Below are 125,988 nucleotides of genomic sequence, written 5' to 3'. Positions count from 1 at the left end.
GTCAAAAACCAGCTTTTTTCCAATTTTCATCGAGTCACAGGAATTAATTCCTTGTTTGTTTTAATCTGAAATTTTCAGTAGGGGTGGCCAACATGGTTCCCTTGCTCATATCAAGGCGGCCCGGGATGGAGGTAACAGAATTTAAGTTTCAAAGTAAAATCTTAATTATCACCCAAAAAAGTGCCTTTTTTTGTCCATTTCTTTTAAATAGATAGTCCCAGCCTTATCCCTCCTTCAGTAAAGCTTCCAGGGGGGAGGCACGCAGTTACTACAAGACAGTATGACACTTACTACCGTGGTGGTACTGTATTCAGAAGTTATGAAAACAGTTACTACACAGTGTAGTAACTGCTGTTTGGGGGTGGTACCAAACACTAAAACTAGTACTTTTGTGTAGTAAGTGCTTATATTTTAATTCTTTTTAAAAAGAACTTTTTTTTTGTTATAAATGGACGAAAAAAAAATTTGAAATTTTTCTCAGACACAACTTTGAAATTATGCTTTCCCTAATTATCATTAAAATGTTCTCAGCTGTTAACCAAGTAAATTAAAAGAAAATCTAGCACAAAAATGCCTTTAGGTTGAAAAATAATTGCAATTTAGAGTAATTTCGAGCATGTTTTTGATGATATCACTCAAAAACAGGGGTGGTACCTGGAAATCTTTTCTGAAAACAGTTACTACCAAGGTGAAGTAACTGCAAAGGGTGGTGGTCCTGAAAAAAGTGTTGAAAAAGCACTTACTACACATCATGTCTTGTAGTGACTGTGTGCCCCCCTGAAGCTTCCTATACCTTTTGTCCTTCAGAAAAACCAAACATAATGGCCTTAATTGTTTGCTTTCAGTTCCTGTAGCCAGTAGTGTGACCCCCTGTATTTCTATTTTATTCCGCGCGGTTTTTCAATAGAGATGTCCCATGACTCAAATCCTGCAGTCTTATTGGACTAGAGAAAGCAAAAGTGAAATCGCACGATCTGATTGGATGAAAAAAAGACCCTGTGAACTGGAACCAAAAATAATTCTCATTCTAAAACAAGCTGGCGGCGAGAAAAGCACGTCTTTTGCTTTGGACAAAGAGTTGTAAATTCTGGTTGATTTTAAGGTTTTATTTTATCTTATCTCATTTACTTTAATTAGTAGATGTTTCTTCAATGTTTGGGGAAGGTAAGTCTATAAAATTTATTTGTTTTTCGGTGAAAAAAAAGTGTTTAAAAAAGCATTTAAAAAAGCATTTTTGGTGCTCAAGGTTTATTTTGAAGGACACTATGAACTGAAAGCAAACATTTAAGGCCAATATTTTTGGTTTTTCTGAAGGACAAAAGGTATAGGAAGCTTTACTGAAGGAGGGATAAGGCTGGGACTATCTATTTAAAAGATATGGACAAAAATAGGCACTTTTTTGGGTGATAATTAAGATTTTACTTAGAAACTTTAATTCTCTTACTCCCGGCTTGGGTCCCCTGATATGAGCAAGGGAACCATGTTGGCCACCCCTACTGAAAATTTCAGATCAAAACAAACAAGGAATTAATTCCTGTAACTCGAAAAGATTGGAAAAAGCTGGTTTTTGAATGTTTCTGATCCCAAAGTGCTATTTTTTGGTAAAAGCTATGCAATTTATGTTTGGATTTCTAGAAAGCTATAATAAATATTGCCAAAATCAATTTTCGCATTTTCGCAATTCTACCCTACGTAAACGCACGTGTTCCGAGAGCGTTTTGATTTTGTTAGACCTTAATTACGCAAAAAATCCAGACAAGTGCGCACCTAGCCTGGGAATCCAACAGAATCCAAGCGTTAAACTTTGTTCACAGTCTAGTTTATGATATTTTGGCTGCTTGTTTAACACTTGGCGCAGGTAACTCACCTGCAGGGACATTTTTCCCTGCAATGCAGGTTCAGCATGATTGGCCAGCTTTCGGGGTATCACTTAGCAGTACTTTTGCGCGCATTTTGATAATTTCGATGCGCGCTCATTATTTATGGTAAAAGCTGACTCTGCAGTAAAAAGGAAAACAAATGAAAATGAAAACATAGATTCATTTTGAAACAAAATGGCTGTTGGCTGGATGTCTAAATACATGTGGCTGATGTTTTGATGTGGTTTTTAGTAGTTTTGAAAGTCTTTAGAGCTTGTGAAAGAGTTTTTATGGGGAGTTGATTATGTGTGTTTGCCTCGGTTTCCAAAGTTCAGAAAGTTTGTCAACAAGGGTTCACACACAGACTGTTTATTATAACATTCTGTATCAGACTAATCTACCTGCACCAAGCTCTATAATTTTAGAACTTTGTGAGGTGAGGTATTTTTTGTCTTTTCTAAGATTATGAGCTTGGATTCCCAGGCTAGTGTGCACCCTCCTACCTATGGTTGATATTTTGGATGCTGCACGTTCGCAATTTATAGTCATTTTGTCTCATTTTAGGGGTCACTCACATATCGATGTTTCCTGCAACTAACGTCATTGTGACGCGAGGGGGTGGGGGGTCAGAGCCTATGACGCTAAGAAATTTCAACAGAATATCGATTTTCAAACCTGTAACATTTTGTATTCCATCCTTCGCTACACCGGCCATCTTAATTCAAACGCATAAAATATAACAGAGATGATATCCAATACCCTTCTGTTACGTTTGTAGGAATATGTTATTATCTCCCTAATCATAAAAACAGAGATACTGCAATAAAAAATAGATGGGCCGTATTTTGATATACAAGGGTGGCGCTGACGGACCATCTACATAAATATGACAAAACAACGGGCCGTTTGTCTGGGGACAAACAAATGTGAAAGTCATAAGTCAAAACCACTGGTTTTAAAACCGTGCGAAACGAAGCACAAAAATCAATGTGGCTGGAATATCAATATCTGTAATAGAGAAGAAAAATTACTTTCATCGATTTTTGGTATATTTATGTAAATGACGTTAAGAAAGGGGTAGCAACTCCAGAAGATTTTTCAAATTTTAATTTTTTTTTTCAAAACCTGTCCTATCTTGTAGAGCTTTGAAAAAGAAAGAAAATGAGGGGTCATAGGCCTCCAGAGGATAAGTGNTCCCGCTAGAGAATTAATGTTATCTCCACAATATGACAAAATTAAATTCACAGGTAAAGACTACTAAGAGGCCGTGGGTTGTTAACAATCTAAAAAAGCCACGGGCAGTTTGTTTTGATATCAACTTCGAAAATTTTGTTCTCTGCTCAAGTGGGAGGAAAAATAATGACAACTTTTCGAGAAAATGGCAAATAATGACAACTTGATGCGGCAGGTTTTTGAACCGCGGGCGGCTTACAGTAAACATAACATTAAATTCCATCGTCCTAAAGAGAAAAGTATCGGAATTCCATGAATTTTACTTAATTTTGCATTAAAGTATTGGCAATTCCATGATTTTTTTAGGTTAGGCGGCAATCACAAATCCGTTCTTTGCGGTCACGTGGTCGGGTCGGTCGGTCGTCGGTCGGTCGGTCGGTCTGTCCGGTCGGTCGGTCGTTCGTAAAAATTTTCGGGTTTACATAACGACAAAAAATGGCGCATGTAATGATAAACAAAGTCAAAATGCTGCGAATGCGCTAGAAATCGCTCGCAAAATATCGGCATTATATAATAAAATTTTTGAACGAAGGAAACGTCATCGACAGAAAAAGTCCGACAAATTTACCGACTCACTGACTCAATTCTACTCAATTTTCGAGAGTCGGTCGGGCGACGCGAAACGAAGATATTTGTGATTGCCGCCTTACAGTAACGGAATTCCACGGTTTTCATAGGCATTTTGTAAATTTGTTACAGAAATCCCGGACTTTCTTGAAAGCAATTTGCTACGGAAATTCCATATCGTCCATTAGGGGGGGGGGGGTAACGAATAAAAACAGGACCCTGCCGACGCACCGGACTTAACAAACACCATACACGCGAAAGTCCAGTGTAGAATGAGAATTTTTTTTACCACCGGACAATCTCTACACCGGACTTAAGGAAGTCGGATGTCCGGTGTCGGAGAAGGACATTTTTTTCCACCGGACAATCAAAACAGCGGACATGACCAGTCCGGTGCGTCCGGTGTTTCTTAATTTTTTGTTTCATTAATGTCCAGCGTCCAAAATTCACACCGGACTTATTGCGTCCGGCAGTTAGTCACACTAGGAAATCTAGCTTTCAGAACATCAGTCATCTACCGTAGAGTCGTTTAATCTCGACATACGTCTTGCAATCTCGACACCGGATCTGTAAAATAATCAAAACAAACCTTGAATGAAATTCTTGGTATCATTCTTATCGAACAAGTTCATCCATCAAACTAGAAGTTCAGTAAACATTGCAATCCTTTCAATTAAAAAAATAGCCAAATTATAAGCAGTTTTACACAACACACGAAACGCATGCAAACTTCCTCGTAACTTTCTCGTGTCCATCATTAAAATTTTACAACTTTATTACGCTTCAAGTTTTTTTTTTTTTTTTTTTTTAAATGGACAGCCTGTAGCATCGTGCGATCTTAGTATCAAGAATATAGTAATTAAATATTAAATTAAAACGTTAAATATTAAATATTAAAATACGTAGAGCTAGGAAATTCAAAGTTAAATAAAGAAAAAAAAATTGAAATCACGACACAAACAAAACTGAAAACTGAATCGAAAAACTGTCGAAATAGCACAACCTAGCGGGTCATGCCAAACTCAAAAGCAAAACAAAAGCAATGGTCAATACGGAAAAATAAGTACTAAAATCTATGAAAAGCTAACTTCAAATATTATTTAATAAGTCAATCTCATCAAACCTAAGGTTTGGTTTTAGTGTTCGTGTGCCGCGATACATGTTACGACGCTTCGTTAAAGCAAACGAAATTTTTTTCTGATCCAATTTTTGGTTTGAGACGCGTGAGATCTGTCTTATCAGCTAGTAGATTAGCTACGCTCCAAGAGTGCTCAGCTCTACACCCATTCCACATTCATGAAAATATCAACGGAGTGAATGATCCAGATCAACTTTGAGAATCGTTCGTTGTAGTTTCTCTTTTTTTCCCTTCGTTTGACGCAAAGCGCTTTGAGACTTTGGGCTGTGTCTCAGAGCATAGGCGTTGAATACCTTTACATCAAAAAATGCTCGTTGTCCACGAACCCAAAAGCCTCCAGCACTGATGTCAGCTCTCGCGTTGTCAGTCGTGATCGCACCTTTGTTTAAGCGTTCGTCAGTGATCGGCTCCAACATTGGTTCGATAGCGACATCATGTGTCACTTGATTCAACATTTGAGCAATTGTATCCCTCAAAGTGTTGTGCCGTTGTTGGTAGATGAACCCTCCTTTAGGGCAGGAAAGTGCATGCTCAACAGAGAACGACTTGCCACATGCACATGTCGATGGTAGGTGCTTCATGTTCCATCAATTACGCTTCAAGTCACGTGATAAAAATAATTCGCGCGCTTAGCCTGGTTTCCCTTCCTTAATTAAAACACGCTCTAGGCGCTAACGGCGCACGCCTGATGGCCAGTATGGCGGTCCATTAATTCAAAGGAAACCGGGTGCTTTTTTTATTTTCGGTTCACGGTAAAAATGTCTACTAAAAAATTCCTCGCTGCAAATTTGTGTTGTTGTGATTTAGACATCTTGTTGAAGCATCTAATTAGTTTTAGCGATTACTACATCGTTAAAGTTTTCTTTTCAAATAAAGTATAAGTAATAACACTCACATTTCTCATATTATATTAACAATCTGTGACGTGATAGAGAGAGTACATTTTAGTGATTGATTGATAACTTTGGTATGTATTTGTTTATGTTTGATTTTTTATTTCGAAGACCAGCCTACAGCTATGTCGAGATTGCAAGACGTATGTCGAGATTAAACGACTCTACGGTACAGGATACATTTCAACAACAAGGATGAGAGTTACCTGAATCAAATTCGCAAGACAATATTGATTAAAACTTGAAAGTTGGAAACAAAATAAAACGTGCAGCAGCCAAAGTCAACCAACCAAAATTTGTCATTCAATTCCCGAGACAGCGCTTCGATTTTTAAGGCCTTGTTTATTACGCTAAAGTAAAAAAACAATTACGCACATGTAAATGGGTCATTGTTTGAGGTAGATAGCCGGGTTGGTGTAATTTAAGATGCACGATCTAACGATTTACGATTCACGATGCGCGATCCATGCATAAAGTATGCTGATTATTCCTAATAATTATCATAAAACTTAAATTATATAACATAATTCTAAAACAATGGCATAATCTTTTTTTGTGCTTTTGTTTACCATGGTAAATTTATGCAACAAAAAAAAAAGAAATGAGTAAGAAATAGAACTACGAATAATTACGACCGTTTTATTATGAAAAAAACTAACTTTTGATAATGAATGGAAGCTACCTTGTGAACATAATCTTACAATTGACAGAGAGTGGAAGTATAAACAATGTACAAGAAATATTTTTGCTCTCTCATAATCGAATATAGGAATTTCTTTCTTAAAGGAAATAAAAGAATATATTGGTTTTTCGGACCGTAATGTACGAAGCAAAAAACTGGTGCTCTATTATGTGAAAGAATTTTTTCTTTCGGTAAACAACTCCCCTATATTGATTCAAGTTATGAAAAAGAGAGTACAGAAGGTGAATGCACCACGTGACTTTCATTTTCTTTTAATCTATGACTGATTTAAGTATAATTTGTATAATCTTACATAAATGATGTTCTAAAAAATAACTGAGTTTCAGCGAATGAAAGTTTGTAAATTGCCTAAATATTTTATCATGATTTGCATAATTACGCATGAATTAACATATTTTATGCACGGATCGCGAATCGTGCATCGTAAATCGTTAGATCGTGCATCTTAAATTACACCAACCCGAGATAGCCTATCCGGCAGTGCGCGGATCTAGGTGGGTTCCGCCTCCCCCGTAGATCTTTTTCTTGGGAAGTTGATCTTCAAATTAGTTTTCAAGGTTGGCTTGGCTCAAATTTTTTCATCTATGGCTCAAATTTTAGGCAATTTCTCAAAGTTTTTGAAAATGTTAATTTCATTAAAAAGCGCCGGGTTATTTTTTCATGAATCCCTTTAGAAGTTTTGCGGTGCATTTTTTTGCTTGAGAGTCAAGTAAACGATATAGCGCTTTCGCAGCATTAATCTTTGATACGCATTTTGGCGGGACGCTAGTGTGGCTAACTGTCCGGTGTAGCGAAAGGATACTTTTTGCCACCGAAAAGGCCTTTGAAGGGTCTTGGAGGAGCTCCCTTTTAATCAAATCATAAGAATCACAAGAAAACAAATGACTACACGCAAAAAACTGAATAAACATAAAGTTTGATTTACAAGTTTACATAAAAAAGTACGAAAGTATATACATATACTCACAGCTTTCGTCTACCGTGAAAAAGGGTAACTTGCATCAGTGGAGGCTAACATGCATATACCCCAATTCACAGACTTGTCTGGTCATGGTTTTCTCACCTTGTAATATGAAAATCAAATTTAAGAAAACATGTAATTAATTGAGGAAAGATAATTATAATTACCATGAATTGCGTTTCCCAAATGACCTCACTTTTACACGCTTCATAATCTGACATCTTTGTTATTTAGAATTTTCAAAAGAATAAGTCGCGATTACGTCATTAGTCCAAAATATGATTGGCTGATAGATGTGAGCCTGGTTTCCCCATCCACTCGGTAAAATATTCACCACCCTTCAGCCACCCTTGAGAGACAGGGGCGGCAAAAAAAAGTAAGTACGCAACCTTATGGAAACCACCCCATTTTGACATTTTTTTTAAACAAGTGGCGAAAACGGGGGAGAGTGTGCAGAGGAGAGCAGGCAAAAGACATTTACAATCACGCTCTTCGAAGCTTGTGACATGTTGTCGTGGGAAAAGAAAAGTGATTCTGATCAAAGGTACGTTTTTCTATTGTCAAGTAATTTTGTCATAATGTTTCCATGTCAACACTTTGAAGAGAAGTAATACTGCTCTAGTTGGTCTGTTAATTGGGGTATATGCATGTTAGCCTCCACTGATGCAAGTTACCCTTTTTCACGGTACCATTTCATATTGCATTTTTTTTGCTGACAAAGCATTGCAAAAGTGGCTGGATGATGATAATGGAACGGCCCCCGCTCTTGACTGCTCCAGGACTCCAAATAATCCGCGGCGTCCCGCTCGCCACAAGAGCGTGGGAGGGGGGGTGGCAAAACGTTAAATAATTAACAGAATTTTCGAAATTTGTCTATCTAAAGGGCTACATACACTACACAATATATTGTCAGGCAATATATTGACGATATATTGCTGAGTGCCGGCAATATATTGAAGTGGTGTCCGCAATATATTGTCACCTCCATTTGCAATATTTCAACAATATAGGGGGTGTTGTTTACAGAAAGAAAATTCCTGTTGTTTACTTCGTACACTACGGTCCAGAAACCGTATTGTCAAGTATTGTTCGTCAATATATTGTGTAGTCTAAGTAGCCCTTAAGGGCAATTTTCGAACTTTGGCTCGACATACCCGCCCCTTTCTAGGAAAAACAACCTACTCTTAGGTTCCAAATAAACAGGGGAGGGGGTTTGGAGAATTTTATCTTAAAATTTTAATAAACGGGGGACCCTAGTTGCCGGAGACTGTAAATTGCATTTCTGAAAACCCAAAATTAAGGCACCTAGAATGAATGATCAATACGGTAAAATTTACATGATTTGGGCTTTTTTTGGGTTTTATGTTGACAGATTTTAGCGATTTTCGTGATCGTAATGACAATGAGCGCAAAAGATTTGGCGTTGAGATGATGAAGGGTGCCGCTGGAGTAGGTTTTCAGCTTATGGCAAAACATGTTCCAGGTATGCATTGACAAAGAAGATTTTAGCAATTTGACTGTTTCCTCGTTACACTCTTTTGTTTATTAGAACAATGTTGTAAGAACAATAAGACTCAAAAACGATAAAAAAACACACTTTAAGAAACGGTCAGAGACTACTTGAATGGCAGAATTTTAGTCAAATTGAAAAATAAGAACAGCCGAGCCTCACAGAAAATTATTTGGTTCTTATAAAAGAAGTATATTTGACGGATTCCCTAACCTTGTGATGCAATTGAGAAGCTAAATTTCAATTTTCAGCCAAACGTGCGGTGCTTATTCAGATTCAGTGATGGGTAGAAGTGTACAGACAAAAAACATCATTTCTTTTTCGATACTGTACAATAAGGTATGTTTAAAGCCACGTGCAAAAGAAGTACAATGTTAATAACAGAATTTGTTAAAAACTTCAACTTTAATCCAAAAACGATAATTCAACAAACATTAGAAAAAATTCTATCTAAATCACAAATCTATTAAAATACTTATTCTAGAAAGTTGATATGGTCGAAAAAAAACATCTTGATGAACCGAAAAGTTTCTCTATTCTTGCTCAACAATGTAGACAGAGCCTTCACGGAATTTCATTGGCCCTTTCATGACATCATAAACGCGTCCGAAAACATTCAACTTGATTTGACTCGTCTCCAGACCTCGAACACGTGTAGCAGCAGAATGCGAAGAGTCACTGGACACCATCACTTCCTCATGTTCGGCATTATTACCGGACGTTATCTGTCCGACAAAAACATGCTGACGTAACCATAAATCACGGTATTTCTTATCAGTGTACAAGTTATTCAATTCAAATTTTTTCATGGACAGCATCTCACGGTTTGTTGGTGCGAGGACGGTGAGTGGTGAAGATTGTGTGAATTTTTGTTGTAAGTTTTTATGCATACCAACACAAGCTCCCGATTCAAAACATATTTTGTCAACTTGTTCGAAATCGCTTGCATTAAAGCCACTCATGTCCAACAAACTGAAGTGAAAACAAGAAATGTTAATTAAAATATCATACTGGTTTTGATTTGGCGAGAGAAAGAGTGTTCCTAGACGATTCAATAAAGGATCACTTAAATGAACAGTCAGTTAGTAAAAGAATGATTAACTTCACATGTAGTAGTGCAGGAGTTCAGGGTTCGATTCTCACCGATGCTGTGATTTCCCAGGGGGGGGGGGGGGTACTTAGGCAAAAATGGATGATGGGTGTGTGCGGACGGTAAGGGTCGGTTTTTTCACCTTTTAAAGTCTCTCTAAGGGTCGGAAAATCAGAAAGTTTTAAATTCGTCTCTCTAAGGGTCGGAAAATTCAGGATTTTTTTTGATTTACAGAAAAAAAATTGTAATAAAGTCTCTCTAAGGGTATGACTTTTTTTAAAAATCGAAAAAAAAAATTCAAAAAGTCTCTCTAAGGGTCACCTTTCCAGCAAAAATCAGTCTCTCTAAAGGTCGCTTTTCGGAGGTCCCGTCCGCACATACCTCTCATTCGCAAACTCTAGTACCCCCCCGGTGTGATTCACTTGGCCTTGACCATGCCATGTGAGGGAAATTGGGAACCATGTTCTAATACAAAAGCGTGGGGAGATATGTTTCCATTCCTTGAAATGTAAGGAAATTTTTTTCCTAATATGCCATAGTGAAATTTTTATATTTTCGAAACTCCGTAAGAAATGTCTTGATTCCTCTCATATCTCCAATTTCGGAAATCTATGATTCGCCCAGTGCTACAAATTTACTGGGAAACTTTTGACAGGTTCCACCGAAGTAGAAATTTCAAAAGATGAAAACCATAAAACAGATTGAAATACCTTCTAAACATTGAAGTTTGTTTCATATCCATAGTCTTCAGAACTTGAAGTAAGGAAGCAGTGGGTGGAATTAAAACTTCATCGATTACAGAGAGCACCATACGTTCGTTCCGAATGTGGTATAAAATGTTCGCCTCCTCAACTTTCAATGCTGTCTGAAGGGGAAGGGGAAGAATTTGATAATCCATACAAGGGAAGAAATTTACTTAGTCGCATCGCAGAGAGCACACAACAATGCATGCTTCTGGTGGCATCAAAGATCGTTGTGTCTGATGCGATGGAGAAATAGAACCTCTCCAAAATTAATAACCGGTGGGGGGATTGGAATAAAAAGTGGGGGGTTGGAATAAGAATGAATGTCCTGGTTGAAAAATTTTTGAAAAACGCTTTAGGTATCCGAGACTAGGAGTTTTACACTCGAAATGAAGGAAGATATGCCGTAGCCTAGGTTCGAATCTTTTTCCTCGTTCTTCATGTTGTCTCTGTGCTACCCGTATGTCTCCGTAAATGTATTTCTCTTTATTCAAGAACCTCACACATTTTCATTGAAACATTAGGTTTTAGATCATAAACAAATGTTCACTTACAATTCTGTTCCCAGACAGGGCGGAGATACCAAGATGAAGCACTGCACCATGGTGTTGTGATCGGACAGTCGTGGGTGCGATAATTTCGGACACAAGGTGGTACAACAAAACGTCGTCCTTTTCATTGAGACCTATAATTGTCAGAAATAACATTTTGGAATCAAGTTTGTCAAGTTTATCGAGTCTTAGAGTGCCTAAAAAGTTACAGGTTTAAAATCAAATTGGACTTTAAAACCCGTTCAACGTCCCGAATCACAGACCCAGTAAGTCTGGGAACATAAAGTAATCAACCTTTGAGAATCCCCACTGTACCTTTGAAAATCCCCACTCTATTCCTAATTCAATTTTTAGCCCATTGGCAATACCTCTGTTGATATTTTATTCTCACTAGCTATCATTTTTAACACGAGTAAACCAAATAAGCATAGAAACAACAATGCATAAAACTATTACCTGCTCTTGGTTGTCTTAAGAACTTTCTGAAAGCATCATCAGTTGGACAAAACAAAGTTGGTCCGTCATTCAAATGTTTCGGTTGACGTAAAAAGTGTAAAAGATTGTGCTTGTGTAACGATTTCACGAATAATCCACAACCGGCTGTTTTGGCGAGGTCATAGATGGTGAATTCTGAACCTGTAAACAAAAAGATGAGAAGTTGAAGATATATACTATCTGTGAAAATGATTTTCAAATCGTTTGGCCTCTTCACTTACACTGTCGGAAATACACCAGTATTTCATAAAAGATTACAAGACTTAACCTTTCAAGCACGCAACATTTTTTGAAAAATGTGAAAATTTCCAACTTTTTTGTAAAAATCCAATACTTCAAATTGACACAAAAGCTTGAAACTTGAGAGTTAGACAACTGTTATCATATCATTAAAAAGGTATTTTTAAATACTCCTTCAAAAAGCATTTAGTGTATGTCTTTTAAATCGAATAGTCAGGAGTTATAATCGTAAGTCTGGACATCGGTATATCGGCTAATTTTGAACTGTGATAGCGTCACTCGGGTTTGAAGGATTAAATCATACCAGTGTTACTGAATTCTATGGATCTTCTTTTTCTTTTCAAATCAGCGACACCAGGACTTGCTCGGAGTGGGCTTGCTAAACCACCGGCAACTGATGGGTGTTTATCCAAGATCTTTCGAAGGCGTTCAGCGAGGTCTTTTTGTTGAGGTAATAGAGTCTAATTTGATGGGTGAAGCAAAAACAAAATGTCACAAGGTTTTAGCAGTAATATACATTTTTTTATAACCAAATCCAATTTTCGGATCAGGGCTGTTTTCTGAAATATTTGCTTTGACCACCCTTAATATCATACCATATTTATGCTTATTGGGTTAAGAGCTATCGTTTGCCATGGTTAGATTATCTAAAAAGCTTTTAAAATTTACAAGACAGTGAAAATAAAATTGCTAATTTGGACCCTCGATCCTTGTCAACCTGGCTGTGTAGATTTACAAAAGCAAACTTCCCTAAATACACGAAAAAAGCTTCATTGCACCTTTTCCCCTTTCATCCGATGGATCTCATTTTCGAATTAGAGGGAGCTAACTGTATATCCTATAGAAAAGTTACAATACCGTGATTGCGTTGATGATATCTTCAGTAGATGAGAGATTGATATTTGTGGTGGTTGATGGGATGTTTGATCCACTCATTTTGCCATCTGTTTGTGTCAATTTCATTCCCTGCATCACGTAATTGCCCGACTGAAATGAAGATGGATGAGCTTTAAATGTCGAGACCGATGGGAAATTACACACTGAGAATATACCACAAAAAAGCAATATATTTTCTTAAACATAAAAAACATTAGGATTTTAAAATCCTGAGTTTAAGAAAATAAAGAAAGATTTTCCAGCTCCTCTCGAATTTTCTTGTCTTCTTAGATGATTTCACTGGTCAAATAAAACGTATAATTCGTGCTGTGTGTACACCATATAGTAATGAAACTAGTAGGAGACTCTGTGAAAAGGATTTACACCCCATAAATGAAAACCAGGCGTTATAATATAATGGACACATAAACGATTTATTGACGTTAGACCTTTCCAATTTTTGAATAAACTTAGAAAAACGGACTGGTCGGTCATTTGTTTCTTTGCTTCAACTCAAACTCTTTGCTTTGACTCAAAATTTCATTATAATGAAAAAATTGTGTCTTTGTCTTACCGATTGAAAGATATTGATGTAGACATCATTACTTCCACAACACGAAGAGCATTTACCAACCCCCTGGCATGTGAAATTGACTTTCGGTGGTGCACACGTGGTCGTCACCGCTGGTGGTTCTGCAATGAATGACGAAGGATAATTATTTTATGCAAAAAAAACACAATGGTAGATCGAGGCCGATATTGAGAACCTCTTGCTTTCAATAAGCAGAACAACAGAATTTACTGATCTACAGATGGTAGTCAGGATATAATATAGGTCTAATCTACCACCTTTTTACCATTTAAATTATAGATGAAACTAAAAGTTGCAGGAAGCCCAAGTATCATGTATACCAACAACCAATAAATAACTAAGAAGCGAAGACCGAACCGACTGGTCTAAGGTATCACGCCCGCAAACCAGGCGTTCGTGGTTCAAAGTCTCCTCTCCTTCCAATGTCGCGTCCAGGTCATAGATAACTGAGCCGGTTAACGCTCTAAAACAATCGAAAGTCTGACTAAAGGGGGCGCTCGATTCAAAAACGACCGTACACGCGGCCCGAAATTAGGCCTTTGAAAACGGACCCTTACAGTGCAGAAAAAGTTTAGCCAAATTTGAGTAAATTTGGGCGAAAAATCGATCCTTACGTTACATTTTCTTAAAAAGTTTAGTCCATTTTCAGGCAAAATAAATAAGATCTGATTTTCCAAATTTTTACATCCTTAAAGTGCACTTTTACTAATATTTGCTCATTTCGACCCATACAGTGCATTTTGGGAAGGTTGAAATAAGGACCCATAAGCGCCGCAGGGTAATATGAATTATGAAATAAAGTAGTTGATAAAAACTATTATCATACGTGTTGGTATTTTAGCAGGGGCTTCGCATAGTTTCTTTGAGATTTGTTTGACAAATTCCTTAGAAATCAATTCTTCGATGGAATCAACCACGGATACTTTGGATGGGTCACGTGTGATTTGGTTCAATTGTTCTCTATCGACGTCCTTGGTCACACCTAGAAACGAGAAAAGGAAATATAACTTAGATTTTGGACGCATCCTTTTTGACACAATCTAATCATATGATTAATTGTATGATAATAGATATAGCCCTAGATATATAATAGATATACATACTCTTTAAGACCTCTCTGAAACCCTCTCCAATTCCAACTTCAGGGGGCGAAGAATTCCCTTCAAATCAGGAATAAATGAGGGGGCAATATTCACTTTCGAACTATAGAAAGATTTGATTTGATTTAAAGAGAGTTGACTTTAACTCTTAATCTTAGGTTTTATAGGTTTTATATATTCACAAGCGATTTGAAGTACAAATTAAATGGAGGGTTCTCGAGACGTTCATGAACGTTCCAGAACGTTCGAGAACGTTCATGAAGGTTCTACAACGTTACCAAATCTTCTAAGACGTTCTTAAACTAGTAAATAAAAGAGAATGACCAGACACGTTCAAGAACGTTTTCTAGCGTTCCAAGCACGTTCCTAAACGTTCAAGAACGTTCCATATTGCTCGCTTTACTGGAACGTTACTTTTTATTTGTATTTAAAGTCGCTTGTGATGACACATATAAATGTTCATACCGATAGCGATGATAGCAGTGTTCGGGTGTTCGTAAAGTGGTTTGGATGTTTGTACAGGGTCATAAGCTTCTGTTTTGTCGTTCGACTTTGTCGGGTTTTGTTTACCGTCAGTGATAAGAATCACCAAACGTGGTATGATCGCTTCACGGACACCTGAAATGTTAACAAAGTTATTTTGATTGGTCAAGATAATTTACTTTACCTTACCTTATGTTGAGTCTATATACATTCTGAGAGGGATTTCAGTCCCAAATATTTTACCATTTAGGCTTATTGGGTTAAGGCTTTCGTTTGCAAAAATCAAATTATCTAATAAACTAAAATAATAGAAAAGCTTAGAAAAACGTAAAAAAACTTTTCTTATTGCCCATAGAAGACCCGAAACACAGCCTTGCTTTACTCAATAAAAAGGGGAAAATCAACAAGAAAATGTGCTTATAATGGGCTTTTCCAGAAATAGTCCGTGTCCCCTCTGTTGAGGATATCGGATATCCAGGGGGTTAACAATTTTTGTTCAAAAGTGGATATCCAGGGGGTTAAATATCTTCAAGGGAGCGGATATCCAGGGGTAAAGTGTCTTTTCAAGTAAAAAATACGATATCCAAGGGGTAAGCATCTTTAAAGAGAGGATATCCAGGGGGTTGAGCATATTTTTAAGAGTGGATATCCAGGGGGTTCGATACTTCGAAAGATCAATATCCTCAACAGTGAGGGTAAAAAAAATTTCTGGAAAAGCCCAATAATATAACTGACCTCCTTCTTTGGTGAATAATTCTTGGTGCGTCCGGTTAAAAGCTAAATCCATTCTTGTCCGATATCCAATGTATGGTAGATTCTTGACCGCTTCGTTGAAGTCTTTCCAGTTCAAATAATCCTTCATTTTGATCTCCACTCTTGTGGTGTGCGACAAATCGCTGAACACCACAACTCCAGCATGTGCTCCTGCCTCGCTGATGTTGAACCTTTGAATAATGGAAGAATCTGATTGGTTAAACAAGGTCATGTGATTTAGGTTTATTGTAAAGATGAAAAGTGCGGGAGCCTGTCCCATCCTAAGTAATAGTCAAATAGTCTACAAAGTTGTCAAACGAAAAAGTTAAGCGTAAAACTTATGCAATCCAGACACTGTTATGTAAAAATGTATGTAAATGAAAATATACACAACGCATAGAATTTCTCCAAATCCTATAGAAAAATCACTGATTATCTACTGATTGAACAAATACTTTGATAATATTACGTGAAGGCCTCAACTGTTCTTTTTCTCGATTAATTTTAAGCCAACAAAAGAAAATTCCTACAATGATTAGTGAAGCTGCTCAAACTACTGTACCTGTGAGCAATTTGTTGAACAAAGAATAATTCTTTTTGCCAATCCAGTCGAATAGAGTGCGAAGAATCCACCAAAAAAGCAATATCCACGGCTTGGTGACATTTTTCTTCTTCTGCAAGAGCTGCAAGTACCAACTGATCTCCTGAAACCAAAACAAAGAGTTTGTCGCTAAAGTATTGTTCATTGTCGAGTTTTTACACCTTATTAACTTAGATACCATATTCCTTTTCACATTACAATCAGCGCCGAAGTATATTGACGATTTTGGGTATTTTAACGTTTTTCAAAATCTAAAGGTCGGAGCGAGAATTTCAGTTTCAGTATTTCCACTTCATTTGAATCCTACTGTTGACAAGCAGAATATAATAGGAGATGGCGTGCTATGCAGTTCTTCAATAATAATAATAATAATAATAATAATGATATATTTCTGGCATTTCCAAAATTTACATTTGGCTCTTCACCTGAAAATTCTGTATATAATATATGTGCAATGTCTAGAAAAACAAGTAATACTTTAATGGACCTACCTATTTATAAAACGAATAATTAGAATTTAATGGAAGTAATGTATAATTTTAAATTTCGATTTATATATCTATTGGAACGGAGAAAGCAATTAAGAAACGCATCGATGTTTAACGGTGAAAGAAAAATCATGAAAATCTGTCGAGTATAAGTTGAAAAAATGAAGGAAAACCGTTTTACGCTGGTTTTCGGCTGTTCCGGCGATTTTTAAGGAGTTCCGGATTCAAAGGATGATTTTTTTGGAAATCAAACGATGCTAAGTTTTGGGCATCATCATAAAGAACATTTTTCTGTAAAGAAACAATTAAATAAGTTGAAAAAATGTGACGGAAATGTGAAAAAACTACGATTTCCGGCACATTTCCGGTTCTACAGACCGGAAAAATTTTTTTTTCGGCAAACGGTTTTCGACACCTTTTCGGCAGTACTAATGTGCATCTATGTGCAAAAAATCGCAATGAACTAATGATAAAATCTCGAGAAAATCTCAAAAAACCGCTTTTTTCGGGACATTTCCGGTTCTACCGGCCGGAAAATTTTTTTTTTCGAAAATTGGGCTCTGTCACATTTTGGGCATTGCCATTTTACATCATTGTGCAAAAAATCATGAAAATCTGTCGAGTATAAGTTGAAAAAATGAAGGAAAACCGTTTTACGCCGGTTTTCGGCTGTTCCGGCGATTTTTAAGGAGTTCCGGATTCAAAGGATGATTTTTTGGAAATCAAACGATGCTAAGTTTTGGGCATCATCATAAAGAACATTTTTCTGTAAAGAAACAATTAAATAAGTTGAAAAAAATGTGACGGAAATGTGAAAAAACGACGATTTCCGGCACATTTCCGGTTCTACAGACCGGAAAAAATTTTTTTTCGGCAAACGGTTTTCGACACCTTTTCGGCAGTACAAATGTGCATCTATGTGCAAAAAATCGCAAAAAACTAATGATAAAATCTCGAGAAAATCTCAAAAAACCGCTTTTTTCGGGACATTTCCGGTTCTACCGGCCGGAAAAATTTTTTTTTCGAAAATCGGGCTCCGTCACATTCGAGGGTTTATAGTAATGCACCTTTGTGCAAAAAATCAGAAAAATTGAATGAGCCAATCTCGAGAAAAGTTGGTAACTAACGAACGAACGAACGAACGAACGAACTAACGAACACGGGTTAATTTATAGGACCTCCACCCCACCGGGGTAGGTCCAAAAATTGTAAAATAACCTGGTAGTATACTGAAGAAAAATTGGGGCCGTATGCGGACAAGCAGATAGGGACGAAGCGGTGGGCTAGTATGACGAATAAAATGATTAGGATTAAGAAGTATAAGGGGTAAAATGTGAATAGTGATAGAGCTAGACTAAAACCTAAACAAATCCGAGTATCTGAGTATGCTAGCTGAGGCCATCGCAATGTGTGCTATTATAAAAAATTAACGAATATATTTAAAAAAAAAAATACTAACATAATGTTATAAGCTAGACTAGACTAAGGTTCAAGTACTATTGGTGGCTAGAGGTAAAGTAAGCGACAAAATAGATCTAAGAACTCGGTGAGATAGAATCACGACAGAGCGTAAGATAGAATGAGTAAAACTTGCATAGATTGCAACACCGAAGGCTGTGTAAAAGTGTACTGGACCTTGCAAAACACGACCAGTATTTTGACATAAATAAGTGAGCTATCAACTATCTAAATTAAATTAATTGAAAATAATTAAACATCAAATGGAAAAAAAAAAAAAAACTTCATAGAACTAGAATATAATAAAGTCATATATATGCACTGAAGAAAATACAGACAATTGGGCACATTTCCTTTTATCATGGAAAGCAATTAATTGGTTAGTGATTAGTGTTTACAACCCATCCATAGTGATGGTAATTATTAAAGATTTTCTTCTTTTTTTCATAGAATTATATTTCACAGATCTATCGACCTCTCAACGGAATAATATTGAATTTTATTTATAACATCATTGTCTAATTCCTCGTCTGTCTTCCAGTCGTCAGAAGACATAGGCAGACTAGATGTTGATTAGGTCTTTGTCCAAGGTTTTCGAACTAGGCAGAGGTTTTTTCAAGAGCTTTTATGAAAGGTTGTCAAAAATCTAAATTCGAATCAGTGTCGTAGCAACTGGGGGGGCAAGGGGGGGGCTATGCCCCCCCCCAATAATTCTTTCAAAAATGGTTATTTTGCAAAATGCAAAGTTTTTCTTTTTTAATTTGTCATAATTGTCACAATTGAGTGCATTTTCAAGCAATCTAGAGCTAAAATTTTTCAAAATTCCCCCCCCCCCCCGGGCCAAACCATGGTTGGCCCTCGCGGTGTCACTAAACTTCAGCCCCCCCCCCCAATATGGAAATGCTTCCTACGGCACTGCGAATAAAATATCGGACAAAATATTTGATAAAAAGTGGATTTCCCTTAAACACAACAAATGATTCAAAAGCTAAAGTTTGCTCCAATAGGGCTGGGAATATAGCTTAAAACCCACTGAACACCTCCAAAATCAAAACATCCAATGAAATAAAAGTATTAAAATTGCAATTCTCACCCGAATTCCAAATTTTGAAAAACGTTCAAATTTTAGTTTTCAATTTAATACATGGACAGGCAGATTGCAAATCAATAGCGTACCGCGCCGAATCTAAAAATAGATTATATTTTTGACATAATCATTACTCTCGATGTGTTTGTACGAGTTCCAACCCCATCAATCTTTGCGTTAATCTCTTTTGCACGTTAATTGCATCATTTGAAAAAAGATATATAGGAACTTGCACGTATCTTTAATTGAGCCGCATTGAATTGTGGGATTGCAACTCGTACAAATGTCAAAAATAAACGAAAAGTAATAATCATGACGTATGCGTTGCAGAGCGCTATTTAGTCAATGAGGACCCCCCAGCGGTTTGCGTGATGGCGTGATTGGGACTTTTTTCTTGCGTGATGGCGTGATGAGAGATTTTGGCGTGATGCGTGATAGGGCAAAAATTTGAGGCGTGATGCGTGATTTGGGCTATTTTTCGCCATTTTTTGTGTGATGACAAATTTTAGCGATTTTCGTGATGCGTGATAGAGAAGATTTTTTTGCGTGGGGGCGTGATTAGGGGTGCCGCTGGGGGGGGGGAGGGGTCGTTAATCTATATTTCCTGATGAAATGAAAGAAGTGTTGAAAGAGTATAGCCTTCGTGATATGCAATATTGCAATGTCTTCTGGCATTACATCACGTACCCAACAGCTGATTGGTTGTAAGTGAGGTAAAATCAGTTAATACGTCAATTTCGACCAATCAGCTGTTGGGACCGTGGAAGACATTGCAATAGTGCTTATCATGAATAGCCTTGCTTTTGTTTATCTGGTTTAAGTAAGATGTATAAACCCACGGATACTATTTCTGGCTAGATCTGTCTTAATTTCAGAAAATCATGTCAAATTCACCTTCGTTGCTTGTGTCTTTAAGTGTATTCAAACCACCGAATAGATTGGATTGAAATGCAGTGGGAGCTGTCGATTGACCTATGATAAAGAAATTTAAACTCACATTTCAATACCTTATTCATTTGAACAGGAACCTGTTTTATATAACCGGTTCAGACACCGTCGAAACTGGCCAGAGAATGGGACAAGAAGTTCTATCCACTCACCATCCGGTCAGCCCGATTATCATTATAATCTTTCGTGGAACTTATTCTCTAAGTGAGGAAATCAAAATGACTAAAAATTCGAATACAATAGTCCCTATAGAGACTTTCATCACACTAAGTTCAAGATTTACGTCAATTCTAACCAATAGAATAGCTTCATTTCGTTTCAGAGCGAAACAGAACCCTTATGTGCGAACATGGTCTCGAACGCGCACGGGGAACTAGATTACGTAACATTTATGGAAAATTCGAGTTGTTTGACTTTTTTTTGTAGGGGTTTATTTCCCTATTGAGATCAGAAAATATCAATATAATATTGAATATTCTACTGTAATTTTATTATAAATAGTTCTATCTATCGTGTTGAAAATCGAAAGAATTGTTTTACCGTATGCAGGAGGGTTGGAAGCCATGTTTGTGATAGATTTGTAAACGCCACTATTCTTGCTCAACCCGCCCCACGATTGTGACGTAATAACACGGTTTGGTGATAACGTGATTCTGTTTAAGTCTTCTTGTGCACCTTCATTGATACCAACAGCAAGGATGGTGAATGTGAATGTGGGTAGCTCATTTCCGTTAACATTCCTGATGGAAAAAATCCGATTAATAATATTCAATTTTAACGGGCGGCAAAAATCCTGAAAATTTTTAATTTTGGCGAATTTTGTCTAAATTCGCCGAATTCGTCAAAATAAGTTCCCGCCAAAATAAGTTCTCTTAAGGTAATATAGCATATTTTGAAAAATTTGGAACAGTTAGCCACACAAGTAACTAATAAGTATATTCATCTAGTGGCCGTCGGCGGAGCCTGTAGAGTGCGCGAGATTCTTGAACCAACTCTAAATCAAATGATGGTTGACATCTGTTCAAATTTTGGTAGACTTCAAATTTCGACTCTTTCGCATGAAAGAAAATACACTCACATGGCTCCTTGGATTCCTTTGACTGCGGTTGAGAGGGGAGGGAAGCCATCTTGTTTTGATGACGTCAGTACAAACATGACGATTTTCTCAGAGCCTTCTTTACTTCCATCGAAGTATCGGCCCTTCTCAATGTTGTTGATGATGGTGAGCAAGTTCTCTTTGGGTTTCCTGTAAAAGTGAAGTAGAGATAAAAAGTACATCAACAAAATACACTTTTTCTTATTCATGATATGCACCGTTGCAATGACTTCTGACATTACATCACGGACCCAGGTAGCTGATTGGTTGTAAGTGACGTAAAATTTATCAATACGTCATAAATTCAACCAATCAGCTGTTAGGTCCGTGGAAGACATTGCAATGGTGCATATCGTGAATAAGCAGCAGCAATTTTCGGGTCAGGACTAGGGTTGCTTTAGCATTCTAGCTCATTTTCTGAAAAACTTGGTTAAACATTATACCATATTTATCCTTATTGGGTCAAGGCCTATCGTTTGTCATGCTTAGATTATCAAAAAAGTATTTACTTTACGATATAGTGAAAAATATTCATTCTGTTTCTTGATGAGTTTATACAATTTTAAGATTTTCGGAAAAAGACTCGTTTCAAACGTTTTCACGCAAATTCGATTGTTTCGCTACTGCTAGAGATTCGAAAGTTTAAAGTGACCACAAAAAATCGAATATTTGGAAAACTAGCCCCGTTGAAAGTTTTATATTGATAACAAAAGCAACTTAAAGTAAGCAAAATCAGATTTAAAAAAAACCTACTGATTACGGAGTATGTTTATTCCAGTATTAATATTAGGACGAACGCCAATTGAATGCGCCATATTTTTCACTTCCACAATTCTTTGATCGGACAACAAGAAACCAAACCGGATACAACCATCTTTGTCAAATTCCGCTGTCAAATCCCGATAAAAGTTCCGGATACTTGGAAAGTCATTGAGTCGATTTTTAGTCGGTGATTCGAATACGACTAGAATATTTTTCTGTTTACCATTGCATGTCTTCTTATTTTTTAATATAGAGGGTAAGGAACCGAGACCGGAAGGTTTGAATCTTGATGAAGTGTCTTTTAAGCTTCCGAAGCTCCCAAACATTGGTAGACCACCGATCCCGATCTCTGAAGAAAAAATATAAAGCAAATTGGAATGTTTACTGGTTATTAATAGATACTTGTTTTTTTTTTTTAAGAAACACAATTGTAAGAAACATGAGGCTCAGAATGCCTAAAAACTAAGAAACATCTAAGAAACATGCTGAGGCTGAGAATGAGAAGATAACATTTTTTAATTCGTTTTTTTTAAGAACCTTCCAATCCAGCCTTCCATGAGGCTGATTATGTCAAAAAGTTTAGAAACATGTAAGAAACATTTAAGGCTCAAAAGGCCGATTTCTTAAGAAACATTGAGGCTTCTTGGTAAAACTAGTGTACTAGTGTACGGTGTACTCTCAGGAAATAATAACAATAAGCGGGCACTACTGATGATTTCCAGCTTCCTTCTTTTGTTCTAGGGCGTGCTTTCAAAATCTTCTGCTGACCCAGATCTCTTATTCTAACCTCTCGCTTCATTTATAGGTTTTTGAAAAGATCTTTCAGCCGAGGTCTAAGGATTATCAAGTAAGTAAGTCTGTGACCCGACAGGCTTCTCTATACATAGGTAACTCAATTTTTGGTTCTTTCTCACTCATGAGCATCAAGTAGGAAAGCATCAAGTACCATTTTTGTACTAAGTACGAGGTCTTTGGTATGAAGGTCAATCACCCCGAATTCGATAGATTCTGCAGCCATTTCAGAGTTTAACCGTTGTTTCCAATAACCTTTAAGAGTAGAAATAAAATAAAAAATCGACGCAAACTTACGTTGTTGGGAAAGCTGGAAAAGGGCCAACAAAACAAATCCGCCCAAAAATTTCATGATTTCTTCTTTACCATTTACTCGATTTTTTTTCTTTACTGAAGGTCATCCCTTTAAACATTGATTTATATATCCTCATTTCAGGTTGATACCTCACGTGGTTGGAATAGTTTATTTCCATTGGTTGATACAATAAAAGCTGACTCCTGATTGGGTGATTCGGTGAATGGGTCATCATCAAGAATGTTTTGTTCTAATTGGATATTACTCCGAAAGATTTCTTTCATTGGTTCTTTTTATGATCACATGATATTAAACAAACTCTCTGATTGGTTTAAACTATAATACGACACCCAAAGATTCCATGATGTTTTTTCTTCATTCTCTTAAAAAGAAAGCGTACGTCAACCAATCGTGAGTGATATCAAAAAAACCGACATGATGTTTGAAGTAGATCTGTTTTCGTGTAGAAAATAACCTGTGAAAACCGCTAGATGACATAAAGGGCGTCTGTTAACATCACGTAACAAGTTAGATGTCACTTGTGCAAATGAAAAAAAAGAAGTACATGGATTGTCTGTATTTTCATAAATTCCCTGGTTACTGTATGATATTCCAGACGTAAGCACCTAAAATAACCCGCCAGGCGTTTGTCACCAATTGTATTGTTTAGTGGCAAACACCTAACGTAAACACGTAAAACAATAAGTCTTGAATATCACGAATTCATTGAATACAAATTAAACAGAAATTTCGGCTCAGTAAGAAGACCAAATCGATTGACATATCTAATGACAAATAGCAAAAACAACACAATAAGGGTGTGGTCCCTGAAACTCTCGTTGTGGTTGTAGTTAAGTAATATTTTGAGAGTGATTTAGAAGCTCATAAAACTCGAGATATTTTTGTAACGTACGGTCAGACCGTTTCTTGTAGTGTGACGTGAAGCTGGTTTATGTGTTTAATAAATTTCGTAACAAATGAACGCAACTTATACAATTTCTAAGGCAATCTAAAAGGAAGGAGAAAGCAATATTCAGTATTCAATGATAAAAATACAGTTAGCCAACATTTAAATTCATTTTTACAATCTTTAAGATGAAAATATTCTGTCGAAAAATTCATCGCTACATAATTATTATAGGTATGTAGCCCGCTTGGTGTAACAGTATCACAGGCCAAACCACATGAATTGTCTCCTCGAATGTCTGAATAAACACTAGTGTAAAAACCATAAAGTCTTCTAAGGTTACACACACGTATGTAATTGATGTTGAATCATCTCTAGAAGATCATTTTCGATAAAACATCAAGCACACTCCAGCTTGATAACTGGCGATTATTGTCTATTACATAGTCTATTATTCATATCTCAATCGCTCCCAGCCATGATGTAAAGGAAGCATGGTGATAGATTCTACTTCACTGTTTTAGCTTTAAACTTGGCTCAGCTTGAATCTTAGAGAACCTCCACATTATCTATCACGACCCGCCTGATTTCCGTTCATTCCAGCGATTGATCATTAAGTTGAAAGTTCGCGTCTATAAATGATTTGTATATTGTTTCCTTGTGCTCATAGCTGAGGATCTTACAATATCTTCCCTTGGCCTTAAGGGAATATGACAGGGTAGACAGGGAATGTGGCCATAAATCATTCATGGCTTAACCCATCAACTTTTAATCATTTGTGGAAATCATTTCGTCACCTTAGCAACAATCAAGAAGAGAAAGAATAATAGGGTCCTCAAGTTTTTCAAGAAAAATATGTCCCCTCACGCCGAATTATCGCGTTGTCCAATCTCCAACCTTTCAAGATTTTTTCTGTAACTCGAGGAATCTTTGCACACGTACACCCATCTGCTCCCTGATAAACTGAATCGGTTTCTCTTGTTCCGAAGGCGTTTTCGGAATGTTAAGATGTCTTCGAACACGAGGGAACTTCATAACAATATTTTGTAGCAGACCATAAGAACTGGATGTAGCCCAATATAGTGACATAGCCTACAATACAAAAAATAGATAATCGCTGGAGTCTTCAGATTTTTTTAAACACTTTTGCGAAAAATATACCGAAATCTTTCTCCATATATCCACTGATCTTTATTGACCGTAGTGCATTGATAGAGCATCCGGCTACAGTGCACAAGCTCATAGGTTCAATTCCCGGTCGGGTCTTACCAAAGACTTCGTACTTAGTACAAAAATGGTACTCGATGTCTCTCAGCTTGATGATCAGCGTTTAAGAGATGGATCAAGGGTAAATGGAAAAATCCAAGGAGAAAGAGAGCCCCCCCCCCTACTTGACTGACCTTGACTGACCTTGAAAATAGTTTATAAATTGTCTAACAATAATGCGCGAGATTCAATACCACTGCACAATGTGGACCATCACTTATTATAACGGATAACATCTTAGTATTAAGTATTGCTACGATTAGCTGAATTTGTAAAAACTCCGATCAAAGATGGCGGATATACCTCACGCCAAGATTTTAAAATCAGGTCAGTGCTTGAATGTGAAGTTTATAAATATGGGTTTCACGAAGTGTAAATTTTGTTAAATTATTCGTGAACATAAAGTCGAAATTGACAAAATTGAAAGAATTAATCCCAATACTATCATATGCAAAGGGTTAGAACAATTCCAGCCAGTGTTGTCGTTAGGATTAAAATATGAAAAAAAGTTTCAAAAGTCAATGGAAAAAGTTGAGTATCGAGGTATTAGAAGTACATATCTGGTAAAATCATACCTGGTATGATTCATGTTAAGACTAACTAACTAGTCGTATGAGAGAGATCGTCGCCGACTGTATTTTCATGCTATTTATCGAGCCCAGGCTTCTCGGTAAACGGACGTCTATAACTATTGACTCACCGAAGGTACTTGAGTGGAGACCAAGAAAACTAAGCAGGTTAAACCACGGAAAGTGTTGGTCAAAAGTCTGGACATTGTTGATGGTGTTTGTTGTCGGAATGTGTTCAACTGAAAAATATGAGAAGATCGAGATGTTGGAGTTCAAAGTTTTTTCGTACCTAAAGACAATAAAAAAAGTGTAAAAAAGGATTGGATCGAGTTTAGGGCGGTAAATTAAATAATAAATTGGCACGCGCCTGACCGCGCGACTACGGTCGAAAAAGTGTATTCCATGATGCGAAGCTTTAGAGGGTTAAATTCGGGACCGGAACTGTATGTACCGGATTTAGTTCAGCTTTTCAGAACAATATCAATGAATACTAGCTGTAAGCATAACCTCTGTTACAATTCTTAACTTACGTTAATTGACCTGAACTTTACTGTTAAAAAAATGTTCGCGATTAAATTTGCGAGATAGTTAATAATTTAACATTTTATGATTTTAATATTGATATACTTTGATCACCAACCCAAAATTTTTATTTGTTGAGCCTATCCTATCCTGACTCATATGCACTGACATTTCTAGATTTCCAGGTTTTTTGCCAAATTGAAATAATGTTAAATATGATTTTTTAATTGCGAAAATTGCAGTCTCTTTGATATTGATATTTGATGCATGAAGAGTACAATTTCAATTTGAATTTTTTTTAAAGTGAAGGCCATTAAACCCAAGCTAATAAAAAAGAAGTCTTAGGTTATTTGGCTCAAAATCTTAAGAAAATCAAATTTGGGATAATAATAATGGGAGCAAGTCTCAAACAAGTTGGGCGTGTTATAATTGATACGTCTGGAACCTCTGAAGCAAATCAAATTCAATTTAGTTCTGTTCACTTTGTTTGATATGTTTAACCAAAACATTAAAAATTGAGGTTACGCTTAATATTGTGCTCAAAATGAGTAAATTAATAAACCAGGGGGTTAACAGTTACGTTGGGTTTATGTTCTTCGTGAAATAAAAAAGATGCACTTTTGGGTTAAATTTTATTTTTGCGATATCGATTAATACGATTTTACATTGAAATTTTTCTGCATCTTGATTGGCTGATACATAGTCCTGGAGAAAGTATTCTATCAAAAATATTGATTATTTTACCCCCTGATTCGATGGAAAGTTCTTCTGCTATATTCGAAAACTACCGAAACAAAAACATTCGAACACTTTATCGTGTTTTGTTTTGTTGAAAATTTGGAATATAGTAAAACATAAAAATTAATTTAAGCTGTCAATTTTATCTCGGTAAAATGAATGGTCTGTTTATATAAAGATTTTTGGCAAGGTAAGAAAATTACTTTCTGGGCAAGGAATGTCTCACAAATGAATCTAACAGTAATAGCTCAGAAAATGGAATGATTTAATATTACCTCCTCTTTCGCAGGAGAAAAGAACTTAGCAAAAAAAATGTGTTAAATCTAGGTTAAACTATATCTCAACCTAAAAATACTGTAAGAACAGGTAAGAATATTTTAGGATCATTTTTCCCGAAAGGTTAAAATTATCCAGATCCATGATGAAATGGAAAAACCACCGTGGAACATGTTGCATTACACCAACGCGAAAAAAACTTCTCGTGTCCTCGAGCCTTTAGATTCTGCTAGCATGCATGTTTTTTTCATAAGAATGGTGTTTTTCCATTTCATCATATGGATATTCTTAAGCTTTAGGGAAAAATCATCCTAAAAATATTCATACGGTATTTTAAGGTTAGAATACAATTTAACCTAAAGTTAACATGTAACACAAACCTGAAGTAAAAAAAATTGAATGTGCATTTTTGCGTATATTTTGAGCCTTGATGATCATTGTCAAAATGTTCTAATTGCCTAATTTCATTGATATTCTTAGTATATATTCTTAGTATATATTCTTCAATCTTCATGATAACAAAAACCTACCTCAATATTGATAAGGTTTGTCAACAATAAAACACAGGGTAACACATAGTAAGGGTCTGCTACTGACAAATTTGAAAACCATAACAAGCCTTCTATTTCAACTCCAGCAGCTGGCACGTACAACGTCGAATCTATTGCTTCGCTTTCGACACCTAAAAAAGAGGATAAATACCTTATGAGTTATATCACCAAATTATACTTTAAGTGTTTTATCATTTCGGGTTTGAAGAGGACAAATGTTCGACAAATTTTAATTACTTTGGTACGATTTTCTAAGATATTGCATGTTCTGGAGATAAAGCGTACTCATGTTGTATTATGTTTTTGAATGCCCGTGACGGATTTATCAGCACCTCATTATATGGTTGGTCTAATCAATACCGTGTTTTTCTGTGACGGAGACGGTAAGGTTCTAATTTGTCTACATCCTGACTGACTGAGGACGATGGTAAATCAGCACTTTTACAATCCTCGATTTTACGGGTCAGAAGTGCGGGTTTTCCAAATCCCTTCAGTCACTTTACCGTCCTCAAAAGTGCAAATACATAAACTCGCTAATGTGTCGCTCGAGCGAACTTGAGTGAGTGGCATGGGCTCCATTCCTAGAGGTGCCGTACCTCATCAAGCCCTCTATACAGTAACAGCTCTCTACCCATTCTCAGAGTACCACTTAGCACTTCAACAATGAAAAGGTCAATCACGGGTCTTCAGCAACCAAGTTGCGCTGGATCGGCTTCACCGCAAGTGAAGTAAGACTTGCTAAAATCCTATTTCAGGGCTATATGATTAAACAATGTAGTTTCTCAGTTACGGAAAGGGCTTATTGAGAATTGATTTTATCGGAGTTTATGATTTTTCTAAAAAAAGCAATGCATTGTGGGATTGTTCCGGGAGTATTATAATAGAAATCTCTTAGGAATTCCTCGAGGGAATTCTATTGTAATACTCCCTAAACAATCCCACAATGCATCGCTTTTTTAGAAAAATCATAAACTCCGATAAGATATATTGATTTGAATAAGCAAGACAGTTATTTCATTAATAATCACCCTTTCTAAATTTTAGTGAACGAATATGGAAAAACAACAAAGAAAAAGTGGTAACGGGACAAAACCAAAAACAAGACCAACTGAAAAAGAGCAAAACGAGCTTCGAAAACCGAAGAAATATCACGAGCAATGTTTCGACTCCGAAAATAAACCGACAGAAAAACGGATTCGATATCGGGATGATGAAGTGATTGAATATCATAAAGAGAAGAAAAAGCAACGCGACAAGAAAGACAAAAGACATAGCGCAGAAACGGAGTGTGATAATAAATCAAGACATGGGAATGAAAAGAATGAAGTTTTGGAAGAGAAGATATGCAGCAATGAGAAGAGGAATGAAACGAGGAAGAAAAGTTCGCAAGGAGGGAAAGGAAAACAAAACGAATCAACAAATGGTGAAAAAGTAAAATCCTGTAGATCAGGTTCCGAAAGATCGAAAGACGTCCGTTTGAAACGGAAACCGCGAGTCGAGGATGCGGATTACGAGAGTGTTTGTGAGAGCGAAATGAGAAGTGGCTGTAGTAAATCCCTTCGAAGGAGAGACCGAAACGAGAAGGACGATGAAGAGTCAAAATATCATCAGAGGAGGAGATCGTCCGCGCTCCAGGAAAGTGACGTGAAAGAGGATAAAAAGGAACGCAGGAAGGAACGTCTGAAATCAGATGGTGTGAAAGAAGGAGAGCGAGTGTTCCATAGGAGTGTTAGTGAAAACCAAACGGTGGAGAGCAGGAATAAACAATCAAGGAGGAGAGCGGACGAAAAATCTCATAGGAAAACATGTTCGAAAAAGACAAAAGAACGGAGAGACAAGTATGACAGATACGAAGACGCAAGGAAGTATCATTCTGATTCAGAAGTTGATCAGACAAGAACAAATATTAGCGCATGCGCTAATGACAGGAAAGCTGATTCAGCAGATAATGAAAAAGTTGTCAATATTGGGGAGCTGTATGATTATTTTTATCGCGAAGAGACGAAAGGAAGGAGAACAAGAAATGACGATGTGTCTAACAAAAGGAGAGGATCCGCCCCTAGTGAAACGCCAATAGAGGGCGGTCGGGCGGAAGACGAGAAAATCGAAGGTAAACAATCTACCATCCGTGGGAAGTTGATCAGAGTGTTGTTCAAACGAGTCAAGGATCTTTTGAAAGAGACGGAAACTTTGAGAGACGAACGAAAGGAATTCATGTCACAGATTGAAGCACTTTCGAAACAAGTGGCTGGGTTACGATTAAAAGAAGAAGAACACCTCACGACTGAGTTGAGAATCAAAGAACGATTGAATTCAATCGCCACTGGCATCCATGTTTCTGAAAAAGGTAAGCTCACATAACTTTCCCAGCTGACACAGCGTTGTTTTAACGTTCATCTAACGTTATATGGACGTTGTGAACGTTAGATAAACGTTGAAACAACGTTGTGTGCCATCTGGGTTTGTATACTTCTAAATGTTGATTTTAAATGTTGATCCCAAAGAGTATTAGTAACACACTACAAACATCATGCTCCACTTTAAGAAATAAGAGAACTTAAAGGACTTAAAGTGCTTCCAACGAATGACCACCTAAACATTCTTCGATTCTGACAAATTGTCTGGTGAACTGGTGGTATAGTTATCTTATAAACACCATCAGCATTTTGATAGATGTCTGCCCCCAGGGAAAAGTAATGGGTTTGCGAGGTATGCCCGAGCCAAAGTTCGATAATAGACCCTGTCAGAGAATTCTGCATCTCTTTTTTTAATCCTCTTTACGTCCCTTTGGGAGACTTTTTTCCCAATAACCAACTAGAATTTTCAAATTGAGTCCAAATTACGAGAATTTATGACCCTTTGAAAGCGCGATTTTTTTCTTCGTTATTTTGAGTCTCAACTGCTGTTTCATAGTTTTTGTACACTTGTGACAGGTTTTCGAGAGTGTAAAAAGGGACCTTGAAAGCTTGCACACCAATCTTGCCTAAATATTTCCCCCGGATGTCTGAATAAGTAGATTTGACACTGCGTAAGATCTTTGCGTCTTCTTGAGAACTATTGAGAATCGTCAGATAAAGTGAAAACACTACACTTTATAATAGCCACAGTTTGTGTGGAATAAAGACCAGAGAAAGATTTCGATAATATAAACAAGCCTTCTTTATTTGCTCACTAGGAACTTCTTTTCGGGACGAGATACAAAGTATTTTGAATGACATTCAAACGAAATATGTCACTTACTGGCAAACGCACGAACAAAACTTACAACGTGTTCAATCGCAAGCTGAAGACAAGATCCAATCCCTCATGAGCAGTGTGGTGGGAAAATACATGAAAATGAATGAAATGCAGACTGACCCTTCCACAGCCCCTGTTCCAATAAATACCCAGTCGTTTACAGACTCGCACATACTCTCGGACAAACACACAAAATTCGGGTACACCGGCTTACCGAAAAATACAGAACTGAAAGATCACGGGCACTCTGGTAGACTACTTGATTCTACAGAACCTACAACGGAATATAGTTTCACTTTCAGCAACTCAAATTCAACAGGTGAAACCGTTCTGCAAAATACAAACATCCCAAATACAAATTATATGCGCTTGACAACAGATACAAACAAAGATATAGATACCTTAACAACGAGATCTATTCTGGAAAATCCACAAAACAAAGCACTAGAACAACAAGCAAACGGTTTACAAAATACAAACGACTTTCCCTTAAGGTATATGAAACCTTTATATGTTGACACGGGCTCACAGCAACAGTCTAGCTTTCCGAACACTGGCAAAAATGGGCAGAATCTATTACGGATTGCAGCACCTAAAAGTAGCATTTTAGCAGATCAAAATGTCTCAAAAGTTCAAAGTATAAATAAACAGATGGGCGAGCGAAATCCGAGACTAAATCAAGACAATATTTTACAAAAATCAGAACAGCAGCATATTGAAACCTCAAATGGTCAGGATATACAGAAAACAAAAGATGAATTGAAAGAGTTTTGGAGACACAAATTATTACAACCTAACCCTCTACAAACTATTCGTAAAGAGAGGGAGGAAAGCGATCACAAATATTCTATTGGTCAACGAAACCAATATTAAGATTGGCTTCTCTTAAAATGGGCTTTTCCAAAAATAGTCCGTGCACCCCCCTGTTGAGGATATCGGATATCCAGGGGGTTAAATATCTACAAGGGAGCGGATATTCAGGGGGTAAGCATATTTTTACGAGTGGATATCCAGGGGGTCTTTACTAATAAAGTAGGATATCCTGGGGGTTCGATACTTCCAAAAGTCAATATCCTCAACAGTGGGGGTAAAATCTTTTTCTGAAAAAGCCCAATTGGTCATCCTATTACAACAGAATAATATCTATTATGAATTAGCTATGTAATTGTTTATATGTTGCTTAAAATCGAAAGAATTTTCAAAAATGAAATTTAATATACCTGATGTGAAAAAAGCCTATAGAAGGGGAAAACTTCGACTTTCGTAACTACGTGAGTGGATTTATTCAAGGTGTAAGAAGAAGGGTACCTTTTAGGCTCGCGCAAAACCCAGTTCCCTCTTTTCCTAAAAGGGATCCTACTCATTTTTTTAAATTCCAATAAAACTAAATTTAACTAAATGTTACCCTATGCGACATTTAGAGGAAATAAGAAGCCGTGTTTGCAATTTTCTTTCAAAAGTCCTCTTCCTTTATATGTTGTTTACCACCCTTCGTAAGCCATTTTTACCCCTCTCCCCTTCTTTATGAACTTTTGGGGAGGCTGTACAGGGCTTTATCCGACTTTGAAACATTCCACTTTGATAAAAACATTGTAAACACACCGGTGTTTGGAATCCATCCGGAGATATTTCTCAGAGCGAACGATATGGTGATCCATAATGGTAGCTGTATCCATGGTAACATAAACAATTTCCAGGTGTTGATACCATTTCGTTGGTAAAAGTCTTTGGTGTAAGAGCGAAGCTATGAAAAAATAAAAACAAGGATTCTTATGATTTTGGTAGTGCGAAGAATTAAGACCTCCTTAAGCATGGTTAGACTTCGCTCCTCTCTTCCGTTTCCAAGATAATTCTTCTGCCAAAAAAAAACAAACTAGAAGACCTCCGATGATTTACCTTAAGGGAAGAAATTTTCCCGGAATTCAATTTCGCGGTTCACAACTCAAAATTCGAAAGTTTCGCAGAATTTAATTTCGCGGTTGAGAGGATTTTTTATTTAAAATATGTCCTATTTTGCCCTAAAAAGACCAATTTTATAGGTGATTCTTTTAATCATGAAAATACTTGTGTTTCGCGGAATTTAATTTGTTCCCGCGAAAATTTGTTCTCAGTTTTTTATTAAGCTTTCATCCCTTGCATTGGTTCCGCTCTTTTTCAAAGATGTTAGTGATCATTTTTGTATCGATATGAATACTTGAAACAAACCTCTTTGAAAAGTTCTGCTTGGATCTGTGTTTTCCCTTTTCCATCGCGTTGCCCTCTTGTGATAATGTTGTACCTGACTGCGTCCGTTACCTGTTAACCAGAGAAATCTGAATTGCCTTTAGGTGTAATCAGGTGTAATCCATTAGACTTTCCGTAACCCTCTGTTTTAGGATATTCATTTTTTGAGTTCCACAGTCCCCTGGATGTCTAACTTAAAAATAAACAACCCCTGGATATCTAATTTAAGGTCCTGCCACCTGGTTATCCAGATAGCATCGAACCCCCTGGATGTCCGATATCCTCAACAGGGTGGGGGGTGGGAGGGGTAGGGATTATTTCTGATCAAGCCTAATGAGCTTAAAAAGTCATTGTTGCAATAGCAACGAAATTACAACGAAACTCAGAATTCCAGATAGCCAAAGAGTCTTCGTCCTCTGTCCTTTTTTTGGGCTAGGATACGAGAAATTTTAGTAACGATATTTCATAAAATCTTACATACAATATGTCATGTTTTTTGTGTTTTTTCTTTCTCCTTAACAGAGCGTACAGTCAGTGAATTGCCATTAGATAGAAGGGCCCCCAGCGGTTTGCGTGAATGCGTTCAAATGGGCTTTTTCACTTACGTGAATGCGTGAATTGGAAGGGTATTAATTTCCATCTTTTTGTACAACCAACAGTTTGCACAATTTGACTTTTAATTCATTTTGCTAAACCATAATGACAGCATAGCAGCATATCTTGTCTTGGAATAGTACACCAAGCGTATAGTAAACAAATCTTTTCGATTAAATTACGAAAAAAACGTATTACTAATATCAACTTGCTTAATTCTCGAGTAGACTTTCGAGAGTCCGCACATTTACATTAAAAGAGTTTTTCCTAAACATTTAAAAGAAATGCCATTCATTGAAAGGTCTTAATTCATAAAAATTAATTACTGCATCCATACCTCTTTTAGCAAAGGTTTCAATAGCTCCATCTTGGCTGTCATTTTGTTTTGCTTGATTGCTAGTGGTAACGTAATAGCAGTTCGAAGCAAAATGGTAGTGCAAGCTATAGTTGCCCACCATGGAAAACCAGAATATAAATGAATCTAAAATAATAGAAAAAGATCATTTGAAAAGTCGTTAATGACTTTTAATCCGAACAGGTTAAATCTCCCCCCCCCCCTATTAAAAGGAAGGGCTTTTTTGGAAGAAAATTGGAAAAGGGTAGGGGAATTGTTTAAGAAAATCCAGGGGAAGCAAAAGGGACGGGGTTAAAAAATTTGCTTCAAAAAGGTAAGGGGGGAGGGGGTAGAAAAATTTGCTTCAAAAAGGTAAGGGGGCAGAAAAAGTCTGTGGGAAATTTTATTTTCTTCTTTTGCCACGCGACATAGTTAACGGTTTGATTGTTACATCATTAACTTTTTATTCTCTACATAAAGGAACTCATTCATTTCATTCTGTGGAAGTTTTCATTTCATTTACGAAGATAAAGTGAATAGGAGCAGCAAAAAAGTACTAACACGGGAAAAAATTTCAAGGGAGGGGGGCTAAAAAATTGCAAAGGCAATTTTTTTCAATATCAAGGAGGGGGAACCTACCAGGACACTATGATCAAAAGGAAAGTTTTAGTTAGCTGTTGATTGCTTTCACCCTTCGAACATCTTCTTTGTTATTTTTTTGAAATATTTATCCAATCGACTTGAAATTTTGCAAGTGTGCACCAAATAGAAATTGGCATCTTTGACGCCACCTCATGACTTCATCATTCTTTGAAAATACTGAAAATAGGACCCCCTCTAACTTTTTTTCACTTTCATTTTTTTGCTCTAATTTTGCGAGCCAACTCCACTCGACATGTATTTTTGGGGCAGAGTGTAAAGTCTTTGCCACCTTTTGGTATATTTCCCTTTTTTTGCCTAAACAGCCTTAGGATACTGTATCTAGTGATTGTAAAATCGGACGAGGGGTTATGCTGAAAGTGAGCATTTTAGGTAAAAAACAGACCGGTCTAGAAAATACCACCCGCTCATGTGACTAAGGCCATGGCACTTGTTAATCTTGAGATTTTAAGGGGGGCTGCGAGGCCCAAAGATGCTTCCCCTAGTAAAAAAATAGAAAGATGCTCGAAGGGTAAAAAGACTTGCTGACAAGAAAGAACTTTTTGACATAAAAATCATTTTCCTTACATTCTCCAAAATTGTTTGAGTAGAAGTAAATAGAGGGAAAGTATAATACGACGACATTCTTCTTGGTTGGTGACAATGCATTGATACTCCTCCTTTGTCGTGTGGTGAGATGAAGTGACCATGACAAGCTAAAGCCTGTAACAAGTTAACAAGGAAGGTTTGAAAAAAAACATTCACATGGTCTGCTCAAATCTTAGTTCCCAGTGTCATTCTCTCCGTATTTTTATGGTATTCATGATATGCACCACTGCAATGACTTCACAAAATTATGCAACTTTTCTGTTTTTGTTCCACCCAATACGTCACTTTTTCTATTGTTTAAGTGACATATTGGGTGGAAAATTTCAAAAGTTCTCAGAAGACTCTCCAGTGGTACATATCATGAAAAACCCAATGTTCTTGATCCTTTTCAGGATTATATTCTAATTTCACGTAGTATTTCAGGACTCAGACTGATTTTACAGCTTGATCTTACACACTGGCAAAGGAACAGGAGAAGGAAATATCTTCCATTTCTATTCTGCTAGGCTGAATATGCAAAAGCCATTTTTTGTAGATTGCAGAGCCTTAGGGAAAACAGAAATTAATACAAACCTTAGGTGAAGTGTATTTGATTGTAGAGGATAACCAACCAGTTCTTGCCAATAACAGCCTCATCTTTAATGTATTTAGTACATTTATACCTAATTTCCAAGAAGTAAAATATTGAGAGTGAGTATAGTGTGTATTATACTAGCTTTCGTCTTTAGAACATACAATGTGTCCAGAAAAAGTGGAACATATATTATATAAGTTAAAATTCTCATAAAGAGGTTTTTATGATCTGTTTACTTGACAATTTTTTTCAAAATCTAGAATGCCAAACAACCCAAGCCCTGACCGGAAAATTGGAGTAGCTTATAAAAAATGTGTAGTCTTTGTTTGGATTATGATACAATACAATATTCTATGAATGATCAGGTCTAATATAAAATCCAGTAAAATTAAAAGTCATCAAGTTATTTGTCATAGAATAACATGAATATTTTGTTTCGTTGATAATTCCAGATTGTAGTTAATTCCCTGAACAACACATGTATTAATCACATCACATTTCCAATGTTCTATAAACTTCATTTGAGTATCTGATAATTCCATGGATGATGGATAGCTGAATGAATAGCATACAAAGTTGCTCATATTGTCTTGTTCTTGAACTGTGAAATTGAAAGTGAAAGTTGTAACATTGAGATCTAATGTTTGTGGAGAATCTGTTGTCGGTTGAATATAGATAACTGGATAGCCCAAAGCTATTCCAAAAACTGTTGGTGTAAATTCTTTAGGGTCAATATTAAAATATTGTTCTTTTGTAAGATTTTCAAGGTATGATTTTAATTCTGCAATAATCCCATTTAGCTTGTTTACACATCTGTTGATCGTTGTCTCATTTGTTTGATTCATTTCAAGAGGCTGTGTTGCTCCAGCAAAAATAAATACTGGAGTTGAAAACATCTTATTGTAACTTTTTAAACATTCTAGAGCATTCCCAATACGTTTTGGAAAGTCATTCATCTTTACCACAAGAACGTCTGAAGATATTTGAATAGCCTGAAGTTTATTTTTGATATACCCGTTGCAATGCATCCAATCCAGTAGCTCCACAAATTCTCTGACATCAACAGATAAAAAATCATTTAACCATGCTGGCTTCAAACCACAATCCACTGCGTAAATTTCTACAGAAATTCTGGCCCAATGTTTTCTTATCATTCTATTTGCCTTATTTGGTATCTCAGCAGTCATCAAATTATTCATATCCTCTCTTTTTTAGCCTGGAGATCTAGGCTATGATTTCTTTATTTATATATTGATGGCAAAACGAATAGCATGGTCAGGGCTGAGAATTTGAAAGAAAGTTTAAAATTTCCAACCAAAAAAATAATGATAAGAATTTGGCAATCAAAACACTTTATTGTGCTGGTGGCCACACTCAATTTCAAAACAAAATTTTAAAACATTTTCTTTGCCAAGTGAGTCCAGCGAAATAATAAGCTATTTTGTTTTAAAGTCTAAAATGGACTCTGACCCATCAAGTATACATCAGATTAAAAGTTAAAAAGAATTTTCCAGCCAGAAAACATTAATACCGATTGTAAATGACAACGATCCAACTTAGGAAACAAACGTAGACATTTGTACTTTACCATTTGACGCGTGTCCAACATAGAACACGGCTATAAAATGAATACAAAAATACTAAATTATTACAAGAATACGAGAAGAATATTAGAAAGAATACAAAAACAATTAATCATTGACAAAATCATACACAGACAAGTTACAGAAATAAATAAATAAATAAAGTTCTACTCACTAGAAACACTGTGGTTGAACGTCACTTCACACACACTGAACAGTTTACAAAACTTTGACAACACACCACATGACTTCACATTTACACATAACACAGGAATTCCCGTAGGGATTACAATAGCAATAGAAAAATATATAAATATTACAATTCCCAAGACAATAAAAAACTAAACTAATTCACATGAGACATAATAACAATTACACAAAAGAACAAACATAAATTCAATGCCCAAACGACATTAACACCGATCAAACTTTCAGAAAGAACATCCTTGCAGCATGAACAAGTTTGTATGTTTTATCTTTGATATAATTAAGCTTTCACACGTTCTTTTAACGCCCCTGACAGCCAACAATTAAGCTAGGCTAGACTACTTCTTAGGATCTCAGGATTCAAATACTCAAAATTTTTCCAATAAGGCTGGGAATATAGCCTAGAATCCACTGAACCCCCCCCCCCAAAAAAAAAAAATCAAAATCCAATGAAATAATTTGGAAGTACTAAAATCACGATTTTCGCATCAGTCTTTAAAATACTGAAAATACACAAAATTCTCAAAATGTTTAAACTATGACTGTAAATATAGAAAAATTTTCTTTTTATTATATACATAAAAACCTTCGAAAGAATATTAATGAAGGTTCCTTCATGTGAAAATGTGTTTGTATTCAATTATTTCAAATTTTCGAAACCCTTTTGACCTGTATAGGATGTAATCATAGTTTCTACTCTACCCCTGCTACATTTAGGGGGGGTCTTGGGTTTTGATGAACCAAAAGCAAGGGGGTGTTAGTAAAAGTATGACTTTCCTAAGGGGGGGTTGCCAGTTAAGGGGGGGGGTCTTCTTACCTAAGGGGGGGTCTTCTTAGATAAGGGGGATCTTCCTTGAATTATGCAAAACTTCTTTTTCAATAAAGTTTGCATGCGGCACTGGGGGGGGGGGGTGAAATTTTAAATAAATTTCCTAAGGGGGGGGGTTAGCACTTTTAAGGGGGGTCCTTATACCTAAGGAGGGATCTTGACCCCTCTAGAAACTATAAATTGTAAGTAAGTAATTATTTATTTACCATTTGAACACTAATAATACATGAGACAAGTCAACAAGGCTAACTCTATGCTTGGGGTTATCAAGCGAGGTTTCGCCAGCTTAACTCCAGAGATCCTCCGTACACTATACTCAACAGTATGCACAGTCAGTTTGGTCACCAAGACTATGCAAACGCGTCAATTTGCTTGAGGGAGTGCAAAGACGCGCAACAAGACTAGTCCAAACGTGTTGCAACCTTTCGTATAGCGAAAGACTTAAAATGCTTGATCTACAAACACTGGAATTTTGAAAACAGTTCTGTGATATGATCCAGGTCTTCAAACACCTCCAATTTTATGATAAAGCAACATTACCGGACAAACTGACTAGTTGAACACGTCCAAACCGAAGACACGCTCACAAACTCTCACCAAACTTCACGAATGACGGCTTCAACGGGCCACAATAACCAAATACTTTTAATACTGGTGTGTACCAATCTGGAACAAGCTACCAAGTGATGCTGTTTCAGCAGATTCCATCAAGTCATTCAAAGGAAAACTTAATGATGCATGGAAAACCCATGGCTTGAAATACGACACGAGAAGAGTTTAAATAAGATCAGTTAGAGGCCCACTGCGAGCCTAACTTGTAAATCTCTGTAGTGAGAGGGTATCCACAAAATAGAAAGGAAGTGCTTTATATGAAAAGTTAAAACATAACCATTAAGGGGTTATTGTTTCTGGTATATGTTTTCATATGAATTGACATTTTCTTTCTGAAACATATATGTCTGGTGGTTCCAGATGTCATCACAGATGACTTTTCTCGCAATCCAAAAACATTTGTAATAAACCAGCTGCAATGGAAAGTCAGCCCTACAGTATTGTTAGATTAGAAAGATTAGAAGTCAAGTTAATATGAAGATCCAGAGGAGCTGAGGTCCTAGAGTTGCTATTCTCCCATCCATGCACGCCAAGTATAAGACAAAATGTGTATATTATTACTTTTATTTAAAAAACCAGACCTAAAGCAAGTAATAATAATAGCTTTGTGGTCTTTTTCACTGTTTTTCATTGTATATACAATCATTGCATTGGGGAAATCCCCTTTTCATCTACAACGAATATCATCTTTAATAAACATGTAATAAACAATGAAGCAATATATACATGTAGCAAACCAAATAAATAAATATTGTGGTTTTATTTACCCTGTTTGTGGTTTTATTTACCCTGTTTGTGGTTTCATTTAAAACCTGTTTGTTGCTTCAATTACTTTGTTTGCTGTTCATATTCCTTTTCCTTTTTTTTTAACAAACCTACTACTGGTAATTAGATTAATATAGATTACCCGTCTGCTTTCAGCGTTTCGGTGTCGTGGGATAAATCTTCCCATGCTACCGAAACCCATGACAGTTTTATAGTAAACAAATTATTATAATAAATACATAATAAAACAACAATTAAAGCACAGTTAGGGAAACCATCGCGGATCCTGACATTCTATAAGCCAGCAGAAACTAAATGACCTGTCTTGTAAACTTAAGCTTCTTACCATTTTCCATCAAAAATAACCAAAAACATTGCTAATTCCCAAAGCCGGAGACCAAAACAAACTATCTTCCAAGATGATGGCACCCTTTTGGATCTATTGCTAAGGCCATCTAAAATTGTGGACAGAGATATCAGGCCCTTTAAGTGGTTCTGAAACGAAAATTCTTTTTCCCTCTTTTCTACGATCTGTCTGATACAGTCTAAAACAACCCGTTTTTCTAGTCTGTGCACTTCAAATAAAAACCAACAGAATTGTATGTTCAACGAAAAGGCCTCACGCATCAGTTAACAATTTTAAAAGATTATTTAATAAACGAAATCTTATCCTTGTAAACATTCTTTAGAGAAAAATAAGAGGAGAGCCGGGAGAGCCGGCATAAAGCCGGCATAAAGCCGGGAGAGCCGGCATATTGAAAGTACCTCTGTAGTGGAGGGTTTCATTGTGCAATATAGTTAAAATATGGCTTGAACTTTGAATTCAAGTGAAAAAACTCAAGTTTTGTAATTCTTTCGTACATAGAGAAAAAACTATAAATAAATATTTCACTATTGAGGTAGTTTCGAATAGCCACCTGCTTGATCTATTCATGTAGAAAAGATCAAGGCTGTATCCCTTGGAAACACCATTTTATTTATTTTTTTAGAGATTTTCTCCACATTAATGAAATTCTATGTAAACTTTCCACTGGCTTGATGGGTATCATTGTAACCCATATTAAATTTATATCTTTTTCCGTTATGAAGTCAAAAAAAAAATCTTTTTGAAAGAGTAAGAGCCTGAACCTTTCATGTCAAAAAAGTCCCGAAAACACTGAAAACACTTTTACCTGAAACACCTTTTCTGAACCTTTCATGGTTTTCTGGGTGTTTTTGGCAAAAACATTTTACCAGAAACACCTTACCTCTCGAGGCAGTGTGTTTCCAGCATTTCCTGTGTTCCTGGTATTTCCATAAATCAACTCTCAATTTTCTCCACTAAACTCAGGCAAAAATGCCATTTCCCAGAAACACCACCATTTTGTGAACCATTCAGTCTTTTTCCTGGTGTTCCTGGTATTTTTCAAGACGATTTTGAAGCTCTTGCAGTGTCCTGACTGAACCAATCAGATAAAAATCGGGTTAAAAATCGGGCTAGAAAATCGGAAAAAAAACGGGGAAATGGGACTTTTCGATACCGTTTCAGCCAGTCGGGACTTGTTTTATAGCAGTCGCCTTCGACAGGACATTTGGTGTTTATGGTGTTTTTAAAAATTGAACCTTTCATGCTGGAAAGTGTTATCTGCAAACCAGGTAAGCAAGGTGTTTTTAAAAACATGAATGGTTCAGGCTCTAATGATGTTTCAAGAATGGTTAGTAGAATCAACTTTTTTCCCGAAAACAAATCCACTTAAAGGGCCTGAGTTGTGGAAAGACAGAGGCGCCCGCTGCTTCGAAGGTGTTAACGCCAAAAATGCCTGATATGATCTTCCAACAGAAGATGGGTTAGTTGCCGTGCGAGTTACGCCATGCACTCCACCGCAACACGCAACAAACAGTGCTTATTTCTTATAACCGTGAAAGGACGTAACTCGCACCGCAAAAAACTCGCCTTCTGTCAGTAAGTCACACTAGCATCCCGCCGAAATGCATATCAAAGATTAATGCTGCAAAAGCGCTATATCGTTTACTTGACTCGCAAGCAAAAAAATGTGCCGCAAAACTTCTAAAGGGATTTATGAAAAAATAACCATAGATGAGCCATAGATGAAAGTATTTGTGCCAAGTCAACCTTGAAAACTAATTTGAAGATCAACTTCCCAAGCAAAAGATCTACGGGGGAGACGGAACCCACCTAGATCCACGCACCGCCTGATAGGCTATAATTTCCCAGAAATTTTGCTTGCCAGACCTCAAGTCAAACACTGACACATTTAGGGGCCATTAACAAACGGCCGTTAAGACTCTGACCCCCTCCCCCCTTCCTCTTACCGTAAGTTGGTCTAATATCGACATCCCTCGTCTAATTCTGACACCCTTCTTTAGAGACAGGAACAATATGAAAGCTTGAATCATTGAATGATTGAAAAATGATTATTCCTCTCTGACCACTAGGCAAAGAAAAACAGTTTCAACCTTTCTATCAATTTCAGCTAATAAAAAGGGTGTCGGGATTAGAGGAGGGGTGTCATTAGACATTAGACCAAGTTACGGTATTTAACGGCCAAAAAAACCTTGAAAAAAATAAACTATTTCAGCCTAAAATTACCTTTCCCCTGCATGTTCTTTTGCGTTCTTTTTCTTCGCAGACATTGAAATGCTTCTTAACTTCCACGGAAAAACATGTGGTCAAGGTGAGATGGGAATAGCGGGTGTTACCATGAGGGCGGGAGAAAAATTGCCGAATTGGGTCACATGACGAATGATATTTCTTGACGTACGATTGAAAAGTATGGCGAAAGTGTTGGATTGTATGGATTCTTAGTATTTTTTAAGACTTTGGGACAATGTGAGGAGCTTCTATTGTAAGTGAGATTTTCCTTCTTTTTTAACTATTTTTTATGGCATAAATGTTGACCACCTTACCCCTTACGGCTTGAAACTGTTAAAAAAAAGATTGTCAATTGTCGATGGCCCCTTACATGTGCGGAATTTTTTTTGCTTTAGTGTATAAACAAGGCCTTATTAAAAATCAAAGCACTGTCTCGAGAATTGAATGACAAAATTTGGTTGGTTGATATTCTGGCTGTTGCACGTTCGCAATCAGTCATTTTGTCTCGTTTTAAGTTTTCAAGTTTCTCAAGATTTAATTAATTGTCTTGGGAACTTGAACTTGATTCAGGTAACACTCTCGTCCTTGTTGTTGCAAATACATCCTGTAGATGACTGATGTTGTTTTTCTGAAAGCTTGATTTCCTAGTGTGACTATGGAGTGTGGCTGTGGTGTGGTGGAGTTTATCGATTATCGGAGTAATCGATAATGATTGAAGTAATCGATTAACAATCGAATATTGAGTACCAAAAGAAGCTGAAAACCCAAGGTGGGTTAACAACCCCTGGCAGGCAAAAACGCGTTTGTTTACCTCCCAAACAATTTTATACACAACGGTGGAGCGCACATTTTCCCGGGCCATTTCTGAGAAGTTTGAATTACAGGAAAGGTGTATTGATTACATACCCAATTTCTATGATAAATCTTTAAGAAAAACTAAAAAACTGATCTAAAACCAAAGCACAAAAAGAAGCCCAGCCATAAAGATTGACCCCATTATTTCCCAGCCATTTCCCCTCGACATTTTGTGTGCCTTCGCCCTGCGTTTCATCAAGTAACTCATATCGCGCATTTTGATTGGTTGGAGAAGATGAAAGTGGTTTTTTCGCGCATGAATCGCATGTTTTAATTGGCCAAAGTAAACTTGGTTTCAGATTATTTTGACGCGCTGCTACCGGAAACATATTTGATAAAATCGAAGGCTGGAAAGTACTCAATACAATCGAAGGTATTCAATATCAGTGTAGCTGGAACCTCGATATTCCAGGATTAGAAAAAACTATACCTGTCATCTTTTTTCTTTAAAGAATCAACAAGCCATCAACATCGATAAATTACACACATTTCCTCAGAAACTTTTAAAATTATCTGCCATTATGACTTTTTTGAAGCCGTTTCGAAATTAAGCAATCGGTTTATGTATCGGAATTCCTATGGGAGTTCTTTTCCAAGATTTGTAAAATAGATCATTATTGATTACTTTGATCACAATCGAACGTTCCATTAGTTACCGTCTGGGAGTAAGGCACAAATATCTTCGTTTCGCGTCGCCCGACCAACTCTCGAAAATTGAGTAGAATTGAGTCGGTGAGTCGGTAAATTTGTTGGACTTTTTCTGTCAATGGCCTTTCCTTCGTTCAAAAATTTTATTATTGCGGTTTTTTTGCGAGCGATTTCTGGCGCATTCGCAGCATTTTGACGGAAAGAGTTACATCGGATCACCCAAAGTACCTTCATGTTTTTATTTTATTTTCTTATCTCTGATCCTGTCTTTCTCTTTTCTGACTGTCTGAGTTTCTGAGTTGCTGAGACTTAGTTTCTCATTTCTGACTGAGTTTTCATACCTGTCAATCATTTGTCCATCAATTTCGACCAACCTAATTTTTGACCCGAGCGGGATTCGAACCACCACCAAAGAAAGACCTTCAGATTCGGAAGCCAGCGCTCTATCCATTACACCAGAAAAAATGCACGCGCGCCACCCTCAACGGGGGAAAAGAAGTAAAAAGGGGGAAAAAAGAAGTTGCGCAACCACGAGCAAAGTGGATTCATTTTAATTAAATGCGCCTTTGTTTTGGAGGCGCGAAAGAAGACAAAATGGTAGCGCGAGAAGGCTTTTCTCTGTGTATGCCGAGATACGCTATATCATTAACGAAATCCCGGCGTACCAGCACATACACATACTCTGTCAAAGAATATATAAATGTCTGGAATTTTCGCATGTTGAGGAAAAGTTACCTCAGAGACAGGGTACTTCTTGCCAAATATCTACTTGTGGTTCACATGTCACATAAAAAAACAACGTATCGGCTTTTTATCTCGGCTTTTTTATTTGTATTATATTCATGCGTATTACTACTTTGAATACGGTGATAGTAGAGTAAATTGGTAGTAAATTAAACTTTTTGAAAACATTTAAGCACTTTGAGACATAGGGAAAAAACATACTAATAACTTGCAACAACAGTTTATGTTTTCTTATAATAATAAATCGAAAGGATAAAACGAAATAACTCAGCAATTGAATTTTGAAAGATTGCTCCACAACAGAGTTATTTTGATATAAGTGAAATATGAGGCAAATCTGGTTTACATATTTGAGAGAATTCTATATGGTTGGGTGTAAAAAACATCAGAGAAAGAGTTTGTCATTGTATTGTAGGAGTACTATTTTCTAAAACATTAAATAAATGAGAAGAAACATGTTTCTATATATAAAGTGTTATACCCTAACATACAGAATAAAGTATCCCAAAGAGATTTTTTAGGTTAAAAGTCAGTCTAAAAATATTCATGGTAAGTTTTCATGATGACACTCTTTTAAGTCAAAATTTTAATATATCATTCTCTAAGAGTTTATTTATACAAAGCACAATAGAGTAGGCCATCGGTCCCCAGAGATGTTTCCCTGAATTAGCCGCTCAAGACGCGTTATCACACATGCCAAGTGCTCATTGTTGTCGGCTTTCCAACAATTCCTACTGAAATTGAATAATAAAAAATATATATTTTAGATTAATTTCATGTGTGATAAAGAATATACGATATAGGATATATTATTGGCACAATTTTACCCACAATTGTTTTTAATTATATTATAGTAAAGAGTCAAAGTGACAGCGCAGTAGACAGCCGACTTAAGCAAGAAAATCGACCAACTCCAGTGATTTACAATTTATCATTTTGGCAATGCCTTTATGAAAAATATACCAATATTTACAAAGTTTCTGCAGAAGCTACATTAAAGTATGCTTGATTGAGTCTTAGTAAAGGTTTTTTCTGAATGAATATGTGTCTATACTCCATTTTATAAAAACCACAGTTGTCGGGCGGGCACCGGTCAAGCACAAAACAAGGGAAATGGTAAACGGCTAACACCTGCAACGGGCCATAACCTTATGAAAAATGAGTCAATTTCTCCCAAATTTCTGCATAAGCTTTACTGAAGTATAAGCTTAATAAAGTTTCAGTAAAGGTTTCTTCCTACTTGTACATTATTCCATAACTTTATGAAAATTTAGTCAATATTTTCCAAATTTCTACAGGAACTGTATTGAAGTATACTGAACCTAATTCTAATAAAGGTTTCTTCTAAATAAATCTGTGGCCATGATGTAAAATAAAGGTGACGGCCGTCAAAAGCACGGTTAGGATTGTTGAAGTCCAGTTTGGCCTAATACTTCATGAAAAATTGATCAATGTTTCTCAAATTTATACAGGAGCTGTACTGAAGTATGCTGAGTCAAATTCCAAAAGAAGTTTCTTCTACATAAGTCTGTGTCAGAAATGTAAAATCAAAGTAATAGCCGGTACAATCATGAACATTGGCCGTCTCCAGCGGTGCATCATTTTGGGTCACAACTCCTTCAAAAATGGAGCAATCTGTCTCAAATTTCTACAGGAGCTGTAATGAAGTATGCTCAATCGAAATCCAGTTGAGTTTTCTTCTGAATAAAATCATGTCCATGATGTAAAATCAAAGTGACCAACCAACCAAGTACAAGAAATCAGTTCTGCATCAAACATTCAAATTCCACAGCAAAAAGAACAAAAAAACTCCCAGTAAATTGGGATTAGAGAAACCAACTACTCTATCACAATTTTTAATACTTTTCTTGTTCTTATATCGTTGATTTGGTAGTATATTTCATAGAAAATGAAGAAATTTCAGTCAAAAATTCTGCTTGAAGCTGTGAAGGCTTATCCACTTCGGCAGAGACATCTTGTTTTGATTTTTTTAACAAATCAGATCACTAGAATTCTCTTATTTTGCCGTGAACCAATCAAAACGCGGGATTTCAAAATAAAGCAATATGATTGGTCAAAATAGAGAAATAGAGAATTCTTTTGTCGGAAAATAGAGAAAATAGAGAATTCCCGTGAAGTGATTGGTTAGAATTCTCTATTTTTCTCTATTTCAACAAAAGGTCTATTGTTTAAATTCTCTATTTTTGATGGAATCCCGAGTGCTTTTCTCTGAGCCATCGCCGCACATCAAATTCACACAATTCATAACATATTATACCAAACTGGCAAAAGACGGGGGTAATGTTATTATAATATGGGTAAAAGTACCCCTTTTTTAAACCTGACTGAAATTCGAGCCGTTACTAGCAACCCTGCGGGGCCCAAGGCGCCGAGTATGCACCCGGCACAGTGACAAGCTGTTACTAGCAACCCTGACCCTACCTAACTGTTAGTTAATCAATTCCAAACAACAAAACCCCCGGAAAGGTGACTATCAGCGATCCGTGGATAAAAAAATAAAAAAATGAAAAATAAAAAAATGAAGGTAACTTTGGGTGATCCGATATAACTCTCTCCTATTTTGACTTTGTTTATCATTACATGCGCCATTTTGGGGTCGGAGGTCACAGTTTTCAAAGGTCATAATTTTAAACCACACACGCGGTTGTTTTGGCTGCTGGCTGGCTGGCAGTTTCCACCAAAAATGCACTCTAAAAATAGATGGAAAAATGGAAACCCAAAAATTTTTACGATCGACCGACCGACCGACTCACTTTTTAGACCCAACGAGGACGCGAAATGAAGATATTTGTGATTGCCGCCTAATTAGTTTATTCAAAAGACACCCGTTGCGTTCACCAAAACAACTATTTTTCAATGGGAATCAAAACTATAAAGTGCACTCACAAACATCAATTTGTCAGATCTAACAAAATTATTAAAGGTACTGTCATCATTGACAAACCAACAACCTGCCATGTAATTTTGCTTCGTCTGTCTGTTTGTCTGTCTGGCTGTGTGTTTTTACTTTCGTTTTCATACGCATGTTTTTGTGCTTTTAAAAGATGACTTTAAGTTGTAGATTGATAGAGCCTTGTTTATACTTCGTTCCGCCCACTGACCGCCTTATTTTGATATTAAAGGTCCATCCACATCTAGCAAAATCATGGAGTCTGACTACGTGTACTGCACTGGTGTATATTGGCCCCCCCCCAGCGGTTTGCGTGATTGCGTGAATGGGCATTTTCGGTTGCGTGAATATTGAAAAAAAAATGCGTGAATGCGTGAATTGAAAAAACTTGCGTGAACGTGAAAATGTACTTTTTGATTGCGTGAATTCGTGAATCTGGGCTATTTTTTGCATGAATACGTGAATTTTCTCTTTTTTCCACCGATTATGTGCAGTTTTCCCGATTTTCCAATGTTTCCCCGATTTTTCCCAGAAAATTTCCCGATTTCTGAAAAATCGGGTTATTGCGTGAAACTCGAGGAAAATTTGCGTGAATGCGTGAATTTCGAAAAAAAATTGCGTGATTGCGTGAATTGAGGGTCCGCTGGGGGGCCTCGTATAGGGGGGCTATATGAGAATTGCGAAGCGATCCAGGCAAGTCATGAAAGAAATATCATGATGTGTCAACTATGTAAGCATTTTATTGTTGGAATAGAAAAGAGAAAAGAGGTAGGTAAGTCTAGTCTAGCCTAGCCTAATTGTCTCAGGCGTAAAAAGAACCCGGGGGGGGGGTACTAGGGTTGCGGGCTGGACGGGGGGCTGCCGCCCGACTTTCGAACTTTGGACCCTTACCGGGACTAAAAAGGAGAAAACAAAGGAAAATTTTGGGAATTTTACGACCCTTAGCGGGACAAATTTGATCAATTTTGACCAAATTTCGATCTTTCAGGAGGTAAAAAGTTGAAATTTTCCTATTTTTCCGACCCTTACTGGGACTGAAATTTGATTTTCTGATTTTTCTGACCCTTAGCGAGACTTTGGAAGTCCAAAAAAGGTACCCTTAAGGGCGGCACATACCATACCCTCCATTTGCCTAAGTACCCCCCCCCCCGGGAAAAAGAATGTGAGGGCTTATTTTTATCAAAGGCAGAACACATGCAATTTTGTTTCCCTCCACTGACAGTATAGACTTAAACTCGTATATCAAGATTATTACGGGATTTCGAGTACGGATAGATCTTCTTCTAAAAGCGAGATGTGAATAGCTTATCTCCTTTTGTCTTTTTCAGTTTGATAGTTTTTGCGAAGAGATAATTACCAATTAATTGTCTTAGGTGTTTTTGTAATTTTATTTGTTAGTTTTTTTAATTCCCAAGAGACCAATTTTCGTGCCACGAGCGCACGTACAACTTAAAGAGCTTAGTTTAATTATTCCCTCATGACCAATTACCATGCAATCGTGGAAGAGAGATTAAGTAATCTCATTCCTAGTCTTCTCCCGATCTTGTGGTGTACTGAGAATTTTCGCTCGTCTAACTTTTGAAAGAGTGTTACAATCTTCTCAATTTATTTCTGGACAGTGAACGCCACACCCTCTCTTTTGGACTTCGTTCTCTTAACACGAACCAAGTTAAGTCTAGCACACGGGAAAGCGAGAATGGTTTTCCTATTACTTCATTCAATCCCAATTACATTCCAGACTCCTCATTTTCCCCTCTGTGCATAGCACTACTTCGTCACATATCCTTACTTCGTCTTCTATTGTTATTTTCTCTTTTACGTCATAATATATGCATGAATAATCGCATAAATTATTTCTGATTGATCTTGAGATTAGAGGTGGTTTCTACTTGCTTTTTTTTATTGTATTGTTCTGTATGTAACACCTTTATAGCTGTTGAAATTAAACATAAAAATTGTTCTTTCATTCTTTCATGCGAAGGTGTTAATAAACAAATGATACAAGAAATAGTCTATGGTTGATCTCTCTTTTTTTTAAAGGTGTTAACAAGCAAACTATAAAAAAGTGAATGGATGGTCGCTTTTTTGTTCCGTCTAGCAAAAAGTAATACAAAAGGTTGAAATCTCAATGTCTGAACCCTTTTTTTATCAAAAACTTTGTAAAGAACATACTGTATACGGTTTCTAAGAAGCGGCACAAAAAAACTAATAAAATAGGAATCGAATTTGATATTATTTTTTAAATAATTTTAGATAAATTAGTTTTCACATTAATCTATCTGTGGAAGTTTTAAAAATCGAAATTTTTCAGCTTGTTTCTTTCGTATCTCTAAAAGTAATGATAAAGTCTCCTCATAACAAGTCAAAATGTAGAAGAAAGAAGTTTTTTGATACATACATCAACCAGGTCACAAGTTCTGAGACACTTTCGTTTTCGACAGATCACTCTATCCTATCCGACTGGGATCCCTTAAAATCGGTCTTACCGGTTACCGATCGCCGTAAAAATTTTAATAATATTTTTAGGGTTAAGATTCAAAAGAAAGAACACCCTAAAGCTTTAAAAAAAATTGAATGTTTTTAAAAAATCTCAATAGAAACAGGTATATCTTATTCTGTCTCGTCGGGCGTTTCGGCCGCAAAAGTGCAAGGTAGCAACTCCTCTGCACCTGAACTTTCAATATATCGTAAAATTCTTTAAATATCGAAGAAATTTTTGGACGAATAATGGAAGTGAGGAGAGCTTTTAATGAAAGATATGATTAAGTAACATTTGATGCGAAAAATATCTGAATGTTTAAGGAGTAAAGAGTTGCGACCAAGTAGTGTTTGGTGTTTTTGGTCCAAACTATGAACAAAGGCGTAACGAAGTAGTATTAGGTGTTTGAGGTCCAAATTAGGAAAAATTCTTACGAGTAAAGCGGCGTGACCAAGTAGTGTTTAGTGTTTATGATCCAAATATCCAAATTAGGAATATTAATGAGTAAAAAGTAGCGACCAAGTAGTGTTTGGTCCAAATTATGAACTTTTCTTATGAAGAAAAAAATGTGACCAAGTAGTGTTTATTGTTTATGATCCAAACCATGAACATTTCTAACGATTAAAAAGGCGTGACCAAATAGTGTTTGGTGTTTTTAGTCCCAATTATGAACTTTTCTAATGAAGAAAAAAATGTGACCAAGTAGTGTTTGGTGTTTTTGTGTGAAAGTATGATCATTTCTAATGGGTAAAAAGGCGTGACCAAGTAGTGTTTGGTCTTTTGGTGCAAACTGTGAGCATTTTTAAGGATGAAAAAAATGTGATCAATTAGTGTTTGGAGTTTTCGGTCCAAATTAGGAATATTTCTTATGAGTAAAATGGCGTGACCAAGTAGTGTTTTGGTGTTTGGATGCAAGTATGATCATTTCTAATGGGTAAAAAGACGTGACCAAGTAGTGTTTGGTGTTTTTGTTCCAAGTTATTAACATTTGTAGTGAATGGAAAAACGTGACCAAGTAGTGTTTGGTCTTTTGGTGCAAACTATGAGCATTTTTAAGGATAAAAAAAATGTGATCAATTAGTGTTTGGAGTTTTCGGTCCAAATTAGGAATATTTCTTATGAGTAAAATGGCGTGACCAAGTAGTGTTTTGGTGTTTGGATGCAAGTATGATCATTTCTAATGAGTAAAAAGACGTGACCAAGTAGTGTTTGGTGTTTTTGTTCCAAGTTATTAAAATTTCTAGTGAATGGGAAAAACTTGACCAAGTAGTGTTTGGTCTTTTGGTGCAAACTATGAGCATTTTTAAGGATAAAAAAAATGTGATCGATTAGTGTTTGGAGTTTTCGGTCCAAATTAGGAATATTTCTTATGAGTAAAATGGCGTGACCAAGTAGTGTTTTGGTGTTTGGATGCAAGTATGATCATTTCTAAGAGGTTAAAAGACGTGACCAAGTAGTGTTTGGTGTTTTTGTTCCAAGTTATTAACATTTCTAGTGAATGGAAAAACGTGACCAAGTAGTGTTTGGTCTTTTGGTGCAAACTATGAGCATTTTTAAGGATAAAAAAAATGTGATCAATTAGTGTTTGGAGTTTTCGGTCCAAATTAGGAATATTTCTTATGAGTAAAATGGCGTGACCAAGTAGTGTTTTGGTGTTTGGATGCAAGTATGATCATTTCTAAGAGGTTAAAAGACGTGACCAAGTAGTGTTTGGTGTTTTTGTTCCAAGTTATTAACATTTCTAGTGAATGGAAAAACGTGACCAAGTAGTGTTTGGTCTTTTGGTGCAAACTATGAGCATTTTTAAGGATAAAAAAAATGTGATTAATTAGTGTTTGGAGTTTTCGGTCCAAATTAGGAATATTTCTTATGAGTAAAATGGCGTGACCAAGTAGTGTTTTGGTGTTTGGATGCAAGTATGATCATTTCTAATGAGTAAAAAGGCGTGACCGAGTAGTGTTTGTTAGTTAAAACTATGAACATTCTTAATGGGTAAAAAATTGACCGAGAAACGTTTTTTATTTGTAAAGTTTCTTGAGTTAAAATATTTGAAATACCTACCATATACCTAAATTACATTTCTTTAACTGACCAATCAAATCACTAATGTATATGTAATATTTTGAAGAGTGAGTGCACGATGAACAATCGTGATTGAATATCTAAAGAAATGTCTCGAAGAAACCATAATACGCATGCGCAGGTGCTCTACACATTGTCAGAAAAAAACTTCTGAAGCAAATGGCTTTTTTTCGTGACGAAATAAAACAAGAAAGTATGAGAAGAAAAAGCAAAATTATTATTTTTTACGTTTTTATTCTGCTTTTTGGAAATGTAATCAAAACCGAGAACCGTCTTATAGAACACGGCTATAGAAGACGAAGATTATGAATTATTCGTCAATATAATTCAGAATGATGGTCGGAATATGGTGAAAGGAAGGGAGCGCACAAACCAGGACAGAAAAGTGGCACGGTTATATTTATCAGGGAATTTGGACATCGAGCTTACATATAATCCTATAAAAGAAGATGACGAAGAGATGTTGGTAAGTATTTTTTTAAACTCCGTTGTAAAATTATTTTGATAATTATTCTGGTTTGACATTAATTAAAAGCAAAATGTTGATGTGTGGTCAAAAAAATGTATCCTTACTTGGTCACGATGCATTGCGTAAGAGTTCTTTAAAAATTTCGCAAAAATTTATATTCCCACTAAATGGTCACGTGATTTAAAAGTTAGATTTTACAGATTAGTCAAAAAAATTTTCATTACATGGTCACATGATTTTAAAGTTAGATTTTGCAATTTTGCAGATCAGTCAAAAAAATGTATCCTTACTTGATCACATGACTTGAAAGTTATATTTTGCAGATCAGTCAAAAAAATTTATCCTTACTTGGTCACATGACTTTAAAGTTAGATTTTGTAGATCAGTTAAAAGATTTATCCTTACTTGGTCACATGACTTGAAAGTTAGATTTCGCAGATCAGGCAAAAAAATTTATCCTTACTTGGTCACATGACTTGAAAGTTAGATTTTGCAGATCAGTCAAAAAGATTTATCCTTACTTGGTCACATGACTTGAAAGTTAGATTTCGCAGATCAGGCAAAAAAAATTTATCCTTACTTGGTCACGATGCATTGTGTAAGAGTTCTTTAAAAATTTCGCAAAAATTTGTATTCCCACTACACGGTCACGTGATTCAAAAGTTAGATTTTACATATTAGTCAAAAAGATTTATCCTTACTTGGTCACATGACTTGAAAGTTAGATTTTGCAGATCAGTCAAAATAATTTATCCTTACTTGGTAACATGACTTGAAAGTTAGATTTTGCAGATCAGTCAAAAAAATTTATCCTTACTTGGTCACATGACTTGAAAGTTAGCTTTTGCAGATCAGTCAAAAAAATGTATCCTTACTTGGTCACATGACTTGAAAGTTATATTTTGCAGATCAGTCAAAAAAAATTATCATTACTTGGTCACACGACTTGAAAGTTAGATTTCGCAGATCAGGCAAAAAAATTTATCCTTACTTGGTCACATGACTTGAAAGTTAGATTTTGCAGATCAGTCAAAAAAATTTATCCTTACTTGGTCACATGACTTAAAAGTTAGATTTTGCAGATCAGGCAAAAAAAATTATCCTTACTTTGCCACGATGCATTGTGTAAGAGTTCTTTAAAAATTTCGCAAAAACTTGTACTCCCACTACACGGTCACGTGATTTAAAAGTTAGATTTATATATTAGTCAAAAAGATTTATCCTTACTTGGTCACATGACTTGAAAGTTAGATTTTGCAGATCAGTCAAAAAAAATTATCCTTACTTGGTCACATGACTTGAAAGTTATATTTAAAAATTTTGCAAAAATTCATATTCCCACTATAAGGTCACGTGATTTAAAAGTTAAATTTTACAGATCAGTCAAAAAAATAATCCTTACTTGGTCACATGACTTGAAAGTTAGATTTTGCAGATCAGTCAAAAAAAAATCATCCTTACTTGGTCACATGACTTGAAAGTTAGATTTTGCAGATCAGTCAAAAACAATTTATCCTTACTTGGTCACATGACTTGAAAGTTAGATTTTGTAGATCAGTCAAAAAGATTTATCCTTACTTGGTCACATGACTTGAAAGTTAGATTTTGCAGATCAGTCAAAAAAAATTATCCTTACTTGGTCACATGACTTGAAAGTTAGATTTTGCAGATCAGTCAAAAACATGTATCCTTACTTGGTCACATGACTTGAAAGTTATATTTTGCAGATCAGTCAAAAAAAATTATCCTTACTTGGTCACATGACTTGAAAGTTAGATTTCGCAGATCAGGCAAAAAAATTTATCCTTACTTGGTCACATGACTTGAAAGTTAGATTTTGCAGATCAGTCAAAAATAATTTATCCTTACTTGGTCACATGACTTGAAAGTTAGATTTCGCAGATCAGGTAAAAAAAATTATCCTTATTTGGTCACAATGCATTGCGTATGAGTTATTTAAAAATTTTGCAAAAATTTATATTCCCACTACAAGGTCACGTGATTTAAAAGTTAAATTTTACAGATCAGTCAAAAAGATAATCCTTACTTTTTCACATGACTTGAAAGTTAGATTTTGCAGATCAGGCAAAAAAATTTATCCTTACTTGGTCACATGGTCAAAATATGTTTTTTATTTACCTCTTCGCCTATCATTTTCACACCTAACGGTAATTACTTTATGTATTCTAGAAAAATATATCTGTCAATCAATTTGCCATATTTTATTCAAAGATATCTGTCAATCAACTTATTAGCTTGCATAATAGCATATGTTACGTCATGTTGTTTAAATGATTAACAATAATCTAGTAGAAACCATGTATATTTAGCTGTTTAATTTTTAAGCATATACCTCTATACAAAGTTTTCTTTTAAGTGGAGTGGTTATTATTAGTGGAGGTTATACAATTGTGCTCGCCTGTTTTCTTCTGATGATCGGCTCCTACCATTGTTACTTTGTTACTTATGGTTTATATTCAATTATATCCGATTGGACCATTAAGCCTGGGCACGGCAATCGAGCTTTCTACCTTTGAGCCACTGAACGATTTGTCTTAGTGTTTAACGATGGCTTGCTTTTTAATCTCAACGCACCTATGTTTTTTTTTGAGGACAAACTTTTTACTTATTCACTAAGTCTACTACTTTGGTCCGAAATTGTACCAGTTATCATTGACTCGGGATTGAACCAGGAATCGTGGGCATAGGAGCAGAGCTTTCTGCCTTTGAGCCACTGATCGATTTGTTGTTAATGTGTCTAATGACTTGTGACTTGACTTGCTTTTTAATTTAAATGTGTCTCTATATTTTCATTTCATTCGAGTTTACTACGCAGTTTGACTTGACTTGGGATTGAACCAGAAATCTTGGGCATAGGAGAAAAGCTTTCTACCCTTTGAGCCACGGATTGATTTGTTGTTATAGTGTCTAATGGCTTGATACTTAAAATATTAATGTACCTAAGTTTTGTTCCTTTGAGTTCACTACGCAAGATATGAATTGGGATTGAACCAGTAATCTTTAACCTTTAGACGCCGAGAGACGTACCACGTACGTCATATATACAGGCCGAGAGACGTACCACGTACGTTTTGATACTGGGGTCCTTTCAAAGTTTAATAAAATAAAGACCAGTTTGAATTTTTCTATTCTGTAAAATTTAGCAGACAGGATAGGGGTGAAGGCACTGACCTTTATATAACCCTGGACAAAGCTTCTCAATCCCAGCCAAGCAAAATCTTTGATCGGAGTTTTTTGAAAATTGGTACCCTAATGTCGGCACTACTCGATAGCGGTGTAAATGCATCGAGAGCGCTAGGTCTACTTTCCCTCAAATTCTTTTGATGATGTAGCGGCGTTAGACGTTAATTTTTAGCATTGCAATGGCTTCTCCTTGGGTACCAATTCTAAAAAAACTCCAATCAAAGATGGCAGATATTGCAGGGTCCAGGGTTATATAAAGGTCAGTGGGTGAAGGTTCATTCATTCAAAATTTTACGGGTCCTGCTTTTATACATCTCGAGATATCGGAACTCAATGTCGGTGTATTTTTCAAATGTCAACAAAACATCGTTTTAGTGGTGGACAGAGGGTGTTTGATGGATTTTTGGACTGAAAAGTCATGTTTATGTCTGTTTTTTTCTTGGTTTCAGCATATAAATATCATTATATGAGATAGAGAACCTTTATTGGCAGTTTCTATGTGGTTTGAAGGGGTTTTAGGGGGTATTTCCTGACATACATGCCTATCTCTAGCTCCAACAACTCAGGGCTGTTTTGCCTCAGTTTTTCCACTATTCTGGTGTTTTATTGCTTGAATTTACATGATAGAGAGTCTGTTATGATTATTGTAGTAATTTTACAGGCTTAGGGTAAGTGCAGGGCCAATTTTAGAGCAACGGGACCACTTAATTTACCTGTTGTGGCCAGAGTGTCAATTTTGGTGGAAAAGTGTGCTTCACCGAAACTTAGATTCTGAGATGAAATGAGCTTCTTCAGCCCTGAAATTTCACACAATGGTGGCTTATAACATAAACTAAAACAAAATAATTTTTCTGGGACCAATCTTTACCTTGTACCCACTTTTTTCATTCAATTTGTCAAAAAAAAGAAAAAGTGAAAAAATCGTAAACATGGAATTTTTACTGTTTTGATTTGAGGCTGTGTAGTCAGGTTTAAAAGGGTGATGAGGTGTCTTTTTGGTATTATCTGAAAAAATAGATCCTTAGCTTTTCAAAATGGGTTTACTTTTTACTTAAGCTTTAGCGGTTCAGATTTTATGACATTTTCCGCGAAACCTCCATTTTCATGAAAAAAACAGCGGCAGCAGCGCGCGCTGTTTTTAAAAACAGCGGTGTCTAAAGGTTAACTAAAGTCGAATACTTTTAAGGACTTAAAATGGACCCTTCTGACCCTTTTGACCAGCGGTACTTCCCCGTGCACCCTATTGCGTGTAAAATCTTGGAAATTGCCTCCCCTCTTAAAGCTTATCAATAAAGTTGAGGATTCAGGAAATGCACAAAAATAAACTAAATTTGGCGAAAGGTTGAAAAAATAAAATCAAGGGGAACTTAATTTACCAGATTTTAGGTAAATCTGCCATATTTTCTTTCCCTTAAAGTTTCTCTCTTTAAGGTTTTTGGTATGTAATCGAAAATTTCGAATATCATTTTCATTTCCTTCCAATTCTCTAAAGTCTCAATATAATTTGCAGCGGAGACAAAAATGCTGTAGCTTTCGAATTATAGATAACGGTTCTGTGCTTGCTAAAAACAATTAGCGAAGAATAATTCAAAGAATATTCATTCAGTCAAACAATACAGCTTAAAAAAAACTTTGCCCTGGTTGACTTAAAAAAGAGCTCTTTTAACAAGGACAAAACCGCTATCTAATTCTCCGCTACAAATTATTGAGACAGACTTTACCTGATTAAAAACACTTGTATTTTATTCAAACATTACTTAAGTTTGTCAGAAAATCGTCCGATACAAAGCGATAGAAATTTAGAGGCGTCTAGGGCTAGTCTCTTTGTCAAGTAAAAAAGGAGATTATATGAGGTTGTCGTATTACTGTAAAGTTTTGGTTTCAAAAGCAGCATTGGTGTCCTTATGCTCCTGTTCAGAATCGGACAGGTCCAGAAATGAAAAATTGGCGGTAAGCTTGTATGTTGACAAAAGTGGATTAAAAGAAACATATCCATTACTATTGCTATTGGTGAGAGGGGCTAAAGTAGACAAAGTAAAAGGAAAATTCGTTTTGTAAATCTAATTGATTGATATGTTGCATTTCAAGATTTAATTTCATTTCTAGCTGTAATAAAATATCCAATATTTACAATCTTTATATAATTTTTATAACAAATTTATCATTAATGTATTGTCGAAATTTTGTGCCACCGCAAAAGATCGATCAGATAAATCGTTGAGATCGATTTCGTTAGAGCGATACTATATTGTATATAGAGAAACACAGGGACATGAGATAACACAAGACCACCCTCGACCCAGGGGTCACGTATTTACGACGCAAGAGAGCCGAGGACCGTACAGAGGAAAAATACGTGTCCCGGGGTACTACCCTTGTCGACCGACGGAGGTGCTCCGCTGAGGTTCGAAAAATGGACCCTACGTGGGACTCAAAATTTGCGAAAAAAGTGACCCTGAATGGGACTGAAATTTTCCCAAATTTTTCAAAAATAGGTACCCTACGAGGGACTGATTTTTCTATTTTGGTGTTTTTGAGACCCTACCTGGGACGTTTTCGAGGGTGAACACAAGACAACACGGAATTACATATCTTAAAAAAGTAAACAATTGGCCAATTCCAATTTGATAGAAAATACCAGAAAGTATTCAAATCGGGCAGTTAATACCTACAACTTAAGTTACTAACTTAATAATTAGTGCAAATACCTCAAAATGTTACATGGTCTACGTAGAGGTTTTCTAATTGAAAGATCAATGCAAAATAGGCGCAACAAAGAATTGTCGTCTGCTTAAAAATCGCTAGCGAAAAAGCTTCATGCGAAAATTGAATAGTTCCGATTTAAATTTAAGCGTATTATAATAGTGTATACATCTATCCATAGACACGTGTTTCGTCCTTCCCAGGACTCATCAGTGCGGCTTGGGTAAGCGAGCATAGACTGACTGTTGTCACCAGAGTGCTCAAAACACTAAGTGTTGAGCTTCGCATAATCGCTTGTGGTGAACGGAGAAGCAGAGCTTACTCCTCAACAGGAGTATATAATAGTGTATAGAGAAATAACATAATTACCAAAGCGGAGTAACCAACCAGAACGTCAGCCAAAAATATGTTACAAATTCCTCCTGTACCAGGTTTTGAATAGGTCAAATTCATTGAGTATTCGGGGTAATATGAAAAATAAGCTCCCTCTCCAAAAAGACCATTCTTCACAACACGTGGGTCAAATGATTGATGGCATATAAAAGACACGGCTTTTTCATTAGTGCCGTGCCAGAGCTGCATTTCATTTATGCAACCATTGTTTACATCCTGCATTATGTCTTTTTTCCTGTATAAATTTGAAAGAATAATCTTTAGAATATAACTCTACCTCTCTTGGTGGGTAAGAAACTGTAGTATCGCGGTTTGTTTATATAGAAACATGAACTTTCTACATCCAAAGATTTTTACACCCTTATACTAATTCCAGTGCCTTCGTCAGACCAGCCTCTACAGAAACCGGTGGAAAATTCCGAAAAAGAGCCCGAATTCTAACCCCATTGGAATATGGGCCATCAACCCTTGGGTAAATTTTGTTTTGAAAGCGGATATACCGTCGTCCCTATGCACGTCAAATTTAATTTCATTATGTGATTTAAAAAAATACACTCACCAAGCTATGACTCGAATTGGAAATCATCTTATGAACTCTCTTTCTCTTTCAGACAAAATTTGGTACAAAGTACTAAAAAATAAATTGTACTTACAGTTTGTACTGACGAAATAAATGGTTATTTATTACTTCCTCAATCGAAATTATTGAAATAGTTTGGTCAAGTCTTCCTTTAATGTTTTGGTATATTTTTTCATCGACTTTCTGCAATGTGTATATCCTGTTTTTCTTATTTGCTTCCAGTGACTTGGGAATATACTCGGAGGTTTGCTGAATAAATGAATTACAAATACAGTGGAGTGTCCATAACTCAAACGCACATAAAACTAAATTCTGCTTGGTTGACTTTTAGAATCATCCAGTTAAAAAAAGTCCACCCTGGCAATACATTTCTGCTCCCTTGAAAAGCATACTTTAACGACCGTACATACCAGTCGGTCAATTTGCATTCCCTTAACCGCCGCACAAACCCGTTCGAGCTCTCTCCAATTAGCCATTATTGAATTGTGTTAGGGTGGGGAGATACGTAGTTACGAGTCTCAACAACAAAGGCCAGGTAGAAAAACTGTTCCCGTTTTATCCATGAGAGCATGTTATTTGTATAAAAAGGGAGAATTAAACCTTTTGTCTGTTTCACCCAGTCTACTTTAAAAATGTTTTACGCCTTGCCAAATAAAGGATCTCACCAGGTCACTCAGATAAAGAGGGCGAGAGATTTTAAGGTGAGAGATTTTGTAAGATAATAAGATTACCGAAATTCTGAAACAACAAGATAGATGCTGAATAGACCTACTGATGATGAAAGTGAGATAGCAATAAGGAGAAAAATGAAAACAATCAGTCAGAAAATGTATAGCGTTTAGCGAAAATGCATAACGCATTGAATTCATCATTGATTGTTGATGTGGGGAGAGGGAAGGGGAGTAGGGAAGAAAGAAAAAAAACAAAATAACCGTTTTTTTCGGCGGCATTTTTAGTTGGAAAATTTTTTTCCGAAAACCGGGCTCCGTCACATTTTAACCATCACTATTTTGCACCATTACGACAAAAATCAGAAAAAACTAATGAGCTAATTTCGAGAAAAGCTGGTAACAGACCGACGGACAAACGGACAAAGGTTGATTTATAAGGGGGTCCAAAAATTTCAGCAGTACCGAAATCTTGAAACAACCTACGTTTTTGGGGCCATATACTGTAAGTTTATTTGGAAGACATACATTTTTTCAGTTTGAGTTGTGGCATCTGTCTTCTGTCTCTTGGGACTGATTTCCTTGTCCACTTCATCGTCATCAGAGTCGGTTAAAATAATTATGGTTACCGGTTGGCTTTTCATTGTGAAATTTTGTCGTTGTCGTTTCGCTCTTGCAGTCTGGATATGACTTTCCAAGCTCATTTTCTGCTTTATTAATTCACTATTAACCAAAAATGAATTTACTAAAATTGAAGATCACCCTAAAACATAGGGGGTGAAACTATGCTTAGTCCGGTAGAATAAGGCTTTTACCTTGATAAAAATAATTTACTGCTGAAATCTTTAAAAAAAAGAAAACGAAGTTCGCAGTCCATTGGGAGTCGATTTGAAAAATTTTGGAACCTTTTTTGGGGGCATTTTCAGTACATAGATTATTTAAAAATTCAAGTGTTCTAAGTCGAAAGATCATGAAAAGTAGATAGGGGCCACTTTTAAAATGGAGTCGATTAGAAAAATAGTCAGAAATGACGCGATATCTGCACTTTTTCCTTGTGACATCATCAACAACGATTCAATAAGATTTACAGCTCCAAACCAGGCTCAAAAGATGAACGCACTAACTGAAAATACACCCCCATAGACCCGGTAGGACCCCATTCCAACTGTAAAATTTGGCTAAAATTTTATCCCTGGTATAGTTTGACTTATAAGGTTTCGATGACCAGATATTTGGGTTTAAAAAGAAGAAGCTGAACAAGCTAAAACTTCTTGCAATGTTCATTTGTAAACCAAATTATCTCGTGATCTAGCCATCCAAATCCTATAAATCATATCATTTTCATTTAGTACGTTTCAAGGACCATCTTTTCAGCATGCTTTGTAAAATATAAAAAGCAGCTTATAAACGAACGTCACCTGGAAATATGACAGATTTTCGGCTATCTGGACCATTATATCATGAAGGTAATAAAAACCTCTATCCTTTTTTCAACGCGTTATATTCTATTCTGACTCATCATCGGAAGTAAACAGCTGGTTGGTTGCTTTGGAAATACACTTTTTTCCTTTTATAAGAACAATTCTATAAGCAGTAGCGTAGACTAAAGGGGCGCAAAATTTCTGTAGGAGAGCAGATTTTTATGACACAGTAATTATATTTTTATATTATGAATAGATAATTACAGTGTCATAAAAAAACTGCTCTCCTACACAAATTTTGCGCCTCTCCTATTTATGCTACTGATAAGAACAATGAGGCTTAAAATCGCCAAAAATTAGAACAATTTAAGAACAATGCTGAGCCTTAAATTACTCAATTTTAAGTAAAATGTCACAAAATGTCGGCCCGAAAATGTATCCTTGCGAAATTACTTTTTTATTATTTAGCCATTCACAGTTGAAACTATTTTGAATCGCATTTTATCCAGGATTTTCCGCAAAATTAAGCTTTTCAAAATAACGAACAAAGTTATAAATTTACGTTTTTTGCTTCCAATGATGGTTCAAGGAAAAGCGGCTTTGAATAGAATTTTAAAAGAATTGAACGACCATTAGGGCATTACTGAGGAGGTTTTCTCTACATCTATATCTTTATTACCTTCATGGTTATATATAAGGGCGTCTAATGAAAAACTTTCAAAATCAAAACCATTTTCCAGAAAAACTTGAAATGCAATGTGTAAAAAAATCAAGATATATTTCGAACAGTCACGTCCGTCGTCAGTTCAAAAGTAAAAGCTACAAGCAAAATGTTCAATTTTTAAAAAGTTTACAAAATCATAAATATCATATGTGAATACATTAAACAAAGGTTGAAGATAAAAGAATAATTAAGTCATAATAGTATATAACATAAAAGCAATTAATCATTTTCTAAATTAAATACCCATGACTATCATTAAATAGTAAGAATAGAAACGAATTAAACCTTGATGAGCAGCTGTTTGCTTTTTAATTCATCCTTGGTGTTTTTGCTAAATCTTCCCTGCACTGTATGGGTTCGATTTCAAAGGCCTAATTGTGGGCTGCACTTATAATCGAGAGCCCCCAAGCCCAAGTCTCATATCAAAACTCAAGAGTTAAAACTCTAATTTCTAACCCTAAGTTAAAGAGGATTCATGCTTGGTGGAGGAGCGGAATCGGCCCTTTTTTCGGACGGTGTGGCGGGATTCGGCGAAAATTTAGACGGAATTACGGAAATTGGGTTCTCCGACGGAGACGGAAAATTTGACAATTTTAGTGCGGAAAAACGGAATTTAGCAAAAGGTTTTGCGGAATTTCGGAATTGGCAAAAAATATTCAAAATTCGCGGAATTTATGACAAAAATCTTGAATTTCAAAGAAATTTTCGGTGGCGGAATTTCGGTTGAATTTTAGACGGTTTGACGGAAATTGGAGAAAGATTTGACGGAATTGCTGAATCGGGTACCTCCTGAAGCCCCCCCCCTTAAAGCACTTAAAAATTATGTGTTTCCCTCATGACACACGAGATGGGAAGACACACATCAAGTTCATCATCTGAAAACGCAAATCAACAAACGAAAATTTATGATCATCGACAAGCTAAGTCAATTATTTCTTATTTAGATGACTAACTTGAGGATATTAAAACGACTTAAGCAAGGCCAAAAAACCAAGGACGCAGCTTCAAAACATTCCTTCCTTTAAATCAGAAGGGAATGAGAATCAATTCATCTTTACACTAGAAATCGAAAACCAAGCGAAAGAAGCCATTCAAGCCACTGAAGATAAAAAGACCTCTAAAGCAGTAAAGCATCTGGATCGGATTTTGGAAAGTACAAAGAAGAGGGAAAAGCTGGTCGACTGCAAACGAGTATCAGAAGCTTCGAGAATGCGCAGAGGATGAGACCCATCTACGTAACATAACTGCAGCAGAAGAAAGAGCAGCTCGTAAAACAGCTGATATCAAGTCTAAGAGAAGACCAAACCCTCCAAATAACTTTCAAAATCAACAACAAATCGCAAATTCGACGTTTCAGTATCTAACATTTCCTGGTTTCAGACCAACTCAACCGAACTACTTTCAACAACATCGTCAAGTGCATCATCGACAACCTTTCAATTCACAGCGAACGCGCCCAAGGAAGGAGCAACGCCTGTTTCCGCTGCTGTAGAGAAGGACATCGGTCGTATCAATGCTATGTCGATATCAACACTCAAACAGATAAGTCTTTAATTCTAGATTCCTCTTTGATTAGTACTAAAGGCCGTTTGAGACAGAACCTCGAATATTGGGAGCACATAGGAGCTAGTGAATCCATACTATCTACCGTAAAAGATGGTTATAAAAGATGGTTATAAAATTCCTTTTCTCTTCGAACCAACGCCTTGTGACCTAAAAAATAATAAGTCCACAACTACGGAGTCAGAATTTGTTCCTAAAGAACTTTTAAAGCTTTTGGAAACAGGCAAAATAGATAAAATGCCACAAAAACCAAAATTCGTTAATCCACTTTCAGTTGCTTTCAGAAACGGTAAAAGCAGATTGATTTACATTCTCGACAAAGAGGTCGATAAAACAAACCTTGTCTGCTTGAGCAGATTGATTTACATTCTCGACGAAGAGGTCGATAAAACAAACCTTGTCTTGAGCGTTGAAATTGAAGTATTATTTGTCGAGGGGTAAATCACTTCCAAAAAAGTGTACGAGATCGAAAGATTTTTTGAGATTTTTTGAGATTTTTTGGGATTTTTTGGGATTATCGATTATCGAGATCTTTTGGGATTTTTGGAAAAGGTGATATTGACCACGTGATGGAAATTCGCAGCCCCAGGTTCACAAAACCTCCCTGGCAGCGGGTGCCATTCCGCGAGCGGAACTTTTTGGCGTAGACTTCTATTTATACAAAAAAGCCTTCGAAACTGGATGAAACCTTTCACACTGGATGATTGGGTATCACTGAACTAAAAATGGCTTTTAAAAATGATGCCAGGTGTTGAAAAAAAACCTGGCTTTTTTACTGACCGCCCATCTGCCCGCATTGATTTTTTTGCTCTCTGTGACGGGAACAAGATAATTTTTCGATTGCTGCCTTAGGAAATTTTGTGTTGTGGGGGTTTCAGACAAAAACTGGACCTCGAGGCTTCGGGTGGCACCGTAACAATTCTTGGCAGTCTAATAGACATCCAGATACGGAAGCTTTTTCAGACTTCCATATCCAGAAGCTTTTTAAAGCTTTTTTCGGAAGACATTGCAGTTTTTTCGTTTTTCCAAATTGAAACTTCCGTTTTTGGAAGCTTTTTGTAAGTTAATTATTCAACACCCATAAAGTTCATTTTGAATAAAACCATTTAGCTTAAAAACGACAGAGAATTTCACACTAATAATTTTCAAAAAACCATACCAAGACGAAAAAAAACCATACCTCTTGAGATTTTTGGATGAGCAGATAGAGAAAAGGTCAAATTTTTATGAAATACTCTCTGTTTTTGAAGGAACGGTTTTAATGTCTTTCCATGCGCAGAGAGTTTAAAAAATCGGCTAAAAAATGAGTAAAATTCGGGAAATTGACGTCAAAACGTCAAAAAGCTTCCACATAAGGAAGTCTGAAAAAGCTTCCATATCCGGATGTCTATTAGACTGCTTGGATGTCCTATGAATTAACCTCTGTTTTTCGTTCGTTACCAGCGTTTTTCTCGAGAGTGACTCATTAATTTTTTTATTTTTTTCCACAAAGCCAGAGAAAATTGATAGTGTTTTTACAATCGATTATCAATTTTCATCGATTACCTATAGATATAGCCAATTGGTAGGTAGATCAAGAGTCTTAAGAGATTCTTAAAATTTTGCTTTAAAAACTAATAAAATTAATTTTCTTCTTTACTTATAGCCTCAGGTTATGTGCAGTTATTGTCACCAACCAAAACTGCGAAAAATGGTACCACAGAGTTCTTCAATGCGATTCTTCAGGAACATCCGACTTCTTTTTCACGACTTGTCTGCTTCTCACCGAATAAAAGAAAACTTTTTGAAGATGCAGAGAAAAACAACTCTCCAATAACTATCCACAATATTCAACGATCGCCATCAAAAATGGCAAAGTATTCTGAAGAAATAAAAATGTATGACAATTTTCATGTGACAGACACTACTCTTGACTTTGCTATTGAAAAGTTTGATACAGAGCCATCTGACTTCGTAAAAGTTTTGAAATTTTTGATTCAAAAAAGCCAGGGGACTGTGTGTCTATTAAATGTTATGTTAATGCTGAAAATCGTCCTGTGAAACCTGTATCATTAAAGTACCAAAAAGACCCTATCAATGTGAAAACTGTTATTGCAAACGATGACACAGGAACAATCGCTGTATCACTCTGGGGAAGCTTGATTGACAAAATCCCAACTAACAATACATATACCATATCAAATTGCAAAGTTAAACTCAATTATGGAGCTGTTGAAATTTCAACTGATTCAAGTACCAAAATTGAACTTGCTGAAGATAATATTGCACCTGCTACCCTCTTCAAAGAAATTTGTTACGAAGAAGTTGCATTTCCAGCCGAATAAATATACTTAGTAAAGAGAAAATACTTCTGCCCCATATGCAAAAAGTATGTTGAAGATGTTAGCCAAGATGCTGAAATGTTTATGTGTGCAACATGTCGACGGAAAACAATGTCTCAGTCAAAGCGTTAATGTCGGATGGTAAGATCGTATATTTTGCACCAACAAAAGTGCAAGAATACTTCGAAACACACTTGAACAAGTCCTTGCCTAAGATTGACAAAGAGGTAACAATGCAGTTCCTCAAAGACACTACTACGTTGTGCCTTTATGATGCCAATAAAAACTGTGCTGGTTTTAAGTGAATTTGGATACAACAAACTTTGCTTTGCTATTCTTTTGTTATTATTTGCTAACATTTGTGCTGGTTTCTTTGATTTTTAATTAACTTAGCTTTACTGTTCTTTTGTTATACATTTTTTTGACATTTGTGCTTAATCTAAGTTAAGATTTGGCCAATCCCCATTTGTGCTGGTCACATTGGAACTACGCTCTTAGGGGCCATTCAAAAAGTACGTTCGTCCATTTTCGCCTATTTTTAGACCACCTCCTCCCCTCTGTTCGTCGGCGTTCGTTTCGAAGTAACCCCAACCCCCTCAGTACGTTCGTTTTTAATCTTAGATTTCTGGCCCCCTCCCCCTGTTCGTTTTCGTTCGCTTTTTGGCTGACCCCCCTCCCCCCTCCTCAGCGACGAACGTACTTTTTGAATGGCCCCTTAAAGAAGTCATTGCCAAAAAAAATGACAAAACGGTCACAATGCAATTCCTTGACCTTTGCCTTTATGATTCCAATAAAAACTGCTGATTTGGCCTATCCCATTTGTGCTGGTTTCCTTGATTTTTAACAAACTTAGCTTTACTGTTCTTTTGTTATACATTTTTTAATATACATTATATACATTTTGTGCTTGATCTGAGATTTACATTCAGTGTAATTTTTAAAACACATGACTACAATATGCAACGTTCCTCACTTTGACATTTTCTTGCTATGAACCCTCATTACGCTTTTTTTTTATAAGAACCATGAAATTTGAGTTAAGCCTAGGCTTGTTCTTATTTTTTCTATTGTCTAGAATAATAGACCTATTGTTTCAGTCTAAGCCTGATTGTTCTTATAAAAAAAGAGTGTATGCTGTTAACCCTTTCAGTACCGAGCCCTTTTTTCTATTTTTTTTAGCCTACACTTTTTTATAAGCGTATCGTAATGCCCGAAGTTTTTATCATCTTATCCTGGAGATGAGCTTACTTTTTTAAATACAGTGGAGCCTCCATAACTCGAACCTCTATTACTCGAACGTCTCCTTAACTCGAACAAATTCGTTGGCAGCATGAAAATTTCCTAATAAACTCTTATAAAAAAACCTCAATATATCGAATGTTCACCTTTTTTGGCTCCATAACTCGAATTTTGTTTTCCTTTCCTGAACTTGAAAAATATAAGCAATCTGATTGGCTAAGAGACAAACCATATTTCTTTTTTGAAAATTTTGATTTTTGGGCCTGGGGTCGAGTTTTAATTTTTTTCAAAATCTTAAACTGCTACAATCAGACCTTTATTAAATAATAAATAATTCGAAAGATACTGAAGATTTCGAATCATGTTTGAAAAAATTCAGAATTCATAAGAAGCTCCTTAGCGGCTTCCGGTTTTTTAGAAAACAAAGAAAAAAGTGAATGGCATCCAAAGCTCTCCATGGTTAGGCATTGAACTGAATTTAACAGAACATTTTTTGAAAATAACAAAGTATTGAATCACTTCACAAGTCTTTAAACGAGACAGAAACCGAAAACTTCTACCTATCTGCTAGACATCTATCTAGAATCGCCGGCAAGATTATTTCGATGAAAATCGTAATTGGAAACATAGCCTAACTAATGACCAGAAAAATTTACAAAGAAATTGATAACAGAATTAACTGGGACCCGTACGAATTTTTGACACCAATGGTCATTTTTGAATTTGAATTTTGGCATAAAAATTTAGATTGTCTAAACAAAAAATCTATTTTCGTCATTCAAAGTCCTGAAGTATTTTCATTTTCCGATGCTCCAGCGTGGCTTGCGGGGGATTTATTCTCAAAGATTCCGAAACGAACATTGCTCAGAAAAATTGGAGCGAGGCAGAACAACGTAAAAGGTCAACATGGAGAGAAGTAACAGCCATCGAATTTTGTTTAAAATCATTTTCGCCTTTTTTATATTCGAAAACAGTTTTTTGGAACACTGACAATCAAGCTGCAATTAATTTGAAAATTAACTGGATCCACAGAGAAGAAAATATCAGAGCTGATTTTATTAGCAAAATAATTGATTACGATGACTGGCCGTTTCCATGGAACTTTTTCAATACATTGATAGCCGTTGGGGTCCTCATACAATAGATAGGTTGGCAATTTATTACAACACAAAAATCGCAAGATTCAATTCTAGATTTTGCAATCCAAATTCAGTGCGCAAAACTGAGAGTTAAAACTCTAATTTCCAACCCTAAGTTAAAGCACTTAAAAAGTACTTGCGCAAGATTTGTCATTTTTTTGAAAATTTTATTTCGCGTTGGCTTCAATCGTTTTCCTTTTAAATTTTTTTAATTGTGGTGTACATATAATTTCTTGAGATTGTGTTGAAATGGTTTATTGCTCGGTAGGGAGTTCTAAAGTTAGTCATATCCGATAACAATACCTCGTTTATAGGTACCGAACTACAGAACTTTGCGATAAAACAACAATATCATTTGGAAATTCAACCTTAGTAAGGCACCCTGGCAAGGCAGTGTTTTTGAGAGATTGATAAAATCCCTCACATGGTACAACGAACCGGAGTTGTATTATCATCCAATTTCAAATAGCCATAAAGAATACAAGGTCGAGTGCTTGCATTGGAATTTAACAAAGGTTGACTACGCAGAGAGATATTTGGAAAGCTCACTAAGGCTTGTGAGAGATACAAAGGATTTTTGATAAGCTGGGTGATATGCACTTTGTGTCAACCTGGAGTGCAAACTTTGCCCAGAATAAGGCGTCAATTACATCAACCCTACAAAAAGGTCTCCCAGATAATTATCAAGACGACCGTTGGCAGGATGCCGCCTCACTTGCTCTATACACCAAGTTTATTTATTTTTCAACGGTGGGTCTACCATTCTCTCTTCAAGATGAAGTCACGAAATTGAAAGCTACTTGCGCGGCAGAGCCTCCCCAATTTTGGGTACTTCTCGAAGCAAGAGAAGAAGTTAAGTTGAGAAGGGATGATTCAAGTATGAACCTTTTTGCAGGCTCTCACGAAAGTCAAAAATTTGAATGTGTTTTCTGTGGAAAATCAAACCACAAATCATACCAATGTCGAAGTTTTTTTGACACACCCGGTATCACAAAACCCAAGTCGAGAAAAGACATTTTGATTAAACAAAAAAATATGTTTTCTATGTTTAAAACAAGGTCATTCGGTCCAAGAGTGTCGCTCTAAAAACACTTGTTATGCGTGCAACAAAAAGCATCATTCCAGCATTTGTTTTGGGAAATCCAAGGAAAATCGAGACACTAAGAGAGACAGTGAGACGAAAAATGAAAATGAGCAGAAAACACTAAATAATTATCGAGACTAGTTTTGTTATATAGTTGGGTAAGCGAGGCCCCTTATATAAGCTGCTATCTTTAGAATATAGTAGGGTTCAAACAGGAAAATTTACAGTCTTCTAGAGTGTAGAGCTAAACCCTCACAGAGATCAAGGTTTTGTTGATTTAAGGCTGACTTACACAGACCTGCCAACCTCTGAAAATTCAAAACATGAAGACTTTTTTTCCTCAAAAAACCTGGAGATTCAGGCCAAAACCGTGAGATTTTTCTTTTTGATAAATTTTTCTCCAAAAGCACTAAGAAATAAAACCTCTTTTCCTGCTAGTTCATTGATCCGCCATCGTCTGTCAAATGTAATTTCTATCGAAAACAAAATTATGGGGATAAAAAACTGTTTAGAACACTACAGCAAATTAATTTTAGAAAAATAATTGAATTTCCACACTATTTGTTGGAGTTTCCGAGTACTTATTTAGATACGTAGAACCCCATTTCTTCCGTATTCAAAATGGTAGGCTAAGTAGTGGCGAATTATATATAAATGACCAACAAATTATTCAACATCTTATTCCTGGTGAAATAAATTGTGATCTTTTGCTTATACTTGGATACTTTATGTACTTAAAATAAGCTCTCTTACACCAGCCTCGGTCGATCATTATGACAACAGTTCGAATCAGAGCATCCGGACATCACACTGAAGAGACAAGGGACAATATCAATCAAAAGAGCTTTGAATTGCACAAGAGAGATGGTGGAAGCACATTTAGGTAATAATTTTTTCTCAGAGAACTAGAATCTAATTTTTTCTCGTATAGACGAACTCGCCTAAAGGAGTTGATTTCAAGCAAGATCTTCACAAATGCTCAGAATGTTGAACCTGGGAAATGGACGGGTGATATTGATACAACGAGAGTGTTCAATCACGACGAAACCCCCTCAAAAAAAATTATCAATTTTGGAGTTGATGCTACTCGGTCTGGCTTGGCATATGCAGCTCGTGGAGAATCATGCAAGAAGATGCTTCGAGAAAACCGTGAATCTGTCACCATCTGCCCAGTAGTTTCATAGCAGGTATGTCTCCTCAGAGTTGATAATCTTGAGTCGAAGTAATCGCTATTGCAGACAGTATTGCAGACAGTATCCTCGGCCCTCTGTTTTTCAATATTTATATCTGTGACCTCTTTTTCATCATTGAGGATACTAAGGTTGCGAATTATGCGGACGATACGACACCCTATGTTAGTGCTCCTACCTGGATTGAAGTAAGTGGTAAACTAAGCTCTGTAGCAGAAAAAATCTTCACATGGCTTTCGATTAATCAAATGGTTGGTAATGCTGACAAAAGTCAGCTAATAGTTAACATCATTGACGACTCGCTCTATCTAAATATTAGAGAAGAAACTGTTTTCAATACCAAAACGTCAAAGATTCTTGGAGTAACCTTCGATAATCTTTTGACATTTGAATCGCATATAGAAAATCTTTGCAAGAAAGCTAGTTTGAAAATAACCGCCTTAGCCAGAATGAGCACATATCTCACTTTAGAAAAAAAGAAACGCTTGATGAATGCTTTCATTAAATGCCACTTCAATTACTGTCCTCTCATATGGATGTTTCATAGCAGAGCTCTAGAGGATAAAATCAACAATCTACATAAAAGATGCTTGAGAATCGTTTACTCAGACTACAACTCATCATTCGATGATCTGTTGAAACTTGACAACGGTTCCACCTTCCATCAACGAGCAATTCAATCCTTATCCACAGAGCTATTTAAATCAAAACTCAATGGATCAGAAAGTAAAATATTTCTCAAAAACCAATGTAAGATCAAAACGAGAAAAAGGAATTCCTTTCGTAGTAGAGTAGTTGAAAGTGAAATGAATGGAAAATCGTCTTTAGCTTTCCTGGGACCTAAAATCTGGGCTACCCTTCCCGATGACTTTAAAAAACTTAAAAACCTAGATGAATTTAAAAAAGAAATCAAGCAATGGAGGCCCACTACTTGTCCTTGCCGAAACTGTCGCACTTTTATCCATGGCGTTGGTTTCATTGATTGAATTTAAATTAATTTGTAAATAATAGTTGATCTTGAGTATCAACCTTCTAGATAGATTTGTAATTAATAGTTGATATTGATTAGCCTCGAGCTAAGTACTACACATTGTACTACTTTGCATCAACTTTAAAGAAAAGAAACATAAACATAAACATAAACACATATTGCACTGGTGTTGGTGTTAGAATAGAGGAAAATGACATTAAAGCCTGCCACAGACTTTAAAAAGGTAAAAAAGATAAATCTGCCAGGACGATCGTATGATTTTTGAATAGGAAAAAGTGCGATAAACTTCGCCAAAACAAGAAAAAACTTGGTAGTAAATCCGTTTCAGATTTAAACTGAGAAAGGCTTATCTAGAAGGCAAAATTTACATCAACTGCAATTTCCCTCCTTATTCAAAATTTCTTTGGAGTTCCTGTAAGAAATAAAAATGAAAGATTGATTGACAGATTCTGGGTTCACAATGGAAGTGTTTATATTACAATCAATGAAAATAACATTGACGTTCACACTAGAATTTACACTTGTTTTATACTTTGGAGAAAATATTTCCTGGATATGACTTTCATACTTGGCTGAAGGATGGCTGATTTCTTTGCTTAGTGATCAGATGACCCTGTCTACACAGCGGACTTTAGAAGCACTATACATGAAATGTCGGTGTTGAATGAGATACCTTTTTACCACTGGAAAATCCAAACACTGGACAGTCATATTCTATATATTTTGCGTTGAGAGATGAAATGTCAACAGAATGAGAAACAAGAATCTAAGATTTTATTTTACCATACCCTCTTATTTTTAGGTGAATCTTAAGTACTGTTCTCTGGGCAAAGCATCACAACTCACATGTGTCCAAAGCCCGTTGCTGAAAAGATAGATAAACTTTTGATATCTTCAACCAAAAAAGGTAGCCAAGACAACAAGTCTCTGCTTGGATATTAACGCTTATTTGACAAGTATGTCGATGAAAAGAAAATCCAACGACCAGTGGTTATGTTGGCAGATGGTCATAGTTCAAGGTTTGATTAGAAAGTTTTAAAGTTCCTCAGAGAGCATAACATTCATTTGTTCATACCGCCACCAGATACAACTGGAGTGACACAGTTACTTGACCAGTATCCGAACCAAAGTTTGCATAAGGAGTATAAAAGTAAAAGGGACGAACTTTTCCCTGGCTTTCAAACTATTAATCGTGAAGGCTTCATGACTATTTTGAGGGGAGATTTTGGGGAAATCGGGCACAGAAGAAATGATAATAAATACTGCTAAAAGAGTCGGCATCTCTAAAGATGGTCTGAACGTGGAGGACATGACAACAACAACATGAGCAACAAGACAAATTTGAACAGGCAGCTCTTATCATGAACAGGGCTATTGATTCGCAAAAGCCTTCTCCAGGAACCCCAGATAGAATACAAACCCGATCTTAAACACGTGCTGCTCAAGAATCTTCCGAGTACCCCTGGATCAATGGCAAAACTGGCTATATCAAAGTATAAGTATGGCTCGCTTGAATGTGTGAACAATACCAGGAAGTCATCCAAAATGATAACGAAATGAGCCTGAAATTAAATGAAATACCAGGATTATTAAAACCGTCAAACCAAATGCGCTAGAGAAAACAAAGAACATCCGAATTACCAACGTTCACGGCTCAATGGAAGCCAAGGAAATCTTAAGCAAAGTTAAGGAAATCGAAGAAGAAAAGCAAAAGAAGGATCAACTAAAGAATGAAAAACAGCACAAAAAAATTCAGAAACAGAGGCTTTTTTAGATGTAAGAAAGGGTGTGTCTGGAACGGTGAGTGCAAAACTAAAGGACTAAAACAATGTCCTGTTTGCTGATCACGGTAAGGAAAATGGTAACACAAGAAAAGAATTTGTTATTTATTGCAAAAACGATTATTTGAAGAGGCAGAGAGAATGTAATCGGTTTTACAACTCATGGTATGTATGATGACGATAAGATAAAGATATTGGTTAACACTTCAGTCAGTGAGAGATGAAAAGTTGGGCTTTAAACCCCAATTTAATGCTGAAATGTGTACCATATCAAAGATCATGAATGAAGTTCCCTTGAATGAAGATGTAAATGTAGTTGGTAAAGTTTTGATGCAAGATTTTGAGCAAGCTAACGTATCAGGAACAACGGTCAAAATGTGTAAGGGTTACCTGTGTGATAACAACACTGATTATAAACGGATTGTATTATGGTGTGAATATGCTAGTCTATTGACTAATGAAACTACATATATTTTTTATAATCTCAAAAAAAGCACTATGGAATAGCGAAAGTGAGCCACACTATTGGTACTAATGGTACATTTGAGAACCCCAATCTACAGATTAAACGAGGCCTTATAAGATGAAAACGAGTCTGCTAAATTACGTGGGTTACGTGCGTGTCGTGGGTGCGTGGGTTCGTTGGTCCGTGCCCTCGTGGGTGTTCGTGGGTTAAAATGTCTCGTGGGTTCGTGGGTTCGTGGGTCAAAATATCTCGTGGGTCCGTGGGTTCGTGGGTCCAAAAAAAAATCACGTGGGTTGAAATTGTTCGTGGGTTCGTGGGTTCGTGGGTCCAAAAAAAATCACTTGGGTTCAAAAATTCCAATAATTTTCCAAAAATAAAAAATAAAAACTCATATGGGTCATCGGGTATTTTTTAGAGTAGTCGAAAACGCTATCTACGACCTATAGTAAAGTAAAAATTGTAAAAGTTTAAAATTGAAAAACTTCCTCATTGTTCTTCGTTCTTCTCACCCTATAATTAACTTACGGTTTACCATGTTCCACCTACTTGAAATAACTCAAAGATCGTTCTTTTGAACTCGGATTAGGTTTAACTTGTTTTAAATTTCTGCTAGCTCTAGATCTAATCTAAGATTTTTCGCTTTTCTCTTTATTACAAAGTGCGTTGATTTTTATTACAAAAAGCGTTGATTTTTATTACAAAGTGCGTCAGCTTTCTCTGTAACAAAGTGCGTCAACTGTGTATTACAAAGTACGTCAGCTTTGTGTATTACAAAGTACGTTAATTTTTATTACAAAGTGCGTTAGGTCAATTATTACAAAGTGCGTTAATTATTACAAAGTGCGTCAATTATTACAAAGTGCGCCAGGTATTACAAAGTGCGTTAGGTCAATTATTACAAAGTGTGTCAGGTATTACAAATTGCGCCAGGTATTACAAAGTGCGTTAGGTCAATTATTACAAAGTGTGTCAGGTATTACAAAGTGCGTTAGGTCAATTATTACAAAGTGTGTCAGGTATTACAAAGTGTGGAGTTATTACAAAGTGAGCTGGAACATGTAAAATATTTTTGAAAATAAAGATGAAAAATGAATAAGAACCGGGTCTGTGACTTTTAGTTTTGTAAATTCTTTATGTCACAGTATTAAAAAAGAACAAGAGTCTTTCTATTGAATTGTTCTCCATGGCAACTGCACGTTTATAAGAATGAAATGTTTTGTTTTGGGGGTTTCATTGTCAAAGAATATTCAAAAGACGGCGTTGAAGAGATCATCATCCGGGTATAGACAAAACGCTGAACGGCGGAACGACGGAATGCCGGAACCGGAATAGCTGTTCCGTACGGAATAGCTATTCCGGTGATATTTTTTGGATCGGGCTACGCCGGAACCGGAATAGCTGTTCCGTGGTCAAACTCTGAACTCATTTACGTGACCAACTCTGGACTGTGAACTCACGTGTGAACTCTGGCCTCTAAAATGCTGAAGTTTAGAAGACAAAGGATGAGAGAAGATGAAAATGTTATCGAATTGCATTGTGGGTCACATCATGTGTCTGGTGGGAATAAATGCGTCCTGAAAAGTGCAATGATTCTTTTCAAGCATGGCCAGCAGAGAGTAAGTATCTCCACTTTCTTTCTCATTCTTCAACACTTGCTCTTCAACTAAATTTCAAGTCTTCTGGTCTTACAGTACGAAAGCATCCACCGAAGGGGGACTTCAAAATATCTATTCTGAAGCCACGTTCCAGCTGGATGTGGCAGTCTGTTCTTAGCTAGCGAACTAAAGGAAAAAGTGGACTGTTCTAGTGAAGATTGGGACCAGCTGGAAAAATATGATGTCCTTATGAAAAAATAGTTTGATATCTAAAAAATAATGTGTCTAAGAATTTCCTATTTGTTCTGAGGGAATTTCAAAAACGTCAAAAACTCTTTGAGATCAGTTTTTTCCTTCTGCAATGGGCTCTTCCAGAAAAAAACTGTTCATAGGGGGTGGAAGATATATTGTCCAGGGGTATCGAAAAAATCCCGAAAAACTGCCATGTCCATGGGTAAATTTGCAATGTCCAGAGGTAGATTTCAGTGTCCAGGGGGTCGATTTGATACTTGTCCAGGGGTAAAACGCGTGTCCAGGGGGTGAAAAATCGAAATGTCCAGGGGTAGATCGTTTAAAAAATAATATATCCTCCACCCCCCATGGAATTTTTTCTGGAAGAGCCCATGTGGTTGCCTGGAGTGGCAGCTGAAAATTCTACATATGTAGAACATCTGGAAATCTCTTCGCACAGATATTTGAACTGTTAGCTGGAAACTAAGTTTCTGTTCTTAAAAGTCCTTTAATGTCAAGCTGGAATTTAGCAGTCTGTTCTTATAAGATTTTGTCAGCCCTGGTAGATGAGAACAGTCAACTCACATAAAATCAATCGCCTGGTAATTTTCGTATCTGTTCCAAAAGTTTTTTTACCTCCTAGCTGGAAAAATATAACTGTTCTGAAGTAAAAAATTCTCCCCTGGAAAACAAGGAACTGTTCTTAATTCAGGGAAAATCCTTCCAGCTGGCAAATCAGAACAGATATTTGCAAATTTTAGGTCTGTGACTGCTTCTGACAGTAGGGATATAAGATCTCCTAAATATTGAAGTGTCATAGTGACAATTTGTTTATTGCTATTATTATTCTGATACTCCAATTTCTACTGTAGTTACACTCTTGTCTCTAATTCTATTATACCTATCTTTTTTTCTTAGACATAGAGAGGTTATTGAGTTGATGGACTCTGACTCTGACTCTGACTACAGAAAGGAAGAGACCAAACCAACGTTATTTGTATCAAGGAAGAAAGGAAATTGGTAAGATTAGATTATACCTCCTGTTTCCAGTCTCTGCTGGGCGGTATGTCTTCCATATTCTTGAGTGAACGTTATGCATAAAAGGCGGGAGATATGCTGACAGGCACGACGGAAGCTTTTTATATCTGGTACGGCAAATGAGGAAATTTAAGCGATTTTATAGCGATTTTACCGACGAAGAGGAAAACTTCGGGTATTTTTGTGAAAATCTGGTACGGCAGCCGCCGTACCTGCCGTACCCGTTGCGTCGTGCCTGATGCAGCATCGTCAAATTGGAGGAACTGAGTTTTCCTTTCTGTTTAAAGGTAAATTAAATAGTTACTTACTACTTTATTCAAAAACTCCTTTTTAACCAAATAATTTTTGTTCATTTCAGCAATGATTTAATCTTAATTGATTCAGACGAAGATGATGAAGAGGACTTCAAATCAATAGCGACACTATTGAAATGTGAGAAAGTGGAAACCAAGCACGAAGTTTTGGAAATAGAGGACTACAATGAGAAAATGTAAGTAAAACATCACAATCAGTCACAATTAAAAATAGTCTTGTGCAACTTTCTTTATGTGGTATTCAAAAAGTATGTTCGTTGTCAAGGGGGGAGGAGGTCAATTCCATCAGTGTATGTACTCTTTTTTTAAATAGGGGGAGGGGTCAAGCTTTTAAGTGTGATAATATTTTCAAGAATCATTTTCTGAGAGATAAAGACAAAGCCAGGCAGTGATATCCTCAAAATTGCTTCATTTTCAAATATTTTGGTCAAAACCATAATTGTTGCAACCTGTGAAATTTTTTTTTGAAATATCCTACTGGGGGACTGGTTACTGGGTCCCAAAAAATTTGAGGAAAATAAAAATGTGGTTTAGCCTCAATAAGCCTGCAGAAGGCAGTTCGGCAAATTGCATAGATCTGCAACGCTGCAAAATTCTGCATCTTGGCCTTTGGACCAAAATGACTAAAATATTTAAAAGTGAAGCAATTTTGAGGATATCACTTCTTGACCCTACCCAATTTTGTCTATTTGTTTCAGAAAATGGCTCTTCATATTATGTTATACACCCTAGGATTGCCTAACCCTGCTTTACTTTCTACTTTACATATTGAAAAAATAACTATAACATTCCATCACCTTCCTTTGTTATCTCTAGTATCATTCGTGTTGTCTTCCAGGTCCTGTTTTGAGAGATCATTGCATGATTTCACTTTCTTTTGACTTAAAACTATTCCTTTTAGCTCTTATCATCAAGATGATTCGAGACTTCCTATATACCAACACCTCCCTTTCTCATTCATGATGAAACAACACGAGAAGGAACAGTCACTACTCAAAACTGCTGAGGAAGTCTATTTTTCGCATCCATCATTTTCCAAAATAGCCAGTATACCACCTCGAAGGGTCATGGATAATGTATCATTTGTTATTGACACCACAAAGCTGAAGAGTGTAGATGATGTATTGGCAGACGATAGTGGAAGTTGGAAAAATAATGGCCGCCATGCATTTCATTATAAATGTACACCTCAACAAAAACTCTTCAAACTCAGTGAAGATGTGACCAATGCTGATGCCATACTGCACAGAACATATTTCAACAATAAAAGCTGTCCTGAATTTAGAAGAATATATTCATATGTAACAGGTATGTTTGCACCACTCAAAGTATTTTATGCTCAAATTTCTCCTTGTATGATCTCATACACTAGCTCCCCTCTGAAACATTTAAGGTCAGATTTCATTTTTATTTCATTCGGTCTTTCCGTAAATTATACATTACCGGTATACTTCACAAAATAAAAATGTACTTAAAAAAACTTAACAATAATAATAATAAAAATATAAAGTAGAAATATAATTTTATAGATGACTGTGAGAGAAGGAACACCATAATCATATCGTTATTATAACTGTGGTTACGTGGGGCAGATGGTAGAAAAGGGAAAGCAAGGGGGGGGGGGTAAAGACAATTAATAATAGTGTTCCATTCTTTCTTATCTATTACAAGATCCATTGCATCTTCCCAACTTAAGTTCAGATGTTTAAAATCGTTTTTGACTACACTAATCCATTTAGTTGTTGGTTTCTCTCTTGGCCTTTGATAAGGTGATGTGGCATGAACAAACGCTTTCTTCATTGGTGAATTATTTTTAGCTGTCATAAGCTTACTGAATCGTTTCAATCTTCTTCTCCTAACAATCTGACTCAAGTCTTGAACTTGGGTCATTTGGTAAACATTAAGGGTCAAAGATTGCAGAAGGTCACCAGAATAAAGGGCTTTCAATACTTTTTTTATCAGATAAAAACTTGAACCGTCTTCCACTGGTAAAAATGGAATATCAATATCACACCGTGGTAAAGAAATTCAAAATATTGCCGCATGGAAACTCAAAAGAAGGAGAATCCAGCTATCGACGAACCCAAGCTAGCACTATCAAAGCCTTGACTTCTAGCAAAGCAGCACCAAGGCACACGTTTGACGATGTCTCTGAAATGGTTGGTGGTATAGATCGTTTCAGCAGTGTTGGCTCCTTACCAAGAAATATAAGGCAGGTCAACTATTTTAAGCACAAAGATTCACAACCCGATACAATAACAACCCAATCTACCAATCATAGCAGTGACCAGTACATCAACTTAATGATGATGTGTAAGCAACAACAAAGTAATGCAGAAACCCACCAGTTCATTCAGTCAGTTACTCCTGCACCTCAACCAATCGTATTTTTGGGTAATAATCAACAGTTTGCAGAAGTTACCAAGTTTTGTACCAATCCATTAAAATTTTGCCCCTTTGAACTTGATCCCACATTTGATCATGGTGATTTCAGTGTAACAACTACCACTTACAAACATTTGTTTTTGGTTGAAAGGAAAACAGGTAGGCATCATATTATCAAGATTTATTTTGATTTTTGTTGTAGCCCTCTCTTTTTTAATTGTTTTAAAACATTGAGGAATCATGATATTGCAAATGGCTTTTGTCGTCAACTTCATCACCTCCAAATCATATAATTTTCTATTAAATCTAAAACAAAACAACTCATTGTAATCACAAAACAATATTAAAATAAAGATGGGTCTGTGTTTAGGGTTAAAAAGGTAATCCCCTTCATGGTATTTCTTATTCGTCTATTTCTTCACAGGAGCCCCACCATCAATACTCGGTCCTGTTTTCATTCATCAGAAGAAGGACAAGGGAACTTATAAACAGTTCACCGAATTTCTTGCACTTAAAACAGACGATGAGTTTAGGAAATTACAATTCTATGGTACTGATGGAGAGGCTGCGCTGATCTCTGCAATGGAAGACACTGCCCCCTTAGCAGAACACTTACGCTGTTTCATACATTTCCGTAAAAATTTAATTGAAAAAGCCAAAGATGTTGGGTTGAAGCCTTTCGAACAGAGTGTCATCCTCAGCGAAGTCTTTGGCAATATTGAAGGAGGTATTTTTGTAGAAGGTTTGGTGGACAGTGAAGACGATATCTTTCCAGTCAACCTCGTATCTTTGGGAAAAACTTGGGTTGATAGACATGCCAAGAAAGGTAATTTATCTTTATCTTACCAACCCTTAGCAACATAGTCAGCTATTCAGAGGACTGAGGCAAGTTTTCTTGTAAACAATTATGTTCTAAAGCAAACCAAAGGAAATCGTTTTTCTAACGAGGTGTTTCTCCTGAGTCTCTGTTGGAGTCCGAACTGTTTTGTATTCAAGCCAGTTCAAACAAACGTGACATTACTTAACAATACCTTAATGGAAGATTTAAAAAAATGGCATTTTGAGGAAATAAAATTTTGCGTCTTTGCAGTTTATTGAACAAGATTCTTTTATTTTCCTAGGGATTTTTCAAATTTTTCGACAAAATTGGCAAAAAATGTAATTCACAGGTCCCTCAAAATTTAGTTCCATTAAGGTAAATACTTATTTTTGCCCAGTCCTTTTTGAAGCAGCTTTTTCAAGAAATCCTCATCCTTATAAACTGGTCCTTATTAATTTGTCAATTTAAATTTTTTTAGGTATTGAGCTATTCAGTTGGCTTGAAGAAAGGGCTAATGTTATCAGGCGCAACATGCTCAAATCAATCAGAGCAAGAGCTGGCTTACCGTCTTCAAAATTGAGGTACACCACAAATGCTGTAGAATCAATGAATGCCAAGCTGAGACGTGAAGTTCAAGGCAAACGTCTAAATGTTTGCGATTTTGCAGAAGTCGTGAAAAAGACTGTGGAGGCCCAACAACGCCAAATCGGATGGGCTATACCAGGTAAGCCTTTCAATGTCTCTAAGTTAAGCTTTGTAAACTAATATGTTATAAATTTCCAACTTCCTGCTCATTAAACCCCTATGATGAATCTTGAGTTTTGATGAAGAAAATGAAGTTTATCCAGGTTTATCTTTTACTCTTAGGTACCAAATAAACGCCCCCCCCCACTTGTTAATTTTTCGAAAATTTGCCAACCCCCCAACCTTAAAGGACCCCCTGTTTATTAATTCTTAAAATAATATTTTCAGCTGTCAAAGAGAAGGGCCCTTATTTTGCTCTAAATAGCCTGATTTTAGCCTATATTTACCTTATTTTTGGGGTTTCAGAAGTACAATAATTTCCACCCCTGCAATTAGGCCCCCCCCTGTTTATTTGGCACCAAGAGTAATAAAGTTAGCCTCTTCATTATCATTATCTTATTTTAGATAAAGGTTTATACAAGCTTCACAGTTCATTGCATCATTTGAAGATTCCAGATGACATATATGCCCCCTTAAATGAACAGGAGAGAGCTGTACTTAACAAGAATCTAATGGCCAATGATGTTATCCAGATCATAGAAGATCCAGACTCAACACTCCCAGTAAAATTTTTAATAGTTTTTTTATCATTTTCGTGTACAAATGTTCCTCCCAAGGGGTGACTAAGATCAAGGGATGTTTGGTATGTGAGAGGAGCCGATAACCAACCCAGCTCTTGACCTATTACAGTCCAGTCTCCTACTATTTTATTAAGGTAACCCTGAGACATACTTTGTCACAAAGTTTTTTGATTTTAGTTCTGATTTCTGTCCATTTTCTAAACAGACTGATTTAAAGACAATTTGTTTTGGTAACCTGTGAAGCACAATTTTTGAGAAATTTTTTCCATTCATACATGTTTTTTTTTTTATAAGCAAGTGTATGCCCCTTGGTCAGGCTCGTGTATGCTTAAGTTCTCAAAGCATCCAGGCATAGTTTATGCTTATTATATGCTTAAGAATTATGCTTATGATTCACCCCGAGCCAAGTTTTTTAATGAATTCAGAAATTTTGTAAAAAATTTGTTCAGATTTTGGGAGCAGTGGTATGTAGCTAGCCGTGGAATGTCTTATTTTTTACTTGGCCTCTACCAAACCAGATAAAAATGAAACAAAAACAGATAAAAATGACCACTTGAAAAATATTTTAGGCTGACATATATGCTCATGTTATGCTTAGGAATTCTACAAATCTGAGCCTTCATATGCTTATAAGCGTTATGCTTATAAAAAAAAAACATGTACTCTAGTACATGGAAGACCAACCTCGTGAAAATGCGCATCTAAATGCTCCTCAGTCTGCGTCAAAAACCCGGGGGGGGGGGGCACTGGGTTTGCGGACTGACGGTATGTGCGGGCCAAAAATTGGCTTTTAAAATTGCACCCTTACATAGTGCAGCAAAAATCAGTGAAAATCATACCCTTAGAGTGCATTTTCCCCCAAATTTTCGATCCCTTTCGCGCAAAAAATGGTCAAAATTCTAGCATTTTTGGTCAAAATATCTAGATTTTTCAAGAATTTTCTGAAATTTCTACCCTTACAGTGCATCTCTAGTTTTTCCGACCCTTACAGTGCATTTTAAGCATATTGGAAAAGGTACCCTTAGGACCCGCACATACCCGTCGGTCCTTTTGCCCAGCTGCCCCCCCCCCCCCGGGATCAAAAAGCACTGCTTCGTTACATTTTCTCCTTTCTAATCTATTTAATCTCTCTGTCACACTTTACTGTTCTTTTACCGTTCTAATCACCTTCCCCAAAGTGGTAAGAAAATTTTCAACTGCCCAAGTTTCTTAATATTATTCTTTAGCAAGTCACTAAAAGTATACTTTATTTTTGTTGCTATTGTTTTTATTATCATTAGGTCAAGGTAGCAGCCGAAAACGACCAAAAGTCCCGCTCGTGGCGAGAGCTCGCAGGGAGTACCAACACATAACCAACATAAATCCGTTCTTTGTCAAAAAGATGAGTAGACGAATTACAAGCTGTCAAGGTTGCCCGGATTCACTTTTAGTTGACAATGAAATACCTGCCCCGCCATACGACTACTGCATTGCCCGCGTAGAAAGAAGGACCTTCTCGGATGTTTTGACTGGGAAAAAATGCTTAGCAAGTCCTGGTGATGCCCATTATCACATGAAAAAGAGTTGCCTACCTAACGACTTTCACCTCTCTTTTTTACAAACGGACAATGCCCCTGCAGAGCATAAAGACTTTGTTAAGAATAATCTCTAACACGTTTCTCGTCTGGGCATTAAGACTTCACAAGTCTTGAATATTCACCACAAACATTGATTTGATTTCTTATGTTTTTATTTTTTCGGATTTTAAGATCTAGATTTTTATACCCTCACATTTAGCCGTATCGTTTAACTTTCGATATTTTTGGCCTGGTAGAGCATGTTTTTCTCTCTCAAACAAAAATTAGGCAATTAAAATATTGTGCGAAAAATTATCTTTCCAAAGGTGTATTTTTTACTTTTTAATATGGCCAGTGCCGTAGCAACTGGGGGGCAAGGGGGGCCTTCAAAAATGGTTATTTTGCAAAATGCAAAGTTTGTCTTTTTTAATTTGTCATAATTGTCACAATAGACTTTTTCATAAATTACGTCACGAACATCACTTGCCTCGTATTCAACAAATTTCCATGGTGATCATATCCCTTGAGACATTAAATGATTTTTTAATGAATAGAAAGTAGTTGCAATAAAATCCGCTGGGAGTTAATCACCATGGCAATAATTTCAAAACGAGGCAAGTGATGTTCGTGACGTAATTCATGAAAAGGTCTATTGAGTGCATTTTCAAGCAATCTAGAGCTAAAATTTTCAAAATTTCGCCCTCGGGCCAAACCATGGTTGGCCCTCCCCCCCCCCCCCCAATATAGAAATGCTTCCTACGGCACTGATATAGCATATATGGGGTGTTGAGAAAAGTTAGTGCCCACAAATTTTTGGAATTAATTCCTTTATTTTTGAAGTCTTTGAGGATGAAACATTTTTTGTAAATTACTTCCTGTTTGACTTTGAACTACCAGTCTTTTGTAACTCTGATTCATATGTAGTAGTACACTTTTAACATGTTTATAGTTGTCAGATGTATATATTTTTAAGAGATTATATTTTAACACCTAACATGTGTTTGGTGTTTGGTTTATAGTTTTAACATTTGTAATATTTTTAAGAGATTATATTTTATCGCCTAATATGTATTCTCGGGTACCTAATAGCCGCCCCCCCCCCGCTTATTAATTTTTGGGAAAATGTTTTTGAAAGTTCCCTTTTTTGTCTTAATTCTGCTGTAGGCTTCCTTTTCAAACATTTTCCACCCAGGACATTTTATTCCAACCCCCCCCCCGCTTATTAAATTTTAAGATTTTGTCCAACCCCCCCCCCCGGCTATTAGGTACCCGAGAGTATGTGGTTTATTGTTTTAACGTGTATATATTTTTGAGAGATAATATTTTATCACCTACGAGTAAGTACTTTCAGAGAAAAAAACATATTTTATATGCTTATCCCAATAATACATGTGGTTTATCTCTAGACTTAAAATTTAGTCGAATCAATCGTTTTTTCAAAAAAGTGTAGCCGTTTCATTTGATACAAAAGTCTCCTTGCTTTAGTTTGCATTTGAACCGAAATAAAAAGTTTCTCTCCTTGAAAAATGATGGAAATCATGGTCAAGATTGTGACTTTTTGCACGTTTTTGACAGTTCTCCCAATCAACTAACTTCTTAATTGGGGAACGTTCACATGTTATTTGCATAACAGCAACAACTAAAGCCAAACTGCCAGTGGGCGATACCAAGTCTCAACTTGAGTTCAACTCAGGTATTTTTGTTGCAAAATCGACTACATTCTACTGTACATCAATTAAAGTCAATTGATCAATTTTAAGAGAGCTTGAAGGTCGCTTATAAAATAAAATACTAAGCTCAGACATTACTCACGAAGATATAAATAATCATGTAGGTAATGCATATGCTATGCTTATAAAAAACAGGTATGGTAAAAATCCTTCTCACTACGATATCGCCGGAATAGCTATTCCGGTTCCCAATTTAAAAAAAAATCACGCCGGAATAGCTATTCCGCACGGAACAGCTATTCCGGTTCCTAATTTTAAAAAATCACGCCGGAATAGCTATTCCGCACGGAACAGCTATTCCGGTTCCGGCATTCCGGCATTCCGCCGTTCTGCATTTTGTCTCCACCCTCATCATCCCGGGAGATGGCTACTGCATTATCAATTCAGTCATCCAATGTATGAGACAAAATAAAATGAAGGTCATACCATCGTGCGATGGGTTACTCCAGATGATGAAATACGAAATACTGAAGAACCTCGATTCCTATGCAGCTTTTATTGAAGAGGATAGTGATTTTGTACAAGAGTTGGAAAACTATATTCAAAAACGGAACAAATATCACTGACTTGGTTCTTTACAGCATCAGCAATACACTAGGATTTGTGATAAACATTTACAAACGTCACGGTGATAGCTATAAGTTGTTCAACTTGAAGACCATCTACCCAAGAAATACGATTTCAACTATCAATGTCGTTCGACGTGTTGATCATTTTAATTCACTTTCTTTTCGAAGTAAGTACTTGCTTCGCCTATACTAGCCTACCAAAATAATTTAGTCAATAATTTAGCTAGCCTATTGCTAGCTATGTCAAAGGCTAGATCATCTGAACTTTACTTCAAAGCAAAATTTTTCTCTTTGCAGTCATCATCCAATGAATAGTTGCACTATAAGTTGATAAAGTTTTGGACATTCCACCACCCTGACCGCAGTTACGTTTTCCTGAGGTTTCCATTGTACATTTTCTATTTATTGCTTAGATGAAGCTGTACGGCGAGACCGGAGAGATTCTGCAAGAAGCAACGGGACCAGATAAAGATACATGAAGAAAGGTATACATTGAACGACCCAGCCGATCTTTTGAAGATCTTGCTTTTGCGAATTACTTCTAGAGAGTTTGCATTTTAACAATTGGGCCACGTGTACCCGGCATCCTTATCAAGAAGGCACGTCATTATTGTTATTCTTTCTGGCTTCCTCTCCTTTTTATGCTGAGTAAACAAAAATAACGTTGTTCGTTATTTCACGTCCGAAAATCTCCTTATAAGGAAAGTAACGAAGAAAATTTTTTCTGATGTTGATCACGCAAACAAGGGAGAGCTGTATCAACGGCTGAAACCTTTAAAGATATTTTTTCGACCCTTAAAAGAAATCATCGATTCTAAAGGTAGGCCCGTATAAAGTGGTCAATTTTCGAGTATGTAAAAAATCCTTTTAATTTATGCTCTTATTAGTAATAGATGGTGTTTCGTCTTTGGGTAATAAAGTTTGCGCTAGAACTCCGAATTATTGATATATCTATTTTGGTTCTAGAAATCGGTGATGTTGATGTGAAACCAGTCGTGCCAAACAAAGAATTTCATGCAAGAGGCTAGACTACTTCTGATTGAATTTTGCCTTATTTTGGAAAAGTTCTCGAAAAAATAAAAATACAAATTCGTTCCGTTTTACAGACCGCCTAGACAAAAATATTGCCATAAGCTCCCAGGTCCTTTTATTTAGGCCACCACTTAAATAACTATCAGAACCCAGTGCTGATCATACAACCCGGGATACTTATGGTATCCTTTTCAGACCCTCGAAACTAGAAAGTTCTTAAAGGGGTACAAAAACCATAAAAAACCATTGAGAGGGGTTCCAAAATCAGTCCAAGATCAGTTTTCTAACTTTATTTTGGACCCGTCACCTCGCTATAACCGAGCCCCCGGGCTAAAATGAAAATATTTCTATTCTAAAAGTGATTCATATTTTTTAGAAGACGAGAAGAACATTTGGCACAGACTGTCTTGTATAAAAAAGTCAGGATATTGCAAACGAGGTGAGATAATATTTAAAACAAGTTTTGTAAGGCATATTTTGAAACTTTTTAAAAATCTTCCCGTTTCCAGAGAAATTTTTCTTAAAGCACCCTTTTTTGGGTGGTAATTACCTAACTTTTTAGACTGTACAGGGAGGGATTAAGACGAAGGAGAAACTGAGATTTTAAAGAAAAATCGTTTCTTTGCACTATCAAATGAAGATGGTAAGACGGTGTTTACTTAAATTTTGAAACTTTGTGATTAGCAGTTGCGTCGAGGCCATGTCAATGAAATAATTCTGCACCAAATTGTTTCCTAACGTACTTTAACTTCAAATCACCGATGTTTCTTACTTGGAGTAAAAAATCACCACGAAAGTCTGGGTTAGATCTTCCTTTCTGTATATTTTGAGAACTTTTGTAAGTGTAAGTGTAATATTTCTCCGAAGTTATTTAATTATAGTAAAAATACTTCTCTAACCATTTTAGTCCTAGATGGTTATTCGACAGATGAAAGCTTCAATATGAAACCCTTCGCTTCCAAACCAATGGGTAAGAAGCTAAACCCGATCTAACGTACTACCAGCTAAAGCTAAAGTTCTTTTCAATTAGCTGTCAGTAAAATTACAAACGCAAATAACTTTTAATAGAGTTTGAATTAGATTGCGATTTTGTGCTCGTTAAAAATTATTCGTGATATTAATATTGTCATACAAAAAAATGAAAAGAATTAGAAAATGAAGATGAAAAATGAAAAAAAATTCACCACTGAAGAGTCTTCTAGGTTAAAAATGTTCAGCTCAGTACGTCACTTAAAAAAAATGGACGTGTCTATGGTAGAAAATTTCGAATATACTGTAGTTTCATGGTGAAATTTGTTTTAAGGGGGTCCGCGTGGCCACGAAATTGATCGCGCGGTAGCTTTTTGTCTTTTTGGAAAGCCACTCGCTCAATTCGCATTTTTTTCTAATGTTTCAGATAATCAAGCTCCGATTGTGATCCACGATTCCAGCGACGAGGAGTTTACTGACAACTTACACTTCCCTGCTGTTTGTGACGACATATTAGATAACGATATAATCTTAGAAGAAGATGGTCGTGGGCAGGTCAAAATCCCAAGAGTCGTATGGGAAGATCAGGAGGAGCAGGAGGTTGATAATATACCGTATAACATTGATGGCTTGTGTATTTACAAAGTCAAAGCAGATAAAAAGCGTAGCGAGATTCACGAGAAGCTGCAGGATGGGAGAAGATGGAAACGAGACTCAAGAACTACATGGACAAGGCTTTGAAAGTGTTAGGTATAGAGATTGTTCCGGAGGATATACTTGTCCAAACACTGACTGTCCATTTTTCATCGAGTTCAAACACCCAAACAAAAATCGGTTTAAAAAGAAATCTCTTTGTGAATACTGTGAAGTTTCAGGATTCCACACATCATGTAATGCGAGAAAGTACACTTGCTTCCGTTCTGACACTGAGGTGCTTATTTACCATATTGGACTCCATACATGTGAAGCCAAAAAGAAAGATCATCGACCTGTATCTATTGTCCGAGATGCTGTAAAAAGAAATGCCAACGTCAGGCCACGGGAAATCCAAACAATGAGCATTGTCTCTGACTTGCGAGCCCACAAAGATTGGAGCGAGGTTACAAAAAATGCACGGCGGGTTTCGAACGTAAGGAATCTTTCCAACGAAAAGATTAAACAAAGGAAAGTTCTCGGAGCCGCACGGAAGAGGGTGGATTTCAGGATTAGAAAAAATCTCAGACTTACAGACACTCGTGACCCTTGGCTAATCAAAACCATCGACATGAATAATGAACTCGTTTTCAAAACATCAACCTTGAGAATGAAAATTGCAAGGAATATGCAGGCTTCCGGTGACCACTTCCTGTCAAAGGAATATTGTCACTTCGACGGCAATCACAAGCGCGTGAAAGATTACGTCAACCTTACTGTCAGTGTTTGTCACCCTTACTGTCAGTGTTTATCATCCAATGCTTCGCAAACAGGTAGTTTTAGCAAATATGAATTGTAAACATGAAGACCATATTTACGTTGCTTTATTTTGGAGGCGCTTTAATGAGGCGTTTAAAGAAGTTAACAATTTGACAGAGAAATTCGATCCTAAAGGATGGGTAACGGATATGGCCGGAGCGAATGTCATTGGACTATGTCAGATTTACGGTGAAGTTGTTAAGCAAAAGACTAAAACATGTGAATTCCACTTTAAGCAGTCCGTCGAGAGAAAAGTTAAAAAGTTAGGGGAACATGGCGAGGAATTCAAAAAGCTAGCCTACGGACTTCTTTTATCAAGTATACCAGAGGCGTTTTCTTTTGAGGGGAGGAGATATTTTTTAGCATCTCTAAAGGCTTCTACAAAGAAATCACCAGCCAACATCGTAGCTGAGTTCATCCAAGAATATCCAGCATTCAAATATCCTATTGAGGTATGGTCTCTCCACGTATAACAAAATTTTCTTTATAATAATAGTGAATGTGGTGATGAACTAATTTCATTTTAGAGTGTCTATATTTTTTGCCTAGTGCTTTGAGCATTGTTATGTTATTTTTTGAACTAACCTCGATTTTGAAATAGTATAGAGCCAGTTGTAAATTAAATAGTGTCCCCCTCCTCTAAAGAGTGGTGTTTTGGAAAAATGCCAAAAGGATGAACAAAGGTCTTTTTGAAAATCAAGGGGTAAAAATCAGATGCAAGGGAGAAAATCTCTAGGTAGGGGAGGAATTTCCAGAATTCTCAAGGGGGCAGCCAATCCAATGAGTTTTTAAAGCCCGAAGGGCTAGATCCGCGGCCTTGTAAGAAAAGTGAAGCAAATATTTAGGATTTCCTACCAAGGTCACGTGACTAGAATCACTGTGTGGAGGATTGCGCGAGCGTTCTCAGAGAGAATCTCTGAGAAACCCAAAACGCTTCGTTCTTCGAAACAATTAAAATATATTTTTCAATCTATCATTCGGAGAAAATAGTTTTGGCGCCAAAGTCGTGCTTCACTTTTTTTGCTGGAGAAAGCTTATAGTTGCACATCTAGCCCTTCTGGCTTTATAAATCTGTGATCCAACCCCTGGGACCCAATGAAATTCGCTTGAAATTTGCCTAATTTATTTTCAGCACGTTTGTATTTCAGCAAGTTAGATAATTGGTGCAAGTTTTTCCGACATGAATTTTTGGGATTAAAATTTAATTTTTTTAACTTTTTTTCCTTCGCAGATCGTGAATGAAGTCGGAAGAATAAACAAAACGAAAGAATTTTTAACCGAGGATGGATACATGAATGTATGTACACAGAGACTCCAACAACATTTGGACAACATCATTTACTTTGGGATGAGCAAACATGCTATCAAACCACCAAAGCAGTGTTCAAGTGGTATATTTTTTTATTTTATTTTCTTTTTTATTTGAGACGAATTTTGGACCTCTGAGTTTACTTTGATACTCTCTCACAGATAGTAAAACACCCATTGGAGTCTTTCCTTAAAATCCTTTGTTATTCCCATGTGGTTTTAAGTTTTCTCGAAACCATTGTGAAACGGATGCACACTTCTTTAGGGCTCTGACCTTAGTGCAAAATAGGTAACCCTAATTTTCGGGAAGCAAACCATTTTGTGAGTGGGGAACATCTTTTCTAATGGAGGATTTTCAAGAGAGATGGAAACTCCTCTGCGCGTTATTGTATATGTGCAAATCGATGTTTTTTATTCTTATTTAGATGGTAAACTCCTTCACATGTTGACCTATCTCCCAACGATCTTCACAGTTTCGAAGAGAGTCGTCAAGAAAAAGCTCATCATTGAAATTGAGGTAAGCATCAGCTTATGCTTTTCCTTACTGAAATTTTCAGAAAATTTTTGTTCTTGTGATTCTAGCTTGAGATTGTCAATTTGTACCAAAGTGTCCAAAATTAAATCGTACCCTCTCTAGGTTCGACTCTATACATTAGCTTTTCAAAAATCAGGATTCTTACAGGTCCTGGTTGCAGATTTTTTCTGTTTTGTAAAAGCGACCATGTTCTTTGTGTGCACAGACGTGCTAGACGACTTTTTTTATATTAACATTTGGGTCAAAAAGGTCATAAAAATGGATGGTGGTTTCTCCGCCGAAAATGCGATTTCAAATCGCATGAATGAGCTATCCCAAACGATTTCGCGAGTTTTATTTTCGCGAAAATGGCGAAAATAAATCCGATTAAAGTAAAATGTTTTCAATCTCTTCCATTTGTAGAATCACGAAGACCCCGAAAAAGTAGTTGGTAAACTGCAGTCGAGTCATCCGATTTTAGTAGTCGATAATAGTAAAGCTCATCTCCTCGTGCACAAGACAATTGTATTCACTGAAGAAAATATTTCAAGGGCGATTGTAGCGCTGGTTGCCACGTTCTATATGCTGAACGTAGATTATCCTCAAGAATTGGAGCTGTGCTTGACCATTTTACAATTCTTGTTGTTCAAGGATTTTCAAGCGCCAGCCTCGATCTTAAATCAAGCTAATGAACACTGGAAATGTTTCCAAGATTATATTCTTGATGCTTAACTCCATTGTTTTTCTTTTTGTTAGTATTTAGCTTGACATTTTTTTCTGTTTTTATTCATTGTTTTTTACCAACAATGCTTTAGAACTAATGAAGGATGGGTTGGATTCTTCCATAACAGACATTCTTCATTGTCGTTTTTAAAAGTATTATTGGATATTTTAATGTAAATAGTGTATTTTTCCTTGGTCTGGAAATCTTACGAAACATGATACACATTTTTTAATAAGCAACCGAGTTGCTAAGGCTCTGAAAATACATAGCCAAAAAATAAGAAACTGATTATCAACTGAGCACGCAACAAAAAATGCCTAAAAAAGAGGCATTTTCGGCATCATTTGACATCAAAATGTGAGATGGAGGTATTTTTTATACCAAATTCGAGGTAATTTAGGCATAAAATGTGGTAAAAATTGAAATTTTTAAAATCGCCAAGTGCTTTTGGTTTGTAATCCATAACCAACTTTTGGGCTGAAATCCTAAAATCCTTAGAAAAAAATCCAAAAAAGATGTGTACATCCACAAATTTTTGACAGGTTGCTCAACCAAAAATGGGTACACATTTTATATCTTTAAACATACATATTTTTAACCATAGGATATATTTTTAACCGTAGGATATGTTTTTAACTGTAGGATAATGTTTTTAACTGTAGGATAATGTTTTTAACTGTAGGATAATGTTTTTAACCGTAGGTATGTTTTTAACTGTACATAGTTTTAACTATAGGATGTTTTTAACTGTAGGTTTAACTGTTTTTAACTGTAGGATAATGTTTTTAACTGTAGGATAATGTTTTTAACTGTAGGATAATGTTTTTAACTGTAGGATAATGTTTTTAACCGTAGGATATATTTTTAACCGTAGGATATGTTTTTAACTGTAGGATAATGTTTTTAACCGTAGGATATATTTTTAACCGTAGGATATGTTTTTAACTGTAGGATAATGTTTTTAACCGTAGGATATATTTTTAACCGTAGGATATATTTTTAACTGTAGGATAATGTTTTTAACCGTAGGATATATTTTTAACCGTAGGATATATTTTTAACCGTAGGATATATTTTTAACCGTATATATGTTTTTAACCGTAGGATAATGTTTTTAACCGTAGGATATATTTTTAACCGTAGGATATATTTTTAACCGTAGGATATATTTTTAACCGTAGGATAATGTTTTTAACTGTAGGATATAATATTTACACACACTTTTAACTGTAGGATCGTATATATTTAACCACTCTTGTTTTAAGAGCTCCTTTGTGAAGTGAAGGATCAACTTGTAATCTTTTACAGACACACTTTTGTTTCTACTGAGGAAAGAGGCCAGAGAGTCGTGTTTCAGTAATTTCATGTAACTTTCGCTTTTTGTGGGCTTGATTTTCTCCACAGTCTCAAAACAAGTTTTGAAATCTTGCTTGTTGAAATCAATGTTCAAAATGCATAAAATGTTATTTTGATATTCTGTCCTTTCAAGCGCTCGTAATTGTTTTTGTTTTATTCTGAACATAAAGTCAACAAAACTTTGCCCAGAACATCAACAGAATTGTGAACGAACTGATTGGATGTGAATTTTTGCAGCATTTCTTCGAAAAGTTTCCCTTTTTCAAGTGATGAACATTTGTTTTTTTTTTTATTGTGTCCTTTCAAGCGCTCGTAATTGTTTTTGTTTTATTCTGAACATAAAGTCAACAAAACTTTGCCCAGAACATCAACAGAATTGTGAACGAACTGATTGGATGTGAATTTTTGCAGCATTTCTTCGAAAAGTTTCCCTTTTTCAAGTGATGAACATTTGTTTTTTTTTTATTGTGTCCTTTCAAGCGCTCGTAATTGTTTTTTGTTTTATTCTGAACATAAAGTCAACAAAAACTTTGCCCAGAACATCAACAGAATTGTTGAACGAAACTGATTGGATGTGAATTTTTGCAGCATTTCTTCGAAAAGTTTCCCTTTTCAAGTGATGAACATTTGTTTTTTAAGTAGCATAAGTTTTTAATTGCCCCATTTTTATTTGTATATAAAGAGGTAAACATTTTTTGTTATTAAGTGGCATTAATTTAAAAATGCCTCATTTTTGAAGTATGTAAAAAAGAGACAGCAAACACCAATTGTGTTCCATTCATACTTTTCTTTTTAATTTCAAGTAATTAAATACTTGTTACAGGTTTTAAAATAAGAGCGCGGTCACACCAAATGATTTACCTCCGCTTATATAGCTGTTGTCATAACAACAAATATTTTTATCTATTTTTTGATGTGACACGAATACTCTTTGAAAGAAATCAAGACATTCGCAAAAAAACACAACGACTTAAACGACTGGATTTCGTGGTGGGATTTTCGCAAGGAGTATATTTTTAAAGCATTTACCCCCATTGACGCACCTCAAAGCAATCTTGCCGAAGTTGTCCATGCGGGATACAAAAATCGTGACCGCATGGGTGTAGGTTTACTCGAGTGCACCTTTTTTGACATTAGAGATAGTATTCTGTTAATTATAGATCTAGAGGACCTCGAAAAAGGTGGACATGAAAGTGGGTGTTGTCCATCAAAATGTTCGAGAGAGAGGCAACAAGCATATAAAGATATCGCTCACGCTGAACGATTTGGAAAGGATATTACTGACTTTATGGTTGATTCTCTAAATGGTGAAAAACGGAAACCATTAGAACCGAATAGTGGATGTGAGCCACCACCCAAAAAACAAAAAAGGAAAGATAAGATGTTCCAGGGCAGACTTGAGAGTGCTAAAAAACTTGAAAATGTTATGAAGGTTAGAAAAGTTGTGAAACATTCAGTACTAAAAACGGAAGTACATATCGTTGGAACTTCGTCCGGCAGGGTACATTACCACGTTACAGTGTGTAATGTACCTACATGCACCTGCCCAGACTTTAAAAAACATGGGTCAGCCGTATCATGTAAGCACATTATATTTGTGCTTATTTTTATGCTTGACTCAGAAGAATTTTGCAATGTTCGTCACATCGATGACGAGGATCTGAAAAAGATCAACGCGAAATTTACTCTCGATGATAAATATATAATATCCGATTTTTATAAAAGAAAGGGATGAAATTTGTTATTCTTATATAAAAGAATTCCTTTAGAAATTGTATATAGAGTCAGCTGACCAGCTTATCAATTCAAAAACTATTAGATTAACACAAAAATTTTACAGAGAGCCATAATTAAATTATACACGCTCCATAACTCGTGAATACTCATCTAGAATACTCATAACTCGTATAAGGGAGGGGAAGTGTAAATTAATTGATATGATATTTCTCTGAATGAGAAGATGATGGATTTAAGAATAGATATGAAACAGCGAAATGTAAACGATGTTTACAGCTCTCGCTGCTTAAAATATCATATCTTACACGATGTTACAGTATTGGGATTTTTGGAACATTTCGGACCAACGGAAAATTTTGGACCCACGGGAAAATTTGGACCCACGAGCGATTTTGACCCACGAACCCACGAGCAATTTCAACCCACGTGATTTTTTTTTGGACCCACGAACCCACGAGATATTTTGACCCACGAACCCACAACACGCACGTAACCCACGTAATTTAGCAGACTCGATGAAAACACCATTAAACTTGTGAAATGTCGTATTGTAGCAGGGACAAAACTAAATCAAGTGTGTCTTTTGTGGGAAACGAATCGATTATTTGGGATTGGATAAGAACAACGATGTAAAAATAATAGATAACCAACTTGCCTTGATTCTCAAAAAACATCCGTGTTACGGTTGTAAAAATATTAATGACATTTTGCATCGTAAAAAGTGCAATTAAATAAAAACTTGCTTCATTTGCAACCTTCTATTGGACAGAATCGATCACGTGATGTATATTTTTCCAAAATTTGGGTTAGAAAAGTGTATTTTCCTATAGGCAGCCTCACAGAAAAAAAATTATTGTTCTATAAACATTCATCTGTTTATTTTGTATCATGCAACCTTCATGTACTTTTCATACGTGAGATATCGCATTTCAAATCACACATATATTTGTCAGATAACAGCATTTTATGAGCGTTTATTTATCCAGATGAAGATTAAGTGGTATCAGGCCGATCCGTAGTCAATTTGTCTAAAGATTGGTACCTTTATCTTTTGAAAAAATTTCCAAAATTTGCAGTAAATAACAATTCAATTTTCTATCAATTCAGTGGATGTCAAAAAGTGTGTCAAAATCTAGCTAAAAGCATAACACGCACTGCACACAGAGCTTTTTAATAGAGTGTTCATTTCAATAGGAAAACAATGGTTGTTCTCTTGGGAGAAGTGCCTTCTAGAGGTAGTTGGTTATCTATTATTTTTACATCGTTGATAAGAAGAAATCTGAAGTTGTCAATGTACAGCTTCAAAATGTCATTGAACATCCGCACTACCCACTCTTGGTCAACAAAAGCATTGGACCGTTGTTGTGAACTTAGACGCGGCCAGTGGCAAGTGTTAAGTGTTAAGCTTGATATTAAGCCGAAAAATATTCCAGAAATGGAAGATGACTAAGCTAAGATCTTTTTGATGAGCAATACCTTCAATATAGCCTACTCGACCGTATCAGATATAATAGTTAAACTTCAACTAAGGTTGAAGCAAATGAAATTTTGACCAACCAAGGAATTATTATAGACATTGGAAAAAAACTGACTGATTTTTGCCAATATTGGAAATATGATATGAGATAATATGCTATCAATAAAATTCAATCGTTATCCATGAATCCTGCTCCACAGATATTCTTCCCATCTCGTAGCTGCAGCGAAGCATTCACCAAGCAGACTACCGATACATTCAGTCTCTTCCAAACGTCCGATTCGGAATTACCAGAAAGAAGAGATTCTCGTTAATTCATAGAGAGATAATTTTCAAAATCTGAAAACAGCAAACAAAAATGTGGCTTGGTGTAAAATTCTCACCGCTGTAAAGAATGTTAGTGACAGATAAGTGTAAAAAAATTCACACCGATGTTAAGAATGTTAGTGACAGATCTTTAAGGTTGTGTAAAAAATATCCAAAATTTGAAGGACGCTTATATATGACTGCTAAAATTTAAACAAACCAAGTGGTGAGGTTTTAAACAAACCAGCGTTTTACAACATTTTTGATAAGATTTATTCTCAAGCTTTTTCACATTGGGTTGACACGAATGTGGAGCAAAATTGTTCAGAAAGAGGAAAAGAAAAGTATTCTTTTTTGCTTATATCAGCACAATATAACAATAAACAGACACTGTCCTGATATGAAATATGTGTCTGATATGAAATGGGGACACTTATGTAAAAATAAAACATTTGATAACTGATTCTCCATATTGATATGGTTGAAAATGATGACATAAAGATCGTCGAAATATTCCTACAACATCGACTCTATTTTCTTGTTGTTTTTTATTTAAAAATCCAAGGAAATGTTTATTTTTGGGTTATGCTTCTTTTTATACTTTTTGAAATTGTCTGGCATTGTTGGATCTATACATACTAATTTCACAAGAAGAGTATTCTGTCATACTATACAGAACATTTTTTAACGATTTACTTGAAAACGACACTGAAGTACAAGAATGAAGAAATTAAAGATGGCATTTAAATGGTCCATTTAAAGATGTTAAGTAAGTAATTTATCAAGTAATTAACTTAATGACAGAGTTTCTAAATACTGTACAAGAGATAAAGTTACGAAGGGCAGTCAAATTGAAGATAAAGAAGTGTGTCACTCACAAAATACGGATTGAGAAGTACAAATGAGAAGATTTCTTTGGATCATGTCATGGATAGCAAACATAATATTTATTTAATTATTTCTTAATACAATTAAATAAAGGACATGGAATGATATTGCGCGCTTCATCATTCGATAATGGACTTTATCAACATAATTTTGAAGGCTTGAAGATCAAGATGGAAAACGAATGCAGAAGAAAAGAAGCACTTTTTTAAAGTTTGATATTGTAGGTTAAAGGTGTTTCGATAGCTATTATTTTATCATAGTGCATATAAAACATGTGAATAGAATGCCCCTTGACCGATCAGTAAAAATGCTTCCCTTCAACTGTGACAATAATACAAAATGTGGAAAGCCTTGTAAGACTTTATTAGATCAATTTGTTGAATCAAGTGGATTGTCAATTGATGGTCTGTGCAATCAAGCACTAGACAGAAAATAGTTATATGTTCTTGAAATATGTTTACGATGATTGGAGTGATTCACTCCCCTATAATGCTATATGATTAGTATTTGGTAAAATTTATATATGAGTATTTTTCTGTATGTCTTTCTTTATCTGTATTCCCCAAGCAAATTTTGGTCTATTACATTTCAGGATTCAACTTTTCTTGGTTCAGTTTCCATACAAACAAATGACCAGGTATCTTTTCTCTCCACTCTTTACTTGATGATTTACCAGACAATCACAATATCGGCTACATCGATCAAAATTGCCGCACAAGTAGTGACATTGTGCGTCTATCAAACAAGTGGGTGTGGAGCACCAGGAGATTTTGACTAAAGTACTATGTAAATTGGTACAATCAATAAAGCAATCATTAATTATGTAAACTTGAAAATTATTTTACAGGTGCGAACTGAGAGAAAAACCTTTTAGAGCAAGTGACCCGAGAATTTTATCAAGATATTAAAATGGCAAGACCTTTACCAAGAGAGCCGTTGGCCTTTTTTTGGAAAGACGTAAGATTTATTTTTTCATTTTATCAGTTATTTTTTATAGCTATAATGAGGACGAACCTCCAGAACCTCTAAATGCACCAAAGTCAGTATATAATCCTAAATAATGAAATGTAAACCAATTTTCCCAATGGTGAAGATTTTAATCAGGAGACTCATTTCTGACAAACAAATATTTTCATTTACAGGAACAATAGAAGCGGTGGCGAATACAGAATAACCACAGTCAAAATCACATGCTTCCACCGGAGTCAACAACGTTTCATCAATTACCACCAGAGTTAACTCTTCGTCAAACAGTGCAACCATCACAGTCATTTACTCAGTTCAAATTATTTCCACCAAATTATATTTTTTACAGGAAAAACTTCCTTTGTCTTTATGCAAAAAATCAGAAAAAACTATTGAAGCAATTTTGCACAAAGTCCCAAAAACCCCAATTTTAAGCCACTTTCGGCCGAAATCCATCAGATTACAGACGTTTCCATTTTACATCATTGCGCAAAAATGAAGAAAAAACTAAAACCGAAAGGATTTCCGGAAAAATAATGGCTTCATCTACACATTTCCCACCAGAAGGAAGGGAATCAAACAAAATTTAGAAAGAATGAAAAAATATATATGGCAGGTGGTATATACAACTACATTAAAAAAAGAGGAGAGCAAGAAAAGCAAGACTTGAAATGATGACCCCGCAAAAGCCTGGTATCGTAGATACATCACACCACGCCATTATTGTGTCTGCTATGATGTGTAATCATAAACTCTTTGGTCTTTGGGAGGGTAGGAACTTTAGGTGTTTGTAAATGTTTGCGCCTATTATAGATAAAAAAAGTTGTACTACTTTCACTAACAAGTTGATTAGCTAAAAGAAAACATCAAAAATCTCCTCAACCAAGAGCATATTCCTTTCTGGTAGAGTGGAAAAGGTAATGGAATCTTTTTCTTTTTAAGACGATACCTATCTTACTGTTGTGGTCACAGCGGCACAACAACATGCTTGCAAAGTTGCAATGTTACTATCTTTTACATAGCACTGCATAGCAGGATGTCTAGAATATTTTGGAAGGGAAATACATCCGAGATTATGCACAAATCTTTTTTGCTATGTCTCCAAAATTCCAAAAAAGGATTCCTCGCAACGATTTTAAATACTAAACAAAATAATGGCATGAAGAATTGGCAATGCATCATCAGCTCACAACAAGAAAAATCGGAGACCCCTCGCATTTTAGAAATTATGGTGTCTCCATTTACAGTGAATGTGTGACCACAGTATGCTTTTTATTGTAGCAATCATATGAGCTTTATCATGAGAAATTGCCTTAAGGGAAGAAATGTTGGCGGGAACTTAATTTGGCGGATTTGGTCAAAATCCGCTGAATTAAGTTCCCGCCAAATTAAATTTTTTACGTCATCCGCCAAATTAAATTCCCGCCAAATTTAAATTGCTCTATTTATTTCCCCAAATGTGTGCTATATCAGGCCTTAAAACAGGTTTTTCCTTTTTTAATGGCGTTTTTTGGACAATAATATCCTTCATCCGCCAAATTAAATTCCTGCCAAATTTAATTTTTCAAGTTAACCGCCAAATTTAATTCCCTCTGAAAAAACTTTTTTGACCATTTGCCAAATTAAATTCCCGCCAAAATTTCTTCCTATAAGGTATTAGTGAACATATGAAAATCGAACCCAGACCTACACCATTTTTTTAATAGGCTGCTTCTAAGTTTCTAACCACAATGCATATAAAATAGATGAAAAATAAATAAAAATACAGATCTTACAATGCAATCGAATTCGTGGAGGTCACTCACAATGCAAACCAATCATGTCCAGCCGCAAACCAAACAGCTTCAATGCAATACTTTGAGAGATTCCAGTAAAATAAGTTCAATCATATACCATAAAATGAAACACATGTAATTAATTATTTGTCTTCAAATGAACAAGATGCCATTCATTTCTTTCGGTTATACGACATCAGTCCACAGTTTGCATATTGTGTACAGAAATTTGATATCTGAAAAATAGATAATAAACAATTATGCGAAGCTCAACACTTAGTGCACATCTTTTGCATTCTTAAAGGGGAGCTAAACATTTTTGAAGTTATGCTTTTTTGTCTCAAAGAACTACACAATATAGTATAACTTCAAAAAATATATCACTTCCACTCTCAATACCTTTCCTATTTTGTATAAGACCTTCTCTAAACAGCGAATAATTTGTTAAAATGTAAGTATGTGATGTGATTTTAAGTATTTTCTAAAAATATGAAAAAAATGTTAATTTTGCCTTTAAAATCCTGACCAAGTGGTCAAGATTCTTTAACTGAGCCCTTATCTGATATTCAAAATGCCTGTTGGCGGCCGCTCACGCTTAAGCTCCAAAGGATCGGGCAAATTTACCATCAGAGAGGGATAATAGACGCCCTTTGATATGCCGAAAACAGTCGCGTTAATCAGCCATCTGAACAAAATTAATGCACAAATTTCCTATTAGCAGATTCATTCATGTCATGTCAGATTCATGTAAAAAAGTCACAAAAAACGGTAATCTTTGGATGTCTCAGCCAATCAGAGCTTTACCCAACGTTTTGTGACTTTTTTTATATGAATATAGTAATAAGAAATCTGTGTATTCTATAGTTTGGCCACTTTTTAATAACAAAGCAAATTTTGAATACAACAAGTGAAGCAAGTAGTTTCGTGTTGGATTCTGGTTGATTTTTGGTTCGTTTTTGTGCATTTCCAGACATCATATTAAGTATCTAGTCTAATTTCTGTAATGTACTAATCTTAAAGAAGAGTGTTTTTTACATATTGTTGTGACTTAGCTAATTTGACTGAACTTTCTTAAAGCAAAAACTCAAGCTCAAGGACCACAAAGAGAAACAATAACCAGACGATCTCAATCGAACGGAATCGACGATCGGACCAGTCGAACAAAATCGAACGCAATCGACCGATTGAAATTCAATTGTCGAACGCAATCGAATCTCAATCGAACGTCAAAATTCTGGGTAATATTCGACTGGTTCGATCGTCGATTCTGTTCGATTGAGATCGTTTGGCTTTATTCTTGCAGCTTCCCAACATCCAAGCTCTCAAACATCACAAGCCGAATTAAATTACTTTCGATTTCCTATAGAAATTATGCGATGAACAATCCGGGGGTCAATGAATTGACGATTGAACGCAATCGAACGCAATCGAACATCAATTGAACGCAATCGAATCTGAAAATTGCGCTAATATTTGATTGAGATTCGATTGTGTTCGACAATCGAATTTCAATCGGTCGATTGGGTTCTATTTGGTTCGATCGTTGATTCCGTTCGATTGAGATCGTCTGGCAATAAACTCACCGGTTTCGTGAGCTGAGGAACCAGTCACTCCGTCTCCAAGATACCACACTGGCGTTGTTGGATATATCAGGCGGTAACCTCCACAGCGTCTCCTGTTTCGCCTGACTCCTTCAGTTTGCAACATCCCCCTTGGTCCAAATAAACCATCTTGCGTTCTCAAAAGTTTCTTCGATCTACTCGACCATTTTCTTTCCTTCAGTACAATTGAAACTAAGATTTAGAAAGAAGAAAATAATTGCTTAATCTCAACTACAATCTCCCACGAAATATATTGAGATTTTAGTGTATTTTAACGTTTTTCAGAATTTTAAGTTCGGGCGAGAATTGCTATTTTAGCACTTCCACTTTCTTCCATTGAATGTTTCGATTTTAGAGGTGTTTGGTGGCTTCTAGGCTATATTCCAAGCCTCATTCGAACAAATTTGAGCTTTTAAATCCTGAGATCCTAAGCTCCTAAGTCTTAAGTCTCATGTTAAAACTCAGAGTTAAAACTCTACTTTCCAACTGTAGTTTAAGGCGCTTAAAAATCAATTGTGGTGTTCAAAATTACACCGGGAACTCCCCTTTGTCTCAAATATTTCTTGAAGGATTGTAGCACAACTTGGCTATGGTTTTTGGTAAAGGCATTTTGTATCATATTATACGATTTGGTTAGCCTGGATATCCTAGCCTGGATATCCAGACCGTAAACTATTTCACTGTCTAGTTTTTTTTAATATTTTGTCTCTGGTTTACGGTCTGGTCCAAGTAACTCGTCTGCAGGGATATCTGTCCCTGCATATGCTGCGAGTGTCTCTAATTGGTCAGTACACGCCCAGTCACTGAGCAGAATTTTTGCGGGGTTTTTGATATTTTTCGATGCGCGCGCATAATTTATGGAAAAAGCTGACCTTGCAAAAAAAGATAAACAAATGAAAATGAAAACGCAGGTTCATTTCTAAACAAAATGGCCGCTGGAAAAGAGCCTTTATAAATGTGGCTGATGTTTTGATGTAGCTTAAAGTAGTTTTGAAAGTTTTTTGAGTATGTAAAAGAGGTCTTACAGTAAGTTAATTATGTGTGTCTGCCTGGGTTTACAAAGTTTTGATAGTCTGTCAACAAGGGCTCAATCACAGGCTGTATCAAACAAACTGTACCCAACTTTTTTAGTTGCACCAGACTCCTAAAATTTTAGAAACTTTGTATGTTGAGGTAAGAGTGTTTTTTTCTGAAATTTTGAGTCTGGATACCCAGGCTATGGATATTCAAGCTCAAAATTTTAGAAAAAACAAAAATTACCTCAACATACAAAGTTCTAAAATTATCTTGGTCTCCCTAAAGAATGAAAGTGAAAACCCATGTTTTCTAGCCAACCTGAGCAGCAAAACAGAAATTAATAAAAAGCAGTCTTACACGATCGAATTAACCATTCAAAACATCCAAACATTACACCAAAGTCCATAAAAAAGTTTGCATGCATTATCATGATGTCATGACCAACCATGTTTTCATGGAAAATGAACTTGGCTCTGTTTTCTTCTTTTTCATGTTTTCATGTGGTCGTGGCTTCTTCACAAAGACGAAAGACAGATCTGGACTTATTTCGTACTTTCCAGTCGCTTGTTCGTAGTTTCTCTGACTTTCTGGTTCTTTCTCAGACATTTTCTATGTTTTCTAACTTACTGAATGACTTACCGACAGATCGCCACCGGTGGGATTCGAACCCACTAAATGCAAAGTTCCGAAGTTTTGAAACACATTGCCTTATCCACTGCGCCACGGATTCATGCCATGGTACAAACATATAATACAATATTGTACAAACTGCAGACCAGACTGTATTAAGAGAAAATCACAAAAGAGTGCTTGTTTCGAGCTCCAACCCTAACCCTAACTGATAATAATCCAATTCCTAGCCAATCTGATACGTAACCACACCCAAACCACACCCATACCCAACCCTACCAGGTCGCCTGCAGGTTCTGACACTATTCCCGCATATCGGATCCGAAAAATAGATACATGTCTTTTCGTCTTTACGAAGAAGCTTTCACCTTTTCATGTAACAGAAAGCCCTATCTTCACTAGCAACTGGAGGACTATCCTATTTTTGCTTTAGAATTGCTCCACGCTGTGTAGATTGGCCCTTGCGGTTTTAGCGAAGTGAGCGCAAGCAAGCGGACTGCATTCTCTTAAGAAGAAAGTAAATTGCTCTAGGGAGACCTAGCCTGGAGATCCATGCTATGATTTCTTATTCTATATACCGTGAGTGGTCCTAAATCCGAGAGCCCTGTCTAATTCCGACCCCCCAAATAACTGTTCTGAAAAAAATTCTATGTTTACAAACATTCCCTCTGCAAGTTGAACGATAAACTATTGCAAGAGCTCTCAAAACAAAACATCTAACAAGATGGCTGTAATGTCAAGATGCCAATTAATGTAATTTAAAAAGTGTGAATTGTAAAAAATAATTACTTTTTATGATCTGCTGTTACTGCTGTTGTACATATTGCAATAAAAAATTATGTTTTGTATAAGAAGCAATTATTGTTATTTCTATTTGGTTCAATGTATCAAATCTCTCAGTTTAGTTGGCACTTTGGTATCTTCGTTGCCTCACAGCGAAAGGCTTGTACCTTGTACCTCTTTTTGGCTTTTGCTTGAACAGCTCATCCAACTCGTTGAGTCCGATGCTTCGACATTTCCTTGAGACTGTTGGAGTCAGCTTGCCTAAGGTTAAAATAGTGGGCAAGCAGAGGTTCGTCCGGAACAGTTGTGAGGAAGGTGTCTAAGTGTTTTTTGAATACTTCTTTGGGGCAGTTTGTCAAATCTCTTATTGGTCTGGGAAGGGTGTTGAATAATCGAGGGCCTTCTTGGGAAAGACTTCCCCTCCAGATATTTTTGTGTTTGATATTGACAGCTTTTAGATTGCAAATTCTCCCCAATCTCTGATTTATATGGCAGGAAATGCCTCCTTTACTTTCGTCATAATCAAAATTCGGGACGTTGCCTTCAATGACGTTCCAGGTATAAATTATTTGATACCGCTCTCTCCGTCTTTCAAGGCTATACAGTTTTAATGATTTGAGTTTTTCCCAATAATTGAGATGTCTGAGGGATGGAATTCCATGTAAAAATGATTTTTGAACTTCTTCCAGTTGCTGGACAAGACCACGCTTCCAGGGAGACCAGAGTTGAGAGCAGTAGTCCAAATGAGGGATGGCTAGTGCTTTCCATAAAGTTAACATGGTTTCAATTTCCCTTGATTTAAATGTGCGGTATATCCATGCACTTATATTTTTCACTTTTTTGATTTGTTCTTGGATATGTTTCTCATAAGTCAACTGAGTGTCTAGGGTGACTCCAAGGTCTTTAACTTCGTCTTTATTTTCGATCAACGTTGCTGTGTTGGTAAAATAGCGAGAACTTTGCTTCAGAGCGTCGTTTTTCCCATAGGCAAGGTGCTCAAATTTAAGACCATTCAGCTGCATGTTGTTGTCTTCTGTCCACTTGTAGACAGTGTCTAGATCATTTTGTAGATGATAAACATCCTCCAGTTTGGATATTTCTTTCATCAAACGAGTGTCGTCAGCAAACGATGCCAAAATAGAATGAAGGATGTTGTTATCGATATCTTGAATCATGATCAGGAACAATAGCGGTCCCAGCACAGATCCTTGCGGCACACCTGAAATAACATCTGTTTCTGAGGACAAGGTTGAGTTTACTGAAACTCTCTGTGTTCGATGAGTCAAAAAGGATCTGATCCATTCAAGGAGTTTACCGTTTATGCCATTTTTCTGAAGCTTGTGTAACAAAATGGTATGGTCTACTCTATCAAAAGCTTTACTGAAGTCTAAATAGATAACGTCAATGTTGTTTCCATTCTCTAGGTAATGGATCAGTCTTTCGGTGTGTTGAAGCAATTGACTAAGACATGAGCGGCCTTTCCTAAAGCCATGTTGATTATTGTTATACAGATTGTTTTCTTCTAGATGATTCTGTATCTTGGCTCGTACAATCTTTTCAAAGACCTTTGAAACGTGGGATGTGAGGGCAACGGGTCTATAGTTTTCAGCAAGTCCCTGATTCCCTTTCTTGTAAACTGGGGATATATGTCCAGTTTTTAAAAGTTTTGGAGTGATTCCTTTGTTAAGTATGTTTCTCCAGATGATTGAAAGTGGTAGAGCAATGTTATCTTTAGTTTTCAGAAGAAGAATAGCTGGAAAACCATCAGGTCCAGGTGCTGAAGTTGGTGACAGTGTACCGATTTCTTTGACAAATTCCTCGATAGTCAGATTGATATCTTCAAGTGTTGGTATTTGTGACTCAAGCGGATGAAGGTCGTAGTTTTGAAGAGGTTGGGTGAAGACAGACTTGTATTGGTTTTGTAGGATATTGGCCATCAAAAGGGGATCATTAGTCAATTTGTTAGTGTCTGGATCGATTAAGGGTCCAACTTTTGGTTTAGATTTCGAGAAGCGATTAGCGTACGAGTAGAAGAATTTTGGATTGGATTTGATTTTGGAGGTTGCTTCAGCTTCTTTCTGTTTCCTCTCTTGAGCAAAGGATTTTTGAAGTAGCACTTCAATTTCAACAAGTTTTTCTGTAGTTTTAAGATTTTGAAATCTTTTTCTCAGTTTCTTTCTTTTTCGCATTAAAATCCGCCTGTCTCTTGGCTTGCGTTTCTTCTTGGATGAAAATATTTTTGTAGGTACTTTATTTGAAGATATAATGAATATGCATTGTTTGATAAAAGCATCATATTGGGCGTCAGGGTCTGAATCAAGTGGGTTCAAAATATTGTGCCAGTCAGTGTCTTTGAAGTTGTCATTGATGATAGCCCAATTAATTTGATCATAATAGAAGTTAAAACTATCAAAAGCACTGATTAAATTTTTATTATTGTTATTACTATAGTTGTTTTCAGTCATAGAAAAGTTCAGATGGCTTGTAACATCAATGATGAAGTGATCTGAGAGAGCAGTTGGTGTGCATAGGTAGTTGAAGATTGAATCAGAGTTATTAGTCAGTAAGAAGTCTAATATATTGCCATTAGAATGAGTAGGCTTATGGATCATCTGGTTCAAGTTTAAAATTGAAGTAAAATTGTTTAAAACATCTAGAAGTTGTTTGTTGCAACTAATTGATGGTATGTAAGAGTCATTTTTTATGGTGTGGGGTATATTGAAATCACCACATAGATAAATATCGGGGGTATTTCCTACCTCCTTGTTTTTATTTTAGTTTATATCTATGAAAGACCCCATCGGATTTAGGCAGGGCTGTCGGATTTAGGACCACTCACGGTACTGATGGCGAAATATATAGTATGGTATGGGCTGACAGTTTGATAGACCTTTTTTTAAAGAGGCCACCCTGTTGAATAATTATGTAGTCCAGCAGAAAAACAATGATACAGTCATGCATAATTATTACAATATGCATGATATATACAATAATTATGCATGACTGTATCATTGTTTTTCTGCTGGACTACATAATTATTCAACAGGGTGGCCTCTTTAAAAAAAGGTCTGTAACGGTGTTGAAAACACAGCCAATCAAATCCTGTTATTGTTTCACTGGTCACACTTACGTAAAGCGTTAAAGCGCAAGTTCCGAAATTTGGTTTTTATTTTAATAAGTGAGGACAGCGCTAAATTTGGATTTCCCACTGTAATTTTTTTGAGGCCAAAATCGGACTCACAGCTCTGACCCGTCAAGTATTCATCAGATTTTAAAAAAATACGCAGATGGGTTCCTGTCTAAGGGAGACCAGGCTGTAAACCAGAACATAAAATATCAAAACTAGACTGTGAAATAGTTTACATCCTGGATATCCAGGCTACGATTTGGTGTGTAAACCACAGATATCTAAGCCCGAAGGGCTAGATTTGCAACTTTAAGCTTTCTCCAGCAAAAAAAAGTGAAGCTAAAATTTGACTTTTTAAATTTCGTGCCGATGGATAGGATCTAGCATTTTAATTGTTTTCGGAGCGCGAGATCAAAAAACGTAGCCGACAAACGCTATTTCACATCTCTCAAACCGGTGAAATTGCATATTTTAGTCACGTGACTCTGGTAGGAAATCCTTCCAAAGATGAGCTTCACTTTTTGATAAAAGCTGCAAATCTAGCCCTTCGGGCTTTACAGATATCTGTGGTGTAAACTGCATTTTGTGTGCCAATATAGCCCGATTTTGTAATTTTGCACATTAAAAATTTAGGTCCTAGAAATGGTAGAAACTATAAAAGGCAAGTGCAATCTTTATCGAGCATGTCTTCTAGGTGAGTTGGAATTAGCAAGAAATTAATGTTTTTACCCTTTTTATACGGACCTTTTTACAACTTGATATTACGGAGGGGATATTTTACACCAGGCGTACCCAATCGATGAAATCGATACGGGAAATCAATCGATATTAATCGATTTTAATCGATAATAATCGATATTGATCGATAACTAATCGATAAACAATCGATAGCCAATCGATACTAAGACTTTACGTTCTTATCGATTGGATTCGATTTCTTTATATTCGCTAAAAACGCAACCCTACCGTTGTTTTTCTAATTTAATTATTTTCGATGCTACGCGTGAAAAACTAGAGATCAATTAATTACGATATTCAAGTGTTTTAAGTACGCGTTTAAGGCTTGTGTAATATATATTACATATAGATCGTATAATGTATTAACAAGCATTAGCTGATTTGGAGGAGCCAGAGGAGGATGACGAAGATCCCTTTAATTTGTGTTTTTGAAAGAAAGAAGTTTATCAAAAATAAAACTTTCTTGTCTAATTTTTCTTGTCCAACGCGTAATAATTAGAGTGAAATTAATTATGCAGAATTTTGGCTACGCGTTAATAATTAGATAGAGTAAGATTAATTACGATTTTTCGCCAAAAAACAGGGTGTGTGTTAAATTAGACTACGCGTTAAATTAGAAAAACCACGGTACATGGTATTTGGCCATTCCTATTCCCTTGTGCATTAATCTGATTAATACAGTGATTTGTTTCTGTGATTCTACCCTAGCCTGGATATCCAGACCGTAAACTATTTCACCGTCTAGTTTTTTATAATCTTGTCTCTGGTTTACGGTCTGGTCAAAGTAACTCGTCTGGAGGGATATCTGTCCCTGCATATGCGAGTGTCTCTAATTGGTCAGTACGCGCCCAGTCACTGAGCAGAATTTTCGCGGGGTTTTTGATATTTTTCAATGCGCGCGCATAATTTATGGAAAAAGCTGACCTTGCAAAAAAAGATAAACAAATGAAAAAGAAAACACAAGTTCATTTCTAAATAAAATGGCCGCTGGAAAGGAGCCTTTATGAATGTGGCTGGTGCTTTGATGTACTTTAAAGTGGTTTTGAAAGTTTATTGAGTTTGTAAAAGAGGTTTTATGGTAAGTAATTATGTGTGTCTGCCTGGGTTTCCAAAGTTTTGAGATTCTGTCAACAAGGGTTTACTCACAGACTGTGTCATTCAAAACTGTATCAGACTTTTTTAGTTGCACCAGACTCTAAAATTTTAGAAACTTTGTATGTTGAGTTAAGAGTTTTTTTTCTGAAATTTTGAGTCTGGATACCCAGGTTAATTCTACCCAAGCCCTGGTCGCCAAGAGATTTAGAATTGCGGGAAATTCGGCCATCGAGATGGTTATTCGGTTGGTGGATAGTCATCCACCGACCGGTGGAAAATTGGTCGTCAGAATAGTCATCCGGCCGTCGAAATACTTTATTGCATGATAATTTCGCGGTTTCGCGGTCGAGTTCAGAAAAACGCGAAATTAAAATGCCGCGAAAAACGATTTTGGAGCTCAACTGTGAAATTAAAATGCCGGAAATGTGATTTTTTGGGTCAACTGCTGAAAAAAAACCCTAAAATAGAGTCTTTTTTGCAAAAAAATGCAATAATCAAGACAAAATTCTCTTGCACCGCGAAATTAAGAGATACACTCTGGTACACAGAGTAGCAATCATACATACAGAAAATTAGCACAATCGATCGCAATCGATCTTAATCGATAATAAGCGAATTCAATCGATGGCTAATCGATAACAATCGAATTTAATCAATGAAAATCGATACCAATCGATAATAAAATTTTACGTTCGTATCGATTGGCCATCGATTAGTAATCGATCGATCATCGATTACGAACGACTTTTATCGATTGACATCGATTAAATCGACAATCAATGTTATCGATTGGGTACGCCTGGTTTACACCATCCTGGATAACTTTTGATCTATTAGAGTACCCTGCCCAGTTGGCGACCGATATTTTTGGATTCAAATTTTTCACTTACTTTTAACTTTTTTGAAAATCCTTTTCAACCAACGGTTAGACAACTTTTAACATGGTAGGTGATAACTACTATCCGTATATCTAACACTCCTTCTACTCCTTTTCCTTTCCTATCTTTCTTCTGTATCTTTGCTTCTACTGACTGTTTGAGACTTAATTTCTCATTTCTGACTAAGTTTTGATACCTGTCAATCATTTTTCGACCAATCAAATCATCGCACCGGGTCGGATTCGAACCACCACTAAAGAAAGACCTTCGGATTCGGTAGCCAACACGCTATCCGTTGAGCCACACTCGCACAGCAGAAGACAAAATTTGGAAATACTTATAGAATGACAAAAAAGACGGGGGTAATGTTATTATAATATGGGTAAAAGTACCCCTTTTTTAACCTGACTGAAATTCGAGCCGTTACTAGCAACCCTGCGGGGCCCAAGGCGCCGAGTATGCACCCGGCACAGTGACAAGCCGTTACTAGCAACCCTGACCCTACCTAACTGTTAATGACCCAATACCCCCTGAAAACGGAATTACGGATAGGAAAAAAAGTCGTGTTAGATCTACGGATAGTATATATCACTTTCCTTTTAACATGTTCTTCGTGTTTGTTTGATTTTTTATTTGAGGTGATCTTCTTAGAATAAAAAACTTTTGAAGCGAGCGGTACTAGTGCCCACTTCCCGACCAACGTACCAGTCTGCGACCAATCGTTAAAAAGAGAAAATCAGTGCTCTACTTGCAGGTAAGGTCATATTAATTGATGATGATAAAAAAACTCATAAGCTTTCCCGTATTAAATTTATTTACACTCGTTCTTTTGTTATAAAATAGCTCACTTACATTATTTTCCCTTCGGCATGTTTTTTCAGAATTTTTCTTCAAGTCGCCATTTTTTCTAAAGTTTGTTTTTGTTTTGTTTTGAAAGTGGCGGTCTATCATATGGAGAGCGGTTTGTGTAAACCGCAGGTTACAGGTCACAGGTTACAGGTTACAGGTTACAGGTCAGTATGACAGGTTGACTCTAATCAATGTCATTGGAGAGGAAAATGTTTGGAAAACACAAAGAATTATCAAAAACATAATTCTCAAGCAATTTCATCCATATAAAACCATTTCAAACATCAAAATTTAACCATGTGCTTTTATCGATCTTTCGCAGTTTGCGCCGTGTATAACGCAGACCAGAAAATATTTGAAACCATATTATACGTATAACAGGTATATTACATATTGTAATGTTTGTAATGTTATATCATGGTTACATATAATAAAACACATCGCTCTAAAACTACCTTCTCAGAGAACTCACGAGCTTCTGATTGGTGTAATTTTATATCCAGCCATATTGTTATCATCACATTCGGTATGCTAAATATTTTTGGTGTTTTTCTCTTGTAAGACATGATATTTTGTGATTCTGTCAATATTTTTGTCAAGAATTGTCATTAAGTCATTAAAATGATAACTGAATAATTCATTAGTTCCATCCTTCTAAAACCACTCTCGTAGGGACCTTGCAAGCTTCTGTTTGGTGCCATTTTTTATCCATTCACACCATCAACCTCACATTTTGCATGATAAATATTTTTCGTGTCTTGTTAGGCATCATATTTTATGATTTTGTCATTATTTTTGTAAGTAAGTGTCACTAGGTTGTTATTCTATTCAATTGTCATTTTATAATATATAAATAACATGTATTACTTTTTTGTAATTTAATGCGTTATGTATTAATGTTATGTTATGTATATGTTATGATCTTATTATCTTTTTTCCGGTCTGCACTTTGTTGACCTGTAACCTGTGACCTGTAACCTGTAACCTGCGACCTGTAACCTGCGGTTTACACAAACCGTATGGAGAGTCTTCATTTGATAAAAACGCGGGAATTTTTTATGCCTGTTTTTTTCTCTTTGCGTCTGGAATTTTTTGATCGCAATGTAGAGTCTTCTTTTTCATTTTTTGAGTTTGGTCGGTCGCAGACTGGACGTCAAATTTCGAAGCTGATTGCATCAACTTTTTTATCAATATTTCACACGAAGGAAACTGTATCGAGCTGATTTTTACAGAAATGCTTTCTAACATACTCATTGTTTTGGACAAGTATTTTTTGGCGTGGGAGTTGAAGCGTTTTTTCTTACGAAACTTTTTTGTCCACAGGTAGCCATTTTTTATTATTTTGAAAAATCCGGCTTTTTCGTGTGCTTCCGTGCAAAGTTGGATCTTTCGGATTCTACTCGTTTTTTTTTAAAACCTTTTTTACACAGTACAGGAAATAGGTCAAGGCAGATAACTACCAAAAGAAATTCTCCAGAGGTTTGTTTTTGTATGACTTTTCTGGGTTCAAAGACGTTCGGTCGCCAACTAGACCGGTCGCCAACTGGCTGGGCAGGGGACTCTATAGTTGCTTTTCACAATATGAAATCACAAAAAAAATAAGATGACGTCATATCAAAAAAATGACACTTGTTAGCTAACTGAAATCAGGAGAAAGTTTTGGGAAAAAAACTTACCACTTTTCCAATCTTTTACACTTTTACAACTTTCCTAACCAAAACTATGTACCTAAATATTTGTAAAAATGGGGGATTTTCAATGGTTGCAACGTTGCAACCAGTCGTCTGATGTACATACCAAAAGTTTCCCGCGCTCAGAATTATGGGGCGCCGTTGTGGACAATATTTGGAGATCGGAAAATTTTAAGCTCCAAACGCGCATCCCGTACCTCGACATCATTTCGAAGACCGAGTCAACTGCACTTAAAATGAGGCTCGGAAAACACGAGTTAAAAAACACGAGTTAAAAAACACGAGTTGCAAAAAACACGAGTTACGTTAAATGTGACGTCATCAATGGGAAATTATGACGTCACAAGTAGATAATTTAACTCGTCAATTTATGATGCACCTTAATCTTACGAGTTAATTAACTCGTCAATTTATGGTGCACCTTAAACTGACGAGTTGATTAACTCGTCAATTTAAGGTGCACCTTAATCTTACGAGTTAATTAACTCGTCAATTTATGGTGCACCTTAAATTGACGAGTTAAATTTTCATGAAACCAAGTTGGTCAAAAATTCTAAAATTCAGATAAAAATAGGCATACATTCAATATATTATTGAATTGAAAATTATTAGTAGGCAAAATAGGTTCATTACGAGTACAATTTAAAAATAATTGTACGAAAAAGTTTTAAAATGTTTTGCTAAAAAATAATATTTTTAGGAATCGTAACCTCTTTGTTAAAGTTCTATTTTTTGCATTTCCCCTTAGCATTTGAGCCAGCCTAAATACTTTTTGTCAACTTCTGTCTCAGTTAAAGACTATAGAATATTATGAGAGAAAATTACCATTCCAATAGTTTTAAACTAAAAATAGGCACAAAAAATAATTTAACCGCCATTTTAGAATTTTTGACCAACTTGGTTTCATGAAAATTTAACTCGTCAGTTTAAGGTGCACCATAAATTGACGAGTTAATTAACTCGTAAGATTAAGGTGTACCATAAATTGACGAGTTAATTAACTCGTAAGATTATGGTGCACCATAAATTGACGAGTTAATTAACTCGTCAGTTTAAGGTGCACCATAAATTGACGAGTTAAATTATCTACTTGTGACGTCATAATTTCCCATTGATGACGTCACATTTAACGTAACTCGTGTTTTTTGCAAATCGTGTTTTTTAACTCGTGTTTTTTAACTCGTGTTTTCCGAGCCCCACTTAAAATCAAATACGCGACCAAAGAAGATACAGTACCAATGAAACTTCGACAAGACGTGTTGCGCGATCTTAAAATGACAAAACCACCTAAAAACAATCTCAATTCTCGACAACGAAAAGCACTCAAAGAACTTAAATCCGATAACCAGAATGTTATTTACCCATTTGACAAAGGTGCTGGTCTTGTTAGAATCGATAGAGATGATGCTATCGCGAAAATCGAAGAACAACTCGGCAACACGGAAATCATCACACAAGATCCAACATCGACATTGGCACGAAAGTTTCAGAATACACTTCGACCCCTTCACCAAGCTGGGAAGTTCACTGATAAAGAGTACAAAAAACTGTATCCATCCGATCCGATACCACCTCGAATGTACGGAACCATCAAAGCTCATAAACCGGAAAAGAATTACCCTATGAGAGTGGTAGTTTCAACTATCGGTACTCCATCGTACGGAACTTCAGAATACCTTGTGAAAATTATTCAACCAACTCTAAACAAAAACAACACAAGGCTCAAAAACTCGTACACATTCGCTGAGCTCACTAGATCCTGGGACGTTGACCCCGATGAAATTCAAGTGTCGTATGACGTAGTAAACCTCTATCCGACAGTACCTGTAGAGGAAGCTACTAACATAATCGTCCAGATGCTTGAAAACGATCACGACCTACCAAACAGGACAAAGCTAACGGTTGAAGACATCCGAACTTTGATTGAACTTTGGCTATCGAAATGTTACTTCCTGTGGAATGATAAACTGTACCGACTTCAGAATTCGGCACCGATCGGTTTAGCACTAATGGTCGTAATGGTAGAAGCTTTCCTACAATATCATGAACAAAACGCACTTCAAGCGGCCAACGCACACGATCCTCCTGTTGCACCTAAATCCTTCGTTCGTTACGTCGACGATAGCCATGCCCGTTTCCAAACCGTCCATCAAGCTGAAAAGTTCCAAGAAATTCTCAACCAACAAAATGAACACACCCAATACACTATGGAAACCGAGGATACAGCAAAAAGTTTGAACTTTCTAGACGTGAACGTTCGAAATAACAATGGCCGTTATGAATTGAAAATCCACCGTAAAAATGCGATCACTAACGTGCAAGTTAAACCTAATTCAGCTCATGACCCAAAGGTGTTGAAGAGTATATTCTCTGGATTTCTTAACCGTGCGTACAGAATTTGTGATGACCGATTCCGTCAGGAAGAAATTGATTTCTTAATAAATAACTTTGTCGAGAACGGTTATGATCGTAACACTTTAACCCGTATCGCAAACGATTACGACAGAACCAGGAACCAGACAACCGACAATCGAAATGATCCAGAGCAACTACCAATCGTTAAATTACCTTGGATACCTGGTCTGAGCCCAAAACTGAGGAAATCCTTCCGAAATGCTGGGTACAGAACAGTGTTCAAGAGTGGTTCAAATCTAAAAACAAATGGTAAAAGATATGTTGGCGAGACCGGGTTAAAGATATCCACACGTGTCAGCCAACACAAAAAGAACGTTGAAGATGAAAAATGGGACATTTCGGGTATAACTAACCATGCTAAAGACTGTACCCAAGGACTTAATTGGAACGAAGCTAGGCTTTTAAAGACTGAAGAGAACAAATTTGATAGAAAAGTGCGAGAAGCATTGGAAATCCAATTCCGTCAGACGGCGCCACATAGTGACCATGGTCTTAATTTAGACGATGGTCAGTATGTGACATCTAGGTTTTGGAAGCCAATGCTCTCGCACATTAGGGAGAAGACACTACATTGACTTTTTTGACGTCAAAAAAGTCAAGGTAGCGCTTTCAACCGTTTGTATTGTTTAGACCTGACGAAGACCTGCACCAAGCAGGTCGAAATATTGTTTACACGAAAAATATATACAGAATGACCATTAAAATATTATTTAAATTATAATCTACATTCGTATCAAAAGTATGACACTAAAGGCAAGTATCTCTTAGTACTTCACGCATTCCACGCATGCGCTCTAAAGGGGTGTTGAATACCGAAATACCGGCAATTTTTTCCTAAATATCGGAATACCGGACACAATTAACTCCAAATACCGTCACCGAAAATTTTTACATTTCATTTTGCAGATTTGGGCCTATTTCGTGAGGAAAGGTATTTTAACTGCAAGATGAAATAAGGAGTAAGGGATACCCTGTTGAAAACTTCATTTTCAACTGTTATTAGCTCAAGTATATCAGACAAACAATCTAATTTCCAAGTGCAAATAGCATAGAAGAAGTAAAGTTTAATTACTGACAAAGTGCAACCATGGTTTGTGTCGACCGTGTAACGGCTAAGCCTTTTCAGTTCAGTGTTTTTCTCATCGTTTTTGGCATTCCCTCACATTTTGTTCAGGTTTTCTCTGTGTTTCTCATTTTTCTCAGTTTTTCAGTTTTTCTCATGCTTTCTGCATTTTCAGTGTTTTTCTGTTCTCAGTGTTCACCATTTTGGATTCTAATTTGTTTATTTATGTTAATTTATTCAAAATATGCATTTTTCCAATTTTTGGTTTTGGTCAGTAATTTATACATTTTTATCATTTATCAACTTTGACCTATGACCTAGAATTTATCATTCTGTAAATTACACATTTTCTAGAATTTGCTATTTAAGCAAGGACTTTCATTTTCACATCAGTTCAACAAGAGATTTCATGGAGTGAACATCAAATTTCAAAAGTCCAACTTCAAACAAGACTTAGTCATAACTATAAACTTTTCTCTCATCAATATGAGTTTAGTTTACTAACTTTTATCACACCACTGCCTGGATTATTCCAGCCTCACACTTCAGGCAAGCTGGTAAGTTTTTTCAGCCATTTTGTTTTGTCGACCATTTTGTTTGTCGGCCATTTTGTTTTTTTTCTTTCCTGATGCTTTGCATCATGAGGCATTAAGATTAGGCTAGGACTAGCTTACTTTATTTCAACTAATACTATTCAATCAATTTCATCAATCAATATTCAAATTTATACATTCAAACAGGCTTATACTTTAGTTTTACTTTAGACTTAAGCTTTTTCCTTGTGATCAATATTTAGTATTTTTTCAATTTCAATTTTCAGTTTGAACATTATCATCACACATGTTACAAACACTTGTGACCGCTTCAAATTTATTCATCCCCACTCCGTGAATCCCTACATTCAAACAGCGTTGAAGTTGTTTGTCAACCAATCAACGTTTCATGTCAGATCGACCCAGAAGATCAAAACCCAATATCAGATACGATATCTATGGTATTACCGGCAAGAAAGTCATAAAGCCAACATCTCCGGAAGTTACCCATCCGCTAGCCGAAGAAGCTTATCATCCGCCAATGGAAGAAGAAGCGATCAAACCCAGAGCTGATGGCATCATGGTGGAGACTGAATTAAATAAGCTTCTCATTGAAGAGTCTACTTTTCGAGATGAGATCACCGATGCTATCCAAGAAAACTCACCAGATATTGTAAAGAACTCATTACGGCTGATCAACTCAAGCACCGAAAAAATCAAAGAGCTACGCCTTCAATATCGGTCCATCCACAAAACCATTGCTGCATTGATGGATCCCAAGGAATACCAAACAAATTATCAACCGTTCTACACAGACATCACACATCAAGTGGTAGTGTATTTGCAACAATTGAACATTCTCACTGAGGCTCATCATTCGGCAGAGGTCAATGCTGCCACTCAGATCTCAACCAATCAAGCTTGTCTTTTAATTGACGAAATTGATCGCACAATCACTTACCTCAACACAAGCTGCACTTGTATTGCAACCCTCCTCAGTAATGAAGAACTCAAGCAGCGTAAATCACACATTGAGGAGCAATCCAAAGAGCTGAAGGAAATACCATCAAAACTTCGTGAACTACTCGGTCTTCGTCCAGATATGGAGAAATACAACAGTTTGAAGACAAAGTATGAAGCACTCATCAAATTGAGAGCAGCATACCACGTAAAGATTAATGATGAAGTCAAACTTAGAGAATTCGACAAGCTTGAATCGTTCAAGAAGAGCCGACTTAACATCAAACTGCCACAATTCACCGGGTACGATTCAAAAATTGACATTTATACTTTTATTGATGAGTTTGATAAACTTCACTCCGATTCTGTACCCAAGTCGCTTCAGCCAGAGTTTCTCAAGAACAATTACCTCGATAAACAAGCCTTGGCTATTGTTAAAAGTCTTGACAACATCAAAGACATATGGGATCGCCTGAAACAAATCTTCGGTGATAAGGAGGTACTTTTACAACACAAACTCCACGAACTCATGGAATTGACAAAGAATCCAAAGTTACTGAAAGAATCAATTAAAATCATAGACTCTCTGAGTAAAATAACTAATACAATGAGAGATCTCATGCAACTTGCTGCAAAACACAATATTGAAAATGAACTTTTTTATAGTAACGCATTTCTCAGATCGTCAGCAATCTAGGAGATAGCAGAATGATGAGATGGCTGCAACTTTCGTGCCAATCTCCAGAAACTGGGAAGAGAAAATGGAAGCAAATGATTGATTTCCTTGAAACTGAAATGGCGGTGCATCAGCAAAAGGCTGCCATACAGATTGCGTCCAACCAAGCTCCAAAATAACCTTCCAAGAAACAACCATCATTCTTTGGGAATCACTCAAACACTGGTGGTCAATCCAATGGCCAATCTGGTCAACAATCAAATGGACAATCTGGTGGTCAATCAACTGGCCAATCAGGTCAACAATCAAATGGTCACCCTGGTTATCAATCAAATGGTCAATCAGGTGGTCAAGCAAATGGTCAATCAATCACTGAATGTTTTGTGTGTGGTGCTACTGATCACGTGCAAACCAATGGTCCAAATGGGACCAAACTTGTCCAATACTTTGCATGCAAGAAGTTTGTGGACATGTCACCTGCTGATCGTTTTCAATTTCTTCTTACAAATGGTTTTTCCTTCCAATGTCTCTACCCTGGCGCAAACGTCAACCAAGGAAAACATCGAGATGGGAAGTGTCAACATCAGTTCGCTTGCAAAAACTCGTCACACAACAGATTCCCAAGAACGAAGCATGTTCTCGTGTGCGACGAGCACAAAAATGATCAACACAACAAAGACGTGCTTGAACACTACAAAGCAAGATGCATCCTGAAACAACCACTTCCTACGTATTCAAAGAACATCAGCATCTTCCATTCGATCTTCAAATCTCAACACATCAAACCTTCACCAACTGACGATCAACATGACGCAATTTCTATCCTTCAACCAATCAGGATTGAAAATTCCAACTTCACCATTTTCTACGATAACGGTTGTAGTGATTTTATCAGTCGTTATCAATCCGTGCAACGTCTTGGTCCATCAAGAGCAAAACAAGTCTACGATGGTACAGTCCATATGAAAGGAATTGCTGGCATCTCAAGTCCAACCAATCATGGTATCTATGAAGTCAACTTACCTCTACGAATTGGGGGTAATGCACTGATGACTGGACCTTGTCTCGATCGAGTCACAAATACATTCCCTATGTATCCACTCAATGGGGAAGTTTTCAACGACATCAAGACAGCTTTCATTACGAATGGAGGCAATGGATCAACACTTCCAACGGTTCCAGAGAAGGTCGGTGGTGATGTCGACTTCATCATTGGTATCAAATATCTACGTCATTTTCCAAAGCCCATCTTTCAAATGCTATCAGGTCTCACCATCTATGAGTCATCCTTCGAAAGTAACGATGGCTCCTTTGGTTTGATTGGGGGACCACATCAGGTATTCAATTTCATTCACCAAAATCAATCAACCAATTTTGTCACCAATCAACTCAGACTCTACTCCTTTGGATACCACGTCAATCCAGATGTCCGTCTTCTAGGCTACAACAATCATTTTGGAGATGTCCAAGACGATACAACAAATCCAATGCACCTCTTCAACTCTGTTGAGGAAGCCGGAAGCTCAATCACTTATCGATGTACCAAATGCAGAGACTGTTCAACCTGCAAAGAATCACCCAACGACATATGTAGCATCAAAGAGGAGGCAGAGCAAGAGATTATCAACAACTCTGTCACAGTCAACATCAAGGAGAGAAGTTCAACAGCAACCCTTCCTCTCATTGCCAGCACTGATCGTCTTCAACCAAATCGTGGCATCGCTCTTCAAGTCTTCAATCAACAGCTCAAACGTCTGGAGAAAAACCCTGATGACAAAGCTGACATCATCAAATCTGAAGAGAAACTTCAATCATTAGGGTATGTTGATTATGTAAAAAACCTCTCTCAAGCAGACCAAGACCTTCTTCATCAATCTAATATCCAGAACTTCATCCCATGGAGAGCAGTCTGGAAAGAAAACTCTGTATCAACACCTTGTCGCGTTGTTTTTGATGCTTCGATGCCAACCAAGAGCGGTTTTTCCCTAAATGACATCATCGCTAAGGGGAGAAACAATATGAACAAGCTTCTCAACATCTTCCTTCGGTGGAGGGGATACAGATTCGGATTCCACACAGATGTGCAAAAGATGTACAACTCGGTCAAGCTAGACAAATCACACTGGGTTCTGCAACGATATCTCTGGAACGAAACACTTGATTCTACCAAACCACCAGAACAAAAAGTTATCAAAACTTTAATCTACGGTGTCAAATCATCAGGCAACCAGGCAGAACGATGCTTACGGGAGACAGCCAAGCAATTCCAAATGATCACCCTGACATCTACAGAATCGTATCAGAGGACGTTTATGTGGATGATTGCTTATCAGGTGATCAGACTCTTCCAAGGTCATCAACACTGCAGATCGACTCGAAACTGTTGTAAACAATGGTGGCTTCACACTCAAAGGTTTCACATTCTCTTGCCAAGATCCAATCAAAACGCTTTCCAAGGACAGTCATTCTGTATCAGTTGCTGGACTCAAGTGGTACCCAAAAGAAGACACCCTATTAATTGATGTTCAGGATCTGAATTTCGCGAAAAAGTATCGTGGTCGAAAACCAACTTCAATCTCTGACATCCCAGCCAATCTAACACGCCGACAATGCTCATCCAAACTTGGAGAATTATACGACATCTCAGGCATCGTCACACCTTTCATTGCAACAATGAAGATGGATATGCATCAAATCGTCAAGCACAAATTTGAATGGGATGATACCTTACCGGACAACCTCCGCAACATGTGGGTATCACACTTCGAAATGATGAAAGAGATAAAGACCATCAAATATAAACGCGCTATTGTACCAGAAGAGGCTGTTAATCTCAACATCGAAACTCTTGACTTTGGCGACGCCAGTGAATATTTGGCATGTTCAGCAATTTATGTCCGATTCAAACTCAAAGATGAAACATACTCATGCCAACTCATCTTCGCAAGATCGCAAGTCTTAGAGGAAAACAACCCAACCAAGAGGAGAGCTCCTGGCAGCCCTTCTCAACAGTCATACTGGCCAAACAGTCAAGTCAGCATTTGGAGACCGTCATAAATCGTCAATCAAATTCCCGACTCTCAAATCGCTCTATACTGGATCTGCAACCCAAACCTTGATCTGATGAAGTGGACAAGAAACAGAGTCATCCAAATTCTACGCTTCACTGACCGATCTCAATGGTTCTATGTCAATCAGAAGACATGATTGCCGACATCGGAACTCGCAGATGCTCATCTATCGACACCATCAATAAAGAATCAGACTGGATCAATGGATACAGTTGGATGAAGTCACCTTCTACACTGTTTCCATCCCTATCAAAGGACAAGATCCAACTCAGTGCTCAAGAACGTCAATTGGCTTACAAAGAACGCAAGCCAGAAGCGAAGTCATTCTTTTCATCTTCAATCATCATAGCAGATGAGGTCGCTAAACGATACAAGCTTTCAAATTATCTCGTTGATCCAAACGCCAGGAAATTTTCTTCTATTGTACGTATCTTGGTTATCATTCGAAAATTCATCAAAGCAGACCAAGACCTTCTTCATCAATCTAATATCCAGAACTTCATCCCATGGAGAGCAGTCTGGAAAGAAAACTCTGTATCAACACCTTGTCGCGTTGTTTTTGATGCTTCGATGCCAACCAAGAGCGGTTTTTCCCTAAATGACATCATCGCTAAGGGGAGAAACAATATGAACAAGCTTCTCAACATCTTCCTTCGGTGGAGGGGATACAGATTCGGATTCCACACAGATGTGCAAAAGATGTACAACTCGGTCAAGCTAGACAAATCACACTGGGTTCTGCAACGATATCTCTGGAACGAAACACTTGATTCTACCAAACACCAGAACAAAAAGTTATCAAAACTTTAATCTACGGTGTCAAATCATCAGGCAACCAGGCAGAACGATGCTTACGGAGACAGCCAAGCAATTCCAAAATGATCACCCTGACATCTACAGAATCGTATCAGAGGACGTTTATGTGGATGATTGCTTATCAGGTGATCAGACTCTTCCCAAGTCATCACACTGCAGATCGACTCGAAACTGTTGTAAACAATGGTGGCTTCACACTCAAAGGTTTCACATTCTCTTGCCAAGATCCAATCAAAACGCTTTCCAAGGACAGTCATTCTGTATCAGTTGCTGGACTCAAGTGGTACCAAAAGAAGACACCCTATCAATTGATGTTCAGGATCTGAATTTCGCGAAAAAGTATCGTGGTCGAAAACCAACTTCAATCTCTGACATCCCAACCAATCTAACACGCCGACAATGCTCATCCAAACTTGGAGAATTATACGACATCTCAGGCATCGTCACACCTTTCATTGCAACAATGAAGATGGATATGCATCAAATCGTCAAAGCACAAATTTGAATGGGATGATACCTTACCGGACAACCTCGCAACATGTGGGTATCACACTTCGAAATGATGAAAGAGATAAAGACCATCAAATATAAACGCGCTATTGTACCAGAAGAGGCCGTTAATCTCAACATCGAAACTCTTGACTTTGGCGACGCCAGTGAATATTTGGCATGTTCAGCAATTTATGTCCGATTCAAACTCAAAGATGAACATACTCATGCCAACTCATCTTCGCAAGATCGCAAGTCTTAGAGGAAACAACCCAACCAAGAGGAGAGCTCCTGGCAGCCCTTCTCAACAGTCATACTGGCCAAACAGTCAAGTCAGCATTTGGAGACCGTCATAAATCGTCAATCAAATTCACCGACTCTCAAATCGCTCTATACTGGATCTGCAACCCAAACCTTGATCTGATGAAGTGGACAAGAAACAGAGTCATCCAAATTCTACGCTTCACTGACCGATCTCAATGGTTCTATGTCAAATCAGAAGACATGATTGCCGACATCGGAACTCGCAGATGCTCATCTATCGACACCATCAATAAAGAATCAGACTGGATCAATGGATACAGTTGGATGAAGTCACCTTCTACACTGTTTCCATCCCTATCAAAGGACAAGATCCAACTCAGTGCTCAAGAACGTCAATTGGCTTACAAAGAACGCAAGCCAGAAGCGAAGTCATTCTTTTCATCTTCAATCATCATAGCAGATGAGGTCGCTAAACGATACAAGCTTTCAAATTATCTCGTTGATCCAAACGCCAGGAAATTTTCTTCTATTGTACGTATCTTGGTTATCATTCGAAAATTCATCAAATCAAAACTCATCTCAAGATCTCATCACTCACTTCGCCCGAAACGTCTTCAAACAAAGATTCAAGAGGATGACTTAGAAAAGCAAGGAATTACCTCTTCAGAAAGGCAACATTGGAAGTCAACACCTTTGTACCTACGAACAAGGTGAAGAAAATCTCGGAAATGAAAGATGGAATCTTGTACTATACAGGACGAATTCTTCCAACAGATAACGTCACGATTCTTGGCAATGCAACAAATGTCATGAAGGATCTAGGAGCACTTCACTTTCATGTACCAATCATCGATCGACATTCACCGCTGGCATATGCCATTGTAAACGACATCCATTGGAATCATCCGACAGCCAGCCACACAGGAGTCGAAACCACTTGGAGATATATCCTTCAAGTAGCATACATCATTGAAGGAAGATACCTCGTGAAACAGATTCGATCCTTATGCGCCAAATGTCGATTCTTGATGAACAACAACTTGATGTATCTATGGGGCCCACGTCACTAGACAGTCTCAACATCGCTCCAGCCTTCTATTGCTCCCAAACCGACTTAGCTGGACCATTTTATCCTACTCCTACTCATCACACAACGAACAACAGTAAAAATCTGGTTAATCGTTTTCTGTTGCGCAACCACAACTGCCGTGAAGATCAAGCTGATGGAAGATTACACAACGACATCCTTGTGCAAGCATTCACACGTTGGCATGTGAAGTTGGCTACCCAAAGAAAATTACTGTTGATGAAGGGAGTCAGCTTCTCAGGGATGTAAGTCAATGCAACTCAACTTCCAAGACATCAAGGCCAAGATTGAGGCAAAATCATCTATCGAGTTCAGCACCTGCCCAGTTGGTGGACACAACTTCCATGGTCGAGTCGAAAGAAAGATTAGAGAAATTCGAAAATCATTGGAGAATCCGTCCACCTTGAAAGACTCTCCATGATGCAATGGGAAACCCTTGCAGCATCCATCTCCAACTCAATAAACAATCTACCTTTGGCAATAAAAACAAAGGTGATTTTGAATTCGCAGACCTCATCACTCCGAACAGACTCATTCTCGGGAGGAAATGACCGCTGTCCAACGAACCTCTGTCAATATCAGATGATTCTGATAAAATCATCCGTTCCAATGGGAAAATCTTCAATGCGTGGTTTGAGTGTTGGTTAACCTCGCATGTACCATCATTGATGCACCAACCTAAATGGTTTAACACCGATCGTGATCTACAACCAGGTGACGTCGTTTTGTTCACCAAACAGGATTCTGCCATCGCTTCAACTTATCAATATGGTCGTATCAAATCAGTAAATCGTGGTCGTGAGAATGCCATTCGTGATGTTGTGGTTGAATATCAGAATAGTAATGAGAATACAAAGCGTTTAAACGACACGTGCTGTGAGGACTTTGATTTTGATATTGGAGCTGATGAGATATTTTATCAAGGAATTGTTCAAATTGAAATGACTTGCAAATTTTGCAATTTAAATGAATCTTCAATCCTAAATGTGATTTGATGTTTTATGGAAAAATTCAAAAATCAAATAAAAATTATTAAACTTTAACATAATTCAAAAAAATTATTTAATACATTATTTCAATTAGTATATTTCAAGTATTTTCAATATTATATAATGTCTATTAGTATTTTCATATCTGTTGGGGGAGTGTAACGGCTAAGCCTTTCAGTTCGTGTTTTTCTCATCGTTTTTGGCATTCCTCACATTTTGTTCAGGTTTTCTCTGTGTTTCTTCTCATTTTTCTCATTTTTTCAGTTTTCTCATCTTTTGCATTTTCAGTGTTTTTCTGTTCTCAGTGTTCACCATTTCGGATTCTAATTTGTTTATTTATGTTAATTTATTCAAAGATGCATTTTTTCAATTTTTGGTTTTTGGTCAGTAATTTATACATTTTTTATCATTTATCAACTTTGACCTATGACCTAGAATTTATCATTCTGTAAATTACACATTTCTATTCTTTCTAGAATGCTATTTAAGCAAGGACTTCATTTTCACATCAGTTCAACAAGAGATTATTTCATGGAGTGAACATCAAATTTT

At 36.5% G+C, this 125,988-nt stretch overlaps 6 protein-coding genes and 3 long non-coding RNA genes across 10 annotated transcripts; 4 read left to right on the top strand and 5 right to left on the bottom strand.

Annotated features, from left to right (window-relative positions):
* Positions 1-9,159: 9,159 nt before the first annotated feature.
* LOC136813671 (collagen alpha-3(VI) chain-like) lies at positions 9,160-23,859 on the bottom strand. Its single transcript, XM_067070169.1, has 16 exons — positions 23,317-23,859; positions 22,219-22,576; positions 21,448-21,615; positions 20,910-21,109; positions 20,316-20,393; positions 16,350-16,491; positions 15,770-15,978; positions 15,017-15,169; positions 14,278-14,433; positions 13,434-13,552; positions 12,842-12,970; positions 12,288-12,444; positions 11,705-11,884; positions 11,252-11,382; positions 10,665-10,819; positions 9,160-9,836 (listed from the first exon to the last, which is right to left on the bottom strand). Exons 1-16 carry the CDS (start codon positions 23,369-23,371, stop codon positions 9,398-9,400), a joined length of 2,829 nt encoding a protein of 942 aa, XP_066926270.1. The 5' UTR covers positions 23,372-23,859; the 3' UTR covers positions 9,160-9,397.
* A 494-nt stretch (positions 23,860-24,353) lies between these two features.
* LOC136813673 (cytochrome c oxidase assembly protein COX18, mitochondrial-like) lies at positions 24,354-36,441 on the bottom strand. The gene is made up of 8 exons (XM_067070171.1): positions 36,353-36,441; positions 35,759-35,893; positions 34,535-34,678; positions 33,586-33,675; positions 32,983-33,124; positions 28,123-28,274; positions 26,188-26,295; positions 24,354-25,313 (listed from the first exon to the last, which is right to left on the bottom strand). Exons 1-8 carry the CDS (start codon positions 36,413-36,415, stop codon positions 25,122-25,124), a joined length of 1,026 nt encoding a protein of 341 aa, XP_066926272.1. The 5' UTR covers positions 36,416-36,441; the 3' UTR covers positions 24,354-25,121.
* On the top strand, positions 27,389-32,595 carry LOC136813672 (transcriptional regulator ATRX homolog). The gene is made up of 3 exons (XM_067070170.1): positions 27,389-27,506; positions 29,188-30,490; positions 31,319-32,595. Exons 2-3 carry the CDS (start codon positions 29,197-29,199, stop codon positions 32,251-32,253), a joined length of 2,229 nt encoding a protein of 742 aa, XP_066926271.1. The 5' UTR covers positions 27,389-27,506; positions 29,188-29,196; the 3' UTR covers positions 32,254-32,595.
* Positions 36,442-36,763: 322 nt separating the features above from the next.
* Positions 36,764-37,507, bottom strand: LOC136813667 (UPF0739 protein C1orf74 homolog). Its single transcript, XM_067070168.1, has one exon. The coding sequence runs from the start codon at positions 37,505-37,507 to the stop codon at positions 36,764-36,766; it is 744 nt and encodes a 247-aa protein (XP_066926269.1).
* Positions 37,508-59,411: 21,904 nt separating this feature from the next.
* Positions 59,412-61,397, bottom strand: LOC136813670 (uncharacterized). Its single transcript, XR_010847528.1, has 3 exons — positions 61,207-61,397; positions 60,084-60,259; positions 59,412-59,665 (listed from the first exon to the last, which is right to left on the bottom strand). It is a non-coding gene; the product is annotated as an uncharacterized lncRNA (long non-coding RNA).
* A 1,463-nt stretch (positions 61,398-62,860) lies between these two features.
* On the bottom strand, positions 62,861-113,144 carry LOC136813668 (uncharacterized). 2 transcript variants are annotated; one of them, XR_010847525.1, is made up of 4 exons: positions 113,059-113,144; positions 102,248-102,457; positions 100,665-100,900; positions 62,861-66,247 (listed from the first exon to the last, which is right to left on the bottom strand). It is a non-coding gene; the product is annotated as an uncharacterized lncRNA (long non-coding RNA). The 2 variants fall into 2 exon arrangements; XR_010847526.1 differs by lacking the exon at positions 113,059-113,144 and adding an exon at positions 110,546-110,811.
* LOC136813675 (uncharacterized) lies at positions 89,643-92,836 on the top strand. The gene is made up of 4 exons (XM_067070172.1): positions 89,643-90,065; positions 90,845-91,004; positions 91,347-91,438; positions 91,859-92,836. The coding sequence occupies exons 1-4, from the start codon at positions 89,643-89,645 to the stop codon at positions 92,165-92,167; spliced, it is 984 nt and encodes a 327-aa protein (XP_066926273.1). The 3' UTR covers positions 92,168-92,836.
* Positions 113,145-114,347: 1,203 nt separating the features above from the next.
* On the top strand, positions 114,348-116,063 carry LOC136813666 (uncharacterized). The gene has a single exon (XM_067070167.1). The coding sequence runs from the start codon at positions 114,348-114,350 to the stop codon at positions 116,061-116,063; it is 1,716 nt and encodes a 571-aa protein (XP_066926268.1).
* A 578-nt stretch (positions 116,064-116,641) lies between these two features.
* LOC136813669 (uncharacterized) lies at positions 116,642-117,401 on the top strand. Its single transcript, XR_010847527.1, has 2 exons — positions 116,642-117,108; positions 117,372-117,401. It is a non-coding gene; the product is annotated as an uncharacterized lncRNA (long non-coding RNA).
* Positions 117,402-125,988: the final 8,587 nt, after the last annotated feature.

This window comes from Clytia hemisphaerica, unplaced genomic scaffold (genome assembly GCF_902728285.1).
Source record: "Clytia hemisphaerica strain Z4C2 unplaced genomic scaffold, Clytia hemisphaerica genome assembly, whole genome shotgun sequence".
Classification (NCBI taxonomy): domain Eukaryota; kingdom Metazoa; phylum Cnidaria; class Hydrozoa; order Leptothecata; family Clytiidae; genus Clytia; species Clytia hemisphaerica.
The sequence above is the reverse complement of the archived record's forward strand: the minus strand, read 5'-3'. Positions and strand labels throughout refer to the sequence as shown.

What these genes read in the sequence shown, in the direction of transcription:
- LOC136813671 (XM_067070169.1), bottom strand. Translation starts at nt 23,371, where the DNA reads ATGAAATTTTTGGGCGGATTTGTTTTGTTGGCCCTTTTCCAGCTTTCC. An exon ending in TAAAGACACAAGCAACGAAG is followed by an intron (nt 16,492 to 20,315) that starts GTGAATTTGACA and finishes TTTTGGTTTCAG; the next exon opens with GAGATCAGTTGGTACTTGCA. An exon ending in CCCTGTCTGGGAACAGAATT is followed by an intron (nt 10,820 to 11,251) that starts GTAAGTGAACAT and finishes CTTCCCCTTCAG; the next exon opens with ACAGCATTGAAAGTTGAGGA.
- LOC136813672 (XM_067070170.1), top strand. Translation starts at nt 29,197, where the DNA reads ATGGAAAAACAACAAAGAAAAAGTGGTAACGGGACAAAACCAAAAACA. An exon ending in CATCCATGTTTCTGAAAAAG is followed by an intron (nt 30,491 to 31,318) that starts GTAAGCTCACAT and finishes TTTGCTCACTAG; the next exon opens with GAACTTCTTTTCGGGACGAG.
- LOC136813673 (XM_067070171.1), bottom strand. Translation starts at nt 36,415, where the DNA reads ATGAGGCTGTTATTGGCAAGAACTGGTTGGTTATCCTCTACAATCAAA. An exon ending in TGAAACCTTTGCTAAAAGAG is followed by an intron (nt 33,676 to 34,534) that starts GTATGGATGCAG and finishes TCTGGTTAACAG; the next exon opens with GTAACGGACGCAGTCAGGTA. An exon ending in AAGCAGAACTTTTCAAAGAG is followed by an intron (nt 33,125 to 33,585) that starts GTTTGTTTCAAG and finishes ATTTTTTCATAG; the next exon opens with CTTCGCTCTTACACCAAAGA.
- LOC136813667 (XM_067070168.1), bottom strand. Translation starts at nt 37,507, where the DNA reads ATGATAAGAAAACATTGGGCCAGAATTTCTGTAGAAATTTACGCAGTG.
- LOC136813675 (XM_067070172.1), top strand. Translation starts at nt 89,643, where the DNA reads ATGAATTGTAAACATGAAGACCATATTTACGTTGCTTTATTTTGGAGG. An exon ending in CATTCAAATATCCTATTGAG is followed by an intron (nt 90,066 to 90,844) that starts GTATGGTCTCTC and finishes TTTCCTTCGCAG; the next exon opens with ATCGTGAATGAAGTCGGAAG. An exon ending in AGCTCATCATTGAAATTGAG is followed by an intron (nt 91,439 to 91,858) that starts GTAAGCATCAGC and finishes TTCCATTTGTAG; the next exon opens with AATCACGAAGACCCCGAAAA.
- LOC136813666 (XM_067070167.1), top strand. Translation starts at nt 114,348, where the DNA reads ATGACAAAACCACCTAAAAACAATCTCAATTCTCGACAACGAAAAGCA.